Raw genomic sequence first — 144,179 nt, 5'->3', positions numbered from 1 at the left:
CTTACTCCTTGTAAGTATATACTTTGCTTGCATTAAAATTTTTTAAAACTCATGGGAGACTATACATTTGTTTTTATAAAATTAAGAGATTTCTTTATCGAGAATGAAATAATAAAACATCCCTATTTGCACTGTTAAGAGTTCTAAATAAAACAAAAAAGTGTTGTTTGTTATATAAAAGTTTTTAAAGATTACTACTAATGAATAGGGGTAAAGAGTTGTTACAAATGAACACTTTTCTCTACCTGCTACAAAAAAAATAAACAATTCTCAGTAAATTGCTTTAAAAACCAAATATTTATCATATAACGTTAGGGTGCCTACGGTTGGATACATTTCCTAAATTGATCACATTCATAGTAGCTGTAGCTCATAAGCACAGGTGGCTAGATTGTGAGTTCCAGGGAACGCCACCTGCTTTGCTTGCAGCACCTATATGTAGCCTGAGCAGGCTTCAGATTCCTCCCGGTGCTCTTACCCTGAGCACGACCAAATATTATCCTTAGATCACTGTCTCCCATAGAGCCTAGAGGATCAGTTTAGTGTTCTTTGGGTGTTTTTCCAGATGTTTCCTTGAGCCCTGAAAAATCGTGCATTCATTCTGAAATGAAAATAGAGTTGAAATGAAGTTTAAAAAAAAGAAACAAGTCAAAGCCTTTTCTCTGTCCATATGTTGTTGCACTGAACTTCTCCCATTTTGGTCTCCTTTTTGTCCTGGGATTATATTAAAAACTGTCTGGTGATAAAGTGAAAAAGAGAGAGGTCTTGATCACCCAAATTTTAGGGTATAAAAAGGAGGATACATGATCTTAATAACTACAGATAAATTTAGTAAATAATATTAGTCTTATTCTTTTGGACAAAAAATTCACCTTTAGTATTAAAACAACTGTAATTAATTTTATTTGCTTTGCTTTGAATACATACTCTTTTTATATATTTTAAGCATCAAATCATAATGCAATGTATGCATTAAAATTGTTCATCTACTTATGTTCCCACTTATTCCATTGTCCACTTCACTTTATAGATAACCACTATCTTCATTTAGTCTTCAGGGTTTTCAAAATTTAGATATAATCAAACATATATAATAATATTTTATATACAGTTTTCTACATTTTGATTATGAAGGGTAATAAATATAGCAGAGTCTATAGTGTCTTGGCTGATTTTATCATTTAAAGTGTTGGCAGAGACCAGAGAACATGCTGCCGCCACAGGGTGGCTGAAGAGAGTTTAATGGAGAGAGTGTTTTAGAGGTGGATTAGTCAGGTTCTCCTGAGAAACAGAAGCAATAGGAGATAGATAGATAGATAGATAGATAGATATAGATAGATAATATATGAGAAGATTTATTGTAGGAATTGGTTCACACAGTTATGGAGGCCAAGAGTCCAATGATCTGGAGTCCACAAGACTGAGAAACAAACCAGGAAAGCCTGTGATGTAATTCAGTCCCAGCCTGAAGGTCTGAGAAGGGTGGCGGGCAATGGTGTAGTCTTAATCTCAGTTTAAGAACCTGAGAACTAAGAGCAGCAATATCTGAGGGCAGGAGAAGATGGATGTCTCAGCTCAAGCAGAGAGAGACAGAGACAGAAAGAGACAGAGACAGAGAGAGACAGAGAGAGAGAGAATTTGCCCTTTCTCCTCCTTTCTGCTCTATTCAGTTCCTTAATGGACTGGACGGTGCCTGTGGGGGTGAGGGCAGATCTTCTGTACACAATCTACTGCTCCAAATGCTGATCTCTTCCTGAGACACCCTCACCAATACATGCAGAAATGATGTTTTACCAGCTACCTGGGCATCCATTATCCCAGTCTGGTTGATACACAAAATTAACCATCACGAAAGGTACTGACAGAGTTAAGAGAATCCACAAGAGATGCAAAAGTACCCAAAGCTAGAAACATTGGGAAACTGTTACCCTTGCAGGACATTTATTTGGTTCAAAATGTCCATGAGCATATTTGGTCCACACCAAATGCTAATGTATAGGATCAAATAGGGCCAAATGTCTTATGGACATTTTGGACAGAACCAAATGTCTGCTAACCACTGTTACCACTGATAGGTCTGAGCGGAGAGAGCTGTTTCTAGAACCCAGGTGTAGGAGCCATAGTTTTTGGTAGGAACCCACTGGAAAACACGTGTGCAGAAGAGAAGGAATCAGGATAACAAGTATTTATTTCTCCTCCCACCATCCAATATTCTGCATGTACCTCCAATTAGACAAACCCAGAGAAAACTCAGAGGAAAAAGGAGCAGAGTAGATTCAGTTCATCTAAAAACAAACTCAGAAGATTATATCATTAACTTTCTTTCATAGCAGAAAGAAAACAGGTCTTTCATAGCATGAATTTCAGTAGTTGTAGACTGGCGGAGAACATAAGTTTTGGAGACAAGACAAAAGTTGGTTCAAGCCCCAGCTCTCACACAAATTATGTGATTTCAGACAAGCTACTTAACCTCCATAAAACTTGATATCTTCTACTGAAACCACTTTATGGTTATTTTAATGAAAACACTAGATGAAGCTCAAATATTAGCCTAGAATATGTAAGGTTGCAAGAAACATTTACATGACTCTAATGAAAATTATACGCACAAATATATATATTATGTATGTAAATATATATAAATATATATGCATATATATATTATCCTCATATAAAATAAGAAGTTAGAAGGTACAATTTGCTAATTTGATGACATTGGTTTAACAATTTGACCATAGGGCCTGTTTAATACCTCTGATTTTCTTGGCCTTTCCCTTATGGCTGACATAATTCTAGCTGTCATAACCACACTCAATTCAGGAAAAGAATGATGGGAGAAAGGGGTGAGTACAATGGATTCTGCTTCTATCTCATTGTCTGGAACTTTATAACAACTGTTCTGCTATCTAGGGGTGCTTGGATAAAGTACTATTCCCTGCTTCAGGGTCTACAGTAGAGGCAAAGAAGGTAGTAGAAGGTTGGAAATGGATGTCAGGTAAGCAAAACCAGAGTGCATATTTAAACAGAAAATCCATTAACTCAGTTTATAATGTATAATGGGCACTGATATTTGCCAACTAATGCTATTATCATTATTATCTTGCGTGAATATTATATAATCAATTCATTAACACTCTAATTTTGACATTTATTCTTTTAGTTAAAATACCTCATAAATATTTGTACATGACATGCTTATATTTAATTAATTAGAATAAATCCCTGCAAGTAAAAAGTAAAATAATCTGAGATATACACATAAAGTTAAACTTATATATATAGATCTTATATATGTATATTTATATATATATAAATTTATATATATGTAAATTTAGTAGTATGTAAAGTTCTAGCTTTATACCTACTGCTGAATTTACATCCAGCAATATTTACCCCCTTGAAATATTATTAATAAATGCATTATTTTCTCTCATTAAGGAATATTTATTTTTTCAGTCTGTTTTTATTTTATTTCAAGCTATTCCAACTTTTATTTTAATTCTGTGCAAGTCTGAGTACTCCAACCAATTGCTCTGAACTTCTGCATGTATTTGATGGAAGATTAAAACATTTTAAGCAGAGGCTTATAGTAATCTAAATGTATGTAATAAACTCTTCCTACTCCCTTTCTAAGGAGAAGGAAAACTTAAGTTTTATCTGGTGTTATAAATATATGCAAAGGCATCAACTTGACTGCATTAGTGTTCAACAAATAATGTCTTATCATCTTGAATTAAACAACTCATGGAAATTCAATTTTTAATTATATTCAAGAGAAGTTCCAATTTGAATTGAAATTCTCTATTAGGGAACCTAATATTCCCCAGAGAATGATCTCATCATTAGGTAAAAGAAAGGTCTAAGTTCATGTCCAGTATCTCAGCATTGGCTAAGGAAAACATTTTTTTAAATCCAATTTTTTGGTCAGAGATTGGTGTCTGAGTTCTGGGAGACTACTTTCCTACCTTTTTAATGTTCTGGAATGTACAGAAAATTATAATACATTACAGTGGGCATATACTGGAAATAATTTGGGGGACTTGGGAGCATCCATATGTGGTTTGGTAAAATTTAATTCTGTGCATTATATATTACAGTAAAAAATAAAATACAAAATATTAAGGGATATACTAAATATCAAATATAAAGAGGATTTTAAAATAAATTATTAACAGTTTTAAAACAGCTTGCTTCCATTAATAAACATTTTCATATCAGGTTTTACACTGGAATGACCTCATGTAGTTTTTTACAATAAATTTTAATAATGGTCTCTTTAAATTTTAGATATAGATACAACTATATCATTTTTACATAAGTAAATAAAATATTTTAAATCTGTCTTTTTACCATCTTTTAAAAATTTACAACAGATGAAATTAAATGATTTAATACCTTCACTTTATTTTCTATGAGCAACTGTAGCATTTCAATTTCTTGAACTTTTAAATGAATTCAATGAATTTGAATCCACTTAATGTATGAATCAAATCCATTTGAATGTATTAATATCAAGAATTTAAAATTACTGAGAAGTCCCATTTTGCAGCATATCCATCTTGGCACGGTAGTAACCCTGGGAGTTTGTTTAGATAATATTAAAAGGGATGACAGCTGCAAAGATACAAGACTGCTGCCTGGAACTGAACCAGCTAGGACACCACTAGCGGCCATATTTCTTGGACTGTGTGTTGTCCTCCTTGGCTCCTGGAACATGAACCCATCCGTTGATTCCAAGGGTCATTTGTCTAAGATACTCTTGAAATAAATGCCCCAGAGGTGAGAAGTTCCTTGGCTATAGTCAGCAAACAATGACAAAGTACTGAATGCCAAACCTAGCTCACATGCTTTCTAATTTCTGGGCTCATGGGACACAGTGTCAGACCATGTTCTGGTGGAACCACAAACTGAAGACTCCCCACAAGGTTTATCGTACCTGAAAGCAGCATACTGAGGGGATACCTGTTACCCCAGCACCTGTCCAGCTTTCCTGGGATAGCTTGGATTTGTAGTCTATTAACATTTTCATATCAGTAAAAATGAAGAATAATTTCTTATTGCATACTTATTAATTTTTTGAAGAGACATAAAGGTGTTTTTCAAATGTGTACCTCTTGCCTAGAATGATTACATTATATTTAAATAAAAGCTTATTTAACATTCTCACAAAATATTATAAATTAGGTGCTTTGGTTAGCTCTGTTTTACAAAAGGGGAAATTTAAGTGCAGAAAACTCATAAAACTTGCACCCCAAAATACAGCTAGGGAACAACCTCAGGCACTCTAGTATCAGGGTCTATGCTCAGAGCTCAGTCTCAACTCTACTGCCTTCTTTTTTTTTTTTTTTTTTGGCAGTGCCCCATGGGATCATAGTTCCCCAACCAGGAATCAAACCTGTGCCCCCTGCAGTGGAAGTGCAGAGTCTTAACCACTGGACTGCCAGGGAAGTACTGCCTTCTTATTTTAACTAATAAGCAAAGGTGCAAAATATGTTTAAGGAGAAGGAATCTGGATACTACTTCACAAAAACAGGTAGAGGAGAAAATATATACCTGACATTTTTGGCTCTTATACAGTCCAATCAGCCCAAGGTTTATAAGCAGTGTACCCAGCAGAAAAATTCACAATTTGCCTCATTTTTCTTAGAAATATTTACCATTTTTCTTCCCTCTTTCCTTGTCGTTAGTCTGTTTCTCAAATCTTTATCGTCCTAGTGCCCAACGAGGTTGCTCCTTTCCCAATGTCAACTGATAATCAAATTCAGGCACTTTTTATCTACTTATGTCCATAACTCTTGATCAAGATTTTGAGTACTTAAACTGTGTATCATCCACAAAGAGTTATACTGAATTGAGTGAATTGTTGGCATGGAATCCTTTATTTCTTAAGTACTGCATAACAAAGACATGTAGGTCGAAAGCTGATTACACCTAGACATATGCTAATAATTTACCTTATGATTCACTGTAGTTTCTTCATCATTCTTCATTATTATTGGGAGTTTAGTTAGTGATTTAACTCAAAAAGTTTTAGAGTTGATAAGTTAAGTAAATGATACGGTAAATGAAACTTTCTTATAGCTCAAATGATCTGCTAAATTACAAACACACAATATTTCCTAGAGTAGGTATTAATCCTACTTAGTGTATCAAAATTACATATTTAGCATTTTGTTCTGATTTACTATCTCTTCCCTAACAAAGAGATTGACGATTTGACTTATGCTTTCCATTGAATAATGTCATAGTTATAAATGAGAAGTACATCCCTGCCTTCTGGATTCTTATTTCACTTGCAAGATAATATCAAAAAGATAAAATGTATTGATTATATAAGAAACATCCTTCAAAATGTAATTAGCTACATGAATGAATGTAATCATTTCTTAATTTTAAATCTCAAAATTTAAAAAATGACTCCCACTAACAAAATGTTTAAATGACAATTCAGCAGTGAAACAAAAGTTTGAATTTAACTTTTGGAGCTATAGCATAAAGGTAATGTAATTATGAGATATTACCAAATAGTGCATCTAGTTATCTAATAAATATGTATTACTTGAATATTAGTTTCTGAATACCTTATAGAAAACATTTTAAAAATCAAAATATTATTGAAAAATAGGTATTTTCATCTCTGTCAATTAACATGAAATAGTAATCATTATGAACCAAAACCAAACTTCTCATTCTAATGGGAAGTCAACAATCTAGAAAATGCAGAGTGAACAGGCCCATTATACAGATTAAATGGCCAGTATTGTTAGGAATGTACAGCACAGCATTAACACAAAAGTCTTGCACAGTATTTTCCTGAACTTGTGGTTTTTTGAACTGGGTTTAAATCTGAACTGAGCAAGGCCACACAGGATATTAGAGCACAAAATGTAAAGCTGGAATGCACTGAACCCCTGGATTGGGGGAGATTTTATTTCTGGTCACCTGGCAAGCCAATCTAAGACCTGCCCTCTTAACAAATGTTTGTGATGTTTGCGTACATTACACAGTATTATTAACTATATGCACACTGTTGTACAACAGATCTCTAGAACCTGTTTATCGAGCAAAACTGAAATTTTATACCCATTGAACAGTAACTCCTCGTTTCCTCCTCCCCCCAGTACCTGGAAATCATGATTCTAATATCTGTTTCTGTTGAGTTTGATTTATTTTAGAGGCCTGAGATTAAGTGGAGTAGCAGTATTTGTCCTTCTGTGACAAGCTTATTTTACTTAGCGTAATGTGCTCCAGTTTCACACAGGTTTCTCATACGACAGGATTTCCTTCTTTTTTTTAAGGCTGAATAACATCCCATTGTATGTTTTAAAGGGAAGTACAACACTGGGATGTTACTGGAATGTACAAGCACTGATACAGACATTTTCTATTTTGCTTTTATTGTTAGTATTTTCTTTTGCGCACAGGTAGATCTGACATATCTTCAAATAAATGGTTTAGAATTTGTGTATTTGCTAAGCAGAATTAAGAGCACTCTTGTGGCCATAGTCATGTATTTAACAGGAGACCAGTCACCCTGGTGTGCGTGTGTGTTTGCGTGCATGTGTGTGTGTTTTCTCCAGCCAATTTAAGCTAAATAGATGCTAGCAAAAGAGCAGCAACAGAGTTATATTTAATTAGGGGCAAGGCTTTCCCAAGTAAGGGTAAAAGAGCAGGTAAGTGCATAAGAGGTGACAATATTAAAGGGAGAGATTCTATGGTTTCCATGATATTTGATTTTTGAAAGAAGTCAGTACCTAAGGGGCAGATGTGTAAAAAGGAGTTAAAAGCAAGAGGGGGAGAGACTGCACCTGCTCACAAATCAAATGTGTAGCCTTCCCTGGAAAACCAATATGAAATTAAAATTTATTCCCAGAAATCTTTATTCTGCCCTCTGCTTTATTTTTCTCTATAGCATTTATTGCATTTTAATATAGTAAATAATATTTATTTTCATAAACTCTATCTCCCCTCTCACACCTCCTAGAAATATAAGCTTGCTTTTTTATCCCCTCAATGTTTTATCAAAGAGTTTTAAGAATATAATAGTGCGCTGTAATCACTATACCTGTCATAAGACTAGCTCAGAGAAGCGATGGTTATATTGTGTTCTAAAACCTAAGGATAAGCAACAAACAGAAGCTGTGATTAGAATTGCTGAGTTTATTAAACTGAGATAGAATGTAAATTTATTCTCCTCCCTAACCTCTGCTAGTCAGGCATTTCTTTGGAGATGAGGCAAAGGTTGAGGCTAAAAGGACAAAAGAGGCAGTTGAGACTGGCCTTACAGACCCTGGAGATAAAGAAGTTCCTTCGGAAGTCAAGGAATGACCATTTTTGTCAAGGAGATATTTCCTAATTATATTTACAAATTATGCATGCACCCTCTTTGTTCTCATCAAGTCCTATTTCTTTAGAAGCGCCTTCCAGAAAAGAATATCCCTCAGTAAGGAGGGTAAAATAATACATATAATTATTTTTCTGAGCATTTATCCTTAGTTTTATTATCTTGCCTTTATTTTCATTTAGTTGGAATCAAATTATTTCCTCATAAAACAGGACAATAATACTATTACAGCTCTTGTTTTATAGTTTGAAGACTAATATTCTATATAACCATACCCTGAATTTCAGGATTTGTAAAGTCAGAAATAAATATTTTTACACCGGAGGATGGAGTGGAAGAAGAAATACTAAGCAGTACAGACAACCTTTCCTATCACCTTGACTTCATTTTATTCTAGTGGAAAAATAAACAGCTCAAACTTGGATTACTGTGATTAGTTTTGAATGTTCAAAAGGGTGCAAATACAATTCAATAATCCAATTCATATTACATTATCAAAACAGAGGAATCGCTTAGCATTCAAGATTCTATTATCGTAAAGCTTAGAGAATATCATTAGTCACAAAACTAAGTTTTTTTGGCATTGTCCTATGTGTAGCATTAGAAACTTAATCACAGATACCAGAATATTATGTGATTACTTCAAAGCTAATCTGGATTAAAATTCATTAAATTCATGAAATGTCTGGAGTTTCCTGAAGCAATTTTTTTACATTTCTGGATTTTCAAGATGACTATTTTGATATTGTGATTTATAAGAAATACATATTTGGAGTTTATCCACTTTCTGGCACAGAGCTCCCAAATCCCTGGGAATTTCTTAAGTGAGAGAGCAACAAAGGTGTCTTTTGTTACATTAATGAGGGGACTTTGGGACCTTACCTCAGGTTGGGGTCTGGTTACCAGGAAAATCATCTATGTCATTAGAGAGTTGGAACTTTCAGCCCATCCCCATCCCCATCTCAGGAGACAAAAGAGGGACTGGAGGTTGAACTGACCTCCAATGACCAATGATAGACTCAGTCATACCTATGTAATGAAGCCTCCGTAAACCCCAAAATAACCGGGTTCGGAGAGCTTCTGGGTTGGTGAACATGTGGAGATTTGGAGAGAGTGCGTGTTTGAAGAGGGCATGGAAGCTCTGAATCCTTTCCCCATACCTTGCCCTATTCATTTCTTTCTTCTGGCTGTTCCTGAGTTATATCCTTTTATAATTAACTGGTATCTAGTAAGTAAAATGTGATATCCTAGGCTTACTGTGTCTCAAGTGAGGGTGAGGGGTCTGGTAGAACTGAGCCCTCAAACCATGGAATCTGATGGTATCTCAGGGTGGATAGTGTCAGAATTGAGTTGAATTGTAGGACACCAGCTGGTGTCCTGAGAACTGTTTAGATGTGTGTGGGTTTTGATCTGAAATAAACAGACTGCCAGATATTTCTCCAGCAAAGATGGGATTATTTGGATCTGCAGAGAATTGTAATTCTGGGTCTGCAACTACAGCAAGCCATGTGCAAGTCCCTGCAGGGCAAGAGAAGAACACTTTTATAGAGAGAGAAAAGGAAGTTGGAAGTGCTATAGTAAACAAAGGGCCCATGGCTTTTCACTGGCTGAGTCCTTGCCGGGAAAGAAGAGGAGTTCTTCAACTCCTCCTCCCTACACACATATACTGGAAATTGGTTCTCAGAGAATAAATAACTATATATTCAATAATGTAGATTATTAAAAACCAAAATTCAACTGAGTAAATCTGAAGATTAAATTGGCTTTATTTAATGATTCATGAATCAGGCAGCATCCCAACTAGCAAGGAGCGAGGAGCTCCAAGGAACTGTACAAAATGTAAGATTTTTATAGGCAGGAGGGGGAAGGGAAAAGGAGAAACTAGATTACCTCATCATCCTTTGAGAGTAGAAAGGGCCTATGTGGCAGATTACCTCACTGGTGCTGACCAGAAAATTCCAGACCAACTGGTTAAGACTACATTCCTGGGGGAGGTTATAACTACAATTTGATTAGGAATTAAGTCTTGATTTGCTGACATGGCGCTTAGCACAAGTGACTCCATTTTGAGCCTACCATTACTTTTTTTTAACAAATATATGAGAATGTAATTTTCCTAGAACTTTTGCATCATATTGCAGATGTATTGGCAGAGGAATTTAATGAAATATGCATAGCCACGCTCAAATTATCTTAAGCATAAGCAAATGTTATCTTCAAATCTCTCTCGTGTTTCATGGACATATGCAAATAGTGTAGAAAACTATTTCAATATGTGAATTATTTACTAGAATAGCAATCATTTGGGTATTTAAGGAGTATATATTAGCAGTTCCTATGGATTTATTGTGACTTACTGTGGGAGACTGCAGACAGCACATGAGAGATGTTTGTGTATTTTCCCTCCACATCTAAATTTAAGAACTTCAGTAATGTTTGCATAATTTTGTACTGTTTCTTCATGTATTTGATTGTTAAAGAGATCCATGCTGTTAATATCACCTAGCTTAGATGATATTATTTTTTCTTTAGAGAGAATACCATAAATGCCCATCTTAGTCATCTTAGGTTGCCATAACAAAATACCACAGACTGGGTTGCTCAAACAACAGAAACATATTTTCTCACAGTTCTGGAAGCTGGAAGTCTGAGATCAGGGTGACAGCATAGTTGATTTCTGATGAGTGCTGTCTTCCCTAGCTTACATATGGCTGCCTTTTAGCTGTATCCCCACATGGCTTTTCCTGGCACATGCAGGTACAGAGAGAGAATGAGCTCTTTTGTTATCGCTTCTTATAAGGACACAAATTCTATTGGATCAGGGCCCCACTCTTACTGCCTTATTAAACCTTAATTACTTCTTTAGAAATCCCTCTTTAAAATATCACCGCACTGGGGTTTAAGGTTTCAACGTGTGAATTTGGGGCTGGGGCAGGATATGAACATTCAGTCCAAACCAATGCCAGAGCACATCATTTTGATTGTGATAGTTGGTACACAGAATTCATCTTGGAGAAATCCAGGTCATCTGTGAAACAGGCACAGAGTGGATATCATACAGAAGGTTTCTTTGGCAATTTTTGGAAAATTTTAGCTATGATTATGAATTGCCATTGAACATATATATTTTATCACTGAATTTTTACTTGGATAATTGCCACACCACCTAAAATTTATTTACTATGTTTAAATAGCCTTGGTATATAATTCTCTTCCAGCACTAAAATAATCAAGATCATATTTATTTTATACAATTATAATTAACTCCAAAATTCAAACTTTTTTGTTTACATACAAATTTAAAGTGGTATGCAAAAATTTCTGATTTGTAAATGTATAATAGAGCTCTACAATAATTTATATTTCCTTGCCTATGTCACTTGCCTTTGTTTTATTACTGGGCAGTGTTAGTAAGGTCAATGACAATCTTCTGGATTTCTATGCAGTTACCTTCACGTCACCAGGCCTTCCAAATCACTAGCTCCCATTCCCTGCTCCTGACTTCTGTCTGGAGGGAGTTAATGTCTTTCTCTCTGTGTCCTGTTCTGTCTACGCCTCAGCAGTCTCAATACTGTTTTCTAGGGGTTAGATTATCACCTATGAACTTTTTAGTAGATGTTTTTGGTGACCTTACTTTGATACATTCTGTTTGCTTAAAATGTGCATGTTAACTATACTGGATAGTTAAGATATAGATACTCTGCAGGTATGATGGAGAAGCGCTATAAAAAGAAATCCCTGTGCAGGAAAGAACAGCTCCTTGTTTGAGTGATTATTCATGCACAGATAAATCAAGAAGTAGGTGAAATTAACAACCTGGATGCATAAAAATAGGTCATTCATTTTTTCAACGACCATTGTTTTTCCAATGGACTATGGGGAAAAACTGATAAAACAAACAAAGAGGAGACTGTGAATTTAAGAAAAACAAAAATAATTGTCATTTTCATTTAGCAGAGACTTTGGATAGATGAATAAACTCTGTTCATAGGAGGCAAAGGAAGTCAGATAGTTCTTGTCACTTAGAAGACAAAATAGCTAAAGAAAACTTAAAATACTTCTCTGGTAAAAACATAAGAGAGATTACCTTAGGAGAAGGTTCTTAAATTTTTTTTTAGCAAAATAAAGAGGTTTTCAGTGGCTATTATTATTTTGGATAAATATTTTACTATCAAAATGATTATTTTAAAGTATGTTGTTCTTCTTTCTTGTTGAACTTTCTATTCTCACAGTTTTCCCTTGAATTCTTCCTTTAAAAGAGAAAGTATTTTCTGAGCATATAGTATATGCCAGAGAGTTTGACAAATACATAAAAAATAGAAATGAAATCTAGTGGTTCTACCCAGAAATATAAAAGAGTTCTGTGTCTTCCTGAAAAAAATTATGATAGAGAATGGACACATTTGAATGTAGGGATAGAAATAAATAACTTTTAAACAGAAAAATAATGTCAGATAGCACCCAAAGTATATTAATCAGAATCTTTGTTGCAAACAGCAGATATGGTTGACAATCAGGAAATATTTCATTGGAAGAATATATTGAAAAAAAATCCACAGTCCCTAAGGAAATGACAGAAAATAGGATCAACAACGGTAAAAACCAAGGAAGGCTAGAAGAGCAGAAACAGGCACCAAAGTGCTGCTGATCAGGTGGTGAGACCATCGCCTTATTCTCATTCCGTATGCTCACTTAGTCTCACCTCTGTCTTTTTTCTATATGCCCTTGCTTTAATCTCACGGTATGGAAAACAGTCATAGGCTACCCTTCTTCTAGCTTCAGGGGTGGAGAGGAGAGTTTTTCTAATATTGTGTAGCAAAACTAAAATAAAACAAGTTTTCTCTTCAGGATGTAAAGGACATAATTGATATTGCAAAAAACTGTGATACTACGTAGGGGTTATTTTGAGTCATCACTTTGAAGACCACAGTCGAACAAAAAAAGTACATTAAAAAGTGACATGGATATAAAAAGACATATTCAGAAGATTAAATCCAACTTAGATATGGAAGGTTTCAGAAGCTGAAACATAAAAAAAAAAAAAAGCAATAATCAAATAAATAGTGGAATTAATCATTCTCAAATGTACAAAGATTTGACTCAGTTACATTAAAAATGATCTTATTTGAGAAAATATCAAACGTAAAATAAGGAAGAAAATGGTTTTCCTCAAAAGAACAAAAATTAGTTGACTTTATTCTTTTCTACAAATCTCAATGCTCCACTCAAAAAATAAATGAAACATAGTTTTAAGAGGAACCACAAATAATTTAATAATACCAGTCAAATTGTCACCTATTGCTAAGACAAAAGAAAATAAAGCCAAATATATATTTTTATGAAAACTATCTTGAAAATGAATTATATCACTAATTGATAAAATGTTAAAGAAAAAAGGAAGATGAGAAAGAAGTCTTCAAACACATATATATAAAATGCCGATTATAAATGATCTCTGCAAATGCAGTCAGAACACTGAATAAAAACAAAGATATTTTAGAAGGAGTTATTACACCTTAAAGTAATTTAATCTGAGGATATAAACCCAATTATTATAAAAATCATTCAAAATAGGACTTCCAAATGGTTAGGACTTCCAAAACTATGTTGAATAATAGTGGCGAGAGTGGACATCCTTTTCTTATTCCTGATCTTAGAGGAAATGCTTCAAGTTTTTCACCATTGAGAATGATGTTTGCTGTGGGTTTGTCATATATGGCCTTTATTATGTTGAGGAAAGTTCCCTCTATGCCCACTTTCTGGAGAGTTTTTATCATAAATGGGGGTTGAATTTTGTCAAAAGCTTTTTCTGCATCTATTGAGATGATCATATGGTTTTTATTCTTCAATTTGTTAATATGGTGTATCACACTGATTGATTTGCGTATATTGAAGAATCCTTGCATCCTTGGGATAAATCCCACTTGACCATGGTGTATGATCCTTTTAATGTGCTGCTGGATTCTGTTTGCTAGTATTTTGTTGAGGATTTTTGCATCTATATTCATCAGTGATATTGGTCTGTAATTTTCTTTTTTTTGTAGTATCTTTGTCTGGTTTTGGTATCAGGGTGATGGTGGCCTCGTAGAATGAGTCTGGGAGTGTTCCTTACTCTGCAATTTTTTGGAAGAGTTTGAGAAGGCTGGGTGTTAGCTCTTCTCTAAATGTTTGATAGAATTCACCTGTGAAACCATCTGGTCCTGTACTTTTATTTGTTGGAGGATTTTTAATCACAGTTTCAATTTCATTACTTGTGATTGGTCTGTTCATATTTTCTATTTCCTCCTGGTTCAGTCTTGGAACGTTATACCTTTCTAAGAATTTGTCCATTGATTCCAGGTTGTCCACTTTATTGGCACAGAGTCACTTGCAGTAGTCTCTTATGATGCTTTGTACTTCTGCCGTGTCTACTGTAACTTCTCCTTTTTCATTTCTAATTTTATTGTTTTGAGTCCTCTCCCTCTTTTTCTTGATGAGTCTGGCTAAAGGTTTATCAATCTTTTTTATCTTCTCAAAAAATCAGCTTTTAGTTTTATTGATCTTTATTATTGTTTTCTTTGTTTCTGTTTCATTTATTTCTGCTCTGATCTTTATGATTTTGTTCCTTCTACTAACTTTGGGTTTTGTTTATTCTTCTTCTTTAGTTCCTTTGGGTGTAAGGTTAAATTGTTTGAGATTTTTCTTGTTTCTGGAGGTAGGATTGTATTGCTATAAACTTCCCTCTTAGAACTCCTTTTGCTACATGCCATAGGTTTTGGATCGTTGTGTTTTCATTGTCATTTGTCTCTCAGTATTTTTTGATTTCCTGTTTGATTTCTTCAGTGATCTCTTGGTTATTTAGTAATGTATTCTTTAGCCTCCATGTGTTTGTATTTTTTACTTTTTTTTCCCTATAATTCATTTCTAATCTCATAGTGTCGTGGTCGGAAAAGATGCTTGATATGATTTCAATTTTCTTAAATTTACTGAGGCTTGATTTGTGATGCAAGACGTGATCTATCCTGGAGAATGTTCTGTGTGCACTTGAAAAGAAAGTGTAATCTGCTGTTTTCGAATGGAATGTCCTATAAATATCAATTAAATCTATCTGGTCTATTGTGTCATTTAAAGCTTGTGTTTCCTTATTAATTTTCTGTCTGGATGATCTGTCCATTGGTGTAAGTGAGGTGTTAAAGTCCCCCACTATTATTGTGTTACTGTCGATTTTCTCTTTTAGAGTTGCTAGCATTTGCCTTATGTATTGAGGGGTTCCTATGCTGGGTGCATATATATTTATAATTGTTATATCTTCTTCTTGGATTGATCCCTTGATCATTATGTAGTGTCCTTCCTTGTCTCTTGGAACATTCTTTATTTTAAAGTCTATTTTATCCGATATGAGTACTGCTACTCCAGCTTTCTTTTGATTTCCATTTGAATGGAATATCTTTTTCCATCCCCTCACTTTCAGTCTGTATGTGTCCCTAGGTCTGAAGTGGGTCTCTTGTAGACAGCATATATATGGTTCTTGTTTTTGTATCCATTCAGGGAGCCTGTGTTTTTGGTTGGAGCATTTAATCCATTCATATTTAAGGTATTTATTGGTATGTATGTTCCTATTACCATTTTCTTAATTGTTTTGGGTTTGTTTTTGTAGGTCTTTTTCTTCTCTTGTGTTTCCCACTTAGAGAAGTTCCTTTAGCATTTGTTGTAGAGCTGGTTTGGTGGTGCTGAATTCTCTTAGCTTTTGCTTGCCGGTAAAGCTTCTGATTTCTCTGTCGAATCTGAATGAGATCCTTGCTGGGTAATCCTGGTTGTAGGTTCTTCCTTTTCATCACTTTAAATATATCATGCCACTCCCTTCTGGCCTGTAGAGTTTCTGCTGAGAAATCAGCTGTTAACCTTATGGGAGTTACCTTGTATGTTATTTGTCATTTTTGCCTTGTTGCTTTTAATAATTTTTCTTTGTCTTTAATTTTTGTCACTTTGATTACTATATGTCTTGGCATGTTTCTCCTTGGGTTTATCCTGCCTGGCACTCTCTGCACTTCCTGGACTTGGGTGGCTATTTCCTTTCCCATGTTAGGGAAGTTTTCGACTCTAATCTCCTCAAATATTTTCTTGGGTCCTTTCTCTCTCTCTTCTCCTTTTGCGACCCCTATAATGCAAATGTTGGTGTGTTTCATGTTGTCCCAGAGGTATCTTAGGCTGTCTTCATTTCTTTTCATTCTTTTTTCTTTATTATGTTCCGTGGCAGTGATTTCCACCATTCTGTCTCCCAGGTCACTTAATCCGTTCTTCTGCTTCAGTTATTCTGCTGTTGATTCCTTCTAGTGTATTTTTCATTTCAGTTATTGTATTGTTCATTTCTGTTTGTTTGTTCTTTAATTCTTCTAGGTGTTTGTTCTTTAATTCTTCTAGGTCTTTGTTAAATGTTTCTTGCATCTTCTCAATCTTTGCCTCCATTCTTTTTCCGAGGTCCTGGATCATCTTCACTATCGTTATTCTGAATTCTTTTCTTGGAAGGTTGCCTATTTTCATTTAATTGTTTTTCTGGGGTTTTATCTTGTTCCTTCATCTGGTACATAGTCCTCTCCCTTTTCATTTTGTCTATCTTTCTGTGAATGTGGTTTTCATTCCACAGGGTGCAAGACTGTAATTCTTCTTGCTTCTTCTGTCTGCCTTCTGGTGGATGAGGCTATCTAAGAGGCTTGTGCAAGCTTCCTGATGGGGAGGAGCTGGGTGTTGCTCTGGTGGGCAAAGCTCAGTAAAACTTTAATCCACTTGTCTGCTGATGGGTGGGGCTGAGTTCCCTCCCTGTTGGTTATCTGGCCTGAGGCAACCCAGAACTGGAGGCTACAGGCTCTTTGGTGGGGTAAATGGCAGACTCAGGGAGGGCTTATGCCAAGGAGTACTTCCCAGAACTTCTGCTGCCAATGTCCTTGTCCCCACAGTGAGCCTCAGCTGCCCCCCGCCTCTGCAGGAGACCCTCCAACACTAGGAGGTAGGTCTGGTTCAGTCTTCTCTGTGGTCACTACTCCTTCCCCCTGGGTCCCGATGCACACACTACTTTGTGTGTGTCTCCAAGTGTGGAGTCTCTGTTTCCCCCAGTCCTGTCGAAGTCCTGCAATGAAATTCCACTAGGTTTCAAAGTCTGATTCTCTGGGAATTCCTCCTCCCATTGCCGGACCCCCAGGTTGGGAAGTGTGACGTGGGGCTCAGAACCTTCACTCCAGTGGGTGGACTTCTGTGGTATAATTGTTCTCCAGTTTGTGAGTCACCCACCCAGCGGTTATGGGATTTGATTTTATTGTGATTGTGCCCCTCCTACTGTCTCATTGTGGCTTCTCCTTTGTCTTTGGATGTGGGGTATCTTTTTTGGTGAGTTCCAGTGTCTTCATGTTGATGATTGTTCAGCAGTTAGCTGTGATTCTGGTGCTCTCTCAAGAGGGAGTGAGTGCATGTCCTCCACCATCTTGAACCAATCTCTTCACTGTGTTTTTGATGAAAAAAAACTACCACAAAGGCATAATAATTTTTTTCTATACCAAGTTAGTCCAGAAGCTTAGAGTGATAATACATAATATTATCACTATATTACTAATATCACTATATTACTAATTAGTGACATATTAGTAATATTACTAATGTCACTAATATTAGCAATAATATTATTATTATTATTTTGGCTGTGTTGGGTCTTCATTGCTGCACACAGGCTTTCTCTAGTTGTGGCTAGCGGGGGCCACTTGTCGTTGCAGTGTGCGGGCTTCTCATTGCAGTGGCTTCTCTTGTTGAGGAGCATGGGCTCTAGGTACGTGGGCTTCAGTAGTTGCAGCACGCAGGCTCAGCAGTTGTGGCTCGTGGGCTCTATAGTGCAGACTCATAGTTGTGGCACACGGGCTTAGCTGCTCCGCGGCATGTGGGATCTTCTTAGACCAGGGCTCGAACCCGTGTCCCCTGCATTGGCAGGCGGATTCTTAACCACTGTGCCATCAGGGAAGTCCCAGACATTTTTCACAAGAATAGTTTAATGTATTATTCAGTTTATCAATCAAATCAAGTTCTTGTAAGCCTTGGTTATATTTGTATTCACCAAACTCTATCCAGTGTCTGGACAAGTACTATGCAATAAAATTTTCTGCAATGATGGAAACTATATCTTTGCTGTCCAATATATTAGCCACCAATCCTCTGCAGCTTCTATGCATATGAAATATGGCTAGAGTGACTGAGGAACTATATCATTAATTTTCTTTCATCTTCATTAATTTAAATTTATAATAGTCTCATGTGGGTAGCAGCTACTGTTTTGTGCATTGCAGGTCCTCACAATGTTCTGTATGCATATCACGTGTGAGTGCTCTCCATGTATGTTGTGCATATATAACATTATAATTAAGAGCCTTTTAAAAAGCAGTAAGTTAGATTCTGAAAGTCTTGTTTCCTTGTTACAGTTCTTGAAGTAATTCAGATATATGCTACTTTTAAAAATCAGTTTTCTTATCTATAAAATGATCAGTTGAATGTAACTCTTCACTAATGCATTGTTTACCTCTAAGAATCTATAATTACACAATACATCAGTAAATACTTATGTAATAATGAATAAGAATTTATAGTTCTGGAATCCACAGATGGGTGTAATAATCTGGACATTGCGCTCATAACATTAGACTAAGATTGCTTATTTCATAAATAGAGAAAATAATGAGTAACACATTGATAGCAGATGTTGATCTAACAAAGTCCCTGGAACACAATAAAAGTCAGTAATTGTATTATTTCTGATATATAGCAAAGGTTGCTAATTTTTCCACAAAAGTCTTCTTCCTTATTGTAATAGAACTACTGAGTTCGTGCAAGCATATTTCTTAGCTTGGTTTGTAAACAGGTATGGTTTTGTGGCGAACCATGGCCATTAGGTTGTGTGTGGAAATGATATGCACAGATTATATATCACCTCCTTAAAAAGAGGTTTGCCCTTCAATTCCTTTATCCTACGTGCTATGAGGCAAAAATACTGTGCCAGTTGGCAGTGAAGACTAGGGTAACACCTTAGGGAGTATTTTACCAAGAACTTAAATGTCCTTATGGAACAGAGCTTTCTATCCACTCTGAACCATCAAATATCCTCTGCAATATTACATGAGAAGAAAAAACATTCATTTTTCTGTTGGAACTCTGTTACAGAGGCTTAATTTACACTCCATGAATACACGAAATTGATACTTGAAAGCATGATGCTCTCATAACCAAAAAAATCTAAAGTATGTGGCACTGGCTTAGCAGCTGGCATGCAGGCAATATATTTATGATGCAGGGTAGAAAGTTTACAATTATCTTGGCAATACAGGTGGTAAAACTGTCCCCCATGTACGGACATGGAGCACATGTAGAACACAGAGCATGTGCTTATTGAACATGTGATTTAAAAAACTGAAAGTATTGGTGCTTCTTGATGCTTTTGGCAGATATAAGAAAGGGATTCAATCAGGGAAAAATCAGTTAATTTGCAAGCAGAGATAGAAGGGAATTCAACTCTGCTTTAAGAAAATTTCTATGCATATGGCCTACAATTTAAATTGATTGAAATTTCGATAACTTTGGGCCTCAGCGGTGGGAAAGCCAAAGGCTTCTGAAGTCCAACCAGCAGGAGATAGGATTGACATTCAGTGTCTTTTTCTAGAGCCTCCAGTTAAGGGCCAGACAGTGGGAGCCAGCTCAGCTGCAAAGAAGAGATTAATGGTAGTGGTCTTCCCAGCTCACTCCAAGCCTGCTGTTTCAGCTGGCTTCTCAAGAATTGTGACCAGATGTGATCTGTGACTGTTGAAATCATGGGAAGCAAATAAACCAAAAGCCTCTGAGGGGATCTGTATCCCCAAAGAAATATAAGCCCACAATCACAAGGCTGAAAAGTCTGTTCAGTCCATAGACTTCAGTGCCCACTTTAGATGGGGCCAAAGAGGATAACTGACTAGAAAGATCTTTCTACAGTGAAAAGCCAGGCACCACTGAGGATAATGGAAAAGAGAATTTCTAAAGGCTAGAAATAGGGTTGCCAGGTGGATAATCATGGAAATTTCTCACAATTACCACCAACAGAGGTTAATAATTGCTATAAAATACTGACTGCAGTATGCTTTCCGCACTCCCCGCCCCCCCACCCCTGCTTTTTGCAGTAATCTTGCTCATTCTTCACCAATTTATATTGGGTAGAGAAGAAAATGTGTCTTCTAGGTAAAGATCAACAGAAAATGAAGAGCCGTCTCTTGACTGGCTCCAAAGTACAGTGACTCTTCCCAAGAATCTGCATGATGAGCTCCATTCAGTAACTAGTAAGTTTTCTGAAGAGTGATTGACAATTACATACATAGAAACTTGAGTATAGTGAAGCAGATACTTTTAATAGATTCCTAACTTTTGCCTGATGTTTTTCTTTTAGTAATAGGATCCACAAGTTTCAAATGAGCACATGTCCACACAGCACTGGTCCAACCCAAGTCTCCTCTGCATCTAATGACCGTGTCGTATATAGCAATGTTTTGGTCACTGGTATACAGAAATGAGATAGGCAGCTTTTGTTGAGCGTATCCATAGAAGGAAGCTGCTTGTCCGCTATTTACTATTTCCTTCCTCTTGCAAGCTGCAAGAGTGACATATTATGAATGCTTTAGTTCTTTTTTTTAATATAAATTTATTTATTTATTTATTTTTGGCTGTGTTGGGTCTTTGTTGCTGTGTGCGGGCTTTCTCTAGTTGTGGCGAGCAGGGGGTACTCTTTGTTGCGGTGTGCAGACTTCTCATTGCGGTGTCTTCTCTTGTTGCAGAGCACGGGCTCTAGACGCCAGGGCTTCAGTTGTTGTGGCACGCGGGCTCAGTAGTTGTGGCTCACAGGCTCTAGAGAGCAGACTCAGTAGTTGTGGCGCACGGGCTTAGCTGCTCCGTGGCATGTGGGATCTTGCCAGACCAGGGCTCAAACCCATGTCCCCTGCATTGGCAGGTGGATTCTTAGACACTGTGCCACCAGGGAAGCCCTGAATGCTTTAGTTTTTTGACCATGTAAATGAATAAAACATCCGTGGCATGTGGGATCTTGCCAGACCAGGGCTCAAACCCATGTCCCCTGCATTGGCAGGTGGATTCTTAGACACTGTGCCACCAGGGAAGCCCTGAATGCTTTAGTTTTTTGACCATGTAAATGAATAAAACATCCTAAGACACTATAGAACTACAAGAATAAAGAATCCTGAAATTCCTGGGTGACCTCTTACAATTCAGCCAGCTATTCATTCTGGTTTGCCTATTTACCTCCTAGGTTCCTCCTTGAGAATTCTGTAAATATGTATTCTCTCTCTTCTACCAATGACTGTTGCTTTGGAAAATTCTGGGTCTAATCCGACTTTCTAGCTTTAATCATGGAATATCATTTTAACTACATATATGACAAATTATTACTTATCTTTGAAGTTCAAGAAATTTACAGAATGACTGCAATGCTTTCTGGAGCCTCTAGAGAACAATTTGTTATTTTGCCTTTTATAGCTTCTAAAAGATCCCAGAATCCAAGGTGTTCCATGTTCTCTTCCTCCATCTTAAAAGCCAGCTATTTGTCATCTCTCTCACCTTTCCTCTGTCCTCACATTTCCTCTGTAGCCACAGCCCTGGAAAGACCCTCTGCATTTCTGCATTTAAGGATTCACATAATTATACTGGGTCTAACCGGATAACTGAGGAAATCTCTCCAATTCAACATCCATATCCTTAATCTTATCTGCAAAGTCCCTTTTGCCATTTAACATACAATTCACAGGTTCTGAGGATTAGGACGTGACTACCTTTGGAGGACTAGTATTCTGTCTAACACACAGGGTTTATTATTTTCTTTTGTTTGTTTCAAACATTTAAGGAGGAAATAAAAATTCTACACAAACTCTTTCTGAAAATAGTTGAGAAATGAACACTTTCTAACTAACTTTATGGGCTAGTTACCTTAAAACCAAAGCCAGACCAAAAAATTACAGAAGCAGATTAAGACAATCCAATATCCCTCAAACACAGATGCAAAAATCCTTGTGATAATATTTACATTATTCTGAATTATCCAATAGCATCTTCTAAATGACAAGTTTGGTTATTTCTGTCTTCATATTTGCACCTAAAAACACTACAAGGAAGGATATTCAGGTGGTCTGGACAGTCTTTTGGGCCAGTACAGCTTTTTAAAAAAAATTAACGTTTTGGTGTTCATTGCTTTTCTCTATGGAAGGTACACAAATATTTGGTTTCTGTGAACAAAAGCATACAAAAATCTTTACTTTCTGTTGTATCCTCTATAATTAGGGTTCTTTTTCTTTCTTTCTAAACCATAAAAACTATCTTTACTCCTTAGCCAGAAGGAAATATATTATTCCCTGTCTCACCTCTTCAATGTACACTGACTAGACCTTTCTTGCTAAATTTTCTCACTCTTTTATCCTGTCAGATCCATTGCTTTTTCTGTCCATATTCAGATTTTGCATCATTAAATTTAATAAATTAGTCTGACTGAGATAGATGCTTTTTGGAGACTAGAGAGAGCATAAGAAAAAAAATTACTTTAAAGTTGTTTTACTGTATAACATACGTTCAAATAAAATGTAGTTTAAATTTAAGTCATGATTGCTGGATATGCCTACCTGCTGGCTAGAAAAAAGTTTAAACAGCTGTAATAGGCCTTACAGTGATTGTATGAACATAGAAAGAACCATTAACCAAAGATGGTAGGGGTTATGGCTGTGTGTTATTGCTGCTGGAGATATTATGAACTGTTAGTAAAATCTCCTACATGTATATTGATAATGAAATTAAGAAAATTGCAGGGAACAACTTTAGTCTTCTAATATATTCTTCTCTTCAAAATAAATTATATACTTTCTTGAGAGTGGTCTTAAGACAAAAATCAACTAAATTGAAAATTAAAACTATGGATAGAATTTTAAACATCTGGATTATAATCAATTACTAAACAATAAACAGTAAAAGTAAATCATAAATCATACCATACCAATATAATTGCCTCTTTTACAAAATTCTAAACTTAGATGTTGATTTTCGTACATACATTAACTATACCGTCATATTTTCGCTTATGTGTTTACTTTAGCTTCAAAATGCATGATCACCTCCATATGGAATAAACACTAGTGTGGCTGTTAAAAGCAACTATATTACTATCAATTAACCACAGTTATATATGTTAGGATACAACTAAATTATCTAATAATGAGGGCAGTAGTGAGCGTTATGTGACTAGTTAAGATTTTTCCATAGTACTAGAAACCAATTCTGACTAATGGAGCTTAGTGGGATTTGGGGGAAAGGTACTGATTTATTGGTAGGCACCTTTTTTCAAGTTAAAAATTCTGATGAAAATAACTTGTCTTTGGTCATATACTCACTGATATTGCTTGGAGTATAGAATCTGTTGGTATAAAAAGTGATGTTGGAGACAAAAATGTCAGATAAAAGTTATAATCACTGAATTATAAAATACAAAGAATATTAAAATTCCAGAAGTTAAAAAAAAAAAAAGGAATCTTAAAAAGAAACAGAAATACATATAGACCTTAATAAAAAATATCTTTGAAAAGACAACCCTCAGAATGGGAGAAAATATTTGCAAATGAAGCAACTGACAAAGGATTAATCTCCAAAATATATAAACAGCTCATGCAGCTCAATATTAAAGAAACAAACAACCCAATCCAAAAATGGGCAGAAGACCTAAATAGACATTTATCCAAAGAAGACATACAGATGGCCAAGAAGCACATGAATAGCTGCTCAACATCACTAATTATTAGAGAAATGCAAATCAAAACTACAATGAGGTATCACCTCACACCAGTTAAAATGGGCATCATCAGAAAATCTACAAACAATAAATGCTGGAGAGGGTGTGGAGAAAAAGGAACCCTCTTGCACTGTTGGTGGGAATGTAAATTGATACAGCCACTATGGAGAACAGTATGGAGGTTCCTTAAAAAACTAAAAATAGAATTACCATATGACCCAGCAATCCCACTACTGGGCATATACCCTGAGAAAACCATAATTCAAAAAGACACATGCACCCCAATGTACACTGCAGCCTTATTTATAACAGCCAGGTCATGGAAGCAACCTAAATGCCCATCAACAGACGAATGGATAAAGAAGATGTGGTACATATATACAATGGAATATTACTCAGCCATAAAAAGGAACGAAATTGAGTCATTTGTTGAGACGTGGATGGATCTACAGACTGTCATACAGAGTGATGTAAGTCAGAAAGAGAAAAACAAATATCGTATATTAACGCATGTATATGGAACCTAGAAAACCGGTACAGATGAACCGGTATGCAGGGCAGAAGTTGAGACACAGATGTAGAGAACAAACGTATGGGCACCAAGGGGGGAAAACCACAGAGGGGTGGGGATGGTGGTGTGCTGAATTGGGCGATTTGGATTGACATGTATACACTGATGTGTATAAAATTGATGACTAATAAGAACCTGCAGTATAAACAAACAAACAAAAAAAAAAACAACTAATACTAAACTTTCTTTGGGTTATTTGTATGGCAATAAGTTAATATAAATGTTTCAGACATTACATGAAATTTCTAAAAATCTTATATGTTCTGGTATAATGTTATAAGTCATAATTCTAGTTATTACTTTAAAATGTACATCTCAGAAATAACTAAATTTCCTTGTCAATTGCATTATTATGAACTTTCATCAAATCTTTAACCGTGGTCATTTTTAAGTCTTTTGTCATTTACAGACAGTTCTGGGTGTACTCTGATGCTTTTGCAAAAATGTTCCTATAAAAGGGTTTCATCTTCAAGGAATTCTTGGAAAAGACTCTGACAGGTTTCTGGTAACTGACTATACTGCTGAACTGAATGAATAAGCATTTTCAGAAGTCTAATGGAAAACTGGAATTCATAAAAGTGCTAACAAAAGATCAAGATGAAAAAAATTAATTACATGGGACTGAGTGAACTGATGAGGATGATTATAATTTTTGTGACTTTGTTTGAATGACAAAAAAAAAATCCCACAAGGACTCAGAGGCAAAAAGTATACTAATCAATTTTCACTGCAAAGTAAAGGAGCTGTTACAGTGGAGGATTACTGGATTGAATGTCAATATTATGACATAGTATGAGTGCATTTCGTGTTTGGTAATTGCAATCATTGTTGCTTTTGTTGTGGTTATCCATTTACAATTCTTGGTGTCAGTTTATTTATCTCTTGTAAAAATAAAATACAGTGTGTGTGTGTGTGTATGTGTGTGTGAAAAAAAAAAAGAGAAAAAAATATCTTTAAAAACAAAAACTGATGAATGTGGGGCTATTCAAAACCATGTGACAATTCTGACCATGACCTGCTTGAGAAACTCTTTGTATGGCTCCCATGACACTATATTTACCTAGTTTTCCTCTGATTTCTTTGGAAAGTTCATCTCGGTTGTTTAATGTTTTGTTTTCCTCATTTTGAATTTAAAGAAAGGAGGTCTTTATACTTTAATTCTAGACTCCTTTTCTCAAGCTCTGATCTTTAAAAATGGCTTCAGTCACTTACTTTGATGCTTCTAAGTTCACATGACTCATGCAGTCTTTTTCCTAAGAACTTTCTGATCATATACCTTTTCAATATTATATTTGAATTTGTGTAGTTCACAATCATCATCTATACAAAGGTTTTGTTGGACATTTAGACTATTTTTGGCCTAAGGTTTGGGTCTTTTTTCCAAAATGATGGATTTCCTTCCCAGAAGAAGGGTAACTTGGCAATAGCAAGTATTTACCAGAATGTGAAACAAGTGAAACTTTTAGACTTTCTTGGTGAAAATGTAAATTAGAACTACATTAGAAATTGATTTGGTCCATACAAAAGCAAAAAGCCTCTAGGAGTATATTTCCATTTGACTCTTTTTTCTATTTTTCTGCTCATTTTTTTCAACTGTACAAACATATCTACTTTTCCACTACATCTATTAACACTGTTTCTTGATTTTTTGTTATATATTTAATGTCAGACTTTGTGTGTAAAAGCATAGTAAAGGCTAAGGTAAACAATATCTACACCCAGAGGAAAGCCATGTCCCTTCTTTTGGCATCCTATTCATGAGAGGATTGAGTCAATCTGTCTGTAGTTGTGCTGGGTGTGTTCTTTGCTTTTTTTATCTACCATCGTGTACTAAAGTCTTGAAATTTCTCTGGTGGTTGATTTCACTGTCATATTTTGAGTGTGAGGTATAGAATTCTAGAGGATCTCTCCTTACCTTCAGATTTCAGACAACAGGTCTTGCACACCTGTCCAACAGAGGATGTCTCACCCCACACTCCTCCCACAAGGTAGACTGCCTGAGTCTCTGGTTGGGACACTCTTAGCATTCTTGTACTTCCCCAGCAAGAAACACTTTCTTCCTCCTGCTTACTGTGGAGTTCAGAGCACAGGCAGGCTTCCAGCTCTGTCCCCAGGACTGCAGCCTCTACCTTGTATCATAGAAAGTTTCTGGTCTAGTGGCAGATGGCTTCTTCCTTCTGTTAGTGGAGGGTGCAGGATAGTTGGTTCCCTTGTCCCTCCCTCCAATGGAGTCAAAATGTGCCTAGAATAAGTGCAGAGTCCATCCTCATATCTACTTTTGCTTTAGTGTAAATATACATTAAATGTATCCAATGCTCATCAACTGCCATTTTGTTGATATTCCTTCAGTCAACCTTTGTTTGATTGAAATTGATATTTAAGATTAGTGGTTCTCAAACTTTAACATGCACAGAACCACCTAGAGTTTATGTGACACAGAGATTGCTAAGCATTTCCTTTAAAATTTCTGATTCAGTAGATCTGGGAAAAAGTGGGAAAATTTCCATTTCTACCAAGTTCCTGGGTGTTATGGATGGTGCTGGCCTGGGGGCAACACACTGAGAATAGTTGCACTAGAGCACAATCAACAAATTATACATCCAAATACCTCAGGCCTCCTGTTTTAGTAAATAAAGCTTTATTGGAACAGAGTCATGATTATGAATTGATCAATTTTCTATGGATGGCTTCATGTTTTAACAGCAGAATTGAAATTGAATAGTGAAGACAGAGATCATGTGATCTGCAAAGCCTAAAATATGTACTATCTGCTCTTTACCAAAAACAAACAAACAAAAACCCCAAACCAAAACACATACACAACAACCAAACAAACAAAAATGTTTGCTTGAGATGATACCGCAGAATTTCAGAAAGAAATTTTCCCTGAGTGCTTGAAAGTATAAATTATTTTTCTATTACCTGGATATTTGAAGAAAATAATTTCAGGTACAAAATCTTTCACCTACACTGTCTATTCTTGAGTTTCTTAATACCTTAAATCTACTGTCACCTTACATTATTTTGTATGAAGTGTGATGCTAAACTGATTTTCTATCTTCAATAAGTAACTGGGTATTTTGGCCTCGAAGCTCAGAGTACTTTTTTTTAACCCTAAAATATAATAAATATGGTAGGACAGTGGTCCCCAACCTTTTTGGCACCAGGGACTGGTTTCGTGGAAGACAATTTTTCCACAGACCAGGGTGGGGTGGGGGATGGTTTTGGGATGATTCAAGCACATTACATTAATTGTGCACTTTATTTCTATTATTATTACATTGTGATATATAATGAAATAATTATACAACTCACCATAATGCAGAATCTGTGGGAGCCCTAAACTCTGAGCTTGTTTTTCTGCAACTAGATGGTCCCATCTGGGGGTGATGGGACTGCCTCAGCTCCACCTCAGATCATCAGGCATTAGATTCTCATAAGGAAAAGAGAGGAGAAGATGGCGGAAGAGTAAGATGCGGAGATCACCTTCCTCCCCACAGATTCTCATAAGGAGCGTGTAACCTAGATCCCTAGCATGCACAGTTCACAGTAGGGTTCGCGTTCTTATGAGAATCTAATGCCACCGCTGATCAGACAGGAGGCGGAGCTCAGGCGGTAATGTGAGCAATGGGGAGTGGCTGTAAATACAGATGAAGCTTCGCTCCCTCACCCACCACTCACTTCCTGCTGTGCGGCCTGGTTCCTAACAAGCCATGGACTGGTACCAGTCTGTGGCCTGGGGGTTGGGGACCCCTGTGGTAGAAAATACTGCAGAGTTAAACATTCAGAATGAGAATTCCCTCAAATCTATTTACAGATTCAAAGCAAAATCAATAAAACACCCACAAGATAATTCTGTGGAAAATAACAGGTTGATTCTAACATTTACATAGAAGTGGATATAACTTAAAACAGCAAAAGCTTTTTAAAGAAAAATAGTTGAAATACTTACATTCTCTCATTTTAAGAATTACCTGGAAACTATAGTAATCAAGAGAGTCTGTTATTGTCAATGTATACCCTTAAAGATCAAGAATACAAAATAAAGTACAAAAAATAGATCATCACTTACATGGTCAATTTATTTTTTGCAATGATGACAAAGCAAGTTTATGGGGAAAGAATATTCTTCTCAACAAATGGTAATAGGACATTCAATATTCATTTATGTTGAAAAAAAAGAACAGCAAGAACACCAACAGTTTCTTTGCACCATATACTAAAATCTATTTGAATTAGACCATAATTTTAAAAACAAAAACTAAAACTGTAATATTCCTATAAGAAAATCTTTGTGGCTTTGGAGTTGGCAAAATTTTCATAGATAAGACACCAACAGCTAAGCGATAAAAGTCATTACATACTATATGATTCAAAGTATATGAGATTCTATAAAAGAAAATTACAATGACAGAAAGCAGTGTTTGCCAGGGTCCAGGGATAAAGAGTAAGACTTCATAGGGGCATAATGAAACCCTTTTATATCTTGTTTGTAGTAAAGGTAATATGACTGTACAAAAATGAACAAAACTTATCAAACAGTACATCTAAAATGAGTGAATTTTATTGTATGAATACTATTCCTCAATAAAGCTAGTAGGGGAGAGGAACAGATTTTACGAAAACAGAAGTAGAAAATCACCTTTTATTAGTAGATAATCTGATAATATCTGTATAAAATTAAATATACACACACATATAAATATACAAACTATGATCTAGAAATTTCACTCCTAAATATATACCAAAGAAAAATAAACATATATAACTGCAAGTAGACTTGCACAAAACATCTGTAATATTTTTAGTCACAAAAGACAAAAACCATATACAAAAGGGATATCCAACAGAAAGTACATGGATAAACACATTCTGATATACTCATTCAATGGAATAACATCCAGCTATAAAAATTGGGACAGACTACTGACATATGTAAAATCATGAACATCTCTAAGAATATGTTGCTCTGCAAAGTAATTAAGGCTCTAATAGGTATATAGTATCTTTCTAACTACATGGATATTTAAATCTATAAAATAGAGAAAACTAGTCAATGAAGACAGACATCAAAATGGTGTCTCCCCTTAGGGGACTGACTGGGAAGGCACAAAGGACATTTCTGGAGTGAGAAATACTCTACAGGTTGATAGTGTCTGAAAATACTCAATTGTCAAAACTCACAGTTTTGTTACAATTAAGAGTTTTGCTTTTTACTATGTATAAATTATAACTCAATAAAACATATGCAAGTTATCTACAAGCGAAAATAAATGATATGTGATGATATAAATAACATTAATGTGTCTTTCACGTAGAATATCTTTTTACATTTTGATTAATAAAATACATGAAATTTTCTCAACGTTTCATTCAAAATATGTTACTAAACATATTTGCTTGCAGAAGAAATAATATTCAAATTTTCTATTTTTTTTTCCTGTAGTCTATTTGGCCTACCTTCTTATTTTTTCATTTGTATTGTCAGAACTGATCACCGTATGTGAATTTTAACACCTTAATTTAGATTTTCACATCAGTATTTTGTACTCAGTATCCAATTCTTCTGTTTCTAAGAACTGTTTTTTATGACAAGGCAGAAGATACATTACCGATTGAGTACTCAAAAAATTTAAAAACTAGATTCATTAACTTTCATTTTGAATAAAATTTTCATGTAAATCATATGTATGCATGCGAATGTGTGTGTAATTTACTTCACTGATTACCTTCAATCATCAACTTATCTTTATAATTGCTAGTATAACTTCAGAAGAGATATAGAGAATATTAAGGCAGACGCCTATTCCCCAGACCCTCAACAATTCAACAACCTGCATAAGAGGCTCTAAAAATGGAAAGTCTGGAAAAATTTGTGTATGGATGCCTGGGTGTATCAAGCTGGAATGGAAGATTAATAACTTACAAAGACTGTTACTCCTTCTTAAGTATACTCTATAGGACATTTTCCTCTAGGCTCATATTCGAGACCAGATTATTGATTTTAATGAGTGAAAGAAAGGACAAAGAAAGTGAAAGCATTCATTTTATGAATCTTTTTATTTTATTAATTCAAAGTTATTTTGTTTGAAAACTGCATTACTGAAAACTCTATATCAAAATATTTTCATTAAAATATTTGCAATGATTTTTTTGGAAATGGCAAAACTTAAAATTTATAATGTTTCATAATGAACTATTATGTTATTTTGAAAGTGGGAGATTAATGGAAAGTCTCAGACAAATATTTCTTTATTCAACACTACCTTATTCAGTAACAAAAACTGAAAAAAAATACTATCAAATAATAGATGACTTACTGTCTAATTAATAGGAAATCAATAAATAAAACCATTCTATGGGCTTCCCTGGTGGCGCAGTGGTTAAGAATCTGCCTGCCAATGCAAGGGACATGGGTTCAAGCCCTGGCCCGGGAAGATCCCACATGCCGCAGAGCAACTAAGCCTGTGCGCCACAACTACTCAGCCTGTGCTCTAGAGCCCACAAGCCACAACTACTGAGCCCACGTGCCACAACTACTGAAGCCTGCGCACCTAGAGCCCATGCTCCGCAACAAGAGAAGCCACCGCAATGAGAAGCCTGCGCATCACAACAAAGAGTAGCCCCACTCGCCGCAACTAGAGAAAGCCTGCGTGCAGCAACAAAGACCCAACACAGCCAAAAATAAATAAATAAATAAATAAATAAATAAACAAAACATTCTATGACTGAAAGGCATAACCACATACAGTACTGTTTCTGATATGTGTTTACTATAACATCCTCAAATCAATTTAAGTTCCTAAGAAGAAATAGAATTATCTATTAAAAATGAAAACCATGTTTATTCTTGCTTTAAAAATATCCAACTGTGAAAATAAAATTGAATCATAGGGATCACTGAAAATCTATTACAAGCCATGTGATCTATCTTCTGGCATATTTTCTATAGAAACATGGAGTCATTCAATCATAATTTTAAATTGATGAGTATACATTTTATATCTATTTGAAAGTCATCAAGGAATGTGTAAATTATATTTTTATTAACAAGACTAGATTTTAAATATCAGAATTCAAGCAGTTTCCAAAGTAATATTTTTAAACAGTGGAGAACTCATTATTTAATTATCATTTAAGAACATTATTAAGTAGTTTGTAATGTAATAAATAATTTGGCTGATTATATATTAGTGTATACTATTTTAATGAAATACATAAAAATTTACAGCATTTTTGTCCGCCTTAAAATAGCTTATTTCTATTCCCTGGAATTAGGCCATGATAGTCACCCTCACCACTGGTGCCATTCATTTCAGGAACTTTCCACTGTGACATATCACCATATTAGATTTGGATACATCAATGAAAATATTAAGTAATCACATAGTAGATATTTTCCCCTAGGATACTTAAATGTGATAAATGTCTTAAACATATACACACACACACAAAGGGGAAAAAAGTGGTTTGCATAACCTACACTTAAATTTTTAAATGTATGGCAAATTAACTTACTTATCAATCACTCTGCATACTTAAGACATACATACACTTGTAACATAATATTATTTTCTCTCGTTTTTTAGAGACTGGTACCTGAGCTGAAGAGGATAACTGCATTCATTTTCTCCTGCTGCCATAACAAATAACCACAAACTTAGTGGTTTAAAACAACACAAATTTAGTATTGCACAGTTCTGTAGGTCAGAAATTCTAGTTGGCTCTGCTGATTTCTCTGCTCTAGATTTCACAAAGCCAAAAACAAGGTGTCAGCCAACTGGACTTTTCTCAGGAGACTCTGGGAAGAATTTGCTTCCAAGTTCATTCAAGTAGTTGGCAGAATGCAGGTCCTTACAGTCATAGGACTGAGAACCCATTTCCTGCTGCCTGTCAGCTGGCAGATGCCCTTAGTTCCTAGAGGTTTTTTGCCAGTCCCCGCACGTGGGAGTCTATAACCCAGAGCCAGCAACGGTGCTTTGAATGCTTCCCATACTTGGAATCTCTGACTCACCTTCTGCAACATTTCTCTTGCCAGAGAAAATTCTGTGCATTTAAGGGCTAATGTCCTTAGATGGGCCCAGCTAGATAATGCAGGATAATCTCCCTATTATAAGGTCCATAACTTTAATTGCATCTGAAAATTTATCTATGCTATGTAATATAATATATTACAATTTCTGGGAGTTAGGGCAATGGCACATTTGGTAGGATATTATTCTGCCTACCACAGTAATATAAAGCCCTTCAATGTCATAAAGGTAAGAAGCACTAGAATCAAAACTTAAGTGCAGAGCTACTGCAAATACACCCAAATTGAATTCCTCGTTTTCCTCAGCCCTCAATTAGTAAAACAAAGCTTGTGTATTTTAAATAGACACAAAGATATTCAATCACACAATCAAGTGTGACTGGAAAATTAGAATTCTAGTTTACATTTGAAAATAGATCTACAAAAGAAGTTATTTTCATGAAACAAGTATCAATATATATTTGAATCTCTTTATATATGTGTCTATAAATATGGATGTGCATATAACAGAACTTGGGAGAAAGGTGGATAGTGATGGGACGTTTTATGACATCTAAAGTGTGTGAGTGCATGTGCGGATGGTTACTGAAATACATCTGAGCAAAGCATAAAGGTCTGGGAAGACTAACCTCAGAGTCCCTGAAAAATAAAAGGCAGTTTGATTAGTATGGTGAATCCTTCCTTCTTTACTCTTCTTGCTCTCTTTGGTAAGTCATGAAGTGTTTGCATTTACTCTTTACAGCTTTGTTACAGTGCACATGCTATATTTCTTCCTCTGAAACCCAAAATGTAGTAAAGATACAGAATATTTGAAAAACACAATTATAATTTTGATCTAACACCATATTAGGAAAAACACATTTGTCATGAGCACATAGGAATTATATGCAGAAAATGACTTACATGCAAGACGAAGGTATATCTTATTTCATGTATGGTAGCATAAGAGATCAGGATTATTATTAGCATAATTCAATTTTTTAAATTTAACAGTAAAAACATTATGCTATGTGAAATAAGCCAGACACAAGAAGAGAAATATTGTATGATTCCACCTACATGAGGTACCTAGACTAGGCAAGAGACAGAAAGTATAATGAAGGTTGCTGGGAAGTGGGGGAGGGGAAATGGAGAGTTATTGTTTAATAGTACAGAGATTTGTTGGGGATGATGCAAAAGTTCCAGAAATAGATAGTGATAATGGTTGGACAACATTTTGAATGTACTTAATGCTACAGAATTATTCACTTAAAAATGAAAATATAATTATGTTTATATATATATATATATATTTTACTGTGATCTAAAGTGTTTAAAAATATACCAACCATTGGAAATCACATACACACACAAACCCTCACTATTTTATGGTTCAAAGAACAATTAAACAATTGTTTGATCTTAAATGATAACATACTATCAAATCTGTACTGATGGGGCAAAACTTTAACACTAAATGTTTATGTAAATAAAAATGAAAGGCTAATGCGTTATGAAGTTTGGAGAAAAATAATAGAGTTAAACCAAATAAAGTGGAAGGAAAAAGAAATGTACATGAACATAAATGCATGAAATAGAGTGTGCTGGGAAAGGTAAAAACGGATTAGTTGAGAAGGATAATAATACAAACAGATAATTCCTCGGGAAAACTATAAAGAAAAAGATTCTAGGTACAAATAAGTAGTAGGGGTAAAAAAGAGGATATATTATGTGTTTGCTTTTTGTCTGCCTTTCTCACACTTTAAAGGAAGCAGAGATTTTGCTCTGTTTTATTTATTGCTTATGAATGGCAAAATAATGGTTCCCCAATATGTGTGCACCTTAATCTGAGGAAACTGTGACTATTTTTCCCTAACATGCGGAAGGGACTTTACATAGGTGTTAAAGAATCTTGGTGTATAGACAGCATCTAGGATTGTTATTGAAGTGAGTCTGATGAAGACATATTTGTCCTTCTAAGTGAAAGAGGGAGGAAAAGTTAGCATCAGAGAAAGATTTAAAGATGCTATGCTGAGACCTTCAAGATGGTGGAGGAGTGGAGATCACCTTCCTCCCCACAAATACATCAAAAATACGTCTACATGTGGAACAGCTCCTACAGAACACCTACTGAACGCTGGCAGAAGACCTCAGACTTCCCAAAAGGCAAGAAACTCCCCATGTACCTGGGTAGGGCAAAAGAAAAAAGAAAAACCAGAGACAAAAGAATAGGGACGGGACCTGCACCTCTGGGAGGGAGCTGTGAAGGAGGGAAAGGTTTCCACACACTAGGAAGCCCCTTCACTGGCAGGGATGGGGGTTGGATGGGGGGAAGCTTCGGAGCCATGGAGGAGAACGCAGCAACAGGGGTGCAAAGGGCAAAGCGGAGAGATTTCTGCACAGAGGATCAGTGCCAACCAGCACTCACCAGCCTGAGGGGCTTGTCTGCTCACCCGCCGGGGCGGGCGGGGGTGCTGGGAGCTGAGGCTCGGGCTTTGGAGGTCACACCCCAGGGAGAGGATTGGGGTGGGCTGCGTGAATACAGCCTGAAAGGGGCTAGTGCGCCACAGCTGGCTGGGAGGGAGTCAGGGAAAAAGTCTGGACTTGCCAAAGAGGCAAGAGACCATTGTTTCAGGGTGCACGAAGAGAGGGGATTCCTTCCCTGTCTGCCTACAGAAGGCAGAGCACTGCCTAAATGAGCTCCAGAGACGGGCGCAAAGCGCGGCTATCAGCTCAGACACCAGAGACAGCCATGAAACGCTAACGTTGCTGCTGCAGCCACCAAGAATCCTGTGTGCAAGCACAGGTCACTATCCACACCCCCCCCGCCCCAACCCCCCGGGAGTCTGTGCAGCCCGCCACTTCCAGGGTCCCATGATCCAGGGACAACTTCCCCGGGAGAACACACGGCACACCTCAGGCTGTTGCAATGTCATGCCAGCCTCTGCCGCCACAGGTTCACCCCACATTCCAATTATAACTACGGTACCCCTCCCTACCCCACAGCATGAGTGAGCCAGAACCCCTAATCACCCACTCCTTTAACCCCATCCTGTATGGGTGGGAACAGAAGGCTCAGGGTGACCTACACACACAGGTGGGGCCAAAACAAAAGCTGAACCCCGGGAGCTGTGCGAACAAAGAAGAGAAAAGGAAATTTCTCCATGCAGCCTCAGGAGCAGCAGATTAAATCCCCACAATCAACTTAATGTCCCCTGCATCTGTGGAATACCTGAAAAGACAACAAATCAACCCAAAATTGAGGGGCTGGACTTTGGGAGCAACAGTAGACATGTGGTTTGTTGTCTATGACTGACTTGTTTCTGATTTTTATGTTTTAGTATACTTTTTAGCGCTTGTTATCATTCGTGGATTTGCTTATTGGTTTGTATGCTACCTGTTTTTTAATTACTTTTTATTTTTTTATTTTAATAATTAAAATTTTTTTTTTACTTTCATTATTTTATTTTATTTTATTTTTTTATTAATGTTTTTCCTTCTTTTTTTTCCCTTTTCTTCTGAGCCATGTAGATGACAGGGTCTTGGTGCTCCAGCCTGCTGTTGGGCCTGAGCCTCTGAGGTGGGAGAGACGAGTTCAGGACATTGAACCACCAGAGACCTCGTGGCCCCACGTAATATCAATCAGCGAGAGCTCTCCCAGAGATCTCTGTCTCAGTGCTAAGACCGAGCTCCACCCAACAGCCAGCAAGCTCCAGTGCTGGATGCCCTATGCCAAATAACTAGCAAGACAGGAACACAACCCAACCCATTAGCAGAGAGGCTGCCTAAAATAATACTAAGTTCTGAGACACCCTAAAACACACCACCAGACGCAGCCCTGCCCACCAGAAAGGCAAGATCCAGCCCCATCCACCACAGCACAGGCACCAGTCCCGTCGACCAGGAAGCCTACACAAGCCACTGAACCAACCTTACCCACTGTGGGCAGACACCAAAACCAATGGAAACTATGAACCTGCAGCCAGCAAAAAGGAGACCAAAAACACAGTAAGATAAACAAAATGAGAAAACAGAGAAATATGCAGCAAATGAAGGAGCAAGGTAAAATCCACCAGACCAAACAAATGAAGAGGAAATAGGCAGTCTACCTGAAAAATAATTCAGGGTAATGATAGTAAAGATGATACAAAATCTTGAAAATAGAATGGAGATAATACAAGAAACGTTTAACAAGGACATAGAAGAACTAAAGAGCAAACAAACAATGATGAACAACACAATAAATGAAATTAAAAATTCTCTAGAAGGAATCAATAACAGAATAACTGAGGCAGAAGAATGGATAAGTAACCTGGAAGATAAAATAGTGGAAATAACAACCGAAGAGCAGAATAAAGAAAAAAGAAAGAAAAGAATTGAGGACAGTCTCAGAGACCTCTGGGACAACATTAAATGCACCAACACTCGAATTATAGGGGTCCCAGAAGAAGAAGAGAAAAAGAAAGGGTCTGAGAAAATATTTGAAGAGATTATAGTTGAAAACTTCCTTAACATGGGAAAGGAAATTGTCAATCAAGTCCAGGAGGCACAGAGTCCCATACAGGATGAATCCAAGGAGAAACACACCAAGACACATATTAATCAAACTATCAAATATTAAATATAAAGAAAAAAATATTAAAAGCACCAAGGGAAAAGCAGCAAATAACATACAGGGGAATCCCATAAGGTTAACAGCTGATCTTTCAGCAGAAACTCTGCAAGCCAGAAGGGAGTGGCAGGACATATTTAAAGTGATGACAGGGAAGAACCTACAACCAAGAATACCTACCCAGCAAGGATCTCATTCAGGTTCGACAGAGAAATTAAAACTTTTACAGACAAGCAAAAGTTAAGAAAATTCAGCACCACCAAACCAGCTTTACAACAAATACTAAAGGAACTTCTCTAGGCAGGAAACACAAGAAAAGGAAAAGACCTACAAAAACAAACGTAAAACAATTAAGAAAATAGTAATAGGAAGATACATATCAATAATCACCTTAAATATAAAAGGATTAAATGCCCGAACCAAAAGACATAAACTGGCTGAATGGATACAAAAATAAGACCCGTATATATGCTGTCTACAAGGTACCCACTTCAGACCTAGGGACACATGCAGACTGAAAGTGAGGGGATGGAAAAAGATATTCCATGCAAATGGAAATCAAAAGAAAGCTGGAGTAGCAATTCTCATATCAGACAAAATAAACTTTAAAATAAAGACTATTACAAGAGAAAAGAAGGACACTACATAATGATCAAGGGATCAACCCAAGAAGAACATATAATAATTGTAAATATTTTTGCACCCAACATAGGAGCACCTCAATACATAAGGCAAATGCCAACACCAATAAAAGGGGAAATCAACAATAACACAATAGTAGGGGACTTTAACACCTCACTTTCACCAGTGTACAGATCATCCAAAATGAAAATAAATAAGGAAACACAAGCTTTAAATGACACATTAAAGAAATGGACTTAATTGATATTTATAGGACATTCCATCCCTAAACAACAGAATACACTTTCTTCTCAAGTGCTCATGGAACATTCGCCAGGATAGATCATATCTTGGGTCACAAATCAAGCCTTGGTAAATTTAAGAAAATTGAAATCACACATCAAGTATCTTTTCCGACCACAATGCTATGAGACTAGATATCAAACACAGGAAAAAAAATGTAAAAAGTAGAAACAAAGAGGAAACACTGAGGAAATCAAAGAGGAAATAAAAAAATGCATAGAAACAAATGACAATGAAAACACGACGACCCAAAACCTATGGGATGCAGCAAAATCAGTTCTAAGAGGGAAGTTTATAGCAATACAATCCTACCTCAAGAAACAAGAAAAATCTCAACTAAACAACCTAACCTTACACCTACAGCAATTAGAGACAGAAGAACAAAAAAACCCCCAAAGTTAGCAGAAGGAGAGAAATCATAATGATCAGATCAGAAATAAATGAAAAAGAAATGAAGGAAACAATAGCAAAGATCAATAAATCTAAAAGCTGGTGCTTTGACAAGATAAACAAAATTGATAAACCACTAGGCAGACTCATCAAGAAAAAAAGGGAGAAGACTCAAATCAACGAATTAGAAATGAAAAAGGAGAAGTAACAATTGACACTGCAGAAATACAAGGGAACATGAGAGATTACTACAAGCAACTATATGCCAGTAAAATGGACAACCTGGAAGAAATGGACAAATTCTTAGAAAAGCACAAACTTCCGAGACTGAACCAGGAAGAAATAGAAAATACAAACAGACCAATCACAAGAACTGAAATTGAAACTGTGATTAAAAATCTCCAACAAACAAAAGCCCAGCACCAGATGGCTTCACAGGTGAATTCTATCAAACATTTAGAGAAGAGCTAACACCTATCCTTCTCAAACTCTTCCAAAATATAGCAGAGGGAGGGACACTCCCAAACTCATTTTATGAGGCCACCATCACCCTGATACCAAAACCAGACAAAGATGTCACAAAAAAAGAAAACTACAGGCCAATATCACTGATGAATATAGATGCAAAAATCCTCAACAAAATACTAGCAAACAGAATCCAACAACACATTAAAAGGATCATACACCATGATCAAGTGGGATTTATCCCAGGAATGCAAGTGTTCTTCAATATATGCAAATCAATCAATGTGATACACCATATTAACAAATTGAAGGATAAAAACCATATGATCATCTCAATAGATGCAGAAAAAGCTTTTGACAAAATTCAACACCCATTTATGATAAAAACTCTCCAGAAAGTAGGCATAGAGGGAACTTACCTCAACATAATAAAGTCCATATACGACAAACCCACAGCCAACATTGTTCTCAATGGTGAAAAACTGAAACCATTTCCTCTAAGATCAGGAACAAGACAAGGGTACGCACTCTCACCACTATTATTCAACATAGTTTTGGAACTTTTAGCCACAGCAATCAGAGAAGAAAAAGAAATAAAGAGAATCCAAATCTGAAAAGAAGTAAAACTGTCACTGTTTGCAGATGACATGATACTGTACACAGAAAATCCTAAAGATGCTACCAGAAAAGTACTAGAGATAATCAATGAATTTGGTAAAGTAGCCGAATACAAAATTAATGCACAGAAATTTCTTGCATTCCTATACACTAACGACGAAAAATTAAAAGAGAAATTAAGGAAACACTCCTATTTACAATTGAAACAAAAACAATAAAATACCTGGGAATAAACCTACCTATGGAGACAAAAGACCTGTATGCAGAAAACTATAAGACACTGATGAAAGAAATTAAAGACTATACAAACAGATGGAGAGATATACCATGTTCTTTGATTGGAAGAATCAACAATGCGAAAATGACTATACTATCCAAAGCAATCTACAGATTCAATGCAATCCCTATCAAACTACCAATGGCATTTTTCACAGAACTAGAACAAAAAATTTCACAATTTTTATGGTAACACAAAAGACTCCAAATAGCTAAAGCAATCTTGAGAAAGAAAAATGGAGCTGGAGAAATCAGGTTCCCTTACTTCAGACTATACTACAAACCTACAGTAATGAAGACACTATGGTACAGGCACAAGAACGGAAATATAGATCAATGGAAGAGGAGAGAAAGCCCAGAGATAAACCCACACACATATGGTCACCTTATCTTTGATAAAGGAGGCAAGCGTATATAATGGAGAAAAGACAGCCTCTTCAATAAGTGGTGCTGGGAAAACTGGACAGCTACATGTAAAAGAATGAAATTAGAACACTCCCTAATACCATACACAAAAATAAACTCAAAATGGAGTAAAGACCTAACTGTAAGGCCAGACACTATCAAACTCTTAGAGAAAAACATAGGCAGAACACTCTATGACAAATCACAGCAAGATCCTTTTCGACCCACCTCCTAGAGAAATGGAAATAAAAACAAAAGTAAACAAATGGGACCTAATGAAACTTAAAAGCTTTTTCACAGCAAAGGAAACTATAAGCAAGACGAAAAGACAACCCTCAGAATGGGAGAAAGTATTTGCAAACGAAGCAACTGAAAAACGATTAATCTCCAACATATACAAGCAGCTCATGTAGCTCAGTATCAAAAAAACAAACAACCCAATCCAAAAATGGGCAGAAGACCTAAATAGACATTTCTCCAAAGAAGATATACAGATTGCCAACAAACACATGAAAGCATGCTCAACATCACTAATCATTTGAGAAATGCAAATCAAAACTACAATGAGGTATTACCTCCCACTGGTCAGAATTGCCATCATCAAAAAACTTTACAAACAATAAATGTTGGAGAGGGTGTGGAGAAAAGGGAACCCTCTTGCACTGATGGTAGGAATGCAAATTGATACAGCCACTATGGAGAACAGTATGGAAGTTCCTTAAAATACTAAAAATAGAACTACCATATGACCAAGCAATCGCACTACTGGGCATATACCCTGAGAAAACCATAATTCAAAAAGAGTCATGTACCACAGTGTTCATTGCAGCTCTATTTACTATAGCCAGGATACGGAAGCAACCTAAGTGTCCATCAACAGATGAATGGATAAAGAAGATGTGGCATATGTATACAATGGAATATTACTCTGCCATAAAAGGAAACAAAATTGAACTATTTGTAGTGAGGTGGATGGACGTAGAGTCTGTCATACAGAGTGAAGTAAGTCAGAAAGATAAAAACAAGTACTGTATGCTACATGGAATCTAAAAAAAAAATGTTCTTATGAACCTAGGGGCAGGACAGGAATAAAGACGCAGACGTAGAGAATGGACTTGAGTGACGACACGGGGTGGGGGAAGGGTAAGCTGGGACGAAGTGAGAGGGTGGCATGGACATATATACACTACAAATGTAAAATCGATAGCTAGTGGGAAGCAGCCGCATAGCACACGGAGATCAGCTCGGTGCTTTGTGACCACCTAGAGGGGTGGGATAGGGAGGATGGGAGGAGACGCAAGAGGGAGGAGATATGGGGACATATGTATATGTATAGCTGATTCACTTTGTTATACAGCAGAAACTAACACAACATTGTAAAGCAATTATACTCCAATAAAGATGTTAAAAAAGAAAAGACATTTAAAAAAAAATGCTATGCTGCTGGGTTTGAAGACAGCGGAAGGGGTGTTCAGCCAAGGCATGCAGCACACCTTTAGAAGGTGGAAAAGGGAAGAGTATGGACTCTCTACTAGAGTTTTCAGAAGCCTCCTTGATTTTAGACCAGTGAAACCATTTTGGACTTATAACCCCCAACACTGTAAGATAACAAGTTTTTCTTGTTTTAAGGCATTAAGTTTTTGGTAATTTGTTATAGCAGCAAAAGGTAAATAATACAGTGCAGTGTGCTTAGTATCTAGAATACTCCCTGGCACAAATCGGTCAACTAATAAGTATTTGTTGGTTGTTAAACATATAAATGGGATTGGTAAACACTATATACACTATTTACCCACACTATATATGGGGTAATATATAAATATATTACCCCATAAACTGGATTATATTTACATGGGTTTGTGGTATTAATCGTTATATATGTTAGTTCATAAATGTTTTAATTACAAAAAATAAACATGTCGTGTACTTATTTATTTTTCCCATGTGAATTCTATCCTTGTGTTTCTCAATGTAGTAGTTTCAGAATTGCCCAGATTAATACAGACTAAAATTAAAATAAAAATAAACTGCTAATTCTTGAACTGGGAGGAACAGTCTTTGATCTTACTAGTTGCCATTTAATATCAGGAACATCCTTCCATATGTATACCACCTAGGCTACATGAGGATTTACTTAATTTATAGCAAGCATAAAGAATTTTTTAACAATCACTGATCAGTTTCAATGTTTAACAAACGTGAGTTGGAATTGGTTTTACATATCCTTATCCCAAAGAAAATATCATTCACTGCTATTTAAATTAGGAAAGAACAAAGAGAATAACACACATAAAGTAAAATAATACTGTTATAAAATGGTATGATAGATGATTTGTTGAACCAGTAGCAGTAAGATTATGTTGCTTTTCATAAAATCCCTTCTGACTAAAAACTGAATGAGCACTTTAATGATCAATAAAGCCTTGAATAATTGGAATGCATGTAAAAATATAAACTGTCCTTCATACACGGTGACTTTATATCATAGAGGGCAAGTTATTTTAAAGACTTATGTAATGACACTAGCTGCTCATTTTGAAATCTGGAATTGCACAGGTAGTGTAACCTAAGTTTGTGGAGCACACTGTAATAATAGAAAAGTATGCTAAACAGGAATTCAGAAAATATAGAAACTTGAACCTTTGAAATGGATATTGCTATTTTGATATAAGAAGAAAGTGTTTCTTTATTACTTTACTTATTAAAATATATGGATAAAAATCATTGTACTGTGTGCTTCTCTGCATGTGTGAAAACCTTAAGTTTGCTACAGAACTCTTTGCAGAGAACTTAATTATAGATTGAAAAGTCCACATATCACACCAGATTAACTGATGTTTCATAAGTAGGTTATATTCAAAGTATTAAATCTACTATATTAATATTTGTGTGTTAACCAGCAGCTTTGTGTCAACTGAGGATTGGACACCAGAATGCGTATCTAAATAGAAGAAAGAAATTCAGAACTGCAAACATTAGATAGCTCAGATCACAAATTTCACAGAAATATGATAGGATCAGGTTGGGTAATTTCTAAATTCCTTTTCCAGCACGACGTTGCTGTAACAAAAGGTCAAGAAAAAATTAATCTGTCATAGGTGGCATTTTTAGCATTATTAGCTATTTCACAAGAAGAGTTACTCAAATTAAAACTTATAAGTCCATGTAAGAAATAATTCCCATAGTTTAAAAATAATTAGGGATAGAAAATTTATAGGAATGAAACAAAAATATAACAAGACCACTGGATTTTATTTTAAGACTAGATATTTTATAAGACTCTTTTTGTTTGGCAATAGTTATATAGGTTTCAGCATTTTAAAACTTCATGAGCTACTACAGACAATGCCAGTCATTCACTCATTTATTAATTCATTAATTCATCAAATATTAATTGAACACTTAAAATATGCCAACCAGTGTTCCAGTTGTTTAGAAAAATAAAAGCCAATTCTTGAGAAGGCAGAAGGCATCAGTGCTGGGATAAAAAATTCAGTGTATTACAACGGGCCTCACCTGAGAAAACACAAATCCGTTATAATTTTAATTTACTAACTAGGTCCTGAAAATATTATCAGATAATCTAGGAGGCCAATGTTCATACAATTTTATTTGGTTACAAAAAGATTATGACTATGATAATAGTCACCATATTTTGGAAGTTCCTAAACTTTTAAAAAATACATAATATGAAGTAAGGATGATTTGTTAAAAGATACTTTTTTTCTAGTAGAGTACATTTACAGGTTTTTTAATTAGGAGGCACTTATATTGAAAATTTGATTTACTTCTTAAAGGCCATACAGTTATCTGTAAGATAAGGCAAACCCCTACCCACTCCACAGAGAGGCAGTTAACTACATTTCTTTATTTAAGATAGTTCCTTAAGAATTTAAAACTAATCCCACTGTCATAGAATGCACTATGGAACGATTCTGAAAAAAAAAAATAAAATTAAAATGAGAAACTTGGTTTCCTAAGAAACATTTAAATCTTTATATTTATTTTTCAACTAATGCAAAATGAAAAGTGACATTGACATAATTCCTTGCTGTGAAAGTTATTTTATGATCCCATCAAAAGATTAACTATACAGATACAAAGATACGTTTCATGCAGAAAATCTTAGTTATAAAAAAGGATAGAAGATTATATGTTATGTAAGCATATTTTTGCTAAACATAATGATCCTCAAAGTTTCTGATTAGCTGTCAGCATTTCTTGAAAAAGTAAACAGGTTAGAATTGCTAGGCTAAATCCCAATTCAGCTTTTTGCTTCCTTTTATTAAGTGAACATTCTAAACCACAAGCCTGCAGTTGACCTCATTGTATTAAAAAGATGATTTTTTTGTTCATACATATTTTCTTATAGAACTTCCTGGTTCAATCTGATCTCAAGTTTAAGTCTCATTTTCCTATTTCCCAACCCCAAGTTGAACAACTATGCATCTTGTTCTGCAGGAATCAGTAATAAAACTATGCAGACAACATTAGAACCACTAAAAGTAGCCATATACTCATAATCTAGTGAAGAGATTAATTAATAATACATGAGGAAATTACTGAATATTTTCAAAAATATTGTTATAAATTTTGTTCAGCTGTCATACTTTTATGCTATCTCAACTTGGATAATCTGGAACTACTTTCCCAGAAATTTCCTTCCCTGCATGTTTCCCATTTCAAATTTAAGAGGGAGGGAGAGAGGGAGAGAGGGAGAGAGGGAGAGAGGGAGGGAGGGAGGGAAGGAGGGAGAGAGAGAGAGAACTGAGTGAAGTTTAGAGCACGGAAGTAAGCAGCATTCACTAGGCTCTGAAGGTCACTGTTTAGATGAGCCAAAAGAGAAATTCATTGGTGCTATAGGCTTTCAGCTTATCTCTGCTCCACTTTACGTGAGAGATAACAAATAGATGCCAGCAGGTTCCTATTTGTTGTTCTTACCCAGTCTGCATCCAGCTTCTTGTCCCAGCTGCTGACCAGGTGGCCTGGCTTACTTCAGGACCACCACCAGACACAGAGGCAAAGTCATTCTATTTTCCTGATTCAGTCCTGACTGAAACAGTTGTTGCTACCAGAAATAATTCCAGACAAAGTAAAAACTATGAGACTCTAAGTGGTACTCTCATCTGATTTAGTTTAACGGCACTAATGTCCCTATTTCCAGTATTTAAAAGGGGCATTGGAAGTCCATGTCACAGTGGAAAAACAACTACTTATATGATCACCTCTAGACACCTGTAATCAAGTGCACACTAAAAGTAAAGTTTTATTTATCAAGTAGGTCCGGGCATAACAGAATATATTAGTGAAAAGAAGAAGAATAAAGGAGGTGGGGAAGGGGTGCTTCTAGGAACAATGAGCAACTTGGAGAAAGACATTCATCAAGTCAGGGCAAATTCTCAGGTCAAGGTCCACATTAGAGACTAGAAAGTTACTCTGACTGCCTGAAAAGAAACGCTTATCTACTGTAGCCACAGGACTCACATTTCTAAAAATCAAACCCAAAGATTCAAATATGGCCTCAATACAATGTAAATTGAATTTACAGGTATGCCATGACTACAATGTTAAATTAAAGCATTGATTAGGAAGGTATGAAACCCTAAAAATTGAGGAGGGTTCTTACGAAAAGATTATGATGGTACTTTGTACCTTGAAGTGTCTTTCTTTTAAATAATATGCATATATTTTCCCAATGTAACTTATCAACCTTTTAGATTGGTTTCATCCAAATACTTGTAAAAGGAAATTGAGTAGGATGTTCTTTGGTCCTGGTATTAGCTTGGAACCCACAGTTAAAATCAAGATACACTTAAAACCCCATGCTCCATGAAAAAACCTTTCAATTGAATCCTAACAGCTTCCCCTGAGGCTTATTAAAATGCCTCATAGTCACCTAGCATCTATGACATTCCTTCTTTTCTATCCATATAAGAATTTTGGAGAGGGGATTGCGGGATTTAGGCCAAGTCTGTCTCTCCCTTGCTTATCATGGTAGAATTCAAAAAGAATCACCCACAGAAATTAGATTGCCTGCAATCATACTGAAATCCTTTTTCCCTGTTGGGTATCAAATTGGCAGCAGACTCGCTGATATAAACCTACAGCTCTCTGAGAACTCCAGGGAACTCTAGAGAATTGGCAGGGTCAAGAGAGAAGACAAAAGTGTAATGCGCCGGGGCTGTATTTACACCTGTTTGTCAACATTGTGTGGATTTTCTGTTGGTGAGGTGGACAAGGTGGAAAGTTGAACTAAAGCCAACCTTAAGGACCACATTCAAAAGGGCTAAGAATAGTTACTTTGTGGAGCAGCATGCAAGAATGGTGTCAGAAGCTGCCAGCGGTCAAGGGGACAAAAATGGTCAAGCCTGGGCCACAAAACTATAAAGAGATGGGGTCCCATACGGTCTTCAAAAAATTTAGGGATTTGGCATTAGAAGTCTGCTCCACAGAGCGCACCGAAGGCTATGAAAGTAAAGCGAGGTGACCTGTACACTGCAGAACAATCCTGTGACGGAGGAAGGAGAAGAGAGGAGACTTGCATCAAATACAAGTTTAGTCTGGACTTGGAAAATCATGGAGTCACAGTAGGTTGGATTTAACCTAATTTGGATATCAATAAGTCATATCATTTTATAATCCCTTTGCATGAATGGGGATAGATACTGTGACTTGCTTCTAATAAACAGAGTATGGAAAAGGTAACTGGATTCTTCAGAAGTAGTTTGTGTCAACAGAGTTCATTTGGGCTTACTAAGTAGAGAGATTATCCTGGGTGCACTTAATTTAATCAAGTGAGAACTTATAAGAGGGACTGAGGTCCTGTGGGTTCAGAGACTTTCTCTCTACTGTTCTTGAAGAATCAAGCAACAATTGTTCTATAGTGTTAAGGAAATTAATTCTACAACAACCATCTGAGCTTGGAAGAGGACCCTGGAGCTCAAATGATACCCCAGCCCTGATTGATATCTTAACTGCAGCCTGGGGAGACACTAAGCAGAGGACCCAGTGAAATTATGTTTGAACCTCTGACCTAAGAAAACTGGAGATAATAAAGAGGTGTTGTTTTAGCTGCTATGTCTCTGGTAAGGTGTTATGTAGCAGTAGAAAACTAGTTCACAGTGTTGTTTTTAATATCATAAAACTAGTCAGAGCAACTAAGAACACAAAGGAGTAAAGTCATGGAAAGTGTCATTAAAAAAATTCTCCCTGACAGGATGAGCCCTGGCTGCACAATCTGTGAACAGCACAAGGAGTACAGGTTCAGCAGCAGTGCTGTGGGACTGATGGGAAGGGAAAGGAGACCACTGAAGGAAACCTAGCAGGGTGGCAACTCACAAAACACCAAAATAGGCATTCCTATTACCTCCATTCATCTCCATTCTTATCGGCAACACAGAAATCACCAAAAAAAAAAAAAAGTACTCATCCCCTTTCTCTACAATTATTTCCAGTTTCTGAGTGAAAAACTCAGAGAGAAGAATTAAGAACACTTAACATTAAGAAAAATCCCCAGACTCTCAGTTATAGTTGAATTCTAAAATAAAACAACTTTTTTAAAAAAGGGTTTGGAAATTGGATAATTATTTGGGAAATGAAAACAGCACAGCCACACCACACAGCATGGCCAAAGATAAATTCCAAAGGGATCAGACACTGAAATGTCAAAAAATAAAACTATAAAAGTACTGGAAAAAATGTGAATGAACCGCATTATATACTAGGAATGTAAGATGACTGTTTTATAGCCACAACTCAAAATATGGAAAAAATAAATAAAAATAATTTTAAAATAGACTATATTAAAAGATAAGATTTTCCTTCCAAAAAGCACAATGACAAAATACAACTTACATGATGAGCAAATATAATTCAACAAAAATTAAACAATACAAAGACAAATAATTAAAAATGGGTAAATGATTTGAATAGACGTTTCACCAAAAATACACACAAACTGACAATAACTGCATGAAAACATGTTCAGGCTCATTAACCATTAGATACAATTCAAAACCAAACTAAAAACAAAACAAACAAACATAAAACCACTGTACCCACTAAGATGGAAAATATTAAAAAGACATATAACAAGTATAAGATTTGGAGTAATAAGAATTTCATATATTGTTTATGGGAATGTAAAGCAGTACAGCTGATTTGGAAACAGTCTGGCAGTTCCTTAAATAACTAAACATAGAGTTACCACATGACCTAGAAATCTCAGGTATATACCACTAATACTCCTAGATATAGACAAAAAATAAATGAAAACATGTCCACACAAAAATTTGTCCATGGATATTCATAGCAGCATTATTTATGACAGCCAAAATGATTGTCGACAATCTAAATGTTCATCAACTGATGAATGGATAAAGAAACTGTAGTATATTCATACAGTTAAATATCATTCAGTCATAAAAGAAGTACTGTTACATGCTACAGCATGGACAAACCCTGAAAACATCATGCTAATTAAATGAAGGCAGTCACCCAGACAACATATTATATAATTTTACTTAAATAAAATATCCATAACCGGCTAATCCACAGAAGCAGAAATTTGTAAACTGGTGGCTGTCAGGGCTGAGGAGAGTGGAAAATGGGAAGTAACTGCTAATGTTATTTTTGTGGTGATGAACATGTTCTGGAATTAGATGTTGATATTGGTTGCAGGACTCTGTGGAAATACTGCAAGTCACTGAATCATACACTTTAAGGGGAAGACTTGGTGGCATTTGGATTATATATCAATAAAGTTGTTATAGTAAAAACAGGAGTGCCACCTTAGGGGACTAGGGACATGCTAGGAATTGAGTGAGACTAATAAAGCACATCTAGACTTGATCCAAGTCAATGAATGATTTTTTTGTTTGTTTTCAGAGCTTTCACCCTATCTCCTAATGAAAGTAAAGTGAAACTTGCTGGGAAATAGGACCTTAAACTTTAGTCTCTAAGACTTTTTTACATAGTATAAGACATGAAAAGAGGCAAGAAATGTGACTGATAAAGATGAAAAAACAGAAAAAAATGCAGATGTAATATAGATTTATAATTATCCTACATAACAGTAGGATAATTTTTACATAACCACTGCAAATATTTTAGAGACTGAAAGGAAAATCAGAAACAGAATATATATCCCATAAACAAACAAATAAACAAAAGCCTACCATCTTTATTCTTCAGGTAACTGCAAATTAAAAGCAAAATGAGATAGCTGTATCATTTGAACAGTCAAAAGTAACTGATGGTGAGAGAAGTCAGAATAGGGTTTCTTTCTTGACAACATTTCCTGGGAAGAGATATGAGAGTAACTTTATGGGTGCTGAAAATATTCTGTAATTTGACTTGGATGGGGATTTTGTCAAAATATATATATTCACAATTTCATTGAGCTCAATGAAATTGCACATATGTATAGACACTTATAATTCATGCACTTTATACACTTAACATTAGTGCGCATGTTATATGTCAATAAAAACGTAAAATGGTAGTAATATGAAAGAGGGAAATGGATAAAGGTGAAAATTAAAACAAGACTGGCCATGAGTTAATAGATGCCAAAGCTAAATTATCTTATACAGGTTTTATTATACCTTTATATTTAATCTAATATATTTTTATAATTCTTATAATGCAAAGTTTAAAAAAAGACAATCATTGACAGACTAGAAAAAAAGCCAAGTATACATAGTTTAGAGAAGCTACTCTTTAAGTATGAGAACACAGAAAGCTGAAGTTAAAAGGATGTAAAAACTCATAACACATGGAACACAAACCTAGAGAAAGCAGTTGTCACTGCAATAGTAATACAGAACGTAGACTATAACACATAGAATATTATTAGAGACTAAGGGATATTTCAAAGTGATAAAGCATTTTGTCAACCAAGAAGATGTAACAATTCTAAATGTATATGAACCTAATAATATAGATTTAAATACCTGAAGCAAAATGTATGGGAGCTACAAAAAGGAATCAATGAGCAACATCAAAATCATGGTGGGAGATTTTAACATGCATCAATAGCTAATGAAACAAGCAAACAACAACATTAGAAAGCATATGAAATATTGGAATAATCAATGGATGAACTTAACCCAATTAATATATATAAAACACTGCATCCAACTGCAAAACAGCCATTTTCTACATACCCATGTGAGACATATTTAATGGCTTATATTAAGGGCCATAAGGTGAGTCTCAAAACATTGCAAAGGATATGAAAATAACGTTTGCTATTTAATAATAGGAGAACTAAGTAAAAAATCATTTATTTTTAATTACTGCTCTAAAACTGCTGAGCAAATTTTTGAGTCCTTCTGAAAAATAAAGAGGTTTACTACCTTTTTCCCCTTTTTGGCTCTGTCCACGAAATGAGAAAGATACTTTATAAAGTTCATATGAAACAAGTTTAAAAGCTAAAATACATTAAAATAATGTCTTTAGAAAATTGTATCTACAAGAAAGTATTGGTGAATTGATCTCTGCAGGAATTAATATTGATGAAAATGAAAAGTAGGGAACTGTTGAACTTAGCACTTATCATTATGACTTCAGTTAATATAATTTAAGATGGCTTAAAAAAAAAAAAAGGTAAGAAACAGTGTATTAGACTGCTTGGGCTGCCATAACAGAATAATACAGACGGGGTGGCTTCTTCAACAACAGAAATTTATTTTCCAGACCTGGAGGCTGAGAGTCCAAGATTAAAGTGCTGACAGAGTTGGTTCTGGTGAGACCTCTCTTCCTGGCTTGCACATGGTCTCTTCTTGCTGTGTCCTGTGTACCTTTTCTCTGTGCGTGCCCACTCTTGGTGTCTTCTCCTCTAGTTATAAGGACACCAGTCCTATTGGACAAGGGTCCCACTATTATAACCTCATTCAACCTTATTTACCTCCTTAAAGTCCCTATCTTCAGTCACTTCGGGAATTAGGGCTTCAACATATGAAATTTAGGGGGACACAATTTAGTACATAACAGAAAGTTATGTACCAAAAATCATATCTTGCCTGGTGACTTTATTAACTAATGCAGTAAAGCCATATTTAAGTTTACATAAAAATGTACATTATCAATGTTAACTTTGTATATATGGGGCAGAAGTTTTATTTTTTTGATTAAGACTACCCATGTAGTTTTTCCTATCACACAATGAAACACATTTTGAAAATATTTTATCAATTTGTTTTTATTTATCATAAATACAATATTAGATTTTGTTTAAATAAAATGGAAAGGGCTTCTCCAAATCTTCCACATGGGGACCCTTATCTCATTCAAATCTGGACGTAAATGTCACCTTTCAGAAAGTCCTTCCAAATCACCCCATCTAAAAAATTGTTCCTAACCTAATATTTAATGTAACTGTTTTATTTTCTATAGCACATATTTCTGATTATTTTTCTCTTGTATCTGCTTATCATTTTTCCTACACAATATAAATACATATTGCAGGAACTTTGTCATTAAAATTTACCACTACACTGTTAGTGCCTGAAATAATACCTGATTACAGTAAAGGGACTTCATATGTCTTTAAGTTTGCCATCATATTATAATAATGGTTTTATAGTTATTATTTTTAAATAGCAGTTTTATAAAAATATGTTAAATGTAAAATTGTAAAGATCAAAAAAATCAATAGTAATCTAGAAACCAGAGATGGTCACAATTGGTGTTTATTCTTCCACTGTTTTTTCAATTTTATTTCAATTTTATTCTATTTATTTTATCTAAAATTTTATTTCTATACACATATGCATCACATAATTCTTTTATACTGTTTAGCAATCTTTTTCATTGTAGAAAATACAGATTTTTTAAATAACATGATTATATGTTATTCTACAACATTATAAAAATAGGTAATACCTGTAGAATCTTAGAGACAAGGGGCCTTTTTAAAAAGTAACCCATAATCAGGAAACTTAAGGAAAACATTAATAAATTTCAGTACTTAAAAATTAAAGTCTTCCATACAAGAACAAAAAGAAATAATCACCTGTTAAATATAAACAAGTGTCTAATTGGGAACACACAGAAAATAACTTTTCTAAGAATTAATATTATTAACATTGTACAGTTTTTGAAAATAAGCACAATGCTAAAATTCTCTTAACAAAATTATATAAAACAGAATCCAGATTATAGAACTCTATATACTGCTGGTATAAATTTAGAAAGAAAATGTAACTAACTTCAGTCTCAGAAAAATTAACTATACAATGAAATTAAAATGAAAACGAAATAATTTCACCTAACATACTGGCAGAGATTAATTAACAACACTTGTAGTTTGTGACAGTTTGTGGAAATATCGTTGGTGGGAGTGTAAATTGGAATAACCTTTCTGATTATCACTTTTGTGATTATTTATTAAAAGCTGTCAAATACATGTTCCTATGATTCTGAAGTTCTACTTTTGGGATTTTATCTCAACTATTGCAAAGCAAGTGTGCAATTATGTATATATAAGTTATTACTAATGGCTGACTCATAATAGTGACAACATGCCTGAAGTAGAGGCGTATTTAATTGGATTAAAGAAAAATTTACACAGATGTTATTAATGTTGATTAAGATGCAATTTTTTTGTTTGGAAATTAATGTTATAATAGATTTTTAATAAAAAAGTATAATGCAGCATATTTTAATGCACACAGAGATATGATTGTTTTTGCCCGAGATGACTGGATCACAGAAATAAGAGCACCTAGATAATGGATACCACTGGCTGTCACACTCTTCACGTATTTTGTTCTTCATCCTCTTCATTATTTTCTTCCCTCACTGCTAGTTCAAGGTCTACATTGTTAGCAATCATGCCTGTTCTTTAACCAAGATATGCTCATGATATTCTCTTTTCCTTGACAATCACCAAACATGGGACCAATTCTTCAGACATCAAAAAATTGGACCATGCATACCCAAACTAAGGCACTTACATAAGAATATCCAAATAGATTGCAGGATATATGGAACACGTTTCAAACTAAAAAAAAATTCTGAAGTTAATTTGTTGTTTGTTGAATTTGTCAAACATGTGATTATCAGAGACTTAAATGCTACGGCACAGCCTTTTTCACATCAACCTGCAACAGAGAAATCTGAAGAGCTATGTTTTGTTTAGCTGCAGACAATATTCTTTGAACAACATTCTGATCAGTGGAATGGTTCAGGTTAAGATTATCCATGTCCACAAACGATAATGGTATAATCCTTCACTTTAAGATGAAATTTAACTCAAAGGGGAGGGGAGCTGAAAAACACTCATACTGGGTTTTAGTCAATGAATCGGTACTGAGATTTGAAATCAAATTTTTCCAAACAGACTGCTCGATTGCACATAAAAATGATAAACTGTGCTGGACCAAATCACGATGCACTTGATTCAACACTCATTCATTCAGATCCATATATTCCAAGATAAGATCAAACCAAACTCTAATTCCACATGGACTTATGTGTTTTAAGGAGAAAACTATTAAACTTCCCAATAACTCCTTAGTTTACAAATTCTAATCATTCCCTGCCAAGACCATCATATGACTAACCCCAGTCCCTGAAGCCTTTAAGAACTTTCTTTAACTCCTACTTTTTGATATAATCCATAGTTGCCGTAGCGCTGTCTCGCTTTTGTAAGGAAGTCAAGAAAGCTAAATTTGTTTGATTACAATGTATTCCTGGTGATCTTCTGGCACTGAAATTTAAACAGAAATGAAAGGGAGTTCTGTTAAGTAATTGCTTTCAATTATTTGAAAAACATTCCCAATCATATGCCAAAATCAATACTGATTATCAAAATTATAATAAATGTTTTTTTCATTTACAACACACTTAGAGACTTTTTACTTTTTGACAGAAAAGAACTAGAAATCAATAGGTATGAAAAAGGATATTTCTATCCAGTCATTTAATTTTTTAATTCAAGTACCAGAAGTTTTTACCTGGGGATAGGAGCAAGATGTAGATGACTATGTTTTGGATAAATTAGAAATCCTCCTTTCTCTGTGAAAATAAGAAAAAGCCACTAACATAGGGATAGTAGGGATGTAGACTCTAATTTTTCTCGGAGCAGTCATGTTTTCGACTTCATGGAAGTTGTGAACTGAAAATAGATTTGTTTAAAACTATCTTTCTTCATGTAACCTAAAGGAAGTCCTCTGGTACTTACAGAATTAATGTATAAGGTAGTTTGGCCCTAGATGACCAGAGTTTGGTTAGTACTTGAAATGCTAAAACTCTTGGACTGAATTAAAATCCAAATCCAGTAGAAAGCCATACTTGGAGTTTGGGGTAAATTTTAATAGAGTTTATGTTGTTGCTACCCTAGGATCCTCTTTGTCCTCTTTTTTAAAGACAAAATTGTTTGTCTGTGTTAATATACCTAATAAAAGTTTTAAAACCCATAATTCAAATAATCCTTGGCTATCTTTATAAATATAGATTTTTAAAACAAATGACAGTGGTGAAAAATAATAAAAAGAAAATTACTTGGAGAAAATCAAGAAAAGAAGATATTCTACAAAAAAAGTATAAAAAGATAAGATTTCCAATAAATATAACTAAGACAACAATAAATTAGTGTTATGGTTTAAAGGTAGTAACTAACACCTTACTTCAATTGTCCAGGGCCAGGGACAAAGAGAAAAGATAACTGGTAGAAAATAAAACTACCAGTGATAATGAGAACAAAGTGACTTGAGAGAGAAGGAACATAAAAGGATTATGCCATCATGGAGAGATGATGGTGTAATTAAGCCTCCTAGCTAGAGCTAAATGAAACACCCATGAGACGGTCTGGGGCTAGCTGTGATAATTATTTTATATGGGTCTTAGAAACACATGGCACCCTGAAAGGATGTGTCCACATATGTTGTTGTACAATGAGCTTTCTTATTGTGCTTAGGCAGATTAGTTATTCAAGTGTAGCACAGAGAACGATACCACCTGTCATTTTCCTAACTGTGACACAGGCTATAAAATTAGTGTACTGCACATTTATGCAGGGAAGGCAGTGATTACTAACACTGAACATTTTACATTAAGAACGACATCCTATTAACTTACACATAATCAACTCTCATTGGTAGTTCTGGAAGAGAATACAAAATCCAAAAATTGAAAATAAAGATATGTGTGTATGTGTGTTTGTGTGTGTGTGAGAGAGAGAGACACACACACAGAGAGGGAGAGAGAGGGAATTTAGCTTTTGAATTGTAGAGCATTAATGCAAAAAGGATCTGGAAAAATGGTCTGTCACTGCTGTCTTCATTTTTTAATAACTTGATGCAGTAATTCTTGCTTGAAAGTAACATTTTTCTATTGACATGATCATTTGAACTTTTTTCTATCACAATATTCTTGAGAAAGGAAGTTGAAAAGCTTGGTGTAGATTATACGGCAGTTATTAAAGTCTAAAGGCTCTGTATAAAAAATGATGCACAACTTTACTTATATTTATATTAATATTTTTAAATGACATTCTGCTGAAGATTTAATTGACTGGATTCTCTTTGAGGAAAGGGATAATCGTACTTTCCACTTTGTAGTTGCAGTAGATCTTACTAAGGACAATTATATATTGCACATGAAAATTAAAGCAGAATGAAAGCTTTTCTTGACTGAGGACAGATTACTTCTTCAAAAGGTATAAATTGTTGATTCTTTCTTCTTCCCTTCACTTTAAAAATTAAAAACACATTGTCATATTTTAAAAATCAAACAAATCAGAAAGCCTGGGTACTCATAATAGCAAAAGTTTCTTTTTAAAACAATCTCCTAGGCCCATTCCCTTTCTTGATGATTGATGTGTAATTTATCAAGAATTTGTATGTAATGTCATAATTTTCCATAAATTTGCATAACAAACACACACACACTCACACACAACTGACTTCACACTTTGGTTCATTTTTTTTTATTGGGATCATACAGTTTATATAATTTTGAGACAAGCTTTCTTAATCCTTATTAAATATTGCTGATAGTATTCTTACAGAATCGTCTCACTTAATTTTATCAAATGTCTTCTTATGTCTTGGTATTATGTGATAGATCAAAGTTCAGCTTCCATGGAAAACAGACTATGAGGTTTACATGCAGGAGATATATTGTGGTTCTCTGACAAACAAATCTTGGAAACATCAGGGAAGCCGGGCTACGTGTAGAGAGAAGTTGAATGGTAATGCCATCACAACAGAGGTCTCAGCCTCTGTCTTTCCAATTTGATGCACATGGGAAAGACCATATACATGCAACATTACCTAGTCATTGCCATCCAGGATGCTCCTGGGGATGAGCTGTGCTCTTGAGCAAAGGAGCTCTCTTTAGTTGAAGTCAACTACTAGAGATAGACTCAGCTGAGTGTCTTTAGCCCCAGAAGCTGGAGAAATGAGTGCCTCCACCCTTTAGGGGGTCTGAACAGTACACTACAGAATCCACTACAGTTTATTACATTCCATCCTTTGTGCTGCTTAGAAACACCTACTTTATATCATATGTATAGATGGATAATGCCCTAACATTTTGCTCTCTTTTCCAGGGAAAACTGATATGAATAAGGAACTGGGACAAACCAACTCAAGTCTGCATTGGATGCTGTATTAGTCAGGATCTTCCAGAGAAACAGAACCAAAAGGAGATGTGTATATATATATATATATATATATATACACACACACACAAATACATTCATACTTATATACTATGATATAGTATATGATATTTAGTTATATTACATGAGGATATAAGACAGATATAAGCAGGATACATATAAATATATATAATTTTATATATTATACATTTATTACATGTATTATACTATATATATGGAGATTTATTATGAAGAATTGGCTCAGTGTGAAACCCTGTGAGGAATGGAGGTTGAAAAGCGCTACAGTCTGCTGTTTGCAAGCTGGAGACCCAGGATAGTCAGCTGTATTCAGTCTGAGTCCAAAGGCTTGAGAACAGGGGAGCTGATGGTATAAATCCCAGTCCAAGGGCAGAAGTAGATAAGATGTCCTAGCTCAATCAGTGAGGCAGAAAAAAGGGATGAACTCCCCTTTCCTGTGTCTTGTGTTCTATTCAGGTCTTCACGGTATCAGATGATGCCCATTCATAATGGGGAGGGCGTACTACTTTACTGACTCCAATGATTCCAATACTAATCTCATCTGGAAATGCTCTCACAGGCACACCCAGAACTAATGTTTCATCTGGGCACTCTGCAGCCTGTCTAGTTGACACATAAAGCTAACCATGACAGATAGTAATCATATCCCTTTTCTACCTTCCGTTCTAGATTCCCCTCATCAGTGTAGCACGTCTGGTAATCTCTATGGCTTAACTAATAGGACAAGCTATTCCCTCATCTGTGAGCTCTCTAAGTCACTGATCATATACTTCCCAAGCCTTGCTTCTGCATTTGTCTACTCACCATGAGGACTAGGAAAGGGATTCTAAAGCAACACTTCAGTGGATCACCTGGACATAAAAAGTATTTGTCTCTGACCTCACTGCATAACAGCACTGCCTATTCCTGATGTTCAGTTTTAATTACATGTCCCGCACTCCCAGGACAATATCACAAATTTTATTTTAGAAAATAGTCACAGCTGTATATTTAGTCCCACAAGCTCTTTTTGAAATTTTCCAATTTCACATCAAGAAGTGGAGTCCACTGCCCTTCCTATTGAGTCTGGTAGGCTTAGGACTGTTTCTCTCAAAAGGATATGGTAGAAATGATGTGTGATCTTTGACGTTAGGTTTTTCTATCTAGAGGATACTTGTGGCTCAGGGGAAAACAGTCACTGTGTTTTGATGAAGCCCTAACCAGCCTATGGGTAGACATTTTATGGAGAGGTCGACACAGAGAAGCCCAGATTTCAGCCTACATCAATCACCAGACATGAAAGTGAACAATCCTTCAAACGGTTCTAGTCTAAGACTTTAGGTCTTCCTGCTGAGAATCCTGGTATCATGAAGGATATCAAGCCACCCTCACTATGCACTATCCAAATTGATGACCCATAGAAGTCATGACCATAATAAGTATTTTATTTTATGCTGTGAAGCTGTGGGGTAAATAGTTACATAGCAATAGATAACCAGAACAAATAATAACTCCTTTCCTTACAGTTGGTCTGTTGGCTCAAGAGGCTAACAGTATCAGTCAGCACGTGTCATTTAAAATTTAATGGCAATGCTCCTGAAGTAAGCATTACCACTCTGGAAACCAGAACCTATAGATTTATAGAGCCTCAATTTGTGGGGAAACAATGCTCACATTCCTAAGTGGGTTACTTTGAGTTACGGTGGGTAAACCCGTTCCTGGTTCCACTCTTTCTTTCCCAGACTACACACATACTACCTACTGGGGACAAAGTCTCATAAAATGATTTACACTGTATCATAAGGGCTATAGTCCCATTCTCAGAGAACATCATCTCCAAGTTGTTGCACCAGCTATGCCTTCAAAAGTCACTCTATCATTCTGTAAAGCTGGCAGCTTCTGGGAGGTGTGATGTATGATGTGAACAATGGGTATCATGGTCATATGCATGCTGCCCAAACTGTTTTGCTGTAAGGTAAATTCTTTGAATGTGATGTTTTGTGAAATCCTCTACAATGTATCAAACACTAGGTAAGTCTTCATATAGTGGAGCTGGCTGAGCTTCTTTGGTTGAAAAGTCAAACTCATACACAGAGTATGCATCAATTATGGTGAAAACCAACCATGCCTCTTCCTCAGTAGAAAGGACTTAGTATAATTCACTTGTCATCAAGTGGCCAGTTAGTCTTCTCAACAGATCTTGGGCTCTCAATGTTTGTCTCAGCTGCTGGCAGGTTGTACATTTCACATTCTCAGTAGCTAAAAAGCATTGGTGAGTTGAAGGACCATCCTGGTGGGCCCATCCATAAAATCTTTTAAAATGCATTTTTATGACCTCTAATTATACACAGAAATCCTTTGGGATAACTCTCCCTGGGGTTAACATAGAGGTAATATAATAACGGTCAGAATATTTTTACAATATGGTGCTCTACATTCTATGTGAACCTAGAGTCATAAGCCTCATAGGGTATTGCAAATACAGTGATAGTTATATTGTATTTCCCTTACAAGCAGTATAGTATCAATTTTCTCCTTAAACAGGGTGAACAAACATGTCAGTAAGATGTTATTCTCTTAAAGATCTTTTTGTTGTTTTAGTTTAGTTAGAAAAATTTAAGTGGAATTCACTTGAGCAAATAAAGTTTTTAGAAAATTATTCAAGTTAAATGCTCTTCGAGGTCGGTAATCATAATATAGAGTGGCACACTAGGGAGTGCTAACCATGAAATCAAAAAATAAAGGGAACCATTATCAAGTAAAAAGTTTTCAACAGTTTTAAAACATTAATGAAATATTCCCAAAGAAATATGGTAATCAGAAAAATGCAAACTACTGATTACACTTCAGTTAGCAGTGAATTTGCAACATGCAGAGCAATTAAATCTTTATGGATCAAGGAAACCTTAACGAAGGTGCTTTCCACAGTCAGTGTTGAGATCACTCATTAAGTTAGAGAAACATGAAGGTCTTTTACATTACAGGAACTTTATAAATCCATTGAAAGCAATTCCTTTCTTTTTTTTTTTTTTAAAGGCATAATTCAACTTCCCTTTTAAATGTCTTGCAAATCATTTTTAACTTCTAAAATACAGACTAGTGATTTAGTTTCTGAAAAAATTCATAACTCAAATAAGTGAAAATTTTAACTTGAGAACTTCCCAAGCCATAATATTTTACTTTTATATGTCAGTTCATTCTGTATTCTGTAATTTCCCAGAAATAGCATTATATGCAAATTCAAATAGATGGAATCAGGTGGAAAAAATATGAACTACTATAATATTATTTAGCACCCAACTGGAGCATTTGATGGTTCTCTAAGAACTGTGTGCCTTGAAAAACCAACCATTTATTACATTTGTTTTAGAGATATGTTTTTCAGTTTCCTAAGAATTTAGAAATAAGAAATATTTTTAAACAAAACAGTACAGCTGATGTCATCATAAATATAACCAATTGTACTGAATGATTTCCTCAAATAAGTATTCATATTAATTGAATTTTAGAAACAACATAAACTAGAAATATATTGAATTTTTAATATTATTGTTATATGCAAAAGAAAATGGATATTATTTCCCCTGTAGCATTAATATCACTGCAATATAAAGATATTTGATCAATAATTTTAATTAAAATGGAGACTCACTAACATCATTTTTAAGAGTAATTTAAATTATATGGAGATAATCTTTTAAAGAAAGAAAGAAATTTCTAACCTTAGGAAAGTTCATTAAGTTTTTAAACATCTAGGTGAAATTAGATAATTTATTAAATACTCTTTGGAGTCTCATACATAATGTCTCAATTATGAATTTATTCATGAATTTTAAAAAAAATTAACACTTTCCTCCACATACACAAAAAATATCCACTTATATTTTCTTATGCTTTGTAATTTGGAGTACTAATGTTTGAAGAGTCCCAAAAATATTTAAGTGAAACAGAAAAGCATAAATATTTTCAAAGCATCATTTTCAGGGGGAAATGAAGAATTAAAATTTGTCTCTTTACTTTTGGTTCAAATTTTGTTGTAAATAGGCAATATATTGACAGATATTTCCTTAGAAGTGAATCTGAATAATTAGAAAAAAGGTATGAAATGAATGTATTACTATATAATAGTAATATATAGCATGTTATATATCATATATAATGCTTTATAAATGATATATAATACTATACAATCAATATTGAGAGGTAACGTATTTTGCAAATTTGTGTTAAATTTGTCAAAACTAAGGGGCAAATCTGTTGCTGTGCTTTCAGCACTTCTGCCTGTACAGCAGCCTTTTGTTTGTACCATGTTCATTAATTTATGCTTTATGTAATTTCAGTGATTTAGAGGCTTTGTTGTTCTAATAACAAAATTAGAAAGCTTATTCAAAAGCCTATAAAAAATAATGATAAATGTCAAGTAAAACCATTGCATATTATGTAAGAATGTGCCAATAAAGACATATAATCCATATCCCAGAATAAATTTTGGCACACTTTTTACAGAATGACAGAATTCAACAAGGTTGTTATTTAGACCAAATAATGATAGCTGATACTTCTTCAGGCCAACCTTCATTAAACTCCAAAACATTTTATGCCTGTGTTTCAAGGAAGTATGGCAGAATTGATCCTAATCAATGGATATCTTTATAACTATACACATGTATTTAAAAAATTGAGGATGATTGCTCATATAAGTCCACACTTGGAGAAAACAGTTTTTTTCTAAATTGATCTGTTTTCTGGAAATTCATATTTCTAATCACATTTTGTATTTTTTTTTCTGATACTTGGTAAGTGATCCTGAAACACCTTGAAATTCTTTTTTCAAATTAAACCCAAAGAGACATGGGAAAATACATTTTTTTCTTATCAGATAATAGCCACTCCTCAAGTTTATCAGTAAAAGCCACAGGATCCACAACAAAAAAATCCAGTCATCTACTTGTCAAGGCATAAGAACTATTCAATATCTGTGCGGCATTTCAGAGTATGACAATAAACACACACCCTTATTTTTACCAGATTTCTTGCTAAGATAATATTTGGCATGGAAACTTGCTGTTTTTTTTTTTTTTTGAGATATAATTGACATATAACATTCTGTAAGTTTAAGCTATAAAGTATGTTGAATTGATACATTTACATATTGCAATATGACTACCACTGCAGCTTTAGCTAACAACTCTATCATGTCACATAATTATTTATGTTTTGTGGTAAGAACAATTAAGATCTAGTCTCTTTAGCAACTTTGAAGTTTATAATACTGCATTGTTGTCTATAATGATTACACTGTGTATTAGATCTCCAAGACTTATTTATCGACTTGTTGCAAGTTTGTTCCCTTAAACAATATCTCCCAATATTCCCACCTTCATCATTTAGCATAATATCCTCAAGGTCCATCCATGTTTTTGCAAATGGCAGTATTTCCTATATTCTACTGTACATAAATCATATATTTTTTATCCATTCATCCATTGGCTGGGACTTAGGTTGTTTCCATATCTTGGCTATTGTGAACAGTGCAGCAATAAACATAGGAGTCCATATATCTCTTTGATGTTGTTTTCATTTCCTTTGGATATGGAATAGAATTTCTGGATCATATGGCAGTTCTGCTTTTAATTTTTTGAGGAACATCCATATTGTTTTCCATAGTGGCTGCACCAATATACATTCCCACCAACAGTACACAAGGGTTCCCTTATCTCCACATCCTTATCAACACTTGTTATCTCCTTCTTTTTGATAATAGATATCCTAACAGATGTGAGGTGATATCTCATCTGGTTTTGGTTTGCATTTCCCTGATGACTAGTGATGTTGAACACCTTTTCATACAACTGTCTATCATTTGTATGTCTTCTCTGGAGAAATGTCCATTCAGTTCCACTACCCATTAATTAATGGGACTGTTTGAATTTTTGCTACTGAGTTTTATGAAACATTTTGGTTAAAAAAAAAAATCTTGTAAATGAAGTTAAGTTTTAGATTTAAGAGATATATAGTCTCTCTTAATTCCAAAACTTATGCCAAGCATCTGTTGTTGGTCATGTAATGTTTTGAAACTTCCAGCTATGAATCTTTTTCATTACTGTGTTTGGGAAAACGTTTAGTTTTTTAATCTCCCCCTTACATTGCATGTATCTCAACCTCCTTCCTGGATTATTCTAATAACCTTCTAACTGTCTGCTGTGCAATTAAACCCAAATTCGTATTAATCTTGCCCAAGGGTTATTTTTACATTTGTTTTCTTATTAATTTTATTCAATTAACTTGTATTTATTTTCTACTAGTTTAAAGTTATCTATCCTCCAACTCTCTCTCTTTTTCTGTCTCTTCCTGTCTCCCTCCCTCCCTCCTTCCTCCTCTCCTTTCTCCCCACCATCCCTTTCTTCCCCTTCCTTCCATCTTCCTTCCTTCTTCCCTTACTTCATTTTTCTTCCTTTTTCTGTTGAAATAAAGCATTATAAATCCTCCAAATCAAGATTCATTTTTCATAATACATTTCTTTCTCTCACAAGATTGTCATCCTAGTTAAACTTGGTTCCTTAAGATGCCTTCTCCACACAGTGCACAATGATGTCTTGCAAGGACTGTGATCATTTAGTCTCTTGTTTTAAAATGCATTTAATTTTGAAAATTTCTACGAAAATATTTGTCCACATTTATCTCCATTCTGTCAGTATACTCCTTATTCTTTTTTGATCTATTATATAGCTTTTCCCACATAGGAGCTTAATACTCCATGTTTTACTTTTTACTTATGTTATTGATCGTTTATTGAGCAAATACTATTTTTATAGTCACTCATTCTACACTAGAAATAAAATGATGTAAAAATTAACATATTTCATCTGTTACAACGCCTAGAATAGTAAGACAAGATTACTAAATAACTAATTTATTTTTTATTTTTACTTTTAAATAATTATAGGTGGTTCTCAGGTTGTTATGTAGGTAGAACAGAGAGTACTTTTATACCATTCAGTTTTCCTCCAATGATTACATTTTGCATAGATATTTACATAAGATCTTACACAAAATACAAAATATCAAAACAGGAATTGAATATTGGTGTGTGTGTAGTTTTACTGCATTTTATTACATGTATAGATTCCTGAACCACCACTGCAGTCAAAAGACAGACCTATTCAGTCATCACAAATCTCCTTTCTACCCCTTTAAAGCCACACCCATCCCACCCTCCACCATCCCTAAATCCTGGTGACCACTAATCTCTATTTCATATCTACAACTTGGTCATTTTAATAGTGTTGTATAAATTGAATTATACCTTTTGAGATTTTGTTTTTTTTCCACTCAGCATAATGCCCTTGAAATTCATCCAAGTTGTTGCCTATATCAACATTATTTTTTACTGTTAAGTGGTTTTCCATGTTATGAGGTACCATGGTTCATTCAGCTAGTCACATATTGTAGGGCATTTTGGGTGTTTTTAGGTTTCGGCTATTACAAATAAAGTGGCTATGAACAATTAATATACGGTTTTTGTGTAAACAATTTCTTTCATTTCTCTATGATAAACACTCAGAAGTCCAAATGCTAAACTATATGATAAGTGTATGTTTCGTTTATTTAGTTTTCGGGTTTTTTTTTTAAGAAACTATAAAAGTGATTTCTAGAGTGACGGTATAATTTTACATTCTCACCAGCAATGTATGAGGGATCCAATTTTCTGCTTCCTCATACCTCAAAGTTGTTAATAAGTTTGGAAATAATAAACATCTTTACGATGTTGAGTCACCCATTCCATGAACATGGTAGATTTCACCATTTATTAGGTCATCTTTGATTTTTTTCTGTTTTTCTTGTTTTGTACTCCTCTGTTTTCACTTTCCTGCATTCCTGTGGGTTACACGAACATTGTTCAGAATTTCACTTTGATTTATCTATAGTTTTTGAATAGCCTTTTAAGAAGTTGCTATGGGTATTGCATTGTATATGAATAATTTATCATATTCTACTGGTAACAGCATTTTATCAATACTAGTTCAAATTCTACTGGTAACAGAATTTTATCAATACTAGTTCAAATGAAGTGTAAAGACTTTACCTCATTTGAAGTCCCTTCACCTTTTCCTATTTATGATAAAATTATCTTAAGTATTTTCTATATAGATATTGAGAATCACATTAGACAGTGTTATAATTTTTGCTCTAATCATCAAACATAATTTAGAAAACTCGAGGAAAAATATTTATACATTTTACTCTATTTTTCTTTCTTTCTAATATTCCAATATGACTTATGTTAACATTTCCTTTCCATTTAGAAACTGGTGACAACTTCGTTTTCCCTCATCTGAGAATGTCTCCATTTCCCCTTCTTTCTCAAAGAATATTTTCACTGAGTATAGAATTATGGGATGGCAGTTCTTTACTTTCAGCACTTGAAAAACGTTATGCCACTTCTTTCTGGTCTCCAGTTTCTAATGAGATATGCATTGTTATTTGAGTTATTTTTCCTCTATAGATAAAAGGTTATTTCTATCTCATGGTTTTCAAGATTTTTTCTTTCTCTTTAGTTCCTCAAAGTTTGACTATGATGTGTCTTGTTATGATTTTCTTTGTGTTTATCCAGTTTGGATTTTCTCAGCTTCTTGAAGTTTGCCAAATTCATTTGTCACTTGCCAAATTTGGAAAAAATTCAGTCATTATTTCTTCAAGTTCTTTTTTAGCCTTGCTCTCCTATCCTTCCAAGATTTCAATGTCATGAATGTTATAGTGCCACATGTCCCAGAGGCTCTGTTTTTTGTTTGTTTGTTTGGTTGGTTGGTTTTTCAGTACATTTTCCTTCATTGTTGAGATTAGGTAGTTTCTGTATTTTCTGCCCTCAAGTTCACTGATTCTTTTTACTCAGTTCTTTCAATTCTGCCACTGTACCCATCCATTGAGATTTTTATTCTGGTTACTGTATTTTTTAGTTCTAAAATTTCCATTTGCTGCTTCTTTATATCTTCTTTGTCTTTGCTGAGACTCTTCTTTTTCTGTTTCTGCGTCTTTATATCATTTCATTTGCCTCAAGTATGTCCATAATTGCTCACTGAAGTATTTCTTAATATTTATTTATTTATTTATTTATTGCTGCGCACGGCCTTTCTCTAGTTGCGGTGAGCAGGGGCTACTTTTTTTTGCGATGTGTGGGCTTCTCACTGCGGTGGCTTCTCTTGGTGCGGAGCATGGGCTCTAGGCAAGCAGGCTTCAGTAGTTGTGGCACATGGGCGGTAGCTGTGGCTCGCAGGCTCTAGAGCACAGGCTCAGTAGTTGTGGTGCACGCGCTTAGTTGCTCCATGGCATGTGGGATCTTCCCGGACCAGGGATCGAACCCATGTCCCCTGCATTAGCAGGTGGATTCTTAACCACTGCACCACCAGGGAAGTCCTGAAGTATTTTTATGATGGCTGTTTTAAAATCCTTGCCAGATAATTCTAACATCTGTGTCATCTCAGGGTTGTCATTGGTTGTCTTTTCTCATTCAATTTAAGACTTTTTTTGCTTCTAGGTATGATAAGTGATTTTTATTGAAACCTAGCCATTTTTGATATTATGTTATAAGGAAACTGGATCTACTGTGGTGAAGGAGGATGGTGGGGGATATGGCCTCTTTACTGCCTGGTGAGGGTAGAAATCCAGATTCTCCCTTCAGCCTCCACTGACATAGAACAGAAAGGGGCTCCTTGCTATTGGTGAGAGCATATGAGAGTTCAGACTCCTCAGTAATTCTCCACTGAAACAAAACTGGATGGAAAGGAAAAGATGCCTATTTAAGTCGACCATTGAGTGGTGGGTTTTTTTTTTTTTTTTTTCCCTCTCTTTCTTAAAGCCTTTGCTTTTCAGACATGACAGGAAAAATCGTACAGGTACATATGGAAAAGTAATACATGATCACAGTTGAAAGAGAAGACAATCTAATCATAAAGCTTTTACTCCTGTCACGCTGCAGGGATAAAAGGAATGGTAATTAGTATTCCTCTCCTTCTTCCTCTCCCTTTCCTTCAACAGAATCTACACCAACCTCCTCATAATCCTTCTCAAGGGCAGCCATGTCCTCACGGGCCTCAGAAAACTCTCAGGTCACTCTTGAGTGGTGACTCTCCATTTACCTTCCTCTGACACCACCTAGGAAGGAGGGGGATGGTGCCTCATTACCACCAGGGTAAGTATAGGTCCAGGTTCCCCAGGCCATCTTCCCTGGCATGGAGAAAATGTTCCTTACCAACTGGTAGGGATGGTTAAAGTTCTAGATACAACAGCCTTACACTATACTACATTGGAAGATAAATGGTGAACATAAAGGATATTTTCTCTCTGTCATGAAACCTAGGGGTGGTAAGACAAATTCCTAAAGAGTACATTTCACTTTTATAAGATTGTTTTTTTGATATGGAGAATACAGGTCACCTAAGTAACCCTTTTAACTCAAGCCTAAATTTTTAATGTAAGCTAGAGCGTTTGATTTGTTTGTTTTCATTTTCAACCATTTTAGTGCAATGATAAATTTTTTAAGTTCTATATTTGTTTCTTATTGTTTGATATCCACAGATATGTATGCTGGAAGGAATACTAGAGGACTTTTCAAAATAACCCGTTGGATTGCACAACTGAGGAAAATTAAATACTTAGAACAAGGTAACACAGCTATTAATGACACATTTGTAGTGTAATAAAGATATCCACAGTGAAATTTAATTTCCTTCGCAGTGATTTTGTTAACAGAAACCCATAACTGCAGTTAATATACAAATCCTATTCTCCTCCCTATCATGTTTGCTGTAACCACATAACAAATGCTTCTTTTTCTTTGGTTGTTTATTGTATAACTTGTGCATATGTATAACAGTGAAGTTTATAAATTTTTAATTTTAACCTGTTTACAATAAAAACAGTTCTAAAAGTGACTTTCTTATCATGTGTTTCAAATCATGTAAAACAAAACTGCAAAATGCAGCTTTGTTTCATTAATAAGCATGCCAGTGGCATTTTCCACGATAGTGAGTATAAAACTCTGGATGACTAGTACCATAAATGTAAAAAAGCAATCCAGTTGTTTCATGAAAGTCCATAAAATTGGTGATAACATCCATTCAAATGATCTGTATTATGTAATGTGATATAGTTTAATACTGTCCAGATACTTTTTTTTTAATTTCAAGGGATTCTTAAAAGGTAATTAAATGTAATTTTACATGTTATATTAAATTCTTCTCATTTTATTATTTTGCATTGCAATACTCTAAGACATTTTATCCTGCCTTTTAAAAATGTTAACTGAATTATTTGGGATAGTTTCTCTACATCACATTCTAGTCTAATTTGCTGAAAAAGATTATCTCCAAATCTATGGTTTTCTTTGACTTATCTTTTTCAGGAAAAGAAAAGTTATTGTAGTTTATTTTTATAAGGCTTTTCTTACATTGTTTTTCTTAACTTCAAACAATAAGCAAATTTAATTTACAGATGATATGGGATAAAATATACTTCAGAATTTACCTTTTCTCAGAATCATAACCTCATCTTTAAAAAAAAAAAATCATTCCATTCTTTGAGTTATCATCCCTAAATAATGAGAGTGTTTATGAAGCAAGATAAACATGTGAAAATGGGCATGTAGAATATTTTGCCAAAGATCACTTTCCTAACACTACAGAACCAAAATGACTAAATAATAATTCCACGAATTTTAGTTTTACATATGTTCAAAGGACTTAAGAATCAATTAGAAGATATAATAAAAATGAAGATTTTTGTGTCTGAGTCCCTGAGATTCCAAAATAGTATGTCTTATCTTGAATCAAGGAATCTGCTTCCCAGTATCATTGGAAATACTGACAAAAGTGTTCCACAGATCATACTGTGGGACTCAGGGAAGGGGTATAATATTTTCTATTTTGCAAGATATTATAAGAATCAGAGTCAAATTGACTTTCTAATCCAAAAACATTTTAAGTAGCATGTCAGCTAGTATGTCTTAATGTTTTTATATATTTAACACAAATTTTAAAAATTTATTTATTTTACAAGAACTTACTTGAGTTATATAGCTATATATTATATAAATATAACCATCAATAATAAGCATAAAATCAGATATGGATCCCCAACATTTTAAGTCAAATTTATCAGATCAAAGTGAGGGTATGGGTGCTGAAACTCAGATACTAGCTTCTTTTTGTCCTGTGTGGACTTCGAATTGATTCCATTATACACAGTTTCTAAGAAAATGTTTCTGCCTCATAATCTTCTAATTAGATTACAAAGAAATTTAACTTAGCCCTCAGTAAATAATGCATATGTTATTAAGATAAAATAATTTACCAATCCCAAAGCTAACTAATTATTTAGCAATCCACCAGTATTACGAGGATAAAGAAAAAACCTTCATTGGACCTTCCTTCTCTTCCGGAGGAAGATGTGATTATCACAGGCCTAGAATTACTTTACAAATTTTCATATGAAAATCCAGGGTACAAGCAAACATACCCAGGCACAAGTTCTGAAAATATTTCATGATTGAAAGTCTTCTCTTAATATGCCAAATTTTATTTATATAACTTCTCATAATTGGCTTTTTTTTCATTATTGGAATATATCTATTATGTGATGATGATTTAATAATAATTGATGAATTCATATTACAAGTCATCTCCAATTTTTTTTTGGCAAATATATTTGTAAGCAGGAATCTTGCACTTCCTCTTAGACATGCTAAGACTCTCTTTTCATACCTTTAAAACTTTATAATAATAAGATCACATGGTTTGAATCTTTATAGAAAGTTCTCTGCCAAGGTGATCTGTGTGTGTAAATTTCTATATAATAGTTTTAATACTCTTGATATTTGTATTAAATCCTAGTTTCCAATTTCTCAAGAATCAAAATAATTAATATTACTTCTATAGCAATTTGCTTTTCATTTATAGACTTTAATATTTTAGGGAAGTTCATGCTCTTTCTTTTGTTTATTCTCTCATTTATATAGCAACTATGATTCATTCATATCTCCTCTCTCATTACCATGTCATTTCTTTTAGTATGTTTGAATTTCATCTTCTTTTAATTTTACACGTTACATACTTGTTTTCTAATTTCTTATATTACATTTAAGTCTATACACATTTTCCTCAAAGTAGCCCTTATATATTTTAATTATTATGCTTAGTTATTTTGTATTTATCTTGATTATAAAAATAATTGGCAAATCTACTATTTTGTGTGTATCTTCTGTGTTCCAAGCTTTTTATTTGCCCCCATCCTCATTTTTGCTGGATCAATAAAGCTTACAACGTCTCTACTCCTTTTATTCAAAATACTTTAAAAGAGACTGTATTTAAGTTTTGGGTGGTTACTCAGAACTTGAATAAGTACCATCAAGTTGTTTAAATGCATTTTACATTTGCTACCTTATCTTGAGCAATATAAGGATTACAGCATTATTTAAAGTTTCCCCCCAAATGTCACATTTTTGTTATTGTTTAGAAAAGGTGTTTCTAATTTATCACAAAAATGATTACTCTTTCATTTCAATATTTAGTTTAAAATATCAATACATATTAAATTAAACTGTGTTCATCTTGTGTGTTTTGCTTCTCATTCTTTCCTTCTATTGCCTACAACACCTTTTTAAAATGCCAATAAGATCTAGAGTGTGAAAAACTTTACAGCTTGTAGGCCTGAAAATGTTTATACTTGACTCTCTTTCTTGACTGAAAATTTAATACAGAAACCTAAGGTGATATCTACCTACTATAAATGTTTTTAGTATATTATTCCAGGTTCTTTGGCCATTATTTTTACTTAAAGAAAGTGTCTTATCATTCTAATGTTATTTGTGGATAATTTTTTCCCTTCTGTCTGGTAACTTTCAGTATTTAAATTTTGTCATTTACGTTCTGTAGTTTTGGCACGACATTTCTGTCAGGGATTTATGTTTATTGTATTCAGACTTCCCACATTGTTCTTATTCTGATGACACATCTTTCTTAAATAACTGATTACAGACTTTGCTTTTATATTTCCATCTCTTTAAATGTCTGCAGTTTATTTTAGGAGATTTAATCATATATACTTTTTAAAAATTTTTTGAAGTACCTTTTTCATTAAATGAATACACCTGAGTAAGAAGCACACATACACACACTTACATACACACAGAAAATACCAAATACGTTAAAAAATAGGTTAACACTTGTGTCTGTAGTGAGAGATTTGATAAAGGATGCATGAATGATAGATTATTGATTTCCATCAGTTTTTTTGTTACATATCTCTTAAAAAAACTCATAAATCTTATAAGCATATTTACTGATAAAAATTTTTAAATATTCACATTAGGGAAAATTATTTGGTGTCAAACAAAATTTGACTCCCACATGTCAGCATTTAGGTAGGTGATCTACTGCTAATTTTTTAAAAATTCTGTGAAGAATTTATAAAATGAGAATAGTAGTGCAATGTTTTTATAATTCTGTTTTCATATAATAATTACTGTGGATTATTATTTTTGTTATATACTACACTTATGCACATATGTACCTTTGTGTCTATATGTATGAATATATGTGCATGTGTGTGTATGTATATATTTTTTCTTTCCTTTTATGAATTAAAAGACCACCTTTGTTCAATGTAATTGCATTACAATTCAGAGTATGAGCTTAGAGCGTGAGTTTCCTGGGAATTAGAGTTTCAGAAATATTTCCAAAACCTATGTTCCAGGACAGAGATTCAAATCCTAAAGCCAACTATTCAGGACAAAGATGGAGCAGAATAAGGAGAAATTCTCTTCACAGAAAAAACGTGGTAATGCTCTGGGCCATAGAGGTAGCATGTCTTGTAAAGATAAGTCAATTGTAAATGATGAGACCTGATTCAGTTCCTTTCTTTGAAATTAAAAGTCTTATCCATTGGTTAAATGATTTAATCAAACATGAAACCTGGAGATTGCATTTTCACTGCCTACAATGCAGAAAAGAACTAAGTAAATTGCTTTTAAATGTTTAATAAGCATATAAATACATGTGTAAGAAGTAAGTCTTCCCGTAATTGTTTCCCCTACGAATACTTTCAGTATGTGTGTGATTTTTCATTTTATATAAAATTACTTAAATTTTGTATGCATTACATAATACACAGAACAATGTGAGGAGATATTTCTTAATATCGCAATACAACAAATTCTACTGATGATGTGTTTCTTACTTTAGCATAGACAACATTTGTTTCTTTTTCTTTAACTTTTTTTTTTTTTTTAACAGAAACAAGTAACTTAATTCCTTACAGATAACTTCAAATTTTGGAAGTCAATGTGAAAGAAACCATGAAAAGTTATTCTATATAATTTATCAGAAATAAAATACCTATATGCTACAGAATTTTTGTAAGAACAAGAAAAAATAATAGAGTTAACTGACAATACTACAGAGCTATGCTGTTCTATAGATACAGTGGTTATAATCCACATGACCCTATTTAAATTTAATTTACTTAAACTTAAATAAAATTAATAATTCACTTGTCACACTAGCTACATTCCAAATGCCCAATAGCCACATGTGGCCAGAAACTATGGTATAGGACAGTGCAGATACAGAACATTTTCCTCATGGGAGTACTTTCAACTGGTAAAGAGAATTAACAGAATTGCAAATCAATATGATTTTTTTGATATTAAGAGTTCATTATCCTAAAGTTTCTGAAATATAAAAATCTGTAATCTTAATTAAAATGAGGTGAATTAGAAAGGGCAAGGATTCAGTGATTAGATGGTGATTAACAAAATTATCTGTACTAATATATATTAGTCAATATTCTCTTTCCATGTGGAGTTTTAATGTAAAAATTTTATATAAAAGATCATTCAGTTAGACTCACCTCACTCTAATCAAACTTCAAGTTAGTCGGCTCTTGCACAGTAGATGGCAGGCCTTGTCTGCCAGAGGGTAAAAGAAAGCCCATTTCAGTGTTAGCAGTTACTCTTGAAATCTGATTGGCAACTACAGCTCTAGGTTAGGAACATTAAGTTTGCTTCTAATTAGTCATGATTATCAGGTACCAATTTTGTTCTATGAACTTTTGGGACTGATTCAGAATATGAAGAAATACAGAATATTAAATATGAGTCTAAAGTCTTCAACTGAGCATCTTCCCAATGTAACAATTATTACTTGATAGCCCCTGTAATTAGAATTCAGAGATTTTTTTTATTATATACAAAATTCATACCATTTTATTTTGAAATTTTATTTGTCAATTAATTCTTTAATTTGGTGACATATTTATCCAAAACTTCAGATCTTACACTATTAAACAGAAGAAGTTAAACATAGTGCAATGCATGTTTATTGGTTAGTTTAAATACCTCTTAAGGAAAAAAATGTGAAAAGAGGAGTGCATGTATACGATTATAAAGGAGAACTTCATAATACAGATTGAGTCACTCATAATATGAGACAGCGACCCCTCTCTCAGGCATGTGAGTGCAGTCTTGGAAATGATGAACTGGGGTGGCCTAGAGACTTTCAGTCATTACCTCCTTGAAATAAAACTGCAAATCTGCTGACAAAATTCTATAAGGAATTAATTCACCGTTAGCCTCCAATCAAGTAAAAGGATAGAGGATTTCAGGAACCCCTGCTTTTTTTCCTTATTAGCATAGTGCTCTCTTCATGTCATGATTTCCATTTTTGTTTAAATCATGCTGAAAATCTCAGTTTCACCAAGAGAGCAAAGTAAATTGCTACAGAATTCAATTTGGGAGTCTGTGAAGCAATTAAACACTACAACAGACAAGCAGTAGGGGACTCTTTCCACTCCGGAGAATAAATTAGGAATGATGTTAACACAGTTAACTTAAAGAGAAATTTTAATGGTTAGGCTCAGATGGAGTTTGTGAAGCCCAACAAAACCTCAGAATGAGTATATTCTAGAATTGTCCTTAAAATGTAATTAGATCTTAAAAAGAATATTATGAAGACATGTGCCCTATTTAAGTAGAATGTTGATAATTTTTGATTATATAGTCTCTCTTGTGGCATAACACAATCCAGATTAGATGCATAATAAAGGTTGTATGTGTTTCACACGTAGTTTAGAAGACTCAAATTGTAAATATGAGGCAATGTCAAACAAATATTGTGTGTGTGTGTGTGAGAAAATGTATGTGCGGGGGTATACGTGTGTGTGTATTTCTTTACAGCTTTATTTTTAATTCACCAAATATGTATTGAATGTTTACTAAATAGATCTATTTAATCTTTAAAAACAAAAAAGAGAGCCCCTGATGCCTGCCATTGTTGAACACACAGTCCCTTTGGGGAGATGGTCACTTATGTAGAAAGACTGCGGAGCAAATATTATAACCTAGGTATGAAGATAATTTTTCTGAAACACCGATGAAACTATTTAAAATTGGTCTGTAACCAAGTATTATCTTTATCCTTTAGCTTTATATTTGAAAATGTCTCCTCCAACTGACAAGTCCAAATTCCATGACTCAACCTAGACCTTGCACATGAAGTCTTGTAAGTGAACACCAATATTCCAGCCTTGCCTCCAACAGTTATTTTAAATAGTCATGGTTTGTAAAAAAGATCTTTCTAAAATGCTTAACTTAAAAAAAAAACGCTTAAATGGCTTCCTATACGTCTACAAGATCACTTCCAAAACTGGACTAGTTGCCAGAGTCATGTGGATTTTTTCTTAAAAATAAATCTTTTCCCAGACCCAGAACAATACAATCCAAATCTCCAAGAAGTAGCCTTGGGATCTTTACATTCAATAAGTGTTGTATTTAAAAAAATATGATATCCTAGTTTTCAGAAGCTTTGGTTATTCCAGTTGGTGACCAGTCAGAAACAAAGATGGCAGCAGTCTTTTGAAAAAAAAAAAAGATGAAAATTTAAGGTAAGGAATTATTAACTAGATGTAAGATTTTATCTAGATAACTGAAAGGTAAAAAGAAAATTCTAAAATATCACTGAAGTATCAACTGCAAGAAGCAGCTATTTACTCTAGTGCTGAGGGAACAGAAGTTGCAATAATTCAAGCTTAGAAACTTCTAGAATGGGCCTCTGAAGCTGAAATTCAGATCTCTGAAGCATAGGTGATACCTGGCTGACACCAGTAACTCTGAGCTCAAAAGAAGCCTCTTTCTCCCTCCCTTAACCCTTTCACCCCAACACCTCTGAGGAGGTGCACCAGCTGGCTGGTGTATATAACTCTGAGGTTGAACATAGTGAAGCTGGTTTTGTACACTGGAAACACTGAAAACTTGATTGAGGACGCCCACAAGGAACCTATAGGAAGTACATAGAAGATGTAATCCTCATCTTTCTTTTCCAACCTTACAGTCTCAGTCTAGTACTCCATGTTGCCACAGCTTTGCATAAATCCAGTAGGAAAAGAAGAAATGTGGTATGCTGAATGCCCAGTATCAGCAAACCAAAGGAGAGTCTAGAAGGGTGAGTTTGGAGCTGAGAATTGCTTAAACACTGGCCCATCAATTGATCTGATCAACTATTTTTTGGTAGAAAGAAAAGCTGCTTTTAATCAGAATGCCAGCAATCTGGGGAGATGGACTCAGTGTCCCCCCAAAAACCACCTCTGAAGATTCTGTTCAGCCATGAAAGGTTTATTTTTTATTTTTTTTATTGGAGTATAGTTAATTTACAATGTTGTATTAGTTTCAGGTGTACAGCAAAGTGATTTAGTTAAACACATAAATATATCTATTCTTTTTCAGTTTCTTTTCCCACATAGGTTATTAGTAGAGTTCCTTGTACTATACAATAGGTCTTTATTGATTATCTGTTTTACATATAGCAGGGTGTATATGTTAATCCCAACCTCCTAATTTATCCCTCCCCCCAACCTTTCCCCTTTGGTGACCATAAGTTTGTTCTATAAGTCTGTGAGTCTGTTTCTGTTCTGTAAATAAGTTCATTTGTACCCTTTTTTTAGATTCCACATATAAGTGATATCAGATGATATTTGTCTTTGTCTTACTTCACTTAGTATGATAATCTCTAGGCCATCCATGTTGCTGCAAGTGGCATTTTTTCATTTTTTTTATGGCTGAGTAATATTCCACTGTATATATATACCACATCTTCTTTATCCATTCCTCTGTTGACGGACGTTTAGTTTGCTTCCATGTGTTGGCTACTGTAAAGAGTGCTGCAATGAACATTGGGATGCATGTATCTTTTTCAATTATGGTTTTCTCCAGATATATGCCCAGCAGTGGGATTGCTGGACCATATGGTAGTTCTATTTTTAGTTTTCTAAGGAACCTTTATACTGTTCTCCATAGTGGCTGTACCAATTTACATTCCCACCAACAGTGTAGGAGGGTTCCTTTTTCTCCACACCCTCTCCAGCATTTATTGTTTGCAGACTTTTTTGATGATGGCCATTCTGACTGGTAATATCTCATTGTATTTTTGATTTGCTTTTCTCTAAAAATTAGTGATGTTGAACATCTTTTCATGTGCTTTTTGGCCATCTGTATGTCTTCTTTGGTGAAATGTCTATTTAGATCTTCCGCCCATTTTTTGATTGGGTTTTTTTTTTTTCTTTGACATTGAGCTTCATAAGCTGTTGGTATGTTTTGGAGATCAATACCTCCTCAGTCACATCCTTTGCAAATATCTTCGCCCATTTTGTGGGCTGTCTTTTCATTTTGTTTATGGTTTCCTTTGCTGTGCAAAAGCTTTTAAGTTTAATTATATCTCATTTGTTTATTTTTGTTTTTACTCTGATCTGATAAAATTAAAAGATGCATTAGAATCACAAGAGCCTACCTGATTTGCACATGATCTGTCAATTGGCAGTCCTTTAAATGCAGATCCTGTCAAGCACTCATCTGTACATCATCTATTTTAACAATTTAACCATTTACGTATTTACATAAGTAATTAAATACAAAAGGCATTTCAAATCATACTATCTTTTTTCTCCTTGCTTTATCTACCTACAAGGAACTTTCTCCTTTTGTCAACCTGAATAATGACTTATCTTTTTCTAGGAATCTGTCCAATTTAACTCTCCATGAAGGCTATTTTGACCCACATTTTGCAATCCCATTAAAATAAACATTTAATATAAACATGTATAAGTATGTATGTAAATAAATGCAAATAAAAAATTAAATATATATGCATGTATATACTTGTATAATATTTTGTAATTTTAACATTTTGTATCGCTTACACTGTTGCAAAATTGCAACCTGTGCCCCCACTCCACTGCCATTAAACTACAAAGTTCTTGAGAATGAGTCATGTTGTCTCTTCTATTTCAAGACCTAGCAAAGTGCCTGACATGTGGCAAGTAATGAAGATATTTTTCAATGAAAGAATTAATTAAGATATCTAAAAGAAGCCTACATTGAAGAATACAATTAAATAGGTCTTAGAAAATGATAAATATTTTACTAATAGTATTTCTGTAGGAAGGATGCCAAGAGCAAAGGCTGAGAAATGACTCAATCAATGACAGACAGAGTAGGTGTAAAATATCTCATATAAAATCTATTTTTTAATCATAAACATAAATCTATGTAAAAAGTCAATTTAACTATTAAATAAGCAGGAGAAAAATCCACAGTAACAACAAAAAAGCATTACTTTAATTTGGGAATTAGAATTATAGAAATAAATTATAGAATTATAATTTATTATATTTCTATAATTCTATTTCTATAATCTCTATAATTCTATTTCTATAATTTATAGAAATTATATTTCTATAAATTATAGAAATTATAGAAATAGAATTATAGAAATTCATAATGAACTATTTTACATATTTTCCTCATTAATTTACACTAAACCTTATGGGACATGTTGAGTATACAAAACAGTATGGACAATGTAAAAATATAGTTAGGGTCAACATGAAAAAGCACAACAATTTTCGATAAAATGAATCTTTTTGTTTAAACTGAGATTTGAATAATTACTTTTATGGAGATTGTAGTTAATTTACCTTTATTAATACAATGCCCTAATGTGTAAAAAAACAGGTCAGGAAACTTTTTTCCCATGGAAATATGAAAAAAGATTTAACAGTTATAACACTATAATTTCTCAATGGATTTTTGCATACTTTTTACCTGTAATCTTCACAATAACCTTATGTGGTACTTGTTAGGGATTTTATTTCCAGAATTCTATGGCATAGAGTAGTCAAGAAATGACAAAGCAACAAATTACTTAAAGTGGCAGAACACATATTCATTAAGCCCCATGCACTCTCTGCTGAACCACATTCTTATTATCAGGAAAGCAACTTGTCTTAAACACAAAGCTACGCTCTGCATATTTCTTTAGGACAATGAAAAGGTATGTCAGAACAAATGGTGACATACAGACAAGTCATAGTGAGAAAATATTTTCCTTTTTTCTTCTCTTTCTGTTATCCCCAAAGCCATATATACAATAATATTGAAATGGAACTTGTTCTGAAAATACTGAAAGGGATCCAGAAAATGTTCTCTTAAGAACCCAACTCAAGAAGGCTCATATTTACAGATCCTCAGAAATCTTGTCATTCTCTAAAGTAAAAATACCTCATCAGGAGTTGTTAAATGTTTTATAACCATTTGAGTTGTTATTCTCATCAAATTATGCTTTACAGTTGAGTGGCATTTACCCAAATGAATCCTAAGCATTCCACAAAGCTAAGTATGATAATTAGGGAGAAAATAATAGCTTATATAGAAAATAACTAGGAGAGAAAGTCAGGAACAAATGCATGTGGATGAAATTTGTAAACAATGGGAAGTTACTGAGTTGGACATTGTTTCTGATGGAAGCACAATAGAAAAAATTTTATACCAGAAACAATGAACTAAATTTAATAGTCAGAAGATGTATTATAATGATGATGATGGTGATTTTGTTAAGGAGATGAAATGAAGAAAAGTAAAAAACAGTCTTTAGAGAAGAATTAAGTCTGAAAGAGGTCAAATTTAAAAGTAAAAGGAGGAAATTTACTATCAAATCACTCTTTAAATGATTTTTTTTCAAAAATACCATAAATAAATAACATTTTGATGTTTAAATGTAATTAATATCAAAAGGTAAAAGCATCCTTTACTGACAAGGGGGAGGAAAAAGAATTTGTAAAGAAATATTTCTCTGCATGGTGGTGAAGAATACAAACACAAATAACTTAGGAATATGCAAGAATATAGCTTTTGAAAGATTTAATCCTATATTTCAAAAATGTATCAAAGATTTGCAGAAAATTATTTTCACTTATGGACTCTCATTTGAAGAATTAAATGTAGATATCTATTTCCCTTTTCTCTTGAGTTAGTCATTCAAATTATAACACATTCACACAATCTATATCCACATTCTCTCCCTCTCTCTCTCTGTCTTTCACACACACACACACACACACACATGAATGAGCATCAATGTTTTACTAAAATATTTTTAGAGAAGCAAGAAAGAACAATGTATGAAAACATAATAAACACAATTCAAATAAATATAAACAAACAGAACTTTCCAAATAGAGATCTTTCTGATTCAAAAGCAAACAAAACAGGACACCTTACTACTTAAAAGAACTACACTTAAGATATAATGATGTAAAAATTTTAATAGCAAAGAAGGAGGATTATATTTCTGGCAAAAAGTAACCAAAGAAGCACATCTACTAATATAAATACCTAAAAATATTTATGATAATTTTTTAATCAAGAGAGAAATTAGAGAATGATGATAGTAAAAATTATCACAATGATATAGGAATCATAAATTTATAGAAACATAAGGAAAAATTAGGAAAGTTGTAATATCTGGAAGGAACTATGAGCAATAAAGAGAAAACTCAAAATCAGAAGAAAGATAATATTTTAGAGATGCAATTAATACACCAACAAAGAGGATATACCTATATTCTAATAAACTTCAGAAAAATTATCAAATGAGACATATATTCTGTTGCAAAATAAATCTCAGTGGCTAAAAAGTGATTACGGTGCAGTGAAAAACAAAATGTTCTAAACGAAGTGCAATAAAAAAAAATGAATGAACAAAAAGAATGAGAAAAATGCCTTTCATGTGTGGCCTAAAAAAAGAAATATACTCATTAATATACAGATATTGAAAAGTACACTATCATTGGATATTAAACACTTAAAACTGAATATCAATAAAAATAGTACATATAATAACAAGTGGCTCATAGTTAAAGAAGTACACAAATAAATCAATTTGTTTAAAAATATGTAGACAGCATGTTAATTTTGCAATGCGACAAGCCAGAAAAGGAACAAAATTTTTAAAAATGTGAAGTAGGAGTAATAAATATAAAAAATAATAGCAAATCAAGTATAATCAAGACTTCACGATAAATATCTTACCATATTGTATCTTGCCATAGATAAAATTGATGTACAAAAATATAAAAATACTATAAACAAAATTTTGCTGGTTAATATAAAAATTGCAGTTTTAGAGATTCTACATGCAAAACCTGTACAGGACTTGTAAAAATCAACAAGTGAAAAAAAAGTGCCTTGTACAGGCAATTAATTCATGAAAGGAGAAACATGACTGCTTTGTTTAGAAAGCCTGATCACAAGATGCATCATATAAATGACAAAAAAGAAAAACAAGGAGTTAGCCTGATACACCAAGTTGCTGAATATTTTGGAAAGTAATTTGCCAATATATACTGAATTTTAGATGAGTGTTAAAGAAGTGCTACATATATATCTACACCATAGATTAAAAAATAAATTCTCCCAAATATGCACAAGGAATATATACAAATAAAGTGATTGCAGCAGAACTTGCAGACAGAAGACAGGAAACACTGTAGAGCCCAATAAAAGGAGAATATAGAACATGTAAGACATCATAATATCCATAAAATAAAATACCATATCATAACTAAAACAACAAATAGAGTTAACAGGGGTGAATATAGCAAAATCTCTAGAACCCAATGATGTGTGAAGAAAAGCACTTTGCAATATGTGTGTTATGATAAAATTTTTGTAAAGTGTAGAGATGCGCAAAAAAATATAGATGTTCCTCATGGATTCAATTATATAATTATGCTATAAAAGTCTGGTCAAGAAGGATACAGCACTTGTTTGTTTGCGGTTACCTTGGTTTGAGTTAGCAGAAGAAGGAAGAGAAAGAGATAAGAGTATGGGGTTGGGGAGCTATAAAAATAGAGCTGCAATTCCACTTATAATGTTTATTTCAAAATATGCTGAAGTAACACACATTACTAAGAATTACGAAACCTGTGTGGTTCGTGAATAAATGTTTCTTATGCTATTCTCTGCACTTTTTTGCAGTGTTATATTGTATTATACTATATGTAAAAAAATTAAAAATGAGTGTCATAGCCCACATAATTTTTGATCGTGCTTTTGGCAAAAAAGGGAGTTACTTCATGTATCAACAAGCTTCTCTTCCTTACAGTAGTTTCCAGTGTGCAGTTTAGAACATTTTGCACAATAATTGACCACACATATAAAAAAATACAACTTCAGTCAATATAGTGTGTTGAATGCCAATCTGTGCTAGCCATCTTCTGTCTATAGAATAATAAGCAAGACACAATTACTGCTCTCAAAGCATTTACATTCTGGTGGATAATACAAATAATGAGGCATATAACCTTATATTGAATGTATATTTTCATGAATAATAAAATTATTATTCTGCTGTGTTGGTGTGACTTTTGTTTAAATTACTCATTTGAATTTAGATATAATCATTCATCAAGTGGTAAATGATGCAAGGTATAAAGAAAACAAAAAAAAGCACTGAGGTGATGCCCCACAGGTGACTGAGAATGGAGACTTTTGTCTCCTTTTAAAAACTAATTTCTATCAAGAGGGGCTGAAATGTGTCTAAGGTTAGTCATGTGAGGACAGAATGAAAGAATGCCAGGACAGGCAAGAGCTCACTGGGCACTTCTGTGATTGTGGCTCAGTCTGTCTGATGATAATACGTTTGAGGAAGAAAGCTTCTATTTCAGTATTGCCTTCCAAGTTTCATGCCCACTTCTCTCTTAGCCAGAAGAGGATTCTGAGAAACATAGTTCTGATCCTAAAAGCAGCAAGAGCACCAACGTGGCAAAACACAGGAGACTAAACATATCACATACTTGCTTTCCAAAATATATTTATCAATTAAGGAAGCAATCATTTCTGATCCAGAAGTTTTTGCCCTACTAGATGCATCTAGGCACAATTAGAGTTTTTGAAAAAAGGCAAGAAAAACTTTTGTGGAAAAAGAAAAGTATATCTTCTAGAATATTGCCTAAAACTACTGTAGACAACAAGGCTATGTTGTTTTTCCATGTAAAATTAATAACTGCTTTCTTCTCAATATTTTTTGAGCATGGAGATATTATACATTTTATTCACTTTAAAGCATGATGGCTTTTCAAAAAGTTGGTTATTATCAACTGTCAGAATACTATGGTTGAATATTACTTAACACCTGAAAACAATGCCTATACAAATTTATTGTCTTGGCAGCTTGGCTTCATATTTTTAAAAATGTACTTAAACTTTTTTTCCAATATCACCCAAGGAAGAAATATGTCAGTAAAGCCACCCATTTGCTCATTCATTTATTCACTCAATATAGTAAATATTTAAAACATATAGTATTTCCCACTGATGTAGGGTGAACAGTGCAACAGAAAAATTCTGCGGTGTTCTGAACAAAATTTCAGAGGTTTCTGACACAGTACTTAGAAGTTAGCGATGCACCAGTTGTTTTTAAGCTGAGATTTTAAGAATGAGTAGGAATTAGGCAGGCACTAATATTTACTAAGATAAACATTGCTTATGAAGACCCAGAAAAAAAAGAGCATGGCATACTTATGGAAATGGAAATCTGCTATAGTTTGAGAGATACTTCCATAAAGCAGAAGGGTTAAGAAGTGAGGCTTGTTGCTAGTCAGGAGCCAAATGGAGAAAGCTATCCATGTGCCTTGTTAAAAAGTTTCCAATTTATTCTAAGTCAACTTGAGAGACACTGAAGAGTTGTAAACAGTGGGGGAAAAAATCAAATGGGAAACGTATCATTTTAAAAAGCATCTTTGAAATATATTGCTAACATATTTGAAAATATCAAAAATGACATTCAGGGGAATAAACTGAGTGTGGCTTCAATCTGGGAGTTAGATAGTGTCCTGGGATAGAGAAATGGTCACCAGAATAGTGAAAAGTGGATGAATTAGAGAATTTTTATGAAGAAAAAATCAATATGACAAATTAATTTATCAAATTGTTGAATTAGGGTAATACAGTAATTAACTCTGTGACAAATATGCAGAGGTTACAGACATCTTTAGAGAAAAAAAACTAAGAAGCAGTGAAAGTATGTGGCAAAGCTAGTCAGTTCTGTATATGCTGTGTCTAAGTATCTGTGGCCATCCAGGTAGTCTACTGTAGGTCATTAGATATAGTGCTCTAAAATTAAAAAAAAAAAAATGTCAGGAGTATAGATATAAATTTTGTACAGCATAGCAGTGGATTGGATCACCTAAGGAGCACATATAAAATGAAAAGACACAAAGTCTAAGACAGAACCAGGAGGAACAAAATGTGAATATGTTAACTATTAAAGACCTCTGACTCCAGAGGTTTAAAGTATCCTACATTTAATTGATCTCAATATAGAAAACTACCATAGGAATTATAAAATCTATCACCAGTAGTTGATAATACACAAAATAAGTAAAATGTCATCCCAATTAAGGTTTCTCAGAATTAAATGTGCTATGTAGATTTCATGTCAAAATTGATGTCATTCTAAGGTACATTACAATTAATATTCACACCAAACCATGTATTTGTGTTCATATCTACTGACTCAACATAACTTGATGGCATTCACAAACATCTTGGGATGATAATTCTTGCTTTAAATATGATATGCCATAATTTATTTTGTTCTGTGTAAATAAAGTGATTTGAAATAAACTATATGGTTATATACTTTAAATAATTATTTACTTTTTGTAACTTAAAAATGATATATACAAAAAACTATGCCAAACCCACAAAAATATATTGACATGCTACAGGGCATATAGCAATTCTACCATAATAAACCCAAAACTCTGTGTTAAAATGAAAGTGACAGCACAAAAAGCCTCAGGGCAGAACTACCTCTTCTACCAGATCTGTGGGAAATAAAAGGGACAAACTTATCTCAGAAAATGTGCTTATGTTCCAATATGTAGGAGTTGATGAGTTATTCTAAGTTCTCTGTAGTCTGATTTCATTTGTTAAAGTATATACAGAGAACAAGTCATCACAAACATATTCTTCACACGAATGATATTATTTATTTTTCTTTCATATATTTGAGGATGTTTTACCTCCACATATTTCATTGTGGTTATTATTTATTTCATATATCCTTGAAAATTTTATTGAGGTATAAATTACATATAGCAGGATATAATACAATTCAAAAGTATAGAGTCTAATCAATTTTCACTACCTGAGATAACTCATATTAAAAATACACAGATCAAGAAATAGAACATTAACCACACCACAGAATTTCCCTTCCAATCATTATTACTCTTCCCTTAAGGGTTATACTGATTTTGAACACTGTAAATTAGCTTTGCTTGTTTTTGAACTTTATACATATGTAATACTACTGTTTCTACACATTTATGCTTGGTTTTTCCCTAAATATAGTATGCAAGAAATCACTCTATATTTTTCAGTTTAGATGTAGTTTATTTATTCTCATTCTATCACACTGTGCCATTGTATAAATATACCACATTGTATTCATCTATTCTTCTATTGATAGACATTTGCCTCATTTCCGTTTGGGGTCTATTATGGACAGTGATGTTATCAACCTTTTTTTAGTGAAGATATGAGAGCATTTTTATTGAAGCCATAACCGTGAGTTTTAAAACATCCTGTAATTACAAAGAAGTTACAGTATTTCTTCCTCTCCAGAGATGAGGGCTTGCATTATCTTCAACTGATAGATTAAGAACCTGAGAATCAAGAGTATTAACTAACTTGCAGGGACATGTGGAAAGTATCACACAAAAGAGCAGAGTCATTATATATCCAAACAGTCCCCACGGATCATAGATATTAAGGGTTCTGGGTACTTTGAGAGGACATATAATGATCAAAATGGGAAGTGATAGTTTAGTTGATGTGGTGGGCAGAATTCTAAAGTGGTCCCCAAGATTTTCACCCTCTGTATAATCTGCCCTTGAGTGGGATGGGACCTGTGATCGTGGCTCCTGTGAATATGATTAATAAGATTCCCACGATTATGCTATTTAATGTGGCAAAGTAGGAGGGATACTTTAAAGATGTTAGTAAGGTCCCTGATAACTTGATGCTGAATTAGTCAAAAGGAAGAGTCTCCTAAACAGGTCTAATCTAGTTAGCTGAGCCCTGTCAAACGGGGCCTAGAAGTCAGAGAGACAATTCTGCTGTTGGAAACTTCTTATGGAAAAAGGTAGCCTCTAGGAGTTGAGACTAGACAAGAAACATATGACAAGAAACTAAATTTGGCCAACAATCTGAATAAACTTGAAAAAGGACCCTTAGATGCAAATGAAAATATAACCTGGTCAACTTTGATTGCTGCCCTGTGAGAACCTGAAGAGACAGTTTCCCTAAATGTGGCTTGACTCCTAACACATAAAACTGTGAGATAAAAAATTAGGTGTTTTTAGGAAGATATTTGTTATAATTTGTTACACAGAAATAGAAAACTATTATTAATTCTGGTATAAGAAATGGTGTGGTGCTGTAACAAATACCTTAAATGTGGGAGAAGCTTTGGAACTGGGCAATGGGCTCTGACAGAATTTGAGAGAGCATGATGAAGAAAGCGAAAGTCAATTTGGCATACAGTTAGTAGAAATCTGCATACTGAGGATGCTAAAGACTCCGAAGGAATCCGGGAGCATGTTATTGAGGAATTAGAGGAGGTGGGATAGTTGTTACGTAGTGAGAGAAAACTTAGTAAAATGCCGGCCTGCAGTTATATGGAAAGAGAAACATGTAAGGCATTAACTTGGAGACCAAAGGAGATTGCCAAGTGAAGTGGTGAAGGCGCTGCCTGGTTTCTCCTCGCTGCTTACAGAAAAATGTGAGGAAAGAGCAATAATAGAGGGAAGAATAGTTAAACATAAGGAACTGGGAGGGGATGATTTTGAAAATTTCACAAAGGCAAAAGATGTTAAAATCTGGAAATGGCTAAGGAAAGCAGGGCAAACAGAATAGGCTAAGTGTGTGACTGTACAACCTTTTGTTAAAACTTCACGAAGATCAAAAGGTCAGAATACAAAGCAACTCAAAGAGTCTTTTGAAGGGATTAAGACTGTGCCTCACAGAACCTCTCAAATAAACCAGAGGGCCCCTAGGAAGGACACTATCTCTCAGCCATCTCAGCAGGAGCCAAATATAGAAAGATTATCTCAAAAAGATTTGTAGCTGTGTCTTTCGTCTAATGAATTTTAACCCCTTGAAACCCATGAAGGCTCACAGAGTTCTTGAGAAAACTGTTTCAACAGAACTGCTGTTAGCTTGGACTGAAAGGGATAGAGTATGTAATGAAATCAGGCTGTCAGTCTCACAAATTTTGGCAGGAAGGAGCATGAGAAAACTACTCAGTTGCAAACACATAATACCCTTCATGAAAAAGGAACAATGACTCAGAGAGTGGAACCAAGATTCCAGAGATGGAGCCAAGTGTCATGGAGGATTATTTTCAGATCTTGAAACCTAATCAAGCAAAATCCAACATCTGCCCTGCTGGATTTCAGGACTCTTAGGGTCCCATGACTCATTTTTACCTTCCATTCTTTTTCTTTTTGAACCAAATATCTGTAACACTTATAGCCCCACCTGACCCACCATTTATATTGGGAGTGTTATGGGTTCTTCAAAATGGAGACAATGTGCCCGAGGACCTATACTTAGATGACTTAGATGATGAGATTTTTGGACTTTGAGATGATGCTCTAACAGGATGAGAGTCTTGGGGACTTTTTTATGAGGATAATATATTCTGAAAGTGGAAGGGAAGTAAAACATTAAGTTCAGAAGATGGACTGTGGTAGTCAGAATGGTAAGATAGCCCCCAAGATTAGACTCCTGTTCCCTGGAACACACTCTGCTATATAAACTGAATGTTTGTGTCTCCCCAAATTCTTATGTTAAAATCCTAACCCCTAATGTGATGGTATAAGACGTGGTACCTTCGGGAGATAATCAGCATTAGATGAGGTCATGAGGGTGAAGCCCTCATGAATGGGATTAGTGCCTTCGAAAGACTCAGGAGAGGGTTTGCCTCCTCTCTCTGCTCTCTGCCATGTGAGGATACAACAAGTTGGCAGTCTGCAGTCCAAAATAGACTTTTCACCAGAACTGACCATGCTGGCACAATGATATTGAACTTGCAATCTCCAGAACTGTGAGAAATTTATAAGTCACCAAGTCTGTAGTACTTTGTCACAGCACCTGTACTGAATAAGATATACTCCTTATATAATACATACTTTTGATTGTGGGTAGGGCTTGTTATATGGAGAAGGGATTTTTTAAGGCCTCTGATAATGCGCATTTAGTTAATCAGAAGGAAAATTCATCTGGGGTGCCTCACCTAAATAGGTAAGCCCTTAAATGATGGCTTAGAAGTTAGAGAGCCTCTACTGATGGCTTTGAAGAAGCAAATAGCCAAGTTGTGAACTTCCTATGGAGAGCGCTAGCCATTAAAAGCTGAGGGCCTCAGTATTGCAACCTCAAGGAACTGAATTTTAGCCACTACTTGAATGAGCTTGGAAGAGGTACCAAGGCTCCAGGTAAAAAGTAGCCCAGTCTTCATCTTGATTGCAGCCCTCTGAGCGCCTATGCAGAGGACCCCACCTAAGGTATGCCTGGATTCTGACTCACAGAAACTATAATATATCTATTTTCTTAAGACACAGTTTGTGGTGATTTGTTACACTGCAATAGAAAACCCTTAGAGATGAAAACTGAATAAAAAAGTGTAGAATTTAAAGTATTTCTTCAGGGGAAGACAGGGAAAGGACATTGTAGTCAAGGGACATAACATCCATTTAAGAGGTAGGAAACTTCAGGGCATTATATAAACTGAAATTATTTCAATATGACTGGAACAAAAATTAAAAGGGAGTAGCAGCAAAAATATTGACAATGTTTCAGACATTGTGCCAATGTTTTGTATATGTTAACTCATTTAATTCTCACAATAACATTATCAAGTAGGTTTTAATCTTGCTGACATTCTGCAGATGAAGAAATCGAGGTGGAGAAAGGTTTTATGTAACTTGCCCAAAGTCACAGTTAATAACTGGTATAAGCAGGATTAAAGCGCAGATAGTCTACCTACAGAGAGCTATGAAGCTCTTATTATAGGTAAAGATTTAAGATCTTGACAAGGGACAGACAGTGTCAGAAGGTTATTCATTAACAAAAATGATTTATCTAATGTACTCCTTACACCAGAATCTTACATACGATCCCAAGATTTAAAAAAAAAAGAACAGAGCAAAAAATTAGAGTTAGATATATAATTTAAACACTAAAACTCTGCCAGGTACTAGTAAAACATGGCAGTGAAGGCTCCTGAGCAAAGTCAAAGCTTTATGAAGATAATGCATGCTTTGGAAAAATGTTAAAGAATTAGAAGATGGTGAAAGGCAAAACACAGAGAAAAAAGTACACTTTCACAATTTACTTAGGAGTCTTATGTTATTTTACACTATTAAAACATTTTGAAACTAAAACTGACATGAGACTACATACTATTATTATTTTTGATTAAAATATAGTTTTAATCATGCAAATTTGGAGTATATAGGGTAAACTCAAAAGCATTTCCAAGAAGTTATGATATCATTTCTATGTACTATAAGATGAATAAAAATAAAGAAATGGAAGAATGTTGAAGTGTTCTAAATGTTGACCAGCCAGAATGTGTTTATTAGTAAAGGTACAAAGATTAATGTTTTAAAAGTATGTTAACAACATTATATAAATAATATATTCCTAAGTGTATAAAGTCAACAAATCATATCATTTTATATATTATAGCACCTTTACCCTCCATAACAATTTTGAGTTATCAGGTACAAAGGTTATTTCAAGAAACAGGATGAACTGGTAAAGGAAATGTGACATATACATATTATTCAGCCATTAAAAAGAAGGAAATCCTGCTATTTGAGACAACATGTATAAAACTTGAGGGCATTATGCTAAGTGAAATGTCAGACAGAGAACGACAAATACTGTGTGATCTCACTTACATGTGAAATCTAAAAAAAAAAAAAAAAATTAAACTCATAGATACAGAGAACAGATTTTTGGTTGCCAGAGCTGGAGGGAGGGTGAAAGGGTAAAGGTGGTCTCTCCCTCTTGGTTAAAAACCCTGAGTAGAAAAGGAATTCAAAACAGTCTAGAAAAGTTGGACTGATTGTCTATATTTGTCTTCTTTCCCAAGTATTCTCAGTATGTACTAGCTGAGTTTTAGATATGAGATATATCTGCACAAATATGTTAGGACACACAGACTTCTAAGAGCAGTTAGCACACAATAATGACCATTAATTGATCTCGGGACTTTTGTAGTTGGTTCAGGAATGTTCAGTATTTAATGACACCTATACATTCTTTCTTTCTCTCTCTCTTTGTCTTTTGCTTCACATACATTTCTCAATAATTAATCTTCTTATAGAAATATTTTTTCGTAAATCACATAGCTTTGTCTTTTCTACACCAACCATCTTTCGGCTATCTTCTTTAATTCACATAGCTAATATATGCAATGACTTTTGAGTACTACCATGCAGCTTCTCAGAATCATCCTCCTCTCCCAAGCTTCCAGAGTTTACTTACGTTTGTTTTATGTATAATGTCCACTGTTTTTAGCTCTACTCCTCAAGAGAAAATGGAAAATTTTAGCTTTTTCTCCCCTGCCCTGGAACTGGATACTCCTTCACTCTTTTATCTCTTTTAATTATGATTTTTTGCCAAGAATGTCCTAGCCTCCTGGGCATATATCCAGAGAAAACCATGATTTGAAAAGATACATGCACCCCAATGTTCACTGCAGCACTATGTACAGGAGCCAGGACATGGAAGCAACCTAAATGTCCATTGACAGAGGAATGGATAAAGATGTCGTACATATATACAGTGATTACCCAGCCATAAAAAAGGACAAAATAATGCCATTTGCAGTAACATGGACGGACCTAGAGACTATCATACTAAGTAAAATAAGACAAAGACAAATATTTATATGTGGGATCTTAAAAAATGGTACAAATGAACTTATTTACAAAACAGAAATAGAGTCACAGATGTAGAAAACAAACTTACCAGGGGGAGGGGGGAGAGGGATAAATTGGGAGACTGGGATTGACATATACACAGTACTATATATAAAATAGAAACTAATAAGGATCTACTGTATAGCACAGGGAACTCTTCTCAATACTCTGGAATGACCTATATGGGAAAAGAATCTAAATAAGAGTGGATATATGTATATGCTTAACTAAATCACTTTGCTGTACAGCAGAAACTAACACAACATTTTAAATCAACTATACTCTAATAAAAATTTTAAAATAAAAAATACAATAGAAAATAAAATAAATTGGTTAAAAAAAAAAGAATGTCCTAGCTAATTTGAGACACATACATTTTTATTTAATATTCCTGGCTGTGTAATTTTGCTATTCGACAAATATTATTGATTATAAAGTTTGAAATGTAAGTATTCCATAACTCTTGCTCCTTATCAAAGAGGAGCCACTCCAACATTATTTTTAATTCTTCTACTACTTCTGCCCACAGATTACCTCTCCTTTTATTATAAGGATTCCGGTCAAATAGAAAGTTGTTACATCCAATTCTGTAATAACATCGTAAAGCTAATCATTACTGATGCACAACTGTGACCATCACATAGAACCATCTAAAGCCTCCACATTAGAATACAGTCCTCTCATCATGATCTCTGCAGTGAGGTAGAAAGATACTCTCACACATGAGAAGTTAGGCTAGTGGTACCTGAATCCTTGGTAATCTACTACTCTTTGCAGTTCCATAGATACATTATTTCTTCAAAAGTCACTAGCAATCAAGTATAAGACAGGATTCAAGTGTGATCTAAAACTAATAGCTGTGACATGAAAATAATTAAGATTTTTGTATGTGGATTTAGAGCTTTATGATGTTATCTCTATGGAATACCAAATCATCTATGGCTTTACTAGTGAAACAGCATTTGATGTGTATCACCTCATGTCTTTGGCTTAAATGTGTATTCAGAATCAGCTAATGCAATTCAAATAAATAAAAACTCCATGTATCATTACAATATTTTTATAACACCCTAAAATCTTCATCAAGGTCGCCATCATTATTTAGTAATAGCTCATTTTGTTTTGTTTTAATTTTGTGAGGAACTATGGCGAAAGAAATTAGTAGTGTAAAACTGATAAGAAAGACAACATAATTATTTAAAATGACATAGACTATCGGAGTGGGATTCCAGGACTTCTGTGAAGTGTAGTATTACCTCTGCACATTTGTTTCCTCACGTGGAAATGGAATTTATAATAGTGCCTACCTCTATGAGTTCTTGTGAGTGTTAAATAAGTTAATAATGTGTCATTTCATAGATCAATGCCTGACAAATGGTAGAGTCTCATGAAGTGATAGAATAGATTGGTTTAGATTTGAAGGATTCATATTTGATCCCTGTCTTTTATATTACATTGAGGATTATCATGACTGCAGTGTAGCTATTTGCTGCTCGGAATGTGGTCCATGAACATAAGCATCATCCAGAAGGTCGTTAGAAATTCAGAACTTGGGGTACAATCCCAAGCCCCCTGATTTAAATTTTAATAATGTTATGTGATTCCCATGCACATTAAAATTTATGAATTACTGTGGGTCTATTTCTGTTTTGTATATAAGTTCAGTTGTATCACTTATTTTTTAGATTCTACATATAAGCAATATCATATGATATTTGTCTTTCTCTGTCTGGCTTACTTCACTTAGTATGATAATCTCTAGGTCCATCCATGTTACTGCAAATGGCATTGTTTCATTTGTTTATGGCTGAGTAATATTCCATTGTATACATATATATATATACCACATCTTCTTTATCCATTCATCTGTTGATGGACATTTAGGTTGCTTCCATGTCTTGGCTATTGTAAATAGTGCTGCAAGGAACATTGGGATGCATGTTATCTTTTTGAATTATGGTTTTCTCCAGGTAGATGCCCAGGGGTGGGACTGCAGGATCAATAGAGATTGGTAGCTCTATTTTTAGTTTTTTAAGGAACCTCCATATTGTTCTCCATAGTGGCTATACCAATTTACATTGCCATCAACAGTGTAGGAGGGTTCCTTTTTCTCCACACCCTCTCCAGCATTTATTATTTATAGACTTTTTGATGATGGCCAGTTGACCTCATTGTAGTTTAGACATAGAAAACAAACTTATAGTTACCAAAGGGGAAAGGGAAGAGGAGTGATAAATAAGGAGTTTGGGATTAACATACACACACTACTATATGTAAAACAGATAACCAACAAGGACCTACTGTATAGCACAGGGAACTATACTCAATATTTTATAATAACCTATAAGGGAAAAGAATCTGAAAAAGAATAGATATATATGTATAACTATATCACTTTGCTGTACACCTGAAACTAACACAACATTATAAATCAACTATACTTAACTATAAAAAAATAAAAAATAAAAATATAAAAAAAACAAAAATAATGAAAATAAAATTTATGAATTACTGATATAGGTGATTCTTTTAATTATTCTTTACACCACCTTATCATAACATCTCTGTATCCCTAAGTCATTCCACTATTACCTTATGTTAGTTGACTTAGTACATGAAGAATCTTTTTTTTTTTTTTTGATTTGGCTCAATTAATTTCAAACTAAAATCCAATTCAAAATGAAATGAATGACCATATGAGAATGTAAAACATAAAACATAATAGTGAAGAAGCAGGAAGAGAAGGAGGAAAAATAAGCAAATTACATTTAAAGGTTCATCAATTTCTTGAAAATTTATTAACCAAAAAAGCGTATTTTTCCACTGCCATTTGATGTGTATTTACAGCCTGCAGTTTGATCAGATGTGAAGGGAAAAGTGCAGTGAATGCGTAAAATCTTTGATTGATGTTCTGTGTAACAGTCGAGTTATGGAGGTTATTGCAAAGCACTGTCCAGCACTTTGAAGCTTTAGGAAAGCAAAACAAGAAAATACGAATTATTGCAGTTTCCTAGAGCAAAATGCACCAGAGTACAACATAAGTAAACCATGGCTCAAAGACTTCCACTCTACAGAAAGATTTAGATTGTGATGTATATGAAGTAAAATGCCTTAGATATATTCACCTATAATGTCACACCCATAGGATACCATGATAGGAAGTCAAGTGGGGGATCAATGATGACAGGCTATTCAGAGCCTGTTTGATAGATTCCTAGGTATTGCAGTACAGCCAGACTACAAAAACCATCTGTGGTTTTGCTAGGGAAGAATTTGAACACCAATGTCAGTATAATCTTCCATGTGTTTCTTAAGTTACTTTTTTTTTTTTTTTTTAGGAAGGATCTTGGATTAGATTGACATTTCTCCTTCCAACATTCTTTGACTATCTGCTGCATGGAAGGATTGATATATCATACACTATTTTCCCTCTTATCTTTAGTAATACACATATACACAAATGTGACCTCATTTTAAAGTGATAGAGGCTTCTGGAATCTGAGGTTATATTGGTGTTTAGTCAGCATTCTACAGAGAAACAGAGCCAAGAGAATGTGTATACAGACCTTCCATGACTTATGACGGGGTTACACCCCGATAAACCCACTGCAAGTTGAAAATATCCTGAGTCCAAAAATGCACTTAATATACCTAACCTTCTGAACATCACAGCTTAGCCTAGCTCAACTTAAACGTATTCAGAACACTTACATTAGCCTATAGTTGGGCAAAATTCTCTAACACAAAGCCTGATTTATAATAGACTGTTGAATATCTCATGTAATGTATTGAATACTGTATTGAAACTGAAAAACAGTATGGCTGTATGGGTACTAAATGGTTGTTAAGTGTATCGGTTGTTTACTCTAGTGATCAGACGGTTAACTGGGAACTGTGCCTTGCTGCCACAGCCCAGCATCACAAGAGAGTGTCCTACTGCATATCGCTAGCCTGGTAAAGATCAAAATTCAAATTCTCAAGTACAGTCTCCACTGAACGCACATTGCTTTTGTACCATGATAAAGTTGAAAAATTCTAAGTTGAACCATGATAAGTCAGGGACCATCTATATACATATATAGAAAAATATTTACTTTAAAAAATTAGCTCATTCAATTGTGGAGTCTTAGTTGAGTGCAGAATCTGATGGGGGAGGCCAGCAAGCTAGAGACTCAGGAAAGAGTTGCAGTTCAAGTTCAAGGCTAATCTACTGGAGAATTCCCTCTTGTTAGGAGGAATGTCAGCTCTTTGTGCTATTCAGGCCTTCAACTGATTGGATGCGGCCCACCCACATTATGGAAGGTAATTTGCTTTACTTAAAGTTCACAGATTTCAATGTATATCTCATCAAAAATACTCTCACAGATATATCCAAAATAATGTCTGGCCAAGTATCTGGGTACCATGGCCCAGACATGTTGACAAACAGAATTAATTGTAACAATTAATTAAAACAGTTTTAAAATATCAAGCAAAAAATGAAAAAAAAAATAGCTTCAACTCTTCCTGGAGACATCAGGTAAACACTGAAAGAGGATTCCTCAGAAAAATAGAAACCTAAAGGAAAAACTAATCACCTCCATTATATCAGTTATTATTTTATACTAAATTTGTTAGCATGTCATCTCTTCATCACACTAGATCTATAATTAAACTTCATATCATCTTTATATCCATAATATTTAACAATGTCAATATAAATTGAATATATATGTGTGTATTTATATTCCCTGTTCACAATCTCAATAAACTATACCACTCTTTCATTTGTTAGCTCACTTTATTATTCATTCAACAAATATTTATTGAGTACTCTGTGCCACTCTTCCAAATACTTGGGATACACATTATTTACACAATGGACAAAATTAAATTTCTTCATCCACTGTGCCTAGTTGGCAGCATGACTCAATACAGTGGGGTGAAATACTCTGCTAAGTGGTGTTCCTGCTATCAATTTTGTACAATATAACCCAATGTCCACAGAACAGAAAAAGTGAGTTTAAAAGTCAAATTTAAAAATTAGTCCTTTGCTACCTTCAACTGTAACTTAGCCACCTACATAGCTCTCAATAATTTGGACCTTCTTAGCTCTTAGCCTTACTCTTATCTCACTTTTTGACACTCTTTTCTCCAGCCATATGGACATCTTCTCTCCAGCCATATAGACATCTTCTCTCCTGACATCCTGGATCTTGAACGTGCACTTTCAACTACCAGAGATATATTTTCTTTGACTGACAATTCATATACATATTTCAGATTTCTGCTTATCAATTTCTTAAGGATGCTTCCTTAACTCCTAAATTAATATACATCTGATTATATAATCCCTTAGCTTTGTACTCCATTTCGTTGCACTAGTAGGTTCATAAGCACACGTCATTATTTGTTTCTTGGCTATATTCCCAGTCAGACAATGAGCTTCATAAAGTACGTAATCAGGTCTGTCCTACTTATTCCAGTGCTTAGCAACAAGACTTGAGTAGAGTATGTGTTTAATTAATAACTGTTGAATTAATAAAGGAATAAACGATTATTTAGACACAGAAACAGGTGCTTAAAAGAGAGTGGTTTTTAATGACCCGTAGATTCCCATTTATTCCCTACCAGTTTCTCTCTAATGTAAATCTACCAGCAGTTCTTTCTCAAATAACAGCTGACTTCTTCTTTAAATGGTATGGATCAAATTTCAACTTCTCCATTTACATTTTCTCAACTTCTTCTGTGTATTCTTATTGAGAATCACCCTAGCAACAATCCTTTGCTTGAAGTTGTCATAAAGCCTAGTCAACTCATGTTTGCAAATGATTCTACGGTTAAAGCATCTAGTCTTATATTACAACCATTTCATTTTCCTTTTGATTGCCCACCTCTCAAATCTTCTCTTATAATTATTTTTTCACCATGATGTTATGATTTTGGATAGACTAATGAAAATCTAATTCCTAAACTTCAAAAGTGTAAATGCCTTTTTTACAAATGTTAATTTATAAATCTTTACATTTCAATAAAACTTGTCACCATTATTTCAAAGGTTTTAGAAATTTATTTATTAAGGTTGCATAGATGTAATATTATCCGAATTATGGGCTAAAGCTAATTGATTCTATGTGATTACAATCAAAATGTATTCAAAATGAAAATTATTTAGCTAAAAAAGTGAAAGGCAAATAGGCATATTACATGAATTTTTTAGAGAAATTATTTTATTTGGGCTTCTGTGTGATTTAGACTCTTAACTGCCCTTGGCCAACTTTAAGTACTTCACAAAGATAAAGTAAACAAGGGCTATATCTTTTCTTTTAAATGTTGTCTTATTTAAAAGACAACTTATTGTTCACTTGAGCTGACTAAGGTACATTAATAGCATATAGAATCACCTCATTAAGTAAACATGCTTTGTCACTACATTAGTTACTTCAATTCCAACTTTGAGCTAAAAAATAAAATAAACTATATAAAAATATAAACTAATTAGGTTACTGGCATGGCATATCATTTGTATGGAGAGAGAACTGAAACAGGCAGGGAAATGGGGGGTTCAAGTGTCCACTCTTTTCCGTTATTTGATAATACTTGTCTTCACATATCATACATAATTAAGACTTGGCTATGTTTTTCTACAATTTATCCTAATAATTATTACAGTTTATAGCATAATTTTAACATTGAGCATTTCCAGTGAAAACTAAATTATAACTGGTAAGATATTAAGCGATTAAAAACAACATTTACAAAAACATTAACATCTGCTCCAGGAATCTTTACCTGCTGAATGATATGCAATATTCAGTCATATGTAATATTACACAACCCTGAAGAATATGTATGTATAGAATGTACATCTCTGCTGTTTTGAAACAGACTTGAACTTCCTGCAACTAATTTACTAAGTGTTTGACCTTGGACAAATTACTTTGCTTTGACAAGCTTTGATTTCTTCCCTTTTAAGATGTAAAAATAGTTATAGCAGATTATATAACTGATATAAGGATTACGTGATATTAATGGTAGTGAACACCTGATAGATCAATGACTACTGTCATTCAAATCAATAATAAAAAATTCCTGAATCTAATTAATAAGGGCACAAAATCTCTCTCAATTTACCTGTTTGGTTATGTAGACATCCTATTTTTTAAAGTAAGCAAATTCAATTAATTATGCAGAATATATAAATATATTTAAGTAAACACTGAAGTTACATCATTTCTTTTAAAATGTATTTTACTTGAAAAAGTAAAAATGTAGAGCAGGAATAAATTCTAGATAATCAATGGTTTTATTCTAAAAATTCTCAAATATCTACAAATATTACCGTTCACTGATTCAACTAAAAGATGCTGTTGGAAATCATCATTTACAATTTTCCTGCTCCCTTTTTATTCCCTGATTGGCCTATAATTACATTAAGGGTTCTATCAGTAGAATATTTCCCACTGTGTATCCCTATGAAATAACTGCACCACATGGCACATAAAAGGTTTATATTCAGACTGTTATTTTGGTTTCTTTAGCAACACAAATGCACCTGTTCTCAACATAATTAGGATGGGCCATATTGAAGATAATCAAAACAAATAATGAAAAATGGTTTGCTTGATTTAGAAAATAAGGCATACTACCTACTCAGGCATTGTCAAAGCTTTGATAGTGATGCTGTTTGGAATTAACATATTTAATGAAAATTGATTTTGTTTATGTACAGATATGCCTGCATAATGGATATGCCTACATAATTTCTGGGCACTGGCTCTTGGTTATTAATTATTATTTTATAATTTACCCCAGACAATTCAAGCCAAGGTAGCATCTGTTTGGCACTGAGATTCTACTTAGATTTCATTTTCCAGTTCAAGAGAAATAGCTACAGAGAGTCAAATAAACTATTCAAGGTCACAAAAACAGTAATCTGCCTTGATTAGAAATCTGTAGTCTACTGCAGCCCAGATAGTCAATTACAAGAGATGACCAACAAAATTAAATTCCTGTCCACATATTATAAGGAGACAAAAACTAGACAGTAGATAAAGAATCAGAATGGATCTCTTTCTTTAATAGAAATCCTCTATCCCTTTAAAATGTCTAAAAACATATTTATAATTTCTATGTTAATGCTTTCTTACAATGTAATATTCTCTCATTATCTTTCTCACTTTACTCAGAAAATTTAGAAAGTACTTCACAATGCCTGTGCTGTCAAATTGTAAATAATCCTTTGAATTAATATTCAAATATCTGATAACTTTATACATGTGACTAAAATTGAACTTGACTTTTAAAAATTTGGTTAAAAAAAGTCAGTCTGTAAACTACTCTTCAGATTAGTATGCCTTCTAAAAATTAGTTAAGGTATGTATCCTTGGCATTTGCATAGTGTTTTATGGTTTAAAATTCACAATAACATTTAATTTCAATCCAAACAATAATGACAATACAAATTTTGTTAAAATTATTAATTCACAGATCAGGAAATTGAGACAGAGAGAAAATTATAAAACTCACATTTAATAAGTGACATGGAAGAAGTCAGGTCATTTGACCATAATCCAGGAGGGTATGATTACCTTGTTCTTTGCTAACTTTATTATTAAGCCCACTGTGAAACTCAGAGTTGGGTTCAATCAGTATTTTGTGAAATGAATCATATTGAATTCTCCTGTTTTTCTATTATGCATTGCTTCCTCTTTCAAATACAATACATTTTTTTAACATAGTGATATGATTCCAAGTATATTCCCTTATGAAATTTTGCAGTTTTATGGAAAATTCTCTCGGGCACAAATGTCTGGGTTCCCAGTTTGGTCTATCATTAAATGGCTCTGGAAATACAATAAAATTCTGTTGGTACGGGATGTTTGTCTTCCTTTAGAAAATAAATTATAGGACTAGTTAAATATAAAACATAAAAGCGTATCACATTGCCAGAGAATCCATCTAATCATAGCTTTACTTATACCCTGTAGTACACAATATACATACTAAATATTCTGTCTATGAAATCTATGCAGAATTTTAAAAGAATGATCTTTAATATTAATAACAACTACGTATTTTATCTCAGTGCTTTTAAGCAGTATCTCTTCCCTGTATAGTACACATTTTGATCTCTTTTAAGAATAAGATTTCAGATAAATTTCTCTAAAGACTAATATATGACATACTAAATGACATTAAGTTGAATATTTATCAACTGAAGAAGGGAAGAGAATGTACTGCCTTATTGTTGCTGTAGAATGAAGCAGTGTGCTACATGGCTTTCCATGTCCGCAGTATAGGTTCATACCGCAGGTACCATCATTGAACATCTAAGCTTGTGCTTTCTAGCTTTCTCTTGTACACACACACACACACACACACACACCCTTCCATACTTTTTTTAAGACAGTTAATATAATACTGGAGTCAATGGCTGTACATACACTTCAAACAGGTAGAATATGGGTCCCGTTTGAATGCAGTATGCCCAATATTTCTTGGTGACCTCATACTTTATTTTTTAATATTTCTTGCCACTTAACAAATGAGTTCCAGGATGAAAAAAAAAACCTGATAAAATCATTCTTCCCAATGAATGACTAAAAACCACAGCAGGTACCAAACTCACAAAACCTTCAGCAATTTATGTAGTTATTCAACAAATATTCTTTGGCCATCAATTTTTGCCAGATATTGTCTAATTGCTGAGTATACAGGGATGAACTAAAATGCTATTTTCAGGAAGCTTTTGTACTAATGGAGGGAAATATGAAAACCAAATAACTATATAACAAAACTATCACATAATGATTAAGTGCTATATTAGTTTGCAAGGGCTTCCATAACAATGTACCAGAGACTTGGTGGCTTAAACAACAGAAATTTATTTGCTCATAGTCCCAGAGGCTAGAAGTCTGAGATCAAAGTGTGGGCAGTGTTGGTTTCTCCTGGGGCCTCTCTCCTTGGCTTGTATATGCCTGTCTTTTCTCCATGTCTTCACATGGTCATTCCTCTGTTTGGATTTATGTCCTAAACTCAACTTACTATAAGGGCACCAGTCATAATGGATTAGATCCACCCTAATGACCTCATTTTACCTCTTTAAAGATCCTCCAAATACAGTCATATGCTGAGGTACTGGGGGTTAGGCTTTCAACATATGAATTTTGGAGTGAGACAATTCAGTCCATAACAAGTGCTTCAAAATAAAGCAAACTAGAGGATAAATATAATAAACACCTTTGTAGAGAGCAGGAAGATGGACATCTTCCCTAGGGTGATGGCCTTTCAGTTTAAACCTAAATGAAGTAAGGAAGCAAGACGTGTTTCAGAGATGAAGGTATTTCAGGCAGAATAAAAAGCACCTGCAAAGACTTGTGTGACAAAAGCCTAGGGGTCAAAGGTGAAAACAGCAGGATGAGGCTGGAGAGAGGGTGACAGATTAAATTATGTAGGACAGTGTAGGTCACAGTGAGATATAGTTTCTACTGTATTTCTTATGAGAAAGTGATCCAGAGTACATAAGACAGAACTTAACACAACATGACAAATTCTGAAAATACTGATATGAAGAAATATTTAAGTTATATGTACGAACAGCATCCATACAGTAACGCTTAAAGAAACCCGTAACTTTCGTAGGTAAGGTGGAAGAGGTGATTTTTACAGAGTGAAATACCTCTTAGTGAAAATGTTGGAGATAAGAAAAATGTCAGAAAGATTAACAAATACTTTACAATACGTAACTGTTAAACTTCATTTTTTTTCATTAAATATCTAATTGGAAACACACTGTGAAGTTACAAAACTCATCAGAATTTCATGTTCTATGAAAAAAATCAGATATCCAAAGATAGAGAAATTACTGAAAAGCATGTTTACACCCTGCTCCCTTATTATAGGAAATGATTATTTGACAAACAACGAACTGTGGCTCTGAAAAATGCCAAATATATTCACAGATGCAAAACAGCCTGATTACACTCTACTTCAATTGGGAGTCCTAAAACAGCTGATTCAGTGGGCCCTCATTAAAGCCAGCTTCTGAAAGAGAGCTGTCAAGGAGTCAATTTGCTAAGGAAAGAAACTGTTGAAAGGAGACTGAAATGGGTTTAAAATTGTTACCTTTAGGAACCCATATATCCTGCGTACTAAAGACTTACCCTGGACAACATTTAAGCAAATATTTTCTGTTCCAATTTTAACACGTTCTGAATTTTATAAGTTTTAGGGGAAAGTATGACCTGTTTTTCTTGAGCATTAAGTTTTCTACGTAATTTTATCAGGATTAAAGCATAAAGAAGCATCGTGTCTGTCGAATTCTCCTTTGATAGAAAAAAATTTAAAGTTTCTTGCAAAAGAAAATGACAATCATTCCATTTGTTCTTTGTGAAGACTTCAAATTTTATGTCATTTATTGCATGGGTCTTGATATACATAGACTCAAAAATATAATTGCTATTCTTTAAAATAAAGAACTTCCTCTCAGAAAATGTTTCTCAGTCACTTTCATTATAGGTCTAGAATAAAACTAATGGTTCTCAAGAACCCTGTACAGAAGCATGGGGCTGTGGGGAAATTGAGCAGGAGGACACAGGTCCCCCTATGTAAGAATGAAAGGCTGACTAGAGAACAGTGAAAGTTCCAAAACTGTTACATTGTTTTCTTTATTTATTATGTTCCCAGTAAGATAAAACTATTTAAAACCACCACGAGAAGTTGGAAGACCTTTACTTAAACCTGCTTCTTAGCTTCCTCACCATATGATATCATGTATATATATACATGTACACACATATATAGTGTTAAATCAAGAACAAAGACCAGCTTTCAAAATATCCTGAGCAGACAAAACCAGTTTAGTCATACAAAAAAAAAAGCTTAATTTATCATATTTTGCACTACTATCTTGACCTGGATCATTTCTTGTTTATGCCTCTGGAAATCATAAGCAAAACAGTTTCCCACAGTTGATATCAAGTAACCATTGACCAATTTCCTATCATTTAAGAAAATTCTAATATTATAACCAATCACTGTAAAGAGTAAATAGTCACTGTCTTCTTACTATATAAACTGCTTTATAATAGTATACCCCAGAGCCTCATTCCATGCTTTGGTTTGAGTGTTCCCAGTTGTCAAGCTGATTTTTTGGTGTGTGAACAATAAACTTTTACTACTAATTATACTTCAGTGATTCCTTGATTTTACTTCTGTTATTTCTGAATTTTTGACAATATAAAAATTACTATATATAACTTATAATACTATATATACATATGTATAATACATGTATATAATATACACATATATATTTTAAGATTAATTCTGAAAAGTATTGATCATTTGAGATCTATACATTAGAATTTCAGGTCTAGAATTTAGAGGACAAAAAAATGAAGACACTCTTTTTTGTTGGTTGTTTTCGACATGGCACAAAGAATGCGTAAAGAATATAGCTGAGTAAATAATAAATCAAGCTAGGAAAATATCTCTCTGCACAGAATCAAAATAATTTCTCCTGGGTGGGGAATAGTGTCAGATGTACAGAGAATAATATTACAACACAATAACCAGTATTATGGTATTAGTACTGGGAACAACTCTGAATATTATAATATTCACATAAATATTCCTTGCACAGTAAATCCAGTAAAAAAACTACACTGTGATCATTAGAAGATTTCTATACAATGATACCCCACTCAAATTTATGTACTCATATTTAAATATGTTTTTTTATACCTGGAAATAAAGATTTAAATTCTATCTTTTATTTAAAAATATGTGCTGAATATTTGTATATATAATTATTTTGCAACACTGCCTTTTTCTTTCCTTTTTAGAAGTCTCTGTCAAAAGATGAAGTGACTGGTTTTCAAATAGCCCAGATTTAGAGAATTTATGACAGAAATGTTATAAACTCAGATTATAAAGTTTAGGAAAATGTTCCTGCAAAAATATGGCTGCAATTTGGAATTCCTTAAACTGTAAGTGATCAGTTGCAAAACTTCACTTTTTGCACATTCTTACTCTTCTCAATAAATTATTCTATAACAAATATTACTTTCATAGCATTAAAAATAAAAGGAAAAATTTCATATGCATCATCGCATACAGACAGGAAGGACAGGCATTATTTTTTTCAATTTTAGAATAGGCACAAGGAGGCTTAGAGAATTTGAGATTTGCTTAAAGTTACTCTAATGCATAGGGTCAAATAATAAATAATATATTATCAATTAATAAATTTTGTTAGCTTATCCTGTAGTAACAATGGACCCCAAATCCCATAGTATAGTACAGAGTAAGTTTCTACCTGGCTCAAGGAAGAAGTCAGGGTCCTGGGTTGTACATAATTACATACATATGCATAATACATATAAACACAAAATTATATCTAAATTATGTATTATGTTATCATATGCACATTACTATGTATAATACATCTGCCTGTCCTATATACATACGATATGCATATAATATGAACGTTTTATATGAATATAAACATACATATATATATAGTAATATATATGTATACATTGCATTAGTATAAATGCAATTGGTACTACACCCTACAGCAGTAACTATATCTGTAATATACGTATGCGGATGCATATGAAAATACACAACGAAAGCCCCCAGGCCGACACCAGGGTCACAGGCCTACCTGATCCAGAGAACTTCCGGGAGAGGAACCTGCAGCTCCTTCAGTCCACCAAAGACTTCCTGCCAATCAACAAGGCCCGCTTCGGCAAGTTCAAGTTCAAGAGCCACTCAGGGCAGTTCAGACAAGATGTGACCTCCTCAGCCCAGTGTTCCAAGAGCTGTCGGTACCTGCCTAATGGCGAGAATTTCCAGAACATCTTCGACGAGCTGCTGGAGCTCGCGCACCTGGACTTTGGTGGCTTCGAGCGGCCTCCCCGCACCACCACCAGGAAGAACAAGAGCGCGTGGCAGTCCAGCAGCAGGCAGGTGGCCTGGACTTCAGGACCCACCGGCAGCTGCACTCTAGCAGCGAAGTCGGCAGCCACCAGGTGCTGCACGCGGCCACCGCCAGGAGTCTCAAGTAGCTCTCCCCACCGTGGGCAGGGGCTGCCACACCCGTGAGCCTCCTTCCTCCTTCCTCCTTCTCCTGCGCTGCCAGGCAGCCGGGTGCGGCCCTGGGGAGGCCTCCCGCTCAGGTTCCTCGCCGCCGGCCGCCCGGGCGTCACCCGGAAGGCCCACACCCGCACGCAAGACTGCTTCCGGTTTCCTGCTCGCCGCTGGGGAGGGATTGCTGCCTCAGGCGGCGGCCGGGCTGGGCTTGTGTTGTGCTTTCGGAAGGTGCCTGGAGAGAAAAGGACCGGGATGCCGGCACCTGGCCAGTGTTGTCAGCAGCCGGGCCCTCCTGAGCCTGCAGCATGGTGGTCTCTGAGCCGGAGGCTGTGGGTCCACGGGCGCGGGAGTCAGGGTGAGTGTGTTGTTTAAATAGTCGGCTGTTTCTGGTTTCAAGAATGTTCAGGATTAAAAACAGACGTGAAATTGCGCTATTTACAATAGAAGCTGAACCTGGGATCTCAAATTGCCCCTAGCCTTTTATAAGACAGTTTAAATTCCTATAAATTTATTTTGCAATAATGCAAAATAAACAAGAAAATATTAGAAAGTCCATCCTCAACAAGCGCATCCTTGATCCCTTCCGTGATCACTAATGGAGAGGGACCAGGAGCTGGCAAGTCAGACAGTGGCTCTAGGGCTCAGGATAGAAGTAATACATATAATTTACACTCAAAATTCATTTTCCAAATCAAGCTACATGGTTCTTAAATTCATTCTGCAAAAATAGTATACTTAGCCTCCCCGCAAAAGTGCCCTTACCATCCACTCAGACCGTCAGACTCAGATGGCGCACATAGTTTTTATATTGGGAAATAATATGTTTTGTTTTGATGTAGCTCTTCTTTTTTGTGAGATTTGCATTTTTTCTCCCAGTTTTATTGAGATATGATTGACATACAGCACCATATAAGTTTAAGGCATACAGCGTAATGATTTGACTTACATACGTCATGAAATTATCACAGTAGGTTTAGTGAACATCCATCATCTCATGTAGATACACAATTTAAAAAATAAAATTTTTCCTTGTGATGAGAACTCTTAGGATTTACTGTCTTAACAACTTTCATATATAACATATGGCAGTGTTAATTGTATCTGTCATGCTGAAAATTGTATCCCTAGTACTTATTTATCTTATAACTGAAAGTTTGTACCTTTTGACCGCCTTCGTCTAATTCCCCCTCCCCGCACCCCTGCCTCTGGTAACCACAAATCTGATCTTTTTTTTTCCCTCTGAGTTTGCTTGTTTCTTTTTGAAATATAGTTGATCAACAGCACTGCACTGGTTCCTGTTACACAACATAGTGATTCCATATTTCTGTACCTTTCAAAACGATCACCACAATGTCTAGTTACTGTCACCATATAAAGATATTACATAATTATTGATTATATTCTCCACACTGTACATTTCATATATGTGACTCACTTATTTTGCAACTGAAAGTTTGTACCTCCTAATCTCCCTTACCTATGTCTTTCCTCCCCCATCCCTCTCCCTTCTGGCAACCACCTGTTTGTTCTCTGTATCTATAACTCTGTTTTGTTGTTCGTTCATTTGTTTTGTTTTTTAGATTCCACCTATACGTAAAATCATACAGTATTTGTCTTTCTCTGTGTGACTTATTGACTTATTTCATTTAGCATTATACCCTCTAGGTCCATCCATGTTGTCAAAAATGGCAAGATTTCATTATTTTTTATGGGTGACTAATATTCCAGTGTGTGTGTGTGTGTGTATACCACATCTTTTCTGTCCATTCATCTATTGATGAGCACTTGGGTTGCTTCCATATCTTGGCTATTGTAAATAACATTGCAAGTAACATAGGGGTGAAGATATCTTTTATAATTAGTGCTTTTGTTTTCTTTGGATAAATACCCAGGCTTGGAATTGCTGGATTGTGTGGTAGTTCTATTTTTAATTTTTTGAGGAATCTCCATTCTGTTTTCCATAGTTGCAGCACCAGTTTACATTCTCAGCAACAGTGCATGAGGATTCCCTTTTCTCCACATCCTGGCGAACACTTGCTATTTGTTGTCTTTCAGATAATAGCCATTCTTACAGATGTAAGACAGTATCCCACTGTGGTCATTATTTACATTTCCCTGATGATTTGTGAGGCTGAGTATCTTTTCTGTTGGCCTGTGTATGTTTTCTTTGGAAAAATGTTTATTCAGATCTTCTGCCCATTTTTTTAATCAAGTCGTTTGTTTCTTTTTGATGTTCAGTTGATGTGGCTCTTTTAGATTTGGATACTCATGAACAAAAAAGATAAGTATCTGTACCCCCTGCTTCCCTTCCAAATACAAAAAATTTTTTAAATAAATTTTTTTTAAAAAAAGAAGAGGACCAAGACACATCACAGTCGTTGATTCATAGAAAATTGAAATCCTAATGGGAAGGTGTTGTTTGGTCCCTGTAATTGGCAGTTCCTTGTTTAAGTTCAATTCTGTTATCTGGAAGAGTCTCTCTAGTCTTTTCCCTCCATACTCTTGACACCACCCTCCAAGAAATTCTTTTTTTTTTTTTTAACTTTATTTTATGTTGGAGTATAGTTGATTAACAATGTTGTGTTAGTTTCAGTTGTACAACAAAGTGATTCAGTTATACGTATATATGTATCTATTATTTTTCAAATTCTTTTCCCAATTAGGTTGTTACATAATATTGAGCAGAGTTCCCTGTGCTATACAGTAGATCCTTGTTGGTTATCCATTTTAAATATAGCAGTGTGTAAGAAATTGTTTATTTTCTGTCCACATTAAACTTATCTGAAGTGGGCATTGGAGAATAGGATCTGCTTGTTTTTTGAGCAGATTTCTCAAGCCTACTTTCTGCTTCTAGGTGCTTGGGATACAAGGATGTTTTAATAATTAAATATTCACAGACGATTTTCATGTTTGGTTGTTTATTTTTTTTAACATTTTTATTGGAGTATAATTGCTTCACAATGGTGTGTTAGTTTCTGCTTTATAACAAAGTGAATCAGCTGTACGTATACACAAATCCCCATATCTCCTCCCTGTTGCATCTCCTTCCCACCCTCCCTATCCCACCCCTCTAGTTGGACACAAAGCACCACGTTGATCTCCCTTGTGCTATGTAGCTGCTTCCCACTAGCTATCTATTTTACATTTGGTAGTGTATGTATGTCCATGCCACTCTCTCACTTTGTCCCAGCTTACCCTTTCCCCTCCCCATGACTTCAAGTCCATTCTCTACGTCTGCGTCTTTATTCCTGTCCTGCCCCTAAGTTCTTCAAAACCATTTTTTTTTTTTAGATTCCATATATATGTGTTAGCATACGGTATTTATTTTTCTCTTTCTGACTTAATTCACTCTGTGTGACAGTCTCTAGGTCCATCCACCTCACTACAAATAACTCAATTTCATTTCTTTTTATGGCTGAGTAATATTCCATTATATGTATGTGCCACATCTTCTTTATCCATTCATCTGTCAATGGACACTTAGGTTGCTTCCATGTCCTGGCTATTGTTGTTTATTTAGTTTTATTTGTTTATTTATTGTTTTTTTTAATAGTTTTAATATTTGTCCAAAGCCACTGTAAATTTGTTGAAAATTTTATCAACAGCTTATTTGATTCCAATCTGTCCTCAGAGCCAATAAGCATACCCACAGGTGTTTGCTGGAACTACTTTCTAGGTATTTTATGTCTTTTTATTGTATTATTTGTTTATATCTTTTGACTTAATTTTAGGTACCTTCAGACTTTCGTACTTCCATTGAAGAATCACACTTTTCTCTGAGCCGTGTTTTTCAAATAAAAGGATTGAATATACCACCATAATTAACACAGGCATTTTAATGAGTGTAAAGGTCATATTGTTGATTTAATCCTTGCCTATGAATCAGGTGCTCCAAAAATTATTCAATTTCATATTTTACTGATTTTTGTAGGGAAGTATTTTTCTTCTTCTTGCTCCATAGATCCTAAATTCTGTGCACTCTCTCTTTTCTCATTCCTTTCTACATACAAATGACCCAATTATTTTGAGCACGTATCACCTTCTTGTAATACCTTGCCAAGCACAGAAACAAACACACACTAATAATTTCCTACTTTCCATTCTCATTCTGTAGGTCTATCAAGTTTATTAAGTATATTACTTGTTTTCCTAGTTATCACTAGTGACAATTTTAACAATATAAAACCACGGCATTATATTGGTCACGATTCTTCAAGACTTCAAGAGTTTCTTAGCCAACTATTGTTATGGGAACACCTGACTTCTACGTGCAAATGTCTGTTTTAGTCAAGATGAGCTATGATATACTATGCTAACACACCACTCCAAAATCCCAGGGAGTTAACCTAGAAAATTTAGTTCTCTAGCATACTAAAATATCTACTTAAGGTGGATGCAGGAGGAATGAGGGGAGCAAGTGTCTTTGAGCACCATAGTCACTCAGGTAACCATAATAAAAGATACTTTATCTCTGCAATGCTTCCATGAGATGGGAAGACAATGTGGCAGCCCAGGCACTGCCTATTACACTTTCAGCCAGGAGGGGACACATATCAATTCTGCTCATATTTTGCCTGCTAGAATAAGTCAGATGGCAATTATGAAGTGTGAAGTGGTGGAGAAATACCCTCTTATCATATGGGAGAAAGCAGAAGCACAGAACATACTTAATGTACAGTTTTAATGCCTTCCACTTCTAGTCTTTTCTGTCATTTAATTTAAATCTATTAATTTTATGAATAGAATATACAAACTTTATGAATGTAAATGGCCATATAGATATAAGAAAATGCTGAACCAATTTTTTACAATGAAAGAGAAATTCAGTTATGTGTGCTGCAATGTAGTGGTAGTTGATGGTTATTAAAGACAGAGTTAAAAGGCAAGATGCTATACCTAAAACAGTAGTTCTCAACATGCTCAGTTTTTCCTATCAGATTTTCAAAGGATGAGAAATCAGAACTATTTTTCTTCATATTAGGTAATACTACTAAATTTTTAGTTTATCTAATGATTCTATAAAGAAAATGTAGAAGTATATTTTTCTCACATTCAACTAAACCCAAGAACTGGTATTATAACTTTCACTTTTATACCTCCGCTGACTCTAGAGATCAAGTATAAATACTTAAGCTTCCAATGGTTTATATATGCTCTGAGTTTTTAAAGAAAGGTAGAGTCCTGTTAGGTTCTTGAACTTTAAGATCAGGGTACTTAACAAAGTCTCAGGACTTAATCTATTTCCTTTTGATTCATGAACTCAAGGTGTACATAGGTGATTATTAAGAGAAAGCTCTTACCTGATAGTGAAGAGAATTGTTGATTTTCTCCTTCTGCATAAACAAAATTATGTTCACTTGGAGTGATAAAGTATGGTCTTTCGGTATTGGTTCTGTGTATAATCTCACTTCCCTCCTGGTGACAGTCAAGGGTGCTTTTTAACTTCCTTTCTGATATTCTCTGTCTTCTTATCCTGGTCAAATAATTTTGTATTTGCCTTTCACTTCCTTGTAAGAGTTGCTCTTTTGCCATCTTGGTAGATTAAAAAAAATTGCCACAGATTTTCCTCTCCCATCAAAAGATATGATTTTTTCCTCCCCTCTTAAGTTTGGATTGCCACAAGGAGTTTTATTCAGTGACCAAACATGACCCAAGCAAAATCTTGAAAGACACTTACTTCCTCCTTGGGACATCATCTCCTGCTGCACTTAGGAAGCCCTGCCACAACCACCCTGTGAAGAGCCATGATATAGGCTACAAAATAACGAGACATGTGACAAGTCACCCCTGTCATCTCAGACAAGACTCAGACAGTCAAGGACTCAGTCCTCTGCTGCCATATGTACCGATACATCAAACTCTCTGATCTGTGGGGGAAAAAAATGGAACATTGAAGGAACTGGTACCTTCTCTTTTGGCCTCTTGCTTGTGTTATTTCAGTGAGTGAATAAAGGCTTAGTTGTTACTTTTAGTTTGGCTCGTCCTAATTACCACCTCAAAACTTGGCAGCTCAGTGCTCCCTCTAACACTTTCAAATTGATACAGCCCAGGTGACATATGATGGCAGCTTTAATCTGTATTCCTACCAGTCATATAAATATGATAATCACACTCAAATCCAATAATGAAAACCAGTGTCATCCTAGAAAATAACCCATTTTTAGAACCCTGGCATAGCATACTTATTGAAATTTTGGTGTTATTAAGAGTATAGTAGGCATTACACATGTGTATTTTGACAATGTCTTTTGCACCACCACAATTTGGAATAATTAATATTTTGGGAATTTAAATATGATGGCAAAATACAATTCTTCAGTGCACTATGGATTATTTATGTTTTGTTCAATATTCTCTTTATAGATCTCTTTATAGATTTAAGGTAGACTATCACTTAAAACGTATCTTAAATTTTTCTTCCAGGTTCATAATTCATAATCTGACAAATAGCTTGGAAAGTTCTCTATAATTTCCTATTTTTTTTATGGTTATCGTAAGCTTTCCAAAAGATTCTTCCATGTGTGCAACTTCAGTCAGGAAAATGAAAGCTGAAGGCTTGTACCTCTACTCTGAAGTTATCTTTTGACAGGCACCAGCATATAGAATGTAAAGGAGGTTATCTAGGTATCCAGTACTTACCAGAAGCAAACAGTAAAAGGCTAGCCTATTGGAATTTGTTCTAACCATCATCTCTGAGTAATAAGAAAGTAGTAGAATCAACCCCACTTCAATCTCTATTACCAGACCAGGCATATAATTACATCGGAAAGATAAAGATACGTTCCCAAACCTAAGGACCAAACACTGTTTCAGCATAGCAAATCTTTGCAGTGGGAGGTGACACAGATATTTGGCATAAAACAATTTAAATACTGTGGTCACTTGTATATGCTCTCTAGGATTTACTTTAAATACCCATCCACTTGATTTCCCACCTGTCTTGTGTGAGAGGGTACAGATTCCAGAATCTGATGTAAAATTCCCTGGGTGGGGTCAGGAACGGCTTGTATCTCAGAGCCCTTCATTTTTAGTTGATTTAATTACTGAGTCCCCAAACCATCCTCTCCAAGTGAGTTGGAGCTTGAGAAAGTATAGTAGATCCAGTTGCAGCTTGTTTGGTGAAGCAGTGTCTCAACTATGCAGTTCGTTTTTGAGGGTAGGCATGGCATGGAGATTACCCTACTCAGCCTCCTTATGACCTGTACACATATAATGGCAATTTCTGTTACCTGCTGCCCTGTAATTTGTCGGGTCCCCCACTTTGTCCCTTTCCTAGATGTGCTCTCCTTGCTCCCTGTTAGAGGAAGTGGTTGAAGGTGTTCCAGTTATTCCTGGTTTACTTTGGAGAACATTTTTACCCTGTTGACACGTGTTTTATATAAGAAGCATAGAAGTACATTCCTGGAATCTAAAGCTAATCTAACTAGTGGTTTTTGCATCAATCTCTCCAACATCCATACTCATGTAGACATTTCCTCTTCGGTCTTTGGGTAAGTGCCCCACACAGTAAGCATGTTACCTTCAAAATCGCTGTCCACGCTTTTACTTCACTAGGCATTTGGCTATTCTATCACAGTCACCAGGAAAGTATTTGATTCCAGATTACCAGCGCAACTGTATCACATGTACTAGATTTATAAGTGCTTAAGTCAAACATATCAGGAATTTGCATTTGCTCATTAAAAAGTAGTAATAAAAACAAAAGAAATGGTATAAATGTTGGGGGTGGGCAGTGGACCAACACTAAGGTATGTTACAAGATGCAAGTTAAAAGAATACAATTTACTGGTAGACCGTCTGAGTTTGAAGTTGAAGCCCTACACTAATGTGCAAAAGCTGTGTAACCTTAAGAAAAGAATGTAGCTTCTGTCTGTCACAGTTCCTTTATCTGCAAAGGGCATAGTAATAGTAACCACCTCAAGAGGGGTGTTGTAAGAACTAAGCACATATACGTGGAACAGTGCGTGGCATAAAGCCCGTAAGGGTTCACTACCATTTCTATTTTCTATCTCTGACTTTAATTTTTTCCTTGGTTTAGAATAAGAATGATAACGCTCTGTTTGCATGACTCCTAGGGTTGAGGTGATTCAATATCCAAGTGTTATGTAATGTAGGAAAGAGAATTATATACTGAGTCCTTACAAATGAGGTTGGTATTATTAGGAAACTTACCACAGCTATACAGATGTTTGATGTACATAATGATAACAAGATTTAAAATAACTTACTTTGTAGATGGTCTACTTGTGTACTATCGATGTACTTACTGCACATAGGTGATTGATTTTTTTTTAATCATAGAATAATAACCAATTAATACTGATGGTGGCACTCTTAAAATATGTTGTAACCAATCACTGTTACTTAATAATAGTTTCATAAGCAGATTTTTAAATCAGTATGTTACCCAAAGGTGTACTGTTCACCTCACAACAGGTAAATAAATCAGGAGACAAGTTGTTGGGGCAAGGAATAGCGAATTTATTCAGAAAGCCAGCAGACCTAGAAGATGGTGCACTAGTGTCCCAAAGAACTATCTTCCTGAGTTGGGATTCAGGCTTCTTTTATACTAAAAGGGAAGGGGGTGTGGTTGGTTGCTGCAGACTTCTTGGAGCAGGAATCCTTTGTTCTTGCAGCTGTCCACATAGGTCCCTTCACAATGTTCCTATAAACCTCCAACAAGGCAAATGTTATTCTCTATTCTGCAACTTTTTTTTTTTTTTTTTTTTTTAGCCTTTGGATCAATATTGCAACATGGAGCTAATTCTTTTTTTTTTTTTTTTTTTAATTATTTATTTATTTATTTTATTTATGGCTGTGTTGGGTCTTCGTTTCTGTGCGAGGGCTTTCTCTAGTTGTGGCAAGCGGGGGCCACTCTTCATCGCGGTGCGCGGGCCTCTCACTATCGCGGCCTCTCGTTGTGGAGCACAGGCTCCAGACGCGCAGGCTCAGCAATTGTGGCTCACGGGCCCAGCCGCTCTGCGGCATGTGGGATCTTCCCAGACCAGGGCTCGAACCTGTGTCCCCTGCATTGGCAGGCAGATTCTCAACCACTGCGCCACCACGGAAGCCCCTGCAACTTTTTATCTCTATATGAATGGAAAAGTATTATAGCTTTAAAGGTCAGAGCTTGAAAATGTGCTATCCCGTATATTTCAGGCTATAGGCAACATTCTTAACTTGTAGCAAAAGCAACAGAATACAAAGGTTAAAGTAAAAGAAACAGATCCAATATGGAGTCAGATTTGTTCTTCCCTATTACAAATATAGAATTTATAATATTCGAATATAAACCTAGATTATCCAGTCAAATGAACTAAGTTATTACTGTTTGGCCTATATTTGAAAATGGAGAAGGGGAAACTAAAATACTGCAAATATCATACTTAGAAAGGTGTCTAAAAATATTAGAGGAAAATATTAATCTAAGAAAATATAGTTCAAGTCCCATTTGAAGAAGTTAGTTATCTTAAAAGGAAATACACATTTATGATGTGTCTAATATTGGTTAGTCGTTATATTGGCAGAAATCAAATATTATTATGTTTAAATACTGACTCTGTCGTTTGCTGTGCACCTGAAACTATCACATTGTTAATCAGCTATACTCCAATATAAAATAAAAAGTTTAAAAAAAAGATTTATATCCAACCAAAAAAAATAAAAAAATAAAAAATAAATACTGACTCTGTGAGGTGGGAACTATGAGCTTTTCGTTTTTTAATTTCCTTCTCTTGAGAGTGAAGAAACTAGCACTCAGGTTTCAGATTTGGTGTATGACTGTGGTCAAAACCAAATCTGTCTTGGGGGTCCAATGATATAGTATGAATACTTAATTTATACTGTAGACATTCTATTTAAAATTTTCCAGTGGAATCATTATTCTAAATTTTTCATAGACTGTAATATAAAAATTGAAAATAAGATTTTTCAACAGAATATAATAAAGACTTTCTTTTAGCAGGACTCTTACGTGTTAACCTTTATATAGTTGTTAAAGTGACTTTTAGTGGTAACCCTTCATTTTGTTTCCATTCTAAACACTTTGAGCTGTAAAGAACTGCAAATATTGACATATCCATACATTTAGATAATGAAAATCCCAGTGGCTTACTAAATATTTGACTTTATTGACTATAAACGTTGTTTTCTATAAATAGATTGGTTTGATATCTAGAGTAGATAATACTGATAACCTTTGTGACATGTAATTCTCTTGGTGGCATTATTCTAGAATATGACCAAATGGATTTTACAATGTAAAGTCTTCATTTATTTTATTTATTGGTATTTAGTACTTGTCAAAAATTTTTATTGCCTTGTCTTTGTATATAATTTCAGTTCCAATTTTATCCATTATATATGGTGATTTTTTAGAGTAAAAAAGTTTGTGCCTGTTTTAGTCACTTGGCTTTTTCTCAGGTAGTGGCATATGTATGTAGGAGGATACTTGCTGTGTAGAATAAATACAATCAATCATACCACATTCCCTAAAAGCAGCCTCATAATCACATGGGAGGGACCAGGGCAAAGAGCAAGAACATCAAATAAGGAGACAAAATTTAATTTAAAAATGTTCTGCAGGTGAAGAATCAAGTTGAATTCTCTTGAGAATATGCTAGGTTGCTAAAATCTCTAAAAGAAAATAGCAAGAATGTTATAAACAGAATCAGAACTAAGATATGGATATATAAGGTCCTGAGATTCTTAAATGATATCATTTTATACAGATTCATCCATTTCTTCATTTAATGCACACATAATTCACTAGATATTTATCAAGCTCCTACTCTACTGAATTAACTGTACTAGGTCCTGATAATTCAAACATTAAAATAAGCTTTTTCACTTTTTTTTTAACATATTTTTTGGAGTATAATTGCTTTACAATCGTGTGTTAGTTTCTGCTTTATAACAAAGTGAATCAGCTATACACAGCTATATACATATATCCCCATATCTCCCCTCTTGCGTCTCCCTCCCTCCCTCTCTATCCCACCCCTCTAGGTGGTCACAAAGCACGGAGCTAATCTCCCTGTGCTATGCGGCTGCTTCCCCCAGCTATCTGTTTTACATTTGGTAGTATATATATGTCCATGCCACTCTCTCACTTCCTCACAGCTTACCCTTCCCACTCCCCATATCATCAAGTCCATTCTCTACATCTGTGTCTTTATTCCTGTCCTGCCCCTAGGTTCTTCAGAACCACTTTTTTTTTTTAATACCATATATATGTTAGCATACAATATTTGTTTTGCTCTTTCTGACTTACTTCACTCTGTATGACAGACTCTAGGTCCATCCATCTCACTACAAATAACTCAATTTCATTTCTTTTTATGGCTGAGTAATATTCCATTGTATATATGTGCCACATCTTCTTTATCTATTAATCTGTCGATGGACACTTAGGTTGCTTCCATATCCTGGCTACTGTAAATAGAGCTGCCATGAACATTGTGGTACATGACTCTTTTTGAATTATGGTTTTCTCAGGGTATATGCCCAGTAGTGGAATTGCTGGGTCGTATGGTAGTTCTATTTTTAGTTTTTTCAGGAACCTCCATACTGTTCTCCATAGTGGCTGTATCAATTTACATTCCCACCAACAGTGCAAGAGGGTTCCCTGTTTTCCACATCCTCTCCAGCATTTACTCTCTGTAGATTTTTTGATGATGGCCATTCTGACTGGTGTGACGTGATACCTCATTGTAGTTTTGATTTGCATTTCTCTAATGATTAGTGATGTTGAGCATTCTTTCATGTGTTTGTTGGCAATCTGTATATCTTCTTTGGAGAAATGTCTATTTAGGTCTTCTCCCCGTTTTTGGATTGGGTTGTTTGTTTTTCTGATGTTGAGCTGCATGAGCTGCTTGTAAATTTTGGAGATTAATCCTTTGTTTAGTTGCTTCCTTTGCAAATAGATCCCATTCTGAGGGTTGTCTTTTCATCTTGTTTGTGTTTTCCTTTGCTGTGCAAAAGGTTTTAAGTTTCATTAGGTACCATTTGTGTATTTTTGTTTTTATTTTCATTTCCCTAGGAGGTGGGTCAAAAAGGATCTTGGTGTGATTTATGTCATAGAGTGTTCTGCCTACGTTTTCCTGCAAGAATTTTATAGTGTCTGGCCTTACATTTAGGTCTTTAATCCATTTTGAGTTTATTTTTGTGTATGGTGTTAGAGGGAGTTTTCTAATTTCATTCTTTTACATGTAGCTGTCCAGTCTTCCCAGCACCACTTATTAAAGAGGCTGTCTTTTCTCCACTGTATATTCTTGCCTCCTTTGTCAAAGATTAGGTAACCATATATGCGTGGGTTATCTCTGGGCTTTCTATCCTGTTCCATTGATCTATATTTCTGTTTTTGTGCCAGTACCATACTGTCTTGATTACTGTAGCTTTGTAGTGTAGTCTGAAGTCAGGGAGCCTTATTCCTCCAGCTCCGTTTTTCTTTCTCAAGATTGCTTTGGCTATTCAGGGTCTTTTGTGTTTCCATACAAATTGTGAAATTTTTTGTTCTAGTTCTGTGAAAAATGCCAGTGGTAGTTTGATAGGGATTGCACTGAATCTGTAGATTGCTTTGGGTCTGTGAAAAATGCCAGTGGTAGTTTGATAGGGATTGCATTGAATCTGTAGATTGCTTTGGGTACTATAGTCATTTTCACAATGTTGATTCTTCCAATCCAAGAACATGGTATATCTCTCCATCTGTCTGTATCATCTTTAATTTCTTTCATCAGTGTCTTATAGTTTTCTCCATACAGGTCTTTTGTCTCCTTAGGTAGATTTATTCCTAGGTATTTTATTCTTTTTGTTGCAATGGTAAATGGGAGTTTTCTTAATTTCTCTTTCAGATTTTTCATCATTAGTGTCTAGGAATGCAAGAAATTTCTGTGCATTAATTTTGTATCCTGCTACGTTACCAAATACATTGATTAGCTCTCGTAGTTTTCTGGTAGCATCTTTAGGATTCTCTATGTATAGTATCATGTCATCTGCAAACAGTGACAGATTTAGTTCTTCTTTTCCAATTTGGATTCCTATTATTTCTTTCTCTTCTCTGATTGCTGTGGCTAAAACTTCCAAATCTATGTTGAGTAATAGTGGTGAGAGTGGGCAACCTTGTCTTTTTCCTGATCTTAGAGGAAATGGTTTCAGTTTTTCACCATTGAGGACGATGTTGGCTGTGGGTTTTTCATATATGGCCTTTATTATGTTGAGGTAAGTCCCCTCTATGCCTACTTTCTGGAGGGTTTTTATCATAAATGGGTATTGAATTTTGTCAAAAGCTTTTTTGCATCTATTGAGATAATCATATGTTTTTTTTCCTTCAGTTTGTTAATATGGTGTATCACATTGATTGATTTGCATATATTGAAGAATCCTTGCATTCCTGGGATAAACCCCATTTGATCATGGTGTATGATCCTTTTAATGTGCTATTGGATTCTGTTTGCTAGTATTTTTTTTGAGGATTTTTGCATCTATGTTCATCAGTGATATTGGCCTGTAGTTTTCTTTTTTTGTGACATCTTTGTCTGCTTTTGGTATCAGGGTAATGGTGGCCTCGTAGAATGAGTTTGGGAGTGTTCCTCCCTCTGCAATATTTTGGAAGATTTTGAGAAGGATAGGTGTTAGCTCTTCTCTAAATGTTTGATAGAATTCGCCTGTGAAGCCATCTGGTGCTGGGCTTTTGTTTGTTGGAAGATTTTTAATCACAGTCTCAATTTCAGTGCTTGTGATTGGCCTGTTTATATTTTCTATTTCTTTCTGGTTCAGTCTCTGAAGGTTGTGCTTTTCTAATAATTTGTCCATTTCATCCAGGTTGTCCATTTTATTGGCATATAGTTGCTTGTAGTAATCTCTCATGATCCTTTGCATTTCTGCAGTGTCAGTTGTTACTTCTCCTTTTTCATTTCTAATTCTATTGATTTGAGTCTTCTCCCTTTTTTTCTTGTTGTGTCTGGCTAATGGTTTATCTTCTCAAAAAAAGAGCTTTTAGTTTTACTGATGTTTGCTATTGTTTCCTTCATTTCTTTTTCATTCATTTCTCATCTGATCTTTATGATTTCTTTCCTTCTGCTAACTTTAGGGTTTTTTGTTCTTTCTCTAATTGCTTTAGGTGTAAGGTTAGATTATTTAGTTGAGATGTTTCTTGTTTCTTGAGGTGGGATTGTATTGCTGTAAACTTCTCTCTTAGAACTGCTTTTGCTGCATCCCATAGGTTTTGGGTCATCATGTTTTCATTGTCATTTGTTTCTAGGTATTTTTTGATTTCCTCTTTGATTTCTTCAGTGATCTCTGGTTATTTAGTAGTGTATTGTTTAGCCTCCATGTGTTTGTATCTTTTACAGATTTTTTCCTGTAATTGATATCTAGTCTCATAACACTGTGGTTGGAAAAGATACTTGATACGATTTCAGTTTTGTTAAGTTTGCCAAGGCTTGATTTTGACCCAAGATGTGATCTATCCTGGTGTAAGTTCCATGAGCACATGAGAAGAAAGTGTAATCTGCTATTTTGGGATGTGATGTCCTATAAATATCAAGTCCATCTTGTTTAATGTGTCATTTAAAGCTTGTGTTTCTTATTTATTTTCATTATAGATGATGTGTCCTTTGGTGAAAGTGGGGTGTTAAAGTCCCCTACTATGATTGTGTTACTGTTGATTTCCCCTTTTATGGCTGTTAGCATTTGCCTTATGTATTGAGGTGCCCTTATATTCGGTGCATATATATTTATAATTGTTATATGTTCTTTTTGGATTGAACCCTTGATCATTACGTAGTGTCCTTCTTTGTCTCTTGTAATAGTCTTTATTTTAAAGTCTCTTTTGTCTGATATGAGAATTGCTACTCCAGCTTTCTTTTGATTTCCATTTGCATGGAATATCTTTTTCCATCCCCTCACTTTCAGTCTGTATGTGTCCCTAGGTCTGAAGTGGGTCTCTTTTAGACAGCATATATACGGGTCTTGTTTTTGTATCCATTCAGCCAGTCTATGTCTTTTGGTTTGAGCATTTATTCCATTTACATTTAAGTTAATTATCGATATGTATGTTCCTTTTACCGTCTTCTTAATTGTTTTGGGTTTGTTATTGTAGGTCTTTTCCTTCTCTTGTTTTTCTTGCCCAGAGAAGTTCCTTTAGCATTTTTCGTAAAGCTGGTTTGGTGGTGCTGAATTCTCTTAGCTTTTGCTTGTCTGTAAAGGTTTTAATTTCTCCGTCAAACCTGAATGAGATCCTTCCTGGGTAGAGTAATCTTGGTTGTAGGTTTTTCCCCTTCATCACTTTAAATATGTCCTGCCACTCCCTTCTGGCTTGCAGAGTTTCTGCTGAAAGATCAGCTGTTAACCTTATGGGGATTCCCTTGTATGTTATTTTTGTTTTTCCCTTGCTGCTTTCAGTATTTTTTCTTTGTATTTAATTTTTGATAGTTTGATTAATATGTGTTTTGGCGTGTTCTCCTTGGATTTATCCTGTATGAGACTCTCTGCACTTCCTGGACTTGATTGACTATTTCCTTTCCCATATTAGGGAAGTTTTCAACTCTAATCTCTTCAAATATTTTCTGTCTCTTTTTGTCATCTTCTTCTGAGACCCCCTATAATTAGAATGTTTGTGCGTTTAATGTTGTCCCAGAAGTCTCTGAGACTGTCCTCAATTCTTTTCATTCTTTTTTCTTTATTCTGCTCTGTGGTAGTTATTTCCACTATTTTATCTTCCAGGTCACTTATCCGTTCTTCTGCCTCAGTTATTCTGCTATTGATTCCTTCTAGAGAATTTTTAATTTCATTTATTGTGTTGTTCATCATTGTTTGTTTGCTCTTTATTTCTTCTAGGTCCTTGTTCAACATTTCTTATATTTTCTCCATTGTATTTCCAAGATTTTGTGTCATCTTTACTATCATTACTCTGAATTATTTTTCAGGTGGACTGTCTATTTCCTCTCCATTTGTTTGGTATGATGGGTTTTTACGTCTTCCTTCGTTTGCTATGTGTTTCTCTGTCTTCTCATTTTGCTTAACTTACTGCGTTTGGGGTCTCCTTTTCACAGGCTTCAGGTTCCTAGTTCCTGTTGTTTTTGGTGCCTGCGCCCAGTGGTAAAGTTGGTTCAATGGGTTCTATAGGCTTCCTGGTAGAGGGGACCGGTGCCTGTGTTCTGGTGGGTGAGGCTGGATCTTCTGTTTCTGGTGGGCAGGACCGCATCTGGTCGTGTGTTTTGGGGTGCCTGTGACCTTATTTTGATTTTAGGCAGCCTCTCTAATGATGGGTGGGTTATGTTCCTGTCTTATTAGTTGTTTGGCATAGGGTGTCCAGCAGTGTAGCCTGCTGGTCATTGAGTGGAGCTGAGTCTTAGCGTTGAGATGGAGATCTCTGGGAGAGCTTTCACTGTTTGGTATTACGTGGAGCCAGGAGCTCTCTGGTGGACCAATGTCCTGAACTCGGCTCTCCCACCTCAGAGTCACAGGCCTGACACCCGGCCAGAGCAGCAAGACCCTGTCAGCCACACGGCTTTAACTAGTAAGTACCGTCTTGCTTTCCTTTTGTTTTCGCTGTAATAATCTTTTGATTTTGTTTGCCAGGCACAGATGTCATCTTTTTCCTTCACATGTTCTTTCTACTGGATTTCTCATCAAAACCTTTCCTTTCCATTTATACATGAAATCTTGGCAGTCACCTTTATTACGTGCTCCTTGTTTCTTTGGTTCTGGTTCTTTATTAGAATTCCTCTTCTATTTCCTTATGGAACAGATCTTTTAAAAATACTACCTGCTCTGCTGCTTCCAGCCTCAGGCACTCGGCGGGGGGGCTGTCGACCACTACTTTATCGTCTGGGCTGCTCACGGCACGGGGCCTGGGGACCCGGCTCTGTGCCAGTCCCGCAACTCCGCTCTGCGCAGAGCGTTTCCCGGTGTCTGCCTTCGTCCTTCTCCTCCTCCTCTCTGCCCAAGATCCTGCTCTGCACGTGAGCCACGCAGCCCGACTCCCTGGCTCACAGGGCAGCCAGCTCCTGCCACATCCCCAGGCCTGGGGCTGCTCGTCGCCCCTGCCTTCGCTCGCCGAACGTCCTTGCTTTGATCCACGCTTAAAGCTGAGCCCCGGGCCACCTTCCTCGTGTCCTGCAGTCCTTCTGTCTTGCCTGCCTCCTCTAGCTCAAGGTTTTTCACTTCTTAAAGCATTCAGAAATAGGCTGCAAATTAGATTTCCTTTGAAGAACTATCCTATAGCCTGCCAACAGTACATAATAAAGTGGAAGTGTGAGGCTATATTTAAAAACAAAACAAAAATCTGCCCTGTTTCCACATAGAGCGGTCTTAGGTGGTGTGGAGAAGGGAAGAAGAAGAGAGAAGTTAGGGAAACTTCAAATAGAAATGGTATTTATACTTTCAAAGAATAAAGTAGGGGTTTGGGTACAAGGATAGGAAGAGTACAGTGTCAAGCACAGAAATCAGAGTTGTCTGGCATAACCTATTTATTGTATATAGTCTTTGGAGCTGAGAATATAATGTTTTATAATGGTTTGATGGTTCTGCTATCATGAAGCATATAGTCAATAGTAATTGTGCCAGTTAATCTCCACTTGCTTTTCTAGACCCGCCATCCATCTTCTCTGCTCCATTTCATGCCCTTCAAAGCTTATTTTCATGGGCTCCATCCTTCTGGCACCTCTGCCTTCTGGCTTGTAATTATGTTTGGTTAATGGGAAGCCCTGGGAGCAGATTGGAGTGTGAATGGAGAGGAAAATCAAGGCATTTGTGGCCCACATTCCAACCCCTGATCCCTCTGTACCAGATGGAGTTTTTGTCAGAGACTGTAGTGCTCTAGTAGAAGCCATGGTAGCCATGGCTGTCATCACAACGTTGGCTGGACTGCATTCCTAGAACCCCAAACATTCCCCAGAGTATTGTAGGCATTCAGATATCTTTACTGGCAGACACCAAAGTGAACACTTTTCACATAAATCAGATCATAGTAATTCTGACCAAAGTTTCCAAATACTATTCACTGCATTCAAAGTAAAGTTCAAAATCTTTATCATGATCAGTAGGACTTGGAGTAACCCTCCTTCCACACTCCCCAGCCCCTGCAACCCAAGCTACTGCATCCCTGACTGTACCTTGATCACCTCTCCCCTTCTTTGTCTCCACAATCTTACAATTTTTGCTGTTTCTCTTGTTACACCACTCATGCTTTAGGACCTCTGCATTTCATATCCCCTTTGTTCAAAAAGCTCATCTTATTTCTCCAAAGCTTAACCTAACCTCTGCCCAGATGTCACTTCTACAGAGAAGCCTCCCCTGACCATCCTATGACTACTATTTATTTAATAATCATTACCCTGCTCTACTTTTCTCCATAGCACTTATCAATAAATTATTTCTAATCTATACATTAGTTTGTTAGAATTTATTTAATCTTCTCTGGTTAGAAGCTGCATGAAGGGGAAACATTTTGCTTTACCATTATGTAATCATTATTAATATTTATTCAAAGAATAAATGAGAGAATAAAATTCCCATGATTTCTTGAGTAGTATTGAGTAGGATGCCTGACTCAGTTTATAATTTGTTTTCTAATTTGTATTATTTTTCATAATTTTATGATAAATTAATATTTCTGTATACCAAAATCTTACCTTTTTGTTACAGTGTATGTCTTTAAAGATTGATACAACTTCTGCCTTCTGAGATCAGTTTTCTTTTCATTATAGTATATTTTTCAGTACTTCCATAAATAAGATAAATTATCGTTTTTCTTTTTCCCCAAAGCCTTTATATTTTCTGTTAGCACTGAAATAATCAGATACCTGATAAAATTCTAAGGTAATAGGTTGTTTTTTGTGTGTGTTTTTTTGTTTTGTTTTGTTGCCATTTATCCTTTAAAATTATACAAACAATAAGATAAAATATATTTTATATTTACCTCATATTTACCATTTCTGGTGCTTCTAATCTTGTGTGTAGATCAAGATTTCCATCTCATGTCATTTTCCTTCTTCAGGAATTCATTTACCATGTCTTTCAGTTCAGGGCTGCTGATAATCATCTATTTTGCCTTTGTTTTTGAATGATATTTTCATGAGAATTCTAGATTGGGAATTTCTGTCTTTCAGTGTTTTAAGATGCACTTCTACTGTCTTTTGTCTTTCCTTGTTTCCAACTAAAAGTCTGCTTTCATCCCTGTGTCTTCCCTCTATATCTAATGTGTCCTTTTTTTCTCTGTCTACTTGTAAGATTTTCTTACTAACACTGGCAATTTTATTATAATATACCTTGTTGAAATTTTCTTCATGTTGGTTGAGCTTTTTGTATATGTGTGTTTTAAATGTTTTGGCTAAGTTTCAAATATTTTTCCTACCCACCCGTGTCTTTCAGAGTTTCTATTATACAGATACTTGGTCACTTAAATTTATTCAGCAGTTGACAAATGCTTCATTAATTTTTTTTTTCAGTTTTTTTCTCTGTTTTTGATTTTGGACAGTGTCTACTACTAGGTCTTCTGGTGCAGTATCCAGTGTTAATGCCATCCAGTATATTTTTCACCTCACACACTGTATTATTAATCTTTAGGTGTTCAATTTGTGTCTTTTTTATATCTTCCATAGCTCTTCTTAATTTGCTGAATTTTTGTTTTGTTTTGTTTGTTTACTTTCTTGCACATATAGAATGTACTGACCTTTTCTAATAATTCTATCATTTGTCACTTCTAGGTCTGTTTCTATGGATTGTATTTTCTTATCAATATTGTTGCCAAAACTCAGCCTCTGTTCACCGGTGCCAAATAGAAATGTGGAGACAGAGTTTTGGGTGAAGTAGAAAAGAGTAGCTTTATTGCTTTGCCAGGCAAAGGGGGCCACACCAGGCTAATTCCCTCAAGACTGTGTGACCTGCCCTGGAGAGGGTAGTAAAGAGTCTTATAGTGTTCAAGGAGCAGGGCTTGATCAGCTCGTGGACAGTTCTCGGATTAGTTGGCATCAAGGTGAAGTTTCAAGCATCATCAACCTTCTGGTTTCAACCAGTCTAGGGTCTACGTTCTTGCAGTCAGCAGTTTTCATCTGGTGGCGGTTTGCTTCCTGTAAAAACGACTTAGGAATATGTGACAGGCCTTTATCTGTGTTTTTCAGGGAACTGGGAGTTCAGTGATTCTGCTATGTGGCAGATTTATAGTCTAAAATATTACCAGCTCCCCAGCCCAGTAGCTCCTCTTTGTTTCTCATCTTCACATTTCCCAATCATTAACCCTTTTACTTGGAAAGACAAGGACACAGGGGCTTGTACACAGTTTCAATATCTGTCATATATTCAAAATCTTTGCATATTGGTAATTTAGATTTGATTCCAGGCACTGAGAATTTCAAGTTTTGGATGCTAAATATTTTTGTGTTCCTATAAATTCTAGTTTTGTTTTGAGATGCAGTTAATCACATGGAAACACTTTGATCTTTTCAAGACTTGCTTTGCGGAGTCTAATTTTGCTTCACTTCCATAGTAAGATCCTATCCCTCCCTATCCCCCACCCTGATTCCCATCCCCATCTTCTTAACCAAGAGAGACCATTAAGGTTAGTTTTAGTAAATCTTTTGACTTAGCCTGGAAACTCTTTTTGAGAAGGAGGCTTGAACAATCATAGACCTCACCTAGTTTGTTTCCACTGTCTCAGGGACTATCTTTCTGCATTACCTGATATGCAATGTCTAATGACGGTTATTTCATGTTTAGTCCACGTTTTTTGGTTATTTAATGGAGAGTAAATCTACTCTATCTTGGATGGAATTGGAAGAGTTGGAGAAGAACATTAGAATTGCACAGAAGAAAATGAAACCGTACAAGAACCCCTGTCTCCCTGTCTTGTGAAGCAAAAGACTTTTGCTTTAGTTTTCTAGGCTTCTTCGGAGTCTCAAAAAGCTAGCTCAAGAGTTAATGATTAAGAAAATATGAATGTTTAAAAACAAAAGATAGCTATTGATCGGAGGAATTGGTAACAATTTAGCATTATAAATCAGCCACATAGCAGAGTCACAAAGACTCCCATTTCCTTTTGAAAGACATAGATAAAGGCCTGACACACAGCACAACAACTTCCGTTAAGTTGTTACAGAAACCAGACCCACACCAGATGTAAACTGCTGACCTCAAGCATGTAGACCCCAGATGGTTGGAGCTAGAAGACTGATGATACTGACCCTTGAAACCTCATTTTGTTGCTTCATTGCTAACCAAGCAGAAGACCATGCTTGAACTGATCTGCAGCCTTCACCCCTACTGTTGCCTTTAAAAACTCTACTCTGAAAGCCATGGAGGGGTTTAGGTCTTTTGAGCACCAACCTTAACATTGAACATTATAATTGTGTACTCTTAAAATTATGAAATTCACACATGAACACACGTACACATGAGAGAGAGAAATTATAAAACCTCAGAAATGAATAGATTTAGTTCATATAATTTAATAGTGGTTTATGAAAGAGTTGAGCAAATATAAATATGTATGATTTATTGGACATCATATACCTTGGCAGTCAGCAATTTGGGATTAGACATTTTCTAGCTCTCAAAAAATATTTACCAATAAAATCCTGTTATTAAGCCACAAAGGAAACCTCAAAACAATTTTAAGATTTTTTCTGTACACTATATATACAGGTACAAAACTATAATAAAAATAGTGAATAATGCATGTAGTTTTGGAAAAAATATACTGTATTACATTATCAATCATAAGTTGAAGGAAAAGTCAGGAAAAAGGGGTTTTTTCTTGGGGGAGAATGGTTTATTGGAACAGAAAAAGATTAAAAAATTCTAAAAATCAAAGCATGTACTATTTGTCTTGTATTTTTTTAGATTTCAAGTTTTCATTTGACATTTTATTTTCATTAAGGTTAATTTTTTATATTGTATTTACTGTCAAGATCTACATTTCTTTACTTTGATTATTTTTTAGGTATAATTATCTGTCACAGAACAGTTAGGTAATTTTATTAATACTTACGACATATAATTGGGTGATTTTTTAAAAGAAGGGCCAAAATAAGTAAACAATTAACCAGATACATGAGGAAATGGTTAAAAATGACCTGTGCAAAAATCAAAATTTATTTAAATTTGTGGGTTGTATTTAATGAGCCTATTCATACCAATTGCTGCTCTCCAATGTACTTTCATTTGAAAAAAAAATTGAGACATGAGATTAAAGTTTTTCATGTATATTTGAAATATGAAAAGATAGAGACCCTGGATGTAGATTCTTTATAAAGTAAGTATAATTTTCTAGGCTATTTAGATCATTTCAATTCATTTGTTTGGATTTGATTTTCTGAAAGTATATTAGCAATAGAATGATTTTCCACTTGGACAAGAATATAAGTACAAGGTGAGCATTTCCTTAAAAACATTGAATAATAATTAATGTTGTAAACTTTACAAACTTCTTAGCTGAATTGTACTGTCTTTTCTATAATAGGATGATAGTACTAACCAGTCATCAGTAGGGAATGTGCTTTTGAGCTGTTTTCTTCCAGTAATTAGCAAGGTGATTGAATATCCACTAAATAAAGTTGGGGAATTTGCAAAGACCACTTGGGAAAATGTGTGCAATAAACAGAATAGTTTTTCTATAATCACTGTGCTTTAAACCTAATTAAACTCAAGAGAATCTAATTAAATGAAGGGGAACAAACAAAGCAATAAAATGATTTGCAGATGAGTTTGATACTTGTAATCCAAACTTCTTTAAGAGTTAAACCCTCTGATTAAAGTTTTAGGAAGAGGTAAATGGACTACTTGCAAAATAGCAAACTCTGACTTTCAAATTGAATTGCAAATTCTACTATTAGATGAAATCATTAAAGACAACGTGGGAAAAGAATACTGATTTAAACACTGTAAGTGGTTTCATTGGTTCAAGGATATTTATATTATTTGCCTCCTTTTTATATTAGTGTATATAATATATATTGTTTGAAAATTTTTGAACTCTACTATAGCACCTTAATAATTAAAAAAAAGACAATAATTCTTAATGAGATAATTGGAGCATATATAATAAAATTTAAAATTATTTAAATTAACTAAATAAGACCATTAAAATTAATGAATCAAATATTTCAAAAATCATGAAAAAAAACTGACATACTTCTTTCTTCTGAGATTTTCTTTTGGAAATTAAATATTTATAATGTGTGTTTTTACATAATGACCACTTATCTCTAAATAATTCCAAGAGCCTAGTCATCTTAAAAGTAGTCTGCCACAAAAGGGGTATATAATCCAAAAAAAAAAAAAAAGTATTATGACTTCATCAATTAACTCAAATGCCATTTAACTCTTCAGTTTGATATTTTTTAAAATCAATGTAAAGGGTAGTTAGCAAATGGTGAGAGAAATTGTTGAAAAAAAGGTCATTGTTAGTTTATGAACCATGGAAATCAGATATTCTACATCAATTATGAAGAGATTTAATGGAAGTTGCTCCCAATATTATCCCATAGTAACCTAGAAATAAATAAAAACCATCACACGTTTATTTAATAGATATTAATATCTCTTGTGAGGACAACTCAAAATGAAATTTTAAATATGCTGCTGATGATAATATTCACATATAGTATAATGGTATTAACAAATCTTAAATGCCTATTGTACCTGTTTTGCTCAGTTGGTTATTGAATTCCTATTTCGTTATAAAGTAATATTATTTTTTGTAAATTCCCATTAGGTGCATCACAAAATATAAAAATTTAAAGCTTATGGTAAATATATGTCTATTTATTATATATTGTATGTATCTGTATATTTTAAAAAGAAACAAATCTCAGTTCTAAAAATTAAACAAATTTAAATGTGCATGTTAAAAATTAAATCACAGCTTGACATTTTAGGCATATATCAAAATATAGTTAAATGATATCTTATTAAAAATTCTACCGTTAAAGTTGTTCAAAATAATGTACACTTATTTTGTTAGAGCTGTGACTAGCACTGAGTGAGACAACCCAACTGATTTTGCAAGTGTATGTGGATTATTTCTAATTTATATTCCACATCTGTATTACTGATTCACTCACTAGTTTTATAGAATGATGGTTTCATCAAGAAAAAACTTTGAAGATACCTGAGTTCAGTATGGCAAAGCAGAAATTTTTTTTAATTTATTTATTTATATATTTATTTTTGGCTGTGTTGGGTCTTCGTTTTTGCGCAAGGGCTTTCTCTAGTTGCGGCAAGCGGGGGCCACTCTTCATCGCGGTGCACAGGCCTCTCACTATCGTGGCCTCTCTTGTTGGGAGCACAGGCTCCAGACGCGCAGGCTCAGTAGTTGTGGCTCACGGGCCCAGCCACTCCGCGGCATGTGGGATCCTCCCAGACCAGGGCTCGAACCCGTGTCCCCTGCATTGGCAGGCAGACTCTCAACCACTGCGCCACCAGGGAAGCCCACAAAGCAGAAATTTTATACAGCTTTTTCCTCATTCAGATGATCCTAAAACAAATGAAGCATAAAGGAAAATGAAACATTTGTTCTATATTTGATGAAGATTAGAGGTGTCTCTATCCCCAGATAATGCTAGATGACCATGAAAAATAGGGAGAAAGAGGAAATAACAATGAGATGATGATTCTAAACCTGGTGTGTGTGTGTAAACTGGTTTACATGGAACTAAGTCATGTTTCAGGAATTGGAGGCATGGTACTCCACGGAAAATGCAGAAAATGAGAGTGTGGCAGTGGAAAAGGAGAATTTGAAAGAGCATCAAAGTTGACCTTTATCTTCTCACTTAAATCTTGCACAGCTGAGTGAGGAAAAGCTCCTCTACTAAACCAGACAGAATTCTGTTCTCTGGAATATCTGAAGGCTCTGAGAATGACAGTGGTAATGTGCCATGATGAAAACAGGAATGATGTACCTTTGAAAGGTGAGGAAACAAGTTATCCTATCCACACAAGACCCAAATTTCATAGGCAGGAGATTGGAGGATATTTCTATGGATGATCTAAATTGCTCAAGAGAAGAGACCAATAAGTAATGGCAACTCGAGTTTTCCAATAGCAGAAAATTACCTGTATAATTTGATCCATGCAAAATATGGTATACTGGCTCTCTTCTCTTAGAATTGTAATATATATTCCTCAGAGTCCCTTGTATATAAGGTTCTGGATCAAAATTTAACTTCACAATGTACTAAATTTTGAAACACAGAAACGGGTGGAAATTATCTGTGTGGTACTGATGCTAGACAGACAGTATTGTAAAATGTAGTTGTTGAGAAAGTTTGTGGCATCCTGATCCAGGAGCAAAGTGTCTAATCACTATCATCGTAGAAGTTCAAATTACTTGTAACAGCAGCAGTGACTTACTCATCTCTACTTCAGGTATCATCATGTGCCCTTGAACTAAACAGTGCAAAATATCAAGCTGCCTTGTCTTCCTCTAGACCTTCAAACAAAGCTTTAACTACCTAATCCCTTCTGTAAATCCCTTCTTCACCTGACCTGAACTGATAGAATAATTAAATGCCTTACATTGAAGACCAGCAGTGTACTCTCAGCACTTCCAGTATACACAAACACACGCACACACACTCAAACATATGGGCAAAGATTCTAGTCTGTTCTTTTCTGCTTCACAATTTAGTATGAATGAAAAAGCAGTGGACTCATACCATTTGATCTAAAATTTTAACTGTCATAATAGTAAGAAAAATGTTATATATAAAATTGAGTCAAGAACAAAAATATTTAGAAATATGGAGGTATATACCAGTTAAAATACCTTTGTGGTTTGAAAGTGTTTGATTCTGGAAGCAGAAGAACTAAGAGGGACGTTGGGAGGTTTATGTGAAATTTCAACAATATTAGAATTTTCAGATTATTTACCTGATGAAAAATTAAAAGAAAATACCAGGGCATTGTTGCAATTACAATTAGTGGACCTGATTGGATATGTAACTACATTAATTGGAGTAAACACTAGAAGTTCATGAAATACAGCTTTAGGACTATTAACATCTCTCCATTCTCCAGAGCATTTAGTATGCCACAGCTTGAAAATTTTTGAATTAACAGTGAGAAAGAAAAAAAAAGTATTCTGAGTGGTTAGATGTGAAAAAGATAAATATAATATGGGCTCTGGATGCCAGTGAGAAGTCTTCCCACTGTGACTCTTGACTGAGAGTAATTGACTGAATGAGTGCATCTGGGGACACTCAGCAGATTAAGTTCCTGGGGATGTGTGAACTCTGTAACCTTCTTATTGGTGACTTCCTTTTGTAAAGAAAGTCTAAATATCTGAAAAATTAGTTGCAAAAGCTGCCTGGCAATGGTGTAAAAATAATAGGATTTTATGTATTGCTTCATGTTGATCAAACTCAACTCAGTTTCATTCTGTCTCTCCCATAAATACAGTACTTTTCCAAAAAATAGATTAAATAAAACATTTAAAAGTTATGTCCCTGAATTTTATACTGGTAAATAGTTTACACTAATTATTAAATATATTCATACCTTTATGTGCTTAAAATGAATGACTTCTTATTTGTAACATTGTGGTAGCAAGGTAATGATAATCTTATTAGTCTGAAAAGACTTCATCTCATTTTAAAATTATGTTATCAGCCCCATCAAACATATTTGTAAATGTTGGTAGAGATTATCTGGTTATAGGGCATGAAGAGGCTGAGTGATTACTCCCACAGAAGACACTTGAAGTTAACAAAAAAAAAAAAACTTGAAAACATATTTGAAGGACTTGGAAAATGAGCAAATAGAGGGTAAAACTTTAAAAGAATTTACTATGGAAAGATTGCTAGTGTATCAGGTAAGAACTGTGAGTTTATGTTTGGAGTCCTCCCAAGACTCCCCTCAGATGGAAAAACATAGTTTTATAAGCTCAAGGGACAGATAATAGAGTTTAGAGCAGCTGGGCCACTGGAAATTTAAAGGGAACGTTTTGGAACTGAGAGAGCCACAGTTTGAAATCCAAAATCTGAGTATAAACTCTATTCTTATCCCTGGCTAATTGTTAGATTTTGCATGCTGTGGAAGGCCCCAGGGAGCCTGGTGAAAAAGTAGACAGAAACCGATACACACCTCAGCAAGTGGAAGCCTTCCTGGATTATGTCATATAGCTGTTCTTGGTTCTTGATATATATAGGGAAGAAATATAGGCAGGACCCAGCAACAAAAGAACTGCAGAGACCCTGAGTCCAGCTGTCTTGAAGTCTGTCCAAATCGTTAATTTACTGGCAGTCTGTGAAGTTGCAGGAGGAATCCCCACAAAGAGAAGCCTAAAAAAGAGGTCAGATTACCTAAGGGAGACATCATCTCCTGAACATGGCAGGAGAAACAGGTTTTGTAGTTTGAGATCATTCAAGGTCACTGATTACTATATCAATAATCCAACAATCCATAGGAAAAAAATCACAGTGTCATTGACATGTTATGTATTTACAATGTCCAGTTTTCAACCAAAAAATACTAGACGTGAAAAGACACAGAAAATTATCACTTATAATCAGGGGAAAAAGTAGTCAATAGACAGTGACTCCATGTGCCCCTAGATATTGAATTTCACAGATAAATATTTATAAAATGTTCAAAGAATTTCAGAGAAAGATAATATAATGAGAGAAGAGTCAAGCATGTTTGTATTAGTTTCCTATTACTGCTGTAACAAATTATTACAAATTCAGTGACTTAAAACCATACAGATTTATTATTTTTTAGTTTGGGGATTAGAAGTCCGAAATCAGTTTACTGGGATAAATCAAATTGCCAGGAGAGCTGGTTCCTCTCCATGCAACAGAGAAAATCCTTGTTTTGCTGCTTTCACTTCTAGAGGCTGTCAGGATCCCTTGGCTCTTGACCACATCACTCAGATCTCTGCTTCTGAGGCCACACCACCTCCTCCACTATGTCAGATCTCCATTTACCTTCCTCCTGTAGGGACACTGGTGGTTATATTTAGGGCCTACACAGATAGTCCAGGAAACTCTCCATCTCAACTGAATCACATATGCAAATTCCCTTTAGCCACGAAATACAATGTTCTCAGATTTGGCAGATTAGGACATAGATATCTTGGAGGGACAATTGTTGAGCTTATCACAAAGCGGAAGAGAAAATATAAATAGTTACCAAGTGAAAATTCTAGAGCTGAAAATTAGGTGTGCTTTTATAATGGTGTTATACCAACTTCGATCATCATTCTTTGTGACACAGAGATCTATATGAGTAATAAGCTGCATATTCTTCCATTGCATTTCTCTTAGTAGACTTTATTTTTTAGAGCAGTTTTGAGGTCACAGCAAAATTGAGCAGAAAGTACAGAGATTTCCCATATAAACTGTGCCCTCATAAAAGCACAGCCTCCCCCATTATTAACATCCCACACCAGAGTGGTACAGTTGTTACAATTGATGAAACTACTTTGATGAATCATTATCACCTAAAGCCCATAGTTTACATTATGGTTAACTCCCGTAAATTTTACAGATTTTGGCAAATGTGTAATAATATATATCCACCATTATAGTGTAATGCTGAATAGTTTTCCTGCCCTAAATATCCTCTGTGCTCTGCCAATTCATCCCTTCCTCCCCCTTCTGCTTCCCCCTCTATATTCTATATTATTGGACTTCATATCTTTGTTGTCTCAACTCAAATAGCATGAAAATATTATACAATGATCTCCTCTAAAATAACAAGTAAATAAAGAAATGTACAAGATAAATACCAAAAAAGGAAGGAAAACAACCCCTAACTCTCCAGCTACCACCCTATTGCTTTGGTTTTCAAATGCAAATCATTACCTTGTATCACTTAACAGTTTTCTCAACTCTCAGGAGTATTCAACATTACTGTCCACCTCATTCCATATGAACTGTGCTGCTCACTGGGCTCCTCTGGGCTCCTCCTCTGTTCTCCTGGCTCTAATTATGTATTTCTGGATGTTTCTTCTCAGTCACTTATTCCTGTTCCTTTATCACTTGACTGCTAATTACTGATTTCCCAGGCCTCAAACATGGGCCACAACTTTTATCTCGCTCTACTTTTTTTTTAGTTGATATTATCATTTCCATGTTTTCCATATTATCTACATGTTGATGGCTTCCAATTAATAGATATTTCCAAGCCCAACCTTTTGGCCCTTTTTACACCAAATCACTTACTTCTTTTCTTGATCGGTTGTTACATGAGAACAGTAAATTTAACATCCAGAATTGGGCCTTTTGTTTTTAATAACTAATTCTGTCCCTTATCCCATTTTCCCCATTTCAACAAATGCCACTACCATTCACACAGTTGTTCAAGTAGAAATATTTTGCTTACTAGCCACGTGCCAGGTATTTTGCATGTCTCACTATTCTTTACAACATGCACCTTTTCAAGTTAAATATCATCATTCTCATTTTAAAAACTAGGAGCTTATTGCTCAAAAGGCTTTAGAAAACTTTCCAAAGGTCACATAGCCTTTACCCCAAAACACTTAGCTCCTCCAATTCTATTTTCCACTAATAATTATAAAAAAGTAAATGTAACTGATTTTAAAAAAAACATAGTATGAGATGATTTAAAATTAATTTTTCCCTTCAAGCGAGGCATCTGGATTTCTGGTCATTCATTCTAGTAATTATTCCATTGCTCAAAATATTTTAAGCTCCTTATTGCGTATGACTGTACTTAGCATTGTTTTTTAAAGGATCAAAATGCTAGAAAATACATGTTTTTAAGAATCATTCTGCTGTGGGGAAGATCTAAAAACATTTAGAAACTAATATAGAGTTTTAATTTAAAATAATGCAAAAATAAAAATTAAAGATGCAGTTTAAAGCATTGAAATATTTGGGTATGTTAATGTATGTTTGTATTCAAATATGTGGTTTTTTTCCCCAATGTAATCATTGTAAGAGGTATGTATGTATTCCAAAGATGATCCTTTGCTTAAGTGTTTTTGCTAATTGTCTTTTGGAATTGTCTAATCTGATAGTTTATTAGCTATAAAAATTATTGATACATTTGTATTCACATCTCATATTTGATTATAAAGTCATCTATCCTAAATTACAAAAAGGACTTCTCTAATTAGTCAGGCATTTTTATCTACCTATTTATGTCCTAAATTGTACAGAGCAAAATGCAATACAGTTGGGTATGAGAAACTAATTGGTTTTAATTACTAATTTAGAGCCAGTAAGGTTTTCTCCTGTGTACTATTAAGAAAATGAGTTCCTACTTGGCAGATTTTTTTTTTTTTTTTTTTTTTTTTTTTTTAAGGGCGAATGGTTGGTTACAGGCATCATATAGTGCTTGTGCAACTTTTCCTGCTGAGATGCTACCAGTAGACTTAGAGCTTGAAGGAGAGGAAACCTCACATGTTCTCAGGAACCTCTTCTTCCTGCTTTTTAAAAAGCTGCCTGATCTATTCCAGAAAGGAAGAAGGAAAATAAATCTTTGTCTTAATATTCTATACCTTTGAAGAGGTGAGGGCTAATTAAGATAATATTAATAACAATTTTACCTTTTTTCAAGGGTTTGTTGTGTTCTAGCCATTCTGTGCACTTTAGAAATTTTCCCTAATCCTTTCCTTTCTGTACAACATTCTTCTGTGATTCCTTTTGTCCTATTTTAATGATATTCAAAGTAAGACTTAGGTTAAGCAAATTGCCGGAGTTTAATTAGCTAATAAGTGAGTAGCCAATAATCAGACCTAGGTCTGTCTTTTTCCCAATCCAAGGAAAAAGGCTTAATTTGGTTTAATCTATCATTTCCCAAATTATTTAACTAAAGAAAACTTTGTTTTTCTCCATCCTAATAATCAATATTAACACCCTGTAGAGGTAGTGTTTATGACATGTCCTTGGGAAAATGAAAATTGCTTTTAACTTACTCATTTTGAAGTTAAATAAACTTAAACTAGGCTATGTTAGGTTGTTCGTCCAAGAACATAAAGTTAGAACCAGAAAAGCATAGCACCATGCCTAGAACATAGTAGGCATTCAGAATATTTGTTTTTATCTCTCTTTTTGAAAAATTTTTGTGATTCTCAATGTAATACCTTTCCACTATAAGACAACTTTCTTAAATGAAGTACTAGTAATAAAGGACTAGAAATGAGTTAGCTCCATAAAAAGGAAAAAGGGAACTTAACTATCATTTGGGATCCTCTTATTTCCTGGATTGCTTGTCTACATCCCTTTATAGGTATTGATTCATTTAGTTTTTTTAAAAGATTCTGTGGAATAGACATTTTATCTCCTCTTTTCACAGATAAAAAGACTGAATGGTATTATTTTTCAAAAGAAATAATGTATAAATGAAATGTTTCCTCACTTGAACCCAGATTTGACTGGGTTCATACTCAGTAATCAAAGAAAGAGAGAAGACAGTGAGTTTGAGAGCAAGAACAAAAGTGAGAGGAGAGAGGAACAGTAGGGTTTTCTCTTTAAGTAGGTGATTTCCTGTCTTTTAAATAAAGCACCAAAGTAAATTAAGAGCAATTAACCTCTCAGACCAATCTCTGTCTCTCAAATTGCAGTAGTCTTGACACCTATTGCAATAGTTATGAATAAAGTCTCCCTTACAAGCTTTCACAATTGTCAGAATATTTTTTCATAGGTATTAAGGTTATTTGGCAACTACAAACATGGAGGCTGACTGTTTATGAAAAAGTACTAGGCAAATTTTTATAGTGATAATACAGATCATATGGTAGTAAAAATATTAAAATGACAATTAAATTTGGCAAGGATTCAAAATTAATAAAACTGATCTGTGTGAACCAGGGCAAATGTGACCAGAGCTCATTGGCAGAGGAGGGCAGTAAATGATAGGAAATATGTGACTGTACATTATATTCAGTAAATACGTGATTAAAGGAAGAGGAGCATGGGGAATAACCTAGATGGTTTGGTTGACTTAGAGTAATCAACTTTTAAAAGGAACAGAGCCTTTTGTTCTTTTTGTTCTAAGAAGAAAATTAGGAAGACAATTGTTTTATGATACTAATTTTTTTGCTTCTCCAATTCATTTATTTTTGAAAGATCACATACTTATTTTAGAAGACTTATTTCAGTCCTAGATAAATGGAGTGTCTGGCCACCCATGACAGTCCCCATCTTTCTCAACTTATATGCATAATTGGAAAGCAGCTGTACTCTTTGGATCTTAAAATGATTAATAATTTGCATGAATATTTAGAATTTGATGGGTAGAACCATTTAAAATTTTTTATCACTTTCTGTTGGTTCATATTTTAAAATTTTTACTCTCCATACTTTTATAGCTAGTTTTCTGGCACCTTCAATTATGCTATTTTGTCCCCATAGAATTACAAGATATAATACAACTTGAAATTATAAACACACTCATTAACACATTTCTTTGTATCAAAAAATATAATGTAATCCATAATAATCAGATCAGTTTGGAAAATTCTTAAGGGTATGCCTAGATATACGTTACCTGAAAAAAAGTGCTTTTAACATATTCTAAAGTGTATGGATTTTGTAAAATCAGGCAATATATTTCATATTCAAAAAGTTCTATCCCCCAAATCAGTGGATTTTAAATATTTCCTTTCAGTTTTAAATGAGGATAAATTATTGAACAAGGTGAAAATAGTGTTTCATGCTCCATTTTGGGGTCTTAACTGGAATTTTTAATTACAATTTGGGAGACTGCACCACTTCTACAAAAGAAGAATGGGTAAGTCATGCAAATGTTTGTTGACAAAAACAACATGATTCCTATACATGTTTTATTTCCAATGATAAAGTGTCAGGTTTCTAAAATTAAATTGTATGTATATACTAAAAGATACATGGGATGAATGATATCTTTCCTGAGATTTGCTTCACATTTTTCCCTTTGTGGGATTGGTGGTGTCAGAGTAGGTATAAATGAAACAAGATTAACCATGAGCTAATAATTGTTGAAAGTAGGTGGTGAGTACATGATGTTTTTAAAATATATTATTCCCTTCATTTTTGCATTTTTTGAAAAAGTTAAAAAACATCTAAGTGGCATTTGATATTTTCATGTAATAGTTTCTTCCTCTTTGATAAATCAGATTTAAAAATTGTTCTTACAAAATTAGATTTTTTTCCTATAAACTATGTTTCTAATATTATCACTTACATCAAACTCCACCAACCCCAGCATAATATAGCATTCAACAGTCCCTGCTTTTCTATCCTGAGTACAGCTTCCACACCTGCACGCAGGCGTCCTGTGTTCAAATCAAATTTGATCAATTCAGTGGCTCTTGGGAAAAGAGACTGTTTCTGTTTTGGTACACAAGGCTTTCTGCTTCCTATCTCCTCATGATGCTGCACATTCCCTCACTCAACAGACCCCAGCCCAGCAGCCTTGATTCATTCCCCACCCCCTGCATGACACTTACTGCAATGCTCTTAATCTACCCTATTCCTGACTTACTCTATTATTTTTTCCTAATACAACATAAAATTGTTATTCTGTTTCTCCTTAGGGTAATAAGTAAAGTCACATCTTCTTCATCTCTCCTTCATAACAATTTAAACATTTCCTTTCTTAGCAATTTTCAAAATTTATTATAATTTTCTGTGTAATTGTTTGTCTGGCTAAACTGTGGTTATATCATTCAAAACTGTGTTTGTTGAAACTACCAGTACCCTGCAGATGGTATGGACACATATCTTTAATTAAAACATTAATGAAAGTCCTTCATTCAATAGCTGCCTTGGGCAAAGAGGATGTTATATCAGAAAATGCAATTACATTTTAACTATAGAGTAACCTTAATTTTTTGTGTAAATTTATTTTGTATATGGCTAGGAATTATGTATATCAAATTACATTTTTATTTATTTATTTATCTTTTAATTCAAAAAATGGTCTTCTGGAGAATAAATGACAAGGCAGGGTTTAACTCATGACCTTGCATTGTAGTTCATTGCATTGCAAGTTCATGAACTTGCAAACTCATAAATTTTCAAGGATATGTGAAAGCAAGCTATATAAGACAGTTAATAAACTAAACTCGTGGGGTCACACTTGCTGGGGCATGAGGAGTGCTAAGAAGTAAAATATGGTGTAAACAGATGGCTGAAGTTTTTAAGGAAGTTCTGCTATATCTATTGGCATAAATGGGAGACCTGTTTTCACAAGATAGCATTTGAGCAGAGCTGTGGAATTAAGTGAGAATGCAGGTCAAGTTGCTATCTGGGGAAGAAACCAGACTAAAGGGATTTCCATTTCAAAGGCCCTGAGGCAGGGTTATGATTGGGAGCTATAAGGAAAAGCCAAAGGGACAAGGTGGCTAAAGCAGTGACAGGTATTTCTCTATGAAATTTTGCCAGTTTTTATAACTTTAGCTGAAAGGAAAAAAAGAAAGAGAGAAGAAAAAAAGAAAGAAGAAAAAGAAAGAGAAAGAAGAAAGAAAGAAAGAGTCCTAAAACTATGTAATAGAACGTTATCTCCACTCTACATCATTTCCACACACACGTTTGATTTTTTTTCTTATTATTGTAACTCATAAGAATAAGCTATAAATGTGACAGAAGCTGTTTATTCCTCAATTAGTGAGACACCATTAAAAACCCTAGTGAATTTGCCTGCTGGGATAATGTGCTGCTGTGAATGCCTTTTTAGTTTCTAAAATGTTTGGTAAATGTCTACATTGACATGGTAACATTTGTCCTATGACTAATTTTTTAATGAGTGTTGGTTTACTTTTGTGACCCTCACTTTATATGCACTTAATTGGAATTGATACGTCAAAAATGTTTCAAGAAGCCTGGAAAATACATTTTCTTTCTTATATGGGTATTGCATACATTTGAAATCAAAGACAAATGAACCCACATGTTTTAAAAAAAGTTAAATCCCAAGATCAGACAACAGAATGAAAACTAAATGATGATTTGGGGGAAAATTGTATGATTTGTATATTTAACAAAGTTGGTTTAAGAATAGCATACTTTAAATAGAAATAATATGTGCTAAGATATTTTACTTTTTTTTTTTTCATTAAAATAATTACCTGTAAAGACTATGAATGGTGTTGGAAAACCTTTTGGCATTTTCTTATGGAGTTAAACATGTACTTACCATATTAACCAGAAATCTTACTGGTTACCCAAGTTCACACAAAAACTATGTGTGGATGTTTAAAATACCTTGATTCATGATTGCCAGTCCCTTCAACTGGTATGTGGGAAACCAGACTGTGATTCATGCAATTGAATACTGCTCAGTAATACAAAAGAATGAGCTATTGAGACACACAATACAAGGATGACTCTCAGATGCCTTATACTAAGTAAAAGGAGACAAAGACAAAATACAATATATCACATGATTCTATTTCTATGAATTTCTTGCAAAAGCAAAACTGTAGGGACAAAAAAGTCTGATCAGTTGTTGATAGGAGTCGGGGATAGAAGAAAGGATTCCCTGCAGAGGATCACAAGGAAGTTTTTTGAGGTGATTCACGTTATATATTGTGATTGTGTTGGTAGATATATGAATGCATATGTTTGTCAAAACTCATAGAAATACACAATAAAAGTGGTGAATTTTACTGTATGTAAATTATTTTTAAATGCCCCCCCACCAAAAAAAAAAAAAAAAAAAAAGGCACAAAGAAAAGCACAACAGTCTGTTAAGGGGTAAAGTCCTCACAATAGACAGCTGAGAATCTAGTGCACATTGTGTTTGCTTATTACTAACTATAATCTAGCAGGAGATAAGGTATTACGGTAAAGATTACTATTTACGTAGGTTCCCTCAAAATTCGATCTGGTCACGTGTTGTTGTACCCAATGGAGTGAGAGTTGGAGAAATGTGTGGGACTGCCTGCTTTAGCATGCTTTCACGTTCATTCTCCTTCTGATAGCACAGGATGACTTTGGAAGTTGTGTGTTGACAATGTCGGAGCCAAAGATAGAAGTTGTTTTGTATTTATGGAAGTGAGAAAAGAAAATCCTCTATCGTAATAACCCTTTGAAATGTTTTTGGTTTCTCATTAATGCTGCTATTATTATCATAACTTATATATAAACTTTGTTAAAAACTCCATTCTGACCGAATCCATTGGAAATTTTCATTCATTGACTTACAAAAGAAAATGATCAATTAATTCAGGTTCTATAATTTAGAAGTGTGTCTCCCCTAATGTTTGGCTATTAATTCTGTATATCACTTGAAACAGTGTATTGCTCCACAATCCCTTAAAAAAACATCCTGCTGTACCTGGTGGATTTTTCAATCTGGATATTCTTGTATACCTCCTATTAGTCACTCATTCATCAATTTACCGTTCACCAAACATTTACTGTTGCTTAATCCAAAGCATATGAATTTGTCAGTATTTAACTTCTATTGACCTGTAAGCATGATAATTTCACATAGTCCAATCATAGTTACTTTCTGTAGGTATAATTATGTAATTCATATCCTTTCAGTTGTTTAGCTTTTCTATTTCAGGAACAACGATGAGTTAGTTACACTTTTCAGGCTAAATATCTTGCAGTGTTTTCTTTTTAATAGAGAATCTTTGTTATGTAGATCCAGTCCATTTAATTCCAGTTCTGGTTTACATGAAGCCCAAATTTTTTCTGTATTTTGAAAAGACTTCTGATAATTCCAGGTAAATGATAAAGAGCTAAATCATTTTCTACAAACACAGTCAGACCTAGTTCTTGTATTCTTATCTTTACATATTGCATTTCCCTGCCTAATCCCCAGCATTCTTGTCATTTAATTATGTTACGTGCAATTTCCAAAAAACCAAAACAAGAAATTTGCAAGGATATGTAAAGGCAAACTATACAAATAGTGTCATTTCCAGTGAAACTTTTGTCCAACTAAATTTTTTATATTCTGGAATTGTGAATGATGAGCATTCATTTTTGAGAGGGAGAAAAAAAATCAAGAAATTTTCAAGCTGACTGTTTTTACATTGTTGTTATTATGAGATCATTTTAGATATTTGTGATCTTTTATCTTTATTTGATAAAAGTCAGCAACTCTTCATACATATTAAATTTGTGAATAAATTGGTAGGCAGAAACAAAAGAAATTCTAGTGATTAGATTATTTTTAGCCTATTAATCAGTCATAAAGAAAAGATCAGATAGTTCAAGTCATATTCAAAATGTTTAATTTTTGCTTTTTATTACTTATAATATCTCTCTCTGTCTCTCTCTATATATATGGCACCATAGACAACTTATAGAAAATATGACTATGTTTTGAATCTGAGTTTATTTATAGCAAGAATCAAGCTCAAAATAATGTGACATCAACAAAGAAGCCATGAAAAATGGAATTAGTTATAATTTAAGTTGCAAATAATATAGGCAAGCAACCATTAGATTATCCAGAAGTTGTCTCCTTGTATTGATTACTTTTTCCAGTCAAGACTTAGCATACTCTTTCAGATGTTGTAGAAGCTTAATAAGCATTTGCTAAATGAGGTGATTTTCTAAAGGTCAAGGTAAAAATAGACAGGACACTGACAATGAAATTAGAAAGGGTAAGCCATAAGTAATAATTCCAGAAACAGAGAGAAGCCACATCTAGACATGTGCATGGAGAGATCTTCCTGTTCTGGTTTCCAGACTTTTCTTGGACTCTTCTGAATGTGGTGCTTTCCTTGATGCACCTGGTATCCTGTAGATGTTATTCAGTATTTGGTAACATGACTAAAATGAGTAAGGCAAAGAGAATCAGCAACAGGTGCTGGAAAGAAGAAAATGCAGCTTTAATGTACAAATATGAAAGATATTCTCATCTTTCTATTTATCATACTGTCACTTGTTTTTGAACTTAGATTTCTTCCCATTTTGTAATAATTTTATGAAATATCCAATAGAGATTTATATGACTTTTCTTAGTTTTTATGCAGTTATTTTTCTTCTAAAGATTTAAACCACTGAAGTTTTAAACATTAGTAAGCTTTGATTTACAGATTAGGTAACAACTCAGTGAAATTAGATGATTTGCCTAAAGTCATAGAATTAATAATAGTAAAGTCTCTATTTAAACAGGATGTCTGTGTTGGGTAGAGGGGAGACGGTGAATTGTTGCAAGAGCCTTTTGTGCTGATTTATTTCTGTAGCTTTATCTGGGATCTTCTGCATAGACGCAAAGGAGAAGCTAAGACATAGTTTATTTGGAAGGGTCAATATACACTGGCAGGTGAGAGGAAAGGTGGTACAGGGAAGGGAATGCAGCCAAGAGAAATGCATTATGTAGCCAGTTACATGGAGTAATCCTGCAGGACCATTCTGAGTAATGATGCAGAATACATGCCTTAGATGTATTGTGGCCAAGAAAAAAATGGGAATAGGAATATTAGTATCTACCCATCTATCAGACATTGCTGAAGGTCTGTCCTCTTCAGGGACATTGTTTCCCAGTCACTTCTGTCCCATCTGTAGATTCACAGTGTGGATTTTAACAAGCCAGGATATCCTTCATACAGTGATGTTGTACTGACTACTAGATGTGTGATCAGAAATTCTAAGGGGATCCAAGCAGTAATTCTGACAGGTCTGGCCCCCCAAATGCATGACTTGTATAATGCTCATAGATACTTTATGGCATTGGTACTATTATTATTCACGCTACACATGTGAAAATCAAAAGATCTGGAAATGTTTCATAATTTTGTCAAGGTCACACAGTCTGGAAGTGGAATAGACCCAGGACTTCTGCTTAAGTCTCTGAGTCTCAAGTCTATGGTCTTAATCGCTTTTTTAACAAGTCTTCAAAGATGTTAATTTATTATTCAGACAGCCTCAGAATACTCCATGGAAAATCATTACACCCATACAATATGCTCGGATGTTATATTAGCTCATATACAATGAATACAGAAGATAGGAGTAGAGTTGGATTGTAAATAGAAGAATATATTAGCCTTAGGAACAATTCTAGAGAGGTTGGCAAATGTAGAGGAATCATAGCTATACAGAAAACATTTTTTTGAAAATGAAAAAATGTATTGCAGTTTTGACATGCAATACATTTTCGAAAAAATGTATTGCAATTACAAGGTGTATATTCTTGTACAAATATTACTGTTTTGGCCTTGTTTTTATCCCACTTTGAAAACCCCATTATTATGCTCTGCCTTACAGTTACAGAGATGACAAGTTTTCTGCCCCATGAAGTATAAAGGAGACAGGTAATGAACAAATAAATAAACAAATAACAGGTGATGATAAGGACTGTAATGAAAATAAAAACGTGATGCTATAAGGAAGGATGAAAAAAAAATTCTTTATGTTGGGAGTTCAAGGAAGGAATCTCCAAGAAAGTGAGATTTAAGATAAATGAGAGAATAAGCCAGCCACGAGAGCACATCAAACAGCAAACGTAGTTAGTGCCAAGATCCATGGCAGAGGTGAGCTCCCTGTGCTTAAGGAACAAGGAAAGACAGGTACCTCCCCTACCCTTTGAATCACTTCAAACAGAGGGTAGGGGAAGTAGATGAGGTGTAAAGTTAAGCAGGATTCTCATCTTGTATTGTGTAGAGCTAGATAATTCACAATAAAAGGTTTGATTTCATTCTGAACAAAATAACAAGCTAATAAAGATTTTGAAAAAGGGTAATAAATAATATAGTATCTATTTCTCTATCCATCTATATAATTCAGGATTTAATTTTGTCTAGAAGGGGA

Source organism: Eubalaena glacialis, chromosome 4 (assembly GCF_028564815.1).
Source record: "Eubalaena glacialis isolate mEubGla1 chromosome 4, mEubGla1.1.hap2.+ XY, whole genome shotgun sequence".
NCBI classification, from domain to species: Eukaryota; Metazoa; Chordata; class Mammalia; order Artiodactyla; family Balaenidae; genus Eubalaena; species Eubalaena glacialis.
This window is presented reverse-complemented; position numbering follows the sequence as displayed.